General features: G+C 40.7%; 1 protein-coding gene across 1 annotated transcript; it reads right to left on the bottom strand.

The window, feature by feature from the left end:
* Positions 1 to 35,757: 35,757 nt before the first annotated feature.
* nek10 (NIMA-related kinase 10) lies at positions 35,758 to 139,772 on the bottom strand. The gene is made up of 37 exons (XM_078420782.1): positions 139,644 to 139,772; positions 133,953 to 134,061; positions 131,751 to 131,811; positions 130,290 to 130,432; positions 125,471 to 125,569; positions 122,490 to 122,574; positions 120,515 to 120,556; positions 120,336 to 120,414; positions 117,714 to 117,781; positions 115,819 to 115,898; positions 115,652 to 115,738; positions 114,726 to 114,950; positions 112,931 to 113,070; positions 111,532 to 111,593; positions 101,021 to 101,098; positions 99,290 to 99,354; positions 96,960 to 97,062; positions 96,742 to 96,870; positions 96,515 to 96,652; positions 94,057 to 94,102; positions 93,079 to 93,200; positions 86,832 to 86,934; positions 80,412 to 80,487; positions 78,024 to 78,153; positions 76,886 to 76,956; positions 71,160 to 71,373; positions 69,775 to 69,955; positions 69,336 to 69,410; positions 60,119 to 60,250; positions 56,979 to 57,033; positions 54,209 to 54,252; positions 51,556 to 51,656; positions 47,185 to 47,295; positions 46,221 to 46,329; positions 45,689 to 45,741; positions 45,484 to 45,545; positions 35,758 to 38,058 (listed from the first exon to the last, which is right to left on the bottom strand). Exons 2-37 carry the CDS (start codon positions 134,024 to 134,026, stop codon positions 38,007 to 38,009), a joined length of 3,495 nt encoding a protein of 1,164 aa, XP_078276908.1. The 5' UTR covers positions 134,027 to 134,061; positions 139,644 to 139,772; the 3' UTR covers positions 35,758 to 38,006.
* Between the last annotated feature and the right edge of the window lie 4,407 nt (positions 139,773 to 144,179).

The following is a 144,179-nucleotide window of genomic DNA, read 5'->3' as shown; positions in this document are numbered from 1 at the left end:
TGTAACATTCCAGAAATGTCTATCAATTGGGAATTAGGAGGGAGGAACTTCCAGTCACTCCGGAAGGGGTACTGATTAGTTCCTGGCTCCTATTGGATTTCTGAATAAAACTTGGATTGCTGGAACTATGAGGCAGTAGCATCGCTAATGGCACCACTGAGTACACAAACATCTGGGAAATAAAACAAAGTGTGGAAAAATGTGAAAAGATCGTAGAAGTGTGAAATACAGTATGTTCAGGGTGCCATAAGGCATGATTTACAAAAGACTAGTATGCAGATCAACTAATTGCAAAAGCTGACAGTGTGGTCATTTATGAGGGAAATGTAATGCAAAAGTAATGAGATTATGCTTTCATTTTATAGGGCAAATATGAGAGTGCTTTCGAAGGACAGTGCAGAATAATTAAGGAAGGATGTTGATGTGTTTGAAAGCGGTTTGGAGGAGGTTCACTAGACTAATGCCTAGAATGGGTGGGTTGGCTTGAAAGGAGATGTTGGACAGACTAGCTTTGTATTTGTATTTGTATTTTCTTTAATGTTACCTAATTGAAACATCAAATCCAGGAACACGTAAAGAGTTGTATTTTCTCGTGGGGAAAATCTAAAACATGTGTCGCTATTTAAAAATAAGCCAGAGGTAGATAAATTATTGGTGCCAGAGGTTGGGTGCATGGAGGGGGGGGTAATGTTTTATTATGGGCAACCAGGAATTCATATTTAATGTTGGAATCAGATCAACTATCAACTTATTCTATTCTAGAATGGGCTTGAGAGGCTGATGTACTAATTCTCCTAGTTCTATATTTGCTTATTGAAAATTCATACAAATCTAATTCAAAATAAAAACAGGGTCAAATGAAATAGTGTAATGGATAATATAGCATTGTTTTCCTTTTGCTGTTTTTTGCATGATTATTCATATATATCGGCCATTGTCTATAAATAAACATGCCATCGAGCAGTGGTTGGAAATATATTACTGGACTTCTTCCACAGCATTCATAACTCTGATGAAGGGCAGTGACCCAAAACAGTGTCCATTTCCCAACACTGGTGTTGTCTTGCCTGCTGAGTTACTCAATTACTCAATACCCAGTCTAGAATAGCCTGCTCTCTTGTTGGTTCCTCTACATGTTGGTTTAGAAAACTATCCCGTATACATTCCAAGAAATCCTCTTCCTCAGCACCTCTGCCAATTTGATTCATCCAATCTATATGTAGATTGAAGTCACCGATTATAACTGTTTTACCTTTGTTGCACGCATTTCTAATTTCCTGCTTGATGCCATCCCCAACCTCACTACTGCTGTTAGGTGGCCTGTACACAACTCCCACTAGCGTTTTCTGCCCCTTAGTGTTTCGCAGCTCTACCCATATCGATTCCGCATCCTCCAAGCTAATGTCCTTCCTTTCCACTGCTTTAATCCCCTCTCTAACCAGTAACGCTACCCCATCTCCTTTTCCTTTCTGTCTATCCCGCCTGAATATAGAATATCCCTGGATGTTGAGCTCCCAGCCTTGGTCACCCTGGAGCCATGTCTCCGTAGTTCATCCATGCAATCTTTAAATGCCTTCCATTGCATGTCCACCGTCAACCCTTTAAGTATAAATTGCCAGTCTATCTTGGACAATTCACGTCTCATACCCTCAAAGTTACCTTTCTTTAAGTTCAGAACACTTGTTTCTGAATTGACTTTGTCACTCTCCATCCTAATAAAGAACTCCACCATATTATGGTCACTTTTGCCCAAGGGTCCTCGCACAACAAGACTGCTAACTAAACCTTCCTCATTACTCAATACCCAGTCTAGAATGGCCTGCTCTCTCGTTGGTTCGCAAACCATCTCGCAAACATTCCAAGAAATCCTCTTCCTCAGCACCCCTGCCAATTTGGTTCACCCAATCTATATGTAGTGCACGCATTTCTAATTTCCTGTTTGATGCCATCCCCAACCTCACTACTGCTGTTAGGTGGCCTGTTCACAACTCCCACTAGCGTTTTCTGCCCCTTAGTGTTTCGCAGCTCGACCCATATCGATTCCACATCCTCCAAGCTAATGTCCTTCCTTTCCACTGCTTTAATCTCCCTCTAACCAGCAACGCTACCCCACCTCCTTTTCCTTTCTGTCTATCCCGCCTGAATATAGAATATCCCTGGATGTTGAGCTCCCAGCCTTGGTCACCCTGGAGCCATGTCTCCGTAATCCCAACTATATCATAATCATTAATAACTATCTCCACATTTAATTCATCCGCCTTATTACGTATACTCCTTGCATTGAGACACAAAGCCTTCAGGCTTGTTTTTACAACAATAGACAATAGACAATAGACAATAGGTGCAGGAGTAGGCCATTCAGCCCTTCGAGCCAGCACCGCCATTCAATGCGATCATGGCTGATCACTCTCAATCAGTACCCCGTTCCTGCCTTCTCCCCATATCCCCTCACTCCGCTATCCTTAAGAGCTCTATCCAGCTCTCTCTTGAAAGCATCCAACGAACTGGCCTCCACTGCCTTCTGAGGCAGAGAATTCCACAACTTCACCACCCTCTGACTGAAAAAGTTCTTCCTCATCTCCGTTCTAAATGGCCTACCCCTTATTCTTAAACTGTGGCCCCTTGTTCTGGACTCCCCCAACATTGGGAACATGTTATCTGCCTCTAATGTGTCCAATCCCCTAATTATCTTATATGTTTCAATAAGATCCCCCCTCATCCTTCTAAATTCCAGTGTATACAAGCCCAATCGCTCCAGCCTTTCAACATACGACAGTCCCGCCATTCCGGGAATTAACCTAGTGAACCTACGCTGCACGCCCTCCATAGCAAGAATATCCTTCCTCAAATTTGGAGACCAAAACTGCACACAGTACTCCCCAGGTGCGGTCTCACCAGGGCCCGGTACAACTGTAGAAGGACCTCTTTGCTCCTATACTCAACTCCTCTTGTTACGAAGGCCAACATTCCATTGGCTTTCTTCACTGCCTGCTGTACCTGCATGCTTCCTTTCATTGACTGATGCACTAGGACACCCAGATCTCGTTGAACTTCCCCTCCTCCTAACTTGACACCATTCAGATAATAATCTGCCTTTCTATTCTTACTTCCAAAGTGAATAACCTCACACTTATCTACATTAAACTGCATCTGCCATGTATCCGCCCACTCACACAACCTGTCCAAGTCACCCTGCAGCCTTATTGCATCTTCCTCACAATTCACACTACCCCCCAGCTTAGTATCATCTGCAAATTTGCTAATGGTACTTTTAATCCCTTCGTCTAAGTCATTAATGTATATCGTAAATAGCTGGGGTCCCAGCACCGAACCTTGCGGTACCCCACTGGTCACTGCCTGCCATTCCGAAAGGGCCCCATTTATCCCCACTCTTTGCTTTCTGTCTGTCAACCAATTTTCTATCCATGTCAGTACCCTACCCCCAATACCATGTGCCCTAATTTTGCCCACTAATCTCCTATGTGGGACCTTGTCGAAGGCTTTCTGAAAGTCGAGGTACACCACATCACTCTTACCCCTTATACAATTATGTTGAAAAGTGGCCCTTTTTGATTTTTGCCCTGGATTTGTCTGCCTGCCACTTTTACTTTTCACCTTGCTATCTATTGCTTCTACCCTCATTTTACACCCCTCTGTCTCTCTGCTCATGCTCCCATCCCCCTGCCACATTAGTTTAAATCCTCCCCGACAGCACTAGCAAACACTCCCCCAAGGACATTGGTTCCATTCCAGCTCAGGAGCAGACCGTCCTGTTTGTACTGGTCCCACCTCCCCCAGAACTGGTTCCAATGTCCTAGAAATTTGAATCCCTCCCCCTTGCACCATTTTTCAAGCCACGTATTCATCTGAAATATCCTCCTATTTCTATTCTGACTAGCACGTGGCACTGGTAGTAATCCAGAGATTATTACCTTTGAGGTCCTACTTTTAAGTTTATCTCCTAGCTCCCTAAATTCACCTTGTAGGACCTCATCCCATTTTTTACCTATATCGTTGGTGCCAATGTGCACCACGACAACTGGCTGTTCACCCTCCCCCTCCAGAATGTTCTGCAGCCGCTCAGAGACATCCCTGACCCTTGCACCAGGGAGGCAACATACCATCCTGGAGTCTCGTTTGCGGCCGCAGAAACGCCTATCTATTCCCCTTACAATCGAATCCCCTATTACTATAGCCCTTCCACTTTTTTTCTTCCCCTCCTTTGCCGCAGAGCCACCCACGGTGCCATGAACTTGGCTCCTGCTGCCTTCCCCTGATGAGCCATCTCCCCAACAGTATCCAAATTGGTATATCTGTTTAGGAAGGAGATGACCGCAGGGGACTCCTGCACTACATGCCTACTGCTACGCTAGCTAGTGGCCACCCATTCCCTTTCTGTCCGCTTAACCTTTACCTGCGGTGTGGCCAACTCACTGTACGTGCTATTCACGACCTTCTCAGCATCGTGGATGCTCCAGTATGAATCCAACCGCAGCTCCAACCGTTCAATGCGGTCTGCCAGGAGCTGCAGCTGGACACACTTCCTGCACACGTAGTCATCAGGGACACTGACAATATCCCTGATCTTCCACATGTTACAGGATGAGCACTCCACGGGGCCGATCTCAACTGACATGTCTTACCCCCAAATTAAATCAACTCACTCCCACTTTAAAAATCTTAATCCTTTAAACTGTACCTTTACTAAAAAGCACTGTACCCTTAACTCACTGTACCCTTAACTCACTGAACCCTTAACTCACTGAACCCTTAACTCACTGAACCCTTAACTCACTGAACCCTTAACTAAAAGTACGAACAGAAAGCAGAAATACAAACCTGGGGTTACTCCCAATCAGCTGCTTCCTCTAGTCCGCTTCCACCAATCAGCGGCTTCCTCCAGACCACTTCTTTTGAAGTGTGATGGGACGTTTGTAAACCTACCGCCCGGACGCTGCACCAGCCGTTCCAACCACTCCTGCGCATCTAGCAGATTGTTTTTTATTGTTGCATTTAAGCTGGATCGTTTGTGTTAGCCACCTTCAGTAGTTTCCTATCCCTTTTATATTTCAATCTTCTCTAGTGGGGATGGACGGTGGTATTAGAGCCATGAGTAATTGATAATGAGGCATTTCCCTAATGGTTGTCATGCACTCAGCAAGAATGATTAAATGGGTTGAGTACAATTACTGAAGGTGTCCATGGAAGGGAAAGGATGCTCTGAAAATTGACTACCCCTGAGAAATAATGTTGATCCAACGTCTTGGGTATACCTTTGCCATCTGGTGCTGCCTTTGAATCTTTTTCGTCCTCTGTGGTACTTTCATACTATAGCATGATAATCCCAGAGTAAACTAACCAAATTAAAAAAATAACGCATAATTTCACAAATCTTCAATTATATCCCATTCGAAATAAATCTAAAAAAATCCAAATGGTATTCAAAGTACTGATAGATTTGGTAGGTGCAGATCTTTAACAGTGGTTTTTTTCTGTGCCTGTTTTTTTTAATTTTAATGATTTTGTCTATAACCATTTAAATGTTTAATATATGAAACACTGAAAGTTTATTGTATTTAGAATGGGATATGGCAGTCCAAGGCGACCCCCTGGGATGATATCTAGAAACAGTCGACTTCAGCAAGAAACCTCAATACAGACATTCAAATGTTGCATGTATGTAGATAATGGATGTTCAGACTAAAGCCCTTTAGTCTAGTGACTAGTGGAGCTCCGCAGGGGTCAGTACTGGGGCCGCTACTCTTCACGTTGTATATTAATGATTTAGACATGGGGATTGAAGGCTTTGTGGCCAAGTTTGCAGATGATACGAAAATAGGTGGAAAGGCAGGTAGTGTAGAAAAAGCAGGGACTCTGCAGAAGGACTTGGATAGGTTGGGAGAGTGGGCAGTGAAGTAGCAGGTGGAATACAAGTGTAGCAAAGTGTGGAGTCATGCATTTTGGTAGTAGGAATAAAGGCATAGACTATTTTTGTAAATGGGGAGAAATTCCTGAAATCTGAGGTGCAAAGTGACTTGGGAATGCTGGTGCAAAAGTTAATCTGCAAGTCGAATCGGTAGTAAAGAAAGCAAACTCAATGCTAGCATTTATTTCAAGAGGGCTTGTATACAGAAACAGGGATGTAATGCTGAGGTTCTTTAAGCGCTGGTAAGGCCGCATTTGGAATATTGTGAGCAATTTTGGGCACCATATCTGAGGAAGGAAGTGTTGGCTCTGGAGAGGGTCCAGAGGAAGTTTACAAAAATGATCACAGGAATGGTTAGCTAACCTGTGATGAGCATTTGTAAGCACTGGACCTGGAGTTTAGAAGAATGAGGGGGGGACCTCATTGAAACGTACAGAATAGTGAAAGGCTTGGATAGAGTGGGCGGAGAGGATGTTTCCACTAGTGGGAGAGTCTAGGACTAGAGGTCATAGCCTTAGAATTAAAGGACGTTCATTTAGGAAGGAGATGAGGAGAAATTACTTTAATCAGAGGGTGGTGAATCTGTGGAGGCCAGTCAATGGATATTTTAATGGCAGATAGATCGATTCTTAATTAGTATGGGTGTCAGGGGTTTATGGGGAGAAGGCAGGAGAATTGGGTTAGGAGAGATAGATCAGCCATGATTAAATGGTGTAGACGATGGGCCGAGGGAAAGCAGTGAAAAATGCTGAAATCTAAAATGCACGAATGTCCACAAATGCTCTTCTGTTCTGAAAAATGATATGCCCCAGATGATGATCTCTATTCTCTTTTTTACTCCTTTTTACTACTTGTTTATTTTCAATATTGTTAACAATACTGTTAATTAGTGCATTCCGTGGGAGGATTCACCCCCCCTACATTTTAAGTGTTGGAAATTTCCCTAAAGATGCTTGTGTTTTGCACCATAACTCAGTCAAAGGTTGAGGGAAAACACTGGTGTACACCTATACTGGTTTCCTGCTAAATGTATATTGGCCATATTGGAGAAAATGCAGGGAAATTATCAGCTATGGTCATTTCACAGCCTTACCATGCATACAGGCAAAATGACAAAGTGTGCAGACTATTTTAAATGCAAGCATTGTACTCAGTTCAAATAAGATTTCTTTTGAAAGATCATAATCTATAATTGTTCATGATCTAGCACTGCCTGTTTCAGGTTTTACAAATTGTATTACATTGTAAATTCAAATGTAATCTTTGAATTTTATTACACAGATGAATGCCATTGAGCCTAGTAAAAGGTCTCTTCTTAACCTGCTTCCTCAGTCTGTGATCATTCATAATTGAATGTATACATTTGAATATCACTTTGTGCTAGTTTTGTGCCTCTGTAATGCAAATGTCCCACTTCATAAAAATCTAATTGCTACAGCCAGGAAGCTGTTTCAGAATGGGATGCAGTCGCATTAGAGTGGCTGGCCGATAGAATGATAATGACCGAGGAAGAGAATGGCTGGTAGAGTAGAATATGGGAAAATAAGAAATAATGGAGAAACAGTTGGTTCAAAAATTTGAAGAACCTAACAGTTGATATTCAGGGATTGTTGTGACTCATTGTGAGAGAGATGGAGAATGAGCACTTGGATGAGCGATCAGACAGTATTTTTTTTTGGTGCTCTAAACTTCAAAATGGCTCAAATCCAACACTGTATGTTTTTGCACTGCTCATGGCATCACATTGGAAAGTGCAATTGTACTTGCAACTTACATGCATACTCTAAATGGATTGATACTTCAATCACTTAGTTATGAAATCAACCTCAAATAGACAAAATGTATATTAATTAGACAAAAAGTTTATATTGATTGACTGGAGACTAAATGCTATCAAATAATATAACAAAAGAGCTTCAGGAATTTGATAAACTCAGCAAGCCAGGCAGCATCTGTGGAAGGAAATGGACAGATAACATTTCGGCTCAACATCCTTCTTCAGACTCCTGGCCTGAAATTAGGTCTGTTCTTTGTCCTCCACAGATGTTGCCGGGCTTGCTGATTTCCTCCAGCACTTTGTTTTGCTGAAGATTCCAGCATTTGCAGTCTCTGGTGTCTTCGCAACAATTTGAGAGTTGATTCAATTATCGAAAGGTACCATGTTCCAAGTGCCTTATTCCAAATTACTGAATGTGTTAAATATTGCAGTAACAAAAGGCATTTCAACAAAATTAATTAGTCAAAAGTGGTGAGGAACTCTTTGCACTTTAGTGTAGGAAAGAACTGCAGATGCTGGTTTAAATCGAAGGTAGACACAAAGTGCTGGAGTAACTCAGCATGTCAGGCAGTATCTCTGGAGAGAAGGAATGGGTGATGTTTCGGGTTGAGACCCTTCTTCAAAGTCCCGTTTAGTTTAGAGATACAGCATGGATATAGGCCCTTCGGCCCACTGACCCTGCACTGACCCTGCACTGACCCTGCACTGACCCTGCACTGACCCTGCACTGACCCTGCACTGACCCTGCACTGACCCTGCACTGACCCTGCACTGACCCATCTCAACCCACTCTGTGATCGTCTTCCTACCTCTCACTGAAGAAGATATGCAGCTATTGCAACTATCTGGATATTACTTGTATTATTGGAGACGTTGCAATATATTTTGCTGTTTCTGTGCTTGCTACTTTGAATCTCCTGAATGGAAGCTCTTAGCCTTTATGGCGAGTCTGGAGGCTTGTACTTTGTTAAAGAAGTTTATTGCGGTAGCAATATTCAATCACAAAGGATAACAACCGAGATTACAGACAACCATTAACTCAAACTGTTCACATCGAAGTTCTCTTCCCACTGACTGGTTTTGGGCGCCAAAACCACCACGTGACTGCTGGCCAATCCGAGGGTTCGACTCTCAGGACCAATCCCTATGGTCGCTACATGACCCCCCCAGAACCCAAAGTACGGAACCTAGCAGGGAGCCGGATTTCGCGACCAGAACGAGTAAGGAGAGGGGCTGCCGGAACCACAGGAGCCGGAGGTCCCGGATCAGGTGGAATTGCAGGAGGACGGCCCAATCGAGGTGGTTGACCGACCAGGACAGGGCGGTCCTGATCCAAGTGTGCAGGTTTGAGCCTGGACACAGAGACGAGCTCACTCCTGCCCCCAACATCCAAGGTGAAGGTGACCGTCCCTTTACGCAACACACGGAACGGTCCTTCATAGACCCTCTGCGATGGGCATCCCTACGCAGAAACACAAATTCACAGTCCTTTAATGCAGGCGGTTCATGCACCATGGAACACCCGTGACGTGAAGTAGGAACCGGAGCCAGGGAACCCACTCGCGCCCGGAGGGATGCTAAAACCGACGGAACCGAGGGCTGCTGACCAGAGGACTCCGGAAGGAAATCCCCAGGCACTCTGAGTGGCGAGCCATATACCAGTTCTGCAGACGAAGTTCCGAGATCCTGCTTAGGAGCAGTACGGATGCCCAAAAGGACCCAGGGGAGCTGGTCTACCCAGTCAGGGCCGTCCAGCCGCGCACAGAGGGCCGCCTTAAGTTGCCGGTGAAACCTTTCCACGAGCCCATTAGCCTGTGGGTGGTACGCTGTGGTCTGCTGCAACCGGGAACCGTACAGCTCCGCTAGCGTAGCCCAAAGGGTAGAGGTGAACTGGGACCCCCGGTCGGTGGTAATGACGGACGGAACACCGAAACGGGCCACCCAATGGAGGGCCAGGGCCCGGGCACAAGAGGCGGCGGAGATGTCGGATAACGGGAAAGCCTCTGGCCATCGGGTAAATCGGTCAACCACCGTGAGTAGGTGAGTGTAGCCCCTGGAGGAAGGCAAGGACCCAACTAAATCAACGTGAATATGGAAAAAACGGACCGCAGGGACCGCAAACTCCTGCACCGGAGGTTGGACATGCCGGTGAACTTTAGCGGTCTGGCAGGGAACACAGGATCGGGCCCAAACGGCTACTTGCTTCCGCAGGCCATGACACACAAACCTAGCGGCTACTAAGGCAGAGGTGGAGCGAATGGACGGGTGCGCCAGCCCATGAATGGCATCAAACACCCGGCGCTGAAGGGCGGCCGGCACCACCGGCCTGGGGCGGGAAAGGGAAACATCACACCAGACTTTTGTACCCGCAGGCCCGCAAGCCACTTGGGCCAACTTCAACCCCGAAGTGGTGGACTGGTATGCTGAGGCAGTGTCTGCCAGGCGCTGTGCCTCCGCAAGCTCCTGGAAATCTACCTCGCATTCCACCGCTGAAATTGGGGAAATGGCTGGCCTGGACAGGGCATCAGCAACGGTATTAAGCTTACCCGTGACATGGCGGACATCGGTGGTAAACTCTGAGATGGCAGTCAGGTGCCGCTGCTGGCGGGCCGACCATGGGTCGGACACTTTCGAAAAAGCAAAAGTCAATGGTTTGTGGTCAGTAAAGGCCACAAATGGGCGGCCTTCTAGAAAATATCTAAAGTGGCAGACAGCTAAATAGAGAGCCAGAAGCTCTCGGTCAAAGGCGCTATACTTCAGCTCAGCCGGATTAAGCTGTCGGCTGGAAAACGCCAAGGGCAGCCAACTGCCATCTACATGCTGTTCCAAAACCCCTCCCACCGCCACGTCCGACGCATCGACCATCAGGGCCGTGGGGGCGGAGGTGCTCGGGTGGACGAGCATAGTGGCGTCTGCCAGAGCCACTTTAGCTGCCTCAAAGGACGTCTCAGCGGCCGCGGACCACTCCAACTCGACAGGTTTGCCTGCGAGACACTGGAAGAGCGGGCGCATGACCCGTGCCACTGCCGGCACGAACCTGTGATAGAAATTCACCATGCCCACGAACTCCTGCAACCCCTTTACTGTGGTGGGTCGCGGGAAGGCACGAACAGCCTCCACTTTGTCAGGCAAAGGAGTGGCGCCGGCTGAGGTGATCCGGTGTCCTAAGAAATCAATAGAGGGGAGGCCAAATTGACACTTGGAGGGGTGGATGATGAGCCCGTGGTCTTGAAGCTGCCGGAACACGGTCTGTAAATGGACCAGGTGTTCCTGCTCCGAGCGACTGGCGACCAGGATATCATCCAAATAAATGAAAACAAAAGACAAATCCCGACCAACATGGTCCATAAGCCACTGGAAAGCCTGTGCCGCGTTTTTCAAACCGAAAGGCATACGCAACCATTCGAACAACCCGAACGGAGTGATCGTGGCAGTCTTCGGCACGTCTTCCGGATGCACAGGAATCTGGTGGTAGCCCCGCACCAAATCAATTTTGGAGAATACCGTGGCACTTTCCAGCCTAGATGAGAAGTCCTGGATGTGCGGTATGGGGTAGCGGTCCGCCGTGGTGACGGCGTTAAGACGCCGGTAATCTCCACATGGTCTCCACCCCCCAGATGCTTTGGAGGCCATATGCAACGGAGAGGCCCACGGGCTGTCGGAACGACGGACAATGCCCATATGTTCCATCTTCTGAAATTCTTCACGCGCTACCATCAGTTTGTCTGGCGGTAACCTCCGGGCCCGAGCAAAAACGGGGGGCACCTCGGTGGAAATGTAATGGACAACGCCGTGCTTTGCAGAAGGGGCGTTGAAACGCTGGACGAGCAGCTCCGGAAACTCAGCCAGGACCGCAGCATACGGGTCGGAGGCCACGACGACGGCCTGGACAGTCGGGCTGGGCGGAGTGGCCGGCGGTGTAGCAGCGGGCTCATCGCTGCTAGCGGAGGGTCGAAGGCCTTTACCTCGGACATCGGCTACTAGTGAAAAGGCCCAGAGGAAATCTGCGCCCAGGATCGCCTGACCGACTTCCGCGACGATAAACGACCATCCGTACGTGCGGGTGCCTAAAGCCAGAGACATTGCCCGCGTACCATACGTGCGGATGGGGCTACCATTAACCACGATGAGGGTAGGCCCTCTCTTACCCGATCGGGCTTCGAGGTCGGTCGGCAGTACGATGCAGACTATGGCTCCCGTGTCGACCAAGAACTCTGTGTCTGTGACACGATCTCTGACGTAGAGGCGTTGGTTCTGGCCAATCGCAACCGCCTCTATGTACGATCGGCCGAGGCATTTCCCGAGAAAGTGCAAGGTGACCGGCAGTTGCGGGCTTCTGCACCCCATCTCAGATGATAGTAACACCAGCTGCACTTGTGCGGATCTTTTTGGCGGGGTTTCGGAGAAATGGCGTGAGTCGTGGCGCCATCTTGGTGCTGCTGTGGGCTGCCCGATGGTGCCGAGACCCTGTTGATCGAACTGTGTTTTTTCGATTTCGACGCCATGAGCGCATCAGCTTTCTCCGTGTATGCCACGGGGTCCTTAAAAGAACAATCCGTGAGCATGAGCCTAACATCTTCTGGAAGTTGCTCTCGGAATGCCTGCTCGAACATGAGGCAATCCTTGTGCTCACCTGCCAGCGCCAACATTTCGGCCATGAGGGCGGACGGCAGCCGATCCCCGAGATCCGGTAGGTGCATAAGCCTCTCAGCTCGATCATGCCTACTGAATCCGAAGGTTCGGAGCAGAAGTACCTTCAGCGCCTCGTACTTGCCCTCTGCCGGAGGGGAGATGATGAACTGCATCACCCGTGCAGACCTCTCAGGCGTTAGGGCGCTGACCAGGTAATAATACTTCGTCTCATCCACCGAGATGTTTCTCAGGTGGAACTGCGCTTCCGCATGAGCAAACCAAAGATGTGGTTGATGTGCCCAAAACGGAGGAAGATGAACGCTGACCGCGTTTAGCTGCGGTACGCCGGGCGTTGGAACCGAAGCAGAGGCGTCTTGTCCCTGCATGGTAGATGATCGGCTAGATCACGTCGGGGTCACCAATATGGCGAGTCTGGAGGCTTGTACTTTGTTAAAGAAGTTTATTGCGGTAGCAATATTCAATCACAAAGGACAACAACCAAGATTACAGACAACCATTAACTCAAACTGTTCACATCGAAGTTCTCTTCCCACTCACTGGTTTTGGGCGCCAAAACCACCACGTGACCTTGCTGGCCAATCCGAGGGTTCGACTCTCAGGACCAATCCCTATGGTCGCTACACCTTCCTATTTATTTTGCCTCTGTGCAAACATTTAAACTATTTAACAATACAGCATCCTCCTGTTTAATATACATGTGCTTTCTGTACCTGATGAAATAGCAAAGCAATTTAATGCCAAAGTAAAGCTATGTTTGAAATCGCCAGAACCTTTTTAGTGGGATAGAGCTGAAATGGGATTTTCTGTGGGCCATATTTTCCCTTTGGAGAGGTGCTCTAATTAGTTATACGCTGAGGCCTTTTGGAGGCTAATTACTTTTGGTTAAGGAAATTTTGTTTCCATTTTGGAGCAACACGACAGTATTCATCTCCTTTCAGTGGGGGTGTGAAAGTCCTAAGAATGCAGCAAGAAACACTTGAATTATTTTCCTACTTCAATGTTAATTTTTAATGTCCCTTTTATTCTTGGGTTTAATTTAATATTCTATGCCTTGTATATAGTTCCTCCGACTACTTTGCCGAGTCCGTTGTTCCGGACTGATCAGAGACTTATTTCCACGGCAGACCTCTCACAACTAGAGGCCTCCTGTCATTCAGCTGTCGCACCATCTTGATAATATTTGGCACAGCCAATGTTGTGTCTGATGGAGATTCCTTGTGCCCAGTGGTGTAGTGATTGGGTAGTTGTAAAGTCAGGGGTCAGAGCAGTGAGCGAATCCACCTGTCCGATTGCTTTCCAACCTGAAAAAAACCCATATGTCGTAGCGGTAATTGCTGGTCAGCAGATATGGAGTTCTGGCCTATTATACAGTGACTGTTAATTCTGTAATAGCTCTCGGCTCTACACAAAATCAGGGTGGCATTACACTCATATATTTTGATTGCCAGGGCAATGCACAGCCATGTGACTATTACACACAACGGCTTTATTCTGCAGACATTCCCATTGTAGACCCCATCTACAGGCATCCCCATTGTAACATGCAACAAAAGCTTTTCACTGTATCTTGGTACACATGACAATAAACTAAACTGAACTGAGTCTTCAGCAGCAGAACTCGCATGCAATCTCATAATCTAGAATACCGAGGTGCTTGGATCAGCCCTTCCTCCTGGATTGGCTGCACCATCTCATCTTAAATGATCCTCCACATTAATATTCCACTTTGTATTGAACATGTAAATAACATGACTGACGTGATTCTTCCTCCTCATATTGTGACTACTTTTCTGCCCCACTTGGCTTATTGTACCTACTAGACTACTTGGAAGGATATAGGTAATGTTTATAGTGAGGGTTTAATGTGTATGTATATGAGTGAATCTTATATATTAAAAGAGAGAGCGCGATGAGCTGAAGGTCGTTTGTTTAAAGCTTCCCCCATGATCTCCGTGTCTCTCCTGGCCTGATACATTCTTGCCTGTTTCTTCCAGTTTGTGTTCTTGCCATTGAATAAAATGCTACCTTATCCTACAAGAGGGAAAGAAATGTTCCGGCTGAGTTTGGTGCAATGTGTTTAGATGACAGGGTTGCCACTGTTGAAGAGTTGCCAGTTTGTGGAAGTTGTGAGATATTGCTAATGTTGGATTGGTGCCAGGTTTGTGAGGGTATGCTTGGGCAATTGAACATTATGAGTTGGGAGACACAGTGGAGTTGGTGTCCAGCGAGTTGCAATGTATTGTATTAAGCTGTGACTGCAACTGAAAGTGCAACAGGGTGAATGGGAGATAATGACTTCATTGACCTTACCATTTGTATGAGGTTATTAAATTTTTCCTGTGCTGAATCCAGGTCCTTGAAGCTTGAATTCTGGATATTACTTAATCCAAGGCTCCTTCTCTCCAGTGCTTAACTATATGCCTTAAATGTTTCACACCTTCTGGATGGACAATGTGTTCTCCTCTTCTCCCGGAATAGGAAGGCTAGAATGTTGTAATTTCTGTTCGTACAATGACAATAAAGGCATATTATTATTATGTCACACAGTAATCTGGTGAAAAGGCGGGCTTGTTCTCTGAATGATCAATCATCCGTTGGAGTATTCTCCAAGCTTTGGAATGACTTACTTTGGAATGACTTACAACTACTAAGTACCTCATTTTTAAGAGGCTCAGCCAGTCTTTGTTTATCATTGTCCAACTCTACACAGTGTTTGCCACTCTCAAGATTGAGGGCATGAGTCATGACCCAGGTCACCAATAATACATTTCTCCCATCTGATTTTCATAATTGTGGATATGAAGTCAAAGCTCAAACTTTCCATACATCTGCCTCTGGCTCATACCAAGGCAATTCAATTACATATTGCAAATCCCACCCCTGTTTGCGAGTGCTCCATGAATTGGGGTTGCGTAATTATGTGTTGCGTAATTATGGTCTTCCCAAGTGTAGATACACATCCTTGAAAATGAGGCACTGAAAGGGTTCACTTGATTTATTGTTGGTGTGATAGGATGGTTTTGAGGAGAGATTGTGGAATGAGCCTACATTTGAATTTCAAAGATTGAAAAGTTATCATGGGTCAGCTGTTTAGGATTGAGATAGAGAATTTGAATCACTCTTGTGAATCTCTGCAATCCCCTTCCCCCAGATGACAATATATAATTTAGTGTTGTCGATATTTGAGAAGGAGATCAATAGATTTTTTTTAACAGGAAGGGAACCTTATGATTCTGGGATAGAGTAGTAAATGTTATGGGAGATAATTGCTGCAATCTTATGATGTTAGGGCAAGGTCAAAGGGTTGGTTACCTTATTTATGCCCATTATGTTCTTAAATATGAGCATCTTTTTATGCTTTAACATTTTGGAATGTATTCAATTTGTCCTATTGTCCTCTTTCCACATGGCCTTGAAATTTTCAGAGATATAACCAAATCTGTTCCATCATCTATTCAGATCATTAACACTCAGTGTGGAGAAACATTTCTCTTCATGTGTTTTTTTATATTCTTCCGCCTCAGGCACATTTCACTCATCGTGCATTTGTCTCCGCTTCCATGACTTGTGCGATGTGTTGTAGTGTTCTAGGTCATATTTCTCAGAGTAATAACAACTCTGAATAGATGTTATTCATGTTCTGTACCAGTGAAAGGATTATAGTCACTGCTCCATTGACCTGAAAGTGGTCATCTTAGGAACGCAAGCAAGAGATCCAGGGAATAACCAGAGCAGCAGCAGTAATTAGGACAAATTAGGAAACTCCAAACCCTGAGTAATTAAGTACTGTCCTGGTGAATTCTTCAGTTTTGTATTAAGTAAACAGTAATTAAATTGGATAGATTAAAGAGATTAAAAAAAAAAATTCAAATATCCATTCTTCTGGAGATATTAACTCACCCATGGTAATTAATTCAAGCAAAAAGAGTGAGGTTTGCCTTTGGTGAGAACACCCAGTGAGAACTGTTGAGCCCTGTTTTTACGGCCCGTTTTCTTGTTCTGTTGATGCAGATGTGGAGTGCTGATTTGCATTCCTTTTTCGTGGTAACACTCAAAATAAATTTAATCCCCAAGGAAAGAAGGCCAGACAAATGATCAAAATTTGGCTTTCTTTTGAAAACCTGGTGGAGTCAGGATCTATGTCATTATGTAGCAGATTTTCAATATTAAGCATTATATTACATCTTAACATCTACATGATAAAATATATATTGGGGAATGCGACATTAAATCTTTTTGTATCAAGATCTGTTTAGTTGAAATGTGACTTGTTTGTTGCATTGGATTTGGCATGCTGAAGGGAATTAATATTTATAGTGGAGCTTTGATTCTGACCTTGGACAGTCGGCCACTTTCAGTCATATTTTGATTATGCAAAAATAGCACAATGTGATAATTTCAAAGAAATGGGCAGAACTACAATGAAGTAAAGGATTTTAGAAAGGTTCTTGGAAAATACACTTGTTGAGTGTGAAACATTTTGATATGTGTGGCTTAGTCTGAAAAGTTTCAAGTTCAATTGAAGGATATCACTAAATGCGTCCAAACATTCATGGTTCAACTCAACCTGAAATCATTTCGAAAAGCAAATTTCAACACTGCTCCATTCTTCCAGCTTTTTGCACCCATAAAATCATAAAAGCACGTTGGAGAAAGTCTCTACATTGAACTTGCTTAAACAGGGGCATCTGAGGAATTTTAGACACTGCATAATCAATAAATTGCTTTCAGCAGAGGGAGAAGATTAGCAATTCATGCTCTGAAATATTCTGAGTAAAAAAAATAAAACAACAATGTTCTAAGACACCAGTGATTTTGCAACTGGTGATTTCAACTATTTAGAAATTATATCATATCATTATATAATTTTATACTTCAGGCTAGGAGTCTTCCTATTATCTACTGTGGAAATAGACTCTGTGGCCCTGCAAAACAGTTGCTCTAATTACTGAGATGGTGGCTAATCCTATACCTTTCCCGTAATATTCCTTTATTTTATGTGGTGTCCAAAGCTCTCTTAATCGGGATATATTCAGCAGAGCATTCACAGCCTCTGTGAACTCTGTAAAGATTGAAGAAGGTGATGTTGTTGTTGGAGATTCCAGCATTTTGTCCAAAAATGTCAAAAAAGGAACAAGCATAATTTCTGTCAGTACCATATGTAACTTGGGAAGCTTTCCCATGAGCCTGCTGCCTTCAAGCAGTTTCTTCATTTAAGTACACCATTCATTCCCTTAGAACATCCCAAAGTGATTTACGATCATCAGCATGCTTGAAGTGTTGTCATATTCCCAGCAGGAATTGACCAGTTTAGCACAAAGCAAATATTCTCCTGCAGTAATGTAATAATAAATAATCTGTTTTATTGGTATTATTTGAGGAATAAATATTGGCTGGTACATTGGGGACTATCCTTCTGTTTGTCAAGGGGTTTCAGTTATATTCCACTGGAAACATTCCATTTTGTGCTCAATTGTTTGGACAGGGACTTGAGGTCAGTAGCACCAACACTGACCAATGAACTTGCTCTCGGAAACTGCACAGTAATAAAAAAAGATAGGTTAACAGTTTAAATGCTCCAGTCTGGGGTATTAATCTGAAACCAGTGGTATTCTGCACTTAACTGTTTGAACAGTGATGCAACAACAAAATATTTTATGCCCTTGTCTTTGAAATCAATTTTCATTATGGTATTTCTGGTGAAAATTCTATGTTCTAATCCTCAGTCTCCTTTTCATTCTTTTGATAATCTAAGTCATCTAAAATTGCTGGCTCAACAACCAAAGGAAATAGCTTTTGTCCTTATCACAACCTAAACATTTTTATTTAATCTGTCTCTTTTCCTTCTTTGATCTATTTGAAGTCTTTCTTTATTCTGTGTTATCTTCATAGTGCCTGACTATCTTTCCTAAAGTTCAACACTACAATCTTAATACTTTCTCATTTGATATTTCTTGTATTTTCTTAGATTGTAATTTTAGTAATAGTCTGCAATTTCACTTTGCTTTTGTACTGAGAGATATAGAGTCTATGGCATGGAAACAGGCTCTTTGGCCTACCTTGTTCATGCTGACTAACAAATACCCATCAAGAGTAATCCCATTTTCCAAAACTTGACCGGTAGCTTACTATGGTTCATAATTCAAGTGATCATCCAGATGTTTTTGTTAAATGTGTTGTTTCTGCCTCCACCACCTTGTCAGGTAGTATCCTGCACATTCCAGCCTCATCTGAATGGGAAAAGCAACTTCTCCCCTTTGCTAAACACTTTAACTCCTCCTCCCATTCCCACACTGACCTTTCTGTCCTGGGCCTCCTTCGTTGTCAGAGTGAAGCCCAGCGCAAATTGGAGGAACAGCATCTCACATTTTGCTTGGGCAGCTTACACCCCATTGCCATTCACCAATATGAATATTGACTTCTCTAACTTCAAGTAACCCTTGCTTTCCCTCACTCTCCATCACTCCCCCTTTCCAGTTCTCCAACCAGTCTGACTGTCTCGGATTACATTTTATCTCTGTTTGCTATGTTGTTACCTTCTCCCAGCTAACAATGGTCTATTCTACATTTTCCTTGATCTGTATCCCAATTGTCTCGTTTTTGCACTACACTTCCTTATCTCTATATTTCCTTCTCCCCTGACTTCAGTCTGAAGAAGGGTCTCGACCTGACAGGTCACCCGTTCCTTCTATCTGGAGATGCTGCCTGTCCTGCTGAGTTAGTCCAGCATTTTGTGTCTATCAACCTGAATGAGAAAGATCTTCTTCAAATCCTTCCAAACCTCTTGCCTCTTATCCTAAACCCATGCCCTCGAGTCTTAGATGCCAATGGGCAGTGTTTCTAACTATCTATCCTTGTCCCTTATAATTTTGTATACCTCTATCAGGTTTCTCCTTCAGATTCCGCAAGTCCCTGGGAGACAAAGTCAGTCTACCCACTCGCTCATCATATATACACTCGCTCATCAAAATCAATTCCAATCAGGTGGCATCTAATAAATAAGGTCCTAAGGAATAGGAGTAGAATTAGGCCATTTGGCCCATCATGTCTACTCCATCATTCAATCATGGCTGATCTATCTCTCCCTCCTAACCCCATTCTCCTGCCTTCTCCCCATAACCTCTGACACCTGTACTAATCAAGAATATCTATGCCTTAAAAATATCCACCGATTTGACCCCCACAGCCTTTTGTGGCAAAGAATTCCACAGATTCACCACCCTCTAACTAAAGTAATTTCTCTTCATCTCCTTCCTAAAAGAACCTTTAATTTAAGGCTATGAACTCTAGTCCTAGACTCTCCCACTAGTGGAAACATCCTCTCCACCCACTATCCAGGCCTTTCACTGTTCTATATGTTTCAATGAGGTCCCCCCTCATTCTTCTAAACTCCAGCAAGTACAGGCCCAGTGCTGACAAATGCTCATCATAGGTTAACCTACTCATTCCTGGGATCATTATTGTAAACCTCCTCTGCACCTTCTCCAGAACCAGCACATCCTTCCTCTGATATGGTGCCCAAATTTGCTCACAATATTCCAAATGTGGTCTTACCAGCGCCTTATAGAGCCTCAACATTACATACCTGTTTCTGTATACAAGCCCTCTTGAAATAAATGCCAGCATTGAGTTTGTTTTCTTTACTGCCAATTCGACTTGCAGATTAACTTTTTAGGAATCCTGCACCAGCACTCCCAAGTCCCTATGCACCTCCGATTTTTGGATTCCCACCCCATTTAGAAAATAGTATACGCCTTTATTCCTACTACCAAAATGCACGATTCTACATATTGCTACACTATATTCCATCTGCCACTTCTCTGCCCATTCTCCCATGTCCAAGTCCTTCAGCAGAGTCCCAGCTTTCTCTACACTACCTGCCCTTCCACCTATTTTCGTATCATCCGCAAACTTTGCCACAAAGCCTCCAATCCCCTCGTCTAAATCATTAATGTACGTGAAGAATAGCGGCCCCAGCACCGACCCGTACGGAACTCGACTAGTCACAGGCAGCTAACCAGAATAAGCCCTCTTTATTGCCACTCTTTGTCTTTTGCCATTCAGCCAACCTACTATCCATGTTAGTATCTGCCCTTTGATACCGTTGGGTTCTCATCTTTCTAAGCAGCCTAACAAATGGCACCTTCTCAAAGGGTTTCTGAAAATCTAAGTAAATAACATCTATTAACTCTCCTTAGTTTGTCCTGTTATTTACTTCTTTTACTTCTTCAAAGAATTCCAGCAAATTTATCAAGCAGGACCTCCCCTTCACAAAGGTCACTCTGACCGGCCTATTTTATCGTGAACTTCTAAATATTCCATAACCTGATCCTTTATAATGGACTCTAAAATCTTACCAACCACCAAAGTCAGATTAACCGGCCTATAGTTCCCACTATTCTGCCTTGCTCCCTTTTTGTACAGCAGGGTAATATTGGCATATATAAAATCTCCTCTGCATCCTCTCCAGTGCAATTATGGTTTTCCTTCACTGTAGCCACTAGAATGGCCCACTCTTCTTCTTCTTAAGCCCTTGGCTCCTCTAGGGAGCATAGGCCATTGACAAATGTCCTCCACCTCACTGGGTTGTTGGCGGTTCTTCCGAGATCTCCCCAGTTGAGCCCACTCCCAGACATTTCTGCCTGGACACCTCTTCTGCAGCTGTTCCTGGGGCGACCTCTTTTCCTTTTTCCTTGGGGGTTCCATTTCAGGGCTTGCCGGCTGATGTTTGTGGCAGGTTTTCTGAGGGTGTGTCCAATCCAATTCCATTTTCTCTTTCAAATTTGTAAGTCAATGGGATCCTGGCTTGTTCTTTTCCACAGGTCCACATTGCTTACTTTGTCTCTCCTCCAGATGTTTAGTATTCTCCTGAGGCAGGTGTTAATGAATGTTTGCAGCCTGTTTGTTGTGTGTTTTGTTGTTTTCCATGTCTCTGATCCATACAGCATCACCTGCTTCACATTTGAATTAAATAGGCATATTTTGGTGTTGATTGGGATGTATTTTGAACTCCAGATCTTCCTGAGCATGTTAAACACCACCCTAGCCTTATTGATTCTGCTTTTTATGTCTACATCTGCCCCTCCGGTGGTGTCCACAACACTGCCTAGGTATGTGAATGTTTCTACCTCCTCCAGGCAGTGCTGTGCATGAGGATAGGGTTGCTGGTTTTGGAGTGGATCTTCATCACCTGTGTCTTTGCTGTATTGGGTGCAAGACTATGTTTTGTTGCAGCTTGTAAGAATGGCCCACTACTGAGACTTAATTAATGTTTTATAAAGCTGTACCAAAACTTCTCTGCTATTATATTCTATGCCCTGGCTAATGAAAGCAAGTATGTCTTCAATATCTTATCTCACTGTGTTGCCATCTATAAGAATCCTTGGAATTGTATACCAAATCTGCTGTGTTCCTCGCTGTTCCTTGGTATGTTCCCAAAGTGCATTACTTTGCAATGATCAGTTTAAATTCCATTTATCATTGCTCTTCCCATCTTACCAACTGTTACTTGGAAAATTTCAATAGACAATAGGTCCAGGAGTAGCCCTTACGGCCCTTCACGTCAGCACCACAATTCACTGTGATCATAGCTGATCATCCACAATCAGTATCCCATTCCTGCCTTCTCCCCATATCCCTTGACTCCGCTATCATTAAGAGCTCTATCTAACTCTCTCTTGATAGCATCCAGAGAATTGGCCTCCACTGCCTTCTGAGGCAGAGAATTCCACAGAATCACAACTTTCTGGGTGAAAAAGGTCTTCCTCATCTTCGTTCTAAATGGCCTACCCCTTATTTTAAACTGTGGCCCCTGGTTCTGGACTCCCCCAACATTGGGAACAAGTTTCCTGCCTCTAGTGTGTCCAATCCCTTAATAATCTTATATGTTTCAATAAGATCCCCTCTCATCCTTCTAATTTCAATCAAATCGCTTCGACAGGATCTCTCCTAAACATGCTAACCTTTTGATTAGTTGTTGTCTTTCCTAATGGAGATTAATACTGTTCCTCAGAATTCCCCGACACTGCCATTAGACATTGGCCTTCTCCTTAGTGAATAAAGACGAGCAATATTAATTTCAATCCTCGTCCTCATTACTTTGGGTTCATGTGGAGATCACCCCTTCGGCTTCCATCAGCCCCCATTCTTTTCCCTGGTTCCCAGATGCACATAATGTTTCGGGATTTTCCTTAATCATGTCTACCAGTGGAAATTTGTGCCCCTTGCTTTAAACAGTTAACAATATCAATTTTCAGTTTCTATAAATGACGTAGTTAATTAGTTAATGACTCAGGCCCTTTTTTACATCCCTGGATGAACTTCTAAAGCTCGAACTAATTTGTGGACAGAAAGTTGCAGAGAAAATAATGCTCAACGTATTTTGTTTTAGTCTTTAGTTTTAGAGATACAGCGCGGAAATAGGCCCTTCGGCCCAACGAGTCCGCGCCAACCAGCGATCCCTGCATATTAACACTATCCTACACGTACTAGGGACAATTTACACTTATACCAAGTATACAAACCCAAGCCGATTAACCTACAAACCTGTATGTTTTTGGAGCGTGGGAGGAAACCGAAGATCTCAAAAAATCCACGGGAGAACGTACAAACTCCGTACAGAGAGCACCCATAGTCGGGATTGAACCAGCATCGCTGGCGCTGCAAGCGCTGTAAGGCAACAACCCGTGTTACCTAATGAGATATGGTCTGCCATGAATTATTCTGTATTTTTCTGTATCCCATTCCTACTTGGTTTAGAAGTAAACGGGACTATAAGAATGCATCTCCACACACACCCCAGTATACTGATTAAAACTAAACAATACAGTGTTTCAAATATTTCACTTTTGTATATTTTATGATTGACCAATGTTTCTTGTAACTAATGACCCATAGATCTATTTATAGCAAGAGATTTTGCATGTACACAAAGCAATTTTATATTCATCAATACATTCATTTGCTTTGAATTTTAAGCATTGAAGCCAATTAAGTTGCTGCTCGTTTTGCAGTAGTTTTCCTAATATTAATTGGTTGCCCCTTTCAAAATAAAATGTAGGTTGTGAAAAAAAGTATCCCATTATGTTCTTCCTGAGCCTGAGGTAAACCAAAATATATTGCGTGTAAGTGAGGAAAGGGCCCATCATTCAGTACATTTGCTTATCCTGACATATTCTGGATTGCAAACTTCCACCTGTGTTAAATTTAGATCAGTAATGAGAAACTAATAGATTATTGGCTGCAGAACATGAAATGGAACAAAAAGGTCTTGACATTATTCTTGTGATGAAATTTCACCATCTGACTGGAGAACATAATAAGAATAATTATTTTTGAAGGCATGGTATCACGCTTAAACTGGGATGAAATGAACCCAAGAACTTTCTTGAGGTAGATCCACAAACCTGAACTGTCAAGGTCATTCAGTAGAATGATGTTGCTGTTTGTGACTGTTCACAATTCTTTAACACTGTATTTAATGTTTCCCATTAAACTCCTGCTGGCAGGTTTAATCCCAGTGAAATCATTACCAGTATACAATAAACTATGATTCCTAATGACTGAATTAAATCATGCAATCGGGCATGTCATTGTTAAATAAGATTAATATGAAAACTAATTTAAAATGGATCCTCAGGGCATTTGAGAGTCATTTGAGAGAAACTGATGTTCCAATAGAAATGTCAACCTTTTCTGTAAACAGATGTTTATTTGAAAACCTTTTGGGACTGCAGAATTATATAGTGTCTTCTGGGGAAAAATCAAGGTTCTTTTTTTCCTTTAAAAGCCTATTCTCAGAATTGATTGTTACAATTAGTTTATATATGTGTACATTAGAATTAACCTACAAAAGCATAAAGCACTTGTGAGAATTATTTCTGTGATTTTTTAATGAGGTATTAAATCAATCAAAATAAACATATTAATATCTATGTTAAAATATTACAGAGAGGAAATTACCAGAGTATATTGAAATAATGTAAGTGCAAAATATGGCAATCATGTAACAGGTGTAATTTTCCAAGCTTGTTCTCGAAGTAGAGGTCCATCTGGTGGAAGTGTATGTTGGGAACTGGAATTCATGTCTTTGACTTTCCGTGGAACTTTTGATGAGAAACCTTTTGCTCTAATTCACAAAATAAATCATGATGAAGGTAGTAATTAATTCACAATGTCCAGCTCAATTTGCAACTTTTCAATAAAGGAAGCAGTCCAGGTCTGCATGCAGCAAGACCATGGCAACATTCAGGTAAGGAGTGATAACGTTTTTGGCACAGAAGTGCCAGACAATAACGATCACCCTCAACTGAGAATCTAACCAACTACCCTTGAGTATGGAGGACTAGGTAGGAGGCTGAAAAGCCAGACTTCTAGGATGGTTATATCTGACTTCCAGAACCTCGTGCTAGTGAGGGTAGGAACAGGGAGATAGGGGAACTGAATGTGTGGCTGAGAAGTAGGTGCAGGGATTCAGATTTCTTGATCACTGGAATCTCTTCTGGGGCAGGGGTAACCTGTACAAAAGGGACGGGTTGCACCTTAATTGGAAGGGGACCGACATTCTGGCAGGCAAGTTTGCTAGTGCTACACGGGTGGGTTTAAACTAAAAAGGGTGGGTGGGGGGGGGGGGGGGGTGGAGTCAACAACGTGGACGTGTATCCATGCAGCTATCGGGAAAGTGTAGGAAAGGTCATATTTAAAATAACAGGGCGGGGAATGGGACCCATTGCAAGAAGACAGAGGGCCATAAAAAGAAAACAGAAGCAAAAGGTAGAAGGGATATACGAAAAACTAACCTGAAAGCTTTGTGCCTTAATGCGAGGAGCAATCTAAATAAGGTGGATTAATTGAACGCACAGTTAGTAGTTAAGGGTTATGATATAGTTGGAATTATGGAGACATGGCTCCTGGGTGACCAAGGCTGGGAGCTAAACATGCAGCGGTATTCGATATTCAGGATGGATAGATGGAAAGGAAGAGGTGGGGTGGCATTGCTGGTTAAAGAGAAGATTAATGCAACAGCAAGGAGAGACATTAGCTTGGATGCTGTAGAATCGGTATGGGTAGAACTGCGAAATAGCCAAGGGCAGAAAACGCTATATATTGGGAAACAAGGAACAGTTAAACAAGTACTTTGGTTCTGTCTTCACTAAGGAAGACACAAACAATTTCCCGGAAATACTAGGGGATCGAAGATCTAGTGGGAGGGAGGAGTTGAAGGGAATACACATTAGTCAGAAAATTGTGTTAGGTAAACTGTTGGGATTGAAGGCAGATAAATCCATAGGGCCTGATGGTCTGCATCCCAGAGTACTCAAGGATGTGACCCGAGAAATCATGGATGCATTGGTGATCATTTTTCAATGTTCTCTCGACTCTGGATCAGTTCCTGTGGACTGGAGGGTAGCCAATGTAACTCCACTTTTTAAGAAATGAGGGAGAGAGAAAACAGGGAATTATAGACCAGTTAGCCTTACATCGGTAGTGGGGAAGATGCTGGAGTTGATTATTAAAGATGTTTTAGCAGCACATTTGGAAAGCAGTGACGGGATCGGTCAAAGTCAGCATGGATTTATGAAGGGGAAATCATGCTTGACTAATGTTTTGGAATTTTTTGAGGATATAACAAGTAGAAGGGATAAGGGAGAACCAGTGGATGTGATGTATCTGGACTTTTAAAAAGCCTTTGACAAGGTCCCACACAAGAGATTAGTATGCAAAATTAGAGCACATGGTATTGGGGGTAGGGTATTGACATGGATAGAGAACTGGTTGGTAGTCAGGAAGCAAAGAGTAGGAATTAACGTCCTTTTTAGAGTGGCAGGCAGTGACTATGGGGTGCCGCAAGGCTCGGTGCTGGGACCCCAGTTGTTTACAATATATCTTAACGATTTAGGCAAGAGAATTAAATGTAACAGCTCTATGTTTGTGGAAGACACAAAGCTGGGTGGCAGTGTGAGCTGCGAGGAGGATGCTATGAGGCTGCAGAATGACTTGGATAGGTTGAGTGAGTGGGCAGAAGCATGGCAGATGCAGTATAATGTGGATAATTGTGAGGTTATCCACTTTGGTGGCAAGAACAGGAAGGCAGATTATTATCTGAATGGTGTCAAATTAGGAGAAGGGGAGGTGCAATGAGACCTGGGTGTGCTTGTACTTCAGTCACTGAAAGTAACCATGCAGGTACAGCAGGCAGTGAAGAAAGCCAATGGCATGTTGGCCTTCATTGCGAGAAGATTTGAGTTTAGGAGCAAGGAGGTCCTACTGCAGTTGTACAGGGCGCTGGTGAGACTGCACCTGGAGTATTGTGTACAATTTTGGTCTCCTAATTTGAGGAAGGACATTATTGCTATTGAGGGAGTGAAGTGTAGGTTCACCAGGTTAATTCCCGGGATGGCGGGACTGACGTATGATGAAAGAATGGGTCGACTGGGCTTGTATTCACTGGAAATTAGAAGGATGCGAGGGGATCTTATAGAAACATATAAAATTCTTAGAGGATTGGACAGGGTAGATTCAGGAAAAATGTTCCTGACGTTGGGGGAGTCCAGAACCAGGGGTGACAGTTTAAGAATAAGGGGTAAGCAATTTAGGACTGAGATGAGGAAAAACTTTTTCACCCAGAGAGTTGTGAATCTGTGGAATTCTCTTCCACAGAAGGCAGTTTAGGCCAATTAACTGGATGTTTTTAAGAGAGTGTTAGATTTAGATTTTAGGAGAGAGTTAGATCTTAGATTTAGATTTAGAAATAATGAGACTGTGAGGGTTTACCATCTACATTGAAAAACACCACACTGCTGCAAGATCTATGCCATCATTCTACCAACAAGTATATTGAACTCCATTTGCATTATTGCCAAAAATTGGTGGTTTTCCTCCAATCCAGGCAACGTCCAAAAGATTTTTTTTGCCACCATTTCTTCAGTACAATCATAACCTTTCTGTAGTGTTGCATAGAACTCCACAGTTTTTCAAATGCAGCTGAACCATGTTGCATTATCTTTGGGGGCCATACAAAATATTTGATGGGGTGATAAGAGCCCTGACCAGAATGTTTGCCTTGTAGCTCCATACTTCACAAGGTCAGAAATGTGTTTATGCACAATTGCGTATCACCATATCTTTCACAAACCTAATGGCTCAACTGTGATGCTTTCTTCCCCAAATCTGATGGAATTTCTCAAATCTTTGAAACAGCAGATCATCAGCTCATCTGGCCTCCATCCTCTGTGGCTCTCAATGCACGGTCACTACATGCTCAGATGGGTGAAAATCTGCTGGTAAGACTGTGTGTGTAGACACCAAAGTGGTTCTTTCACCTAAACAATTCTTTTTTTAGAAACACCACCCATTAATAATTGACCATAGCAATGCAATGGTTGACTATAAATCCAAATATAAAGATATTTTTGCGCTCAACATATATTTAAACAATGGATCACTAAAACCTATTTGTCATTTTGTAATACATTTATTTATTCTCTAACCTTAGTCTTTTTACTTTATTTCCACGCCAATAATATCATCTCAGCAACCTGCTCAGGTTTTCTTAATCATTTGCATGCATCCATTAATCAAAATGCTCCCATCACACACTAGTAAGTGCGCCAGTGGTTGGCTTTCAATCAGAAGCAAACAGTTTGAGCATTTGATGGCATATGAATTAATGCTACAGAAGGACCCAAAGTGCTGGAGTAACCCAGCAGGTCATGCAGCATTTCTGGAGAACATGGATTGGTGGTGTTTCTGGTCGACCCGTCTTCAGACATACTGCACTCAATCCAGGTCAAAGACAAGCTAGTCCAGTCATTTCCGCTTCTGGAAATTCCACAGAATGTCAGACATTGACTTTGCATTTCAGAAAACTCGAAGAGTGAAAGAGTGCAAAGGAAATGAACAAATTGAGTGAAATGATGTGGAGCTGGAAATGCTGGCATTTAAAAGCACTTATTAAATTGTCAGCTTGCTATCAGAAACTTACAGAAATGTAGCACTCTTTTTAAGGGTTTCCAAATCAAGGTATTGAGAAAGGCATGCTGAATAATGTTCTAATTCCCAATGTAGATGCAGAGAAAGTGATGGTGGTGCTTATGCTTTTGTTTTGTTTTATTTTAATCAAGTGAAGACACGTGCCACAAATTACATCAGTGGACACCATAATCATTTTAGGCTAGTGTGAATTAATGGTGACATGTGCACGGTGGACCCTATGGCAAGTCCTAATTTTAGATTGGGCACAAGAGGATGCCGTAACTATATTCCTTGTCAACCACAGAAAGCAAGTCTCTTCAAACCCCAACTTATACATTTTTCAGCATCTGGGATCACTCCACAATGAGGCATACTTGTATTATCCCTCTGCATTAATTTTTCCAATCAGTGAGGAGAAATTCCATCACTTTGGCTTGTCCAGATCAGCTTCACAGTGCAGGTAAAGAGGTGGAAAAGATGACAGGTTTTAGCATAAGGCCAGGGTAAATACAGTGGAATTAATCAGATAAACTTAAACTGGTGGCTGAAGGGACTCTCATTTTGAATGAAACCCTGAAAGATAAATATTTTTTTACATCATGGTGCCAATTTTCAGTAGTTCAAATTTAAAGGCCTGGTACCCAGTTTAGCAAAGCACCTTGCTGGAATATATGCCTGAGTTCAAATAGTAAACTAGCACTAAAGGCATTTCCAGTACGACTGCTTTTATCCACATTGGCATCATTAAAAAGACAATGTTTTCATTTTGTTTCTTTAAGGAATTTATAAGTGACTATATAAACTTTTGTTTCAAGGTCAAATAGGAATCCTACAAGACCATTCCCCTAGATAATAAAATATTATAAATAACATGCTTTCGTCATTCCCTCTTTTTGAAGGCAGTGTTTTACAGTGTTTATGATTGATGTAGTGTTATAGAAGGCTTTTAAACTAGTAATTCAGCTGCCACCAGAGAATGCAATTTTCGCAAATGTTTCTGTCAAGCCGTCTCCTATAATCTGATCGTTGCCCTTCTATAATGACTGAAGCTCATCTCAGTTTGGTTCCAGAAAAATAAGTAGTTTTGAAACTAGAATATAGAGAATGCATGAGATTTACACGAGAAAAAATCTTCTAAGTTTTAAATTCGCAGCATTTATTTTTGACAATGATTATTGGAAATAATGTGTATTAGAAACTAAAAATAAATTGCAAATGTAAATTTATGAGCAGTTTTAATATAACTTTCAACATGCAGGAACATAAAGTGCCCAGTAACAAACTAGTGTTCTATCGAATGCTGCATATAATTTTTAAAATTGCGCTCATTCAGTCCATTAGAAGAACAATGTTGAATTTTAAACTACCTTTCTTGCCTTAAACTAATCTCCACAATTGTTCTGGAGAGCTTTGATTGTTCCTCATTACTGAATGAGGTGTATCACTGCAGTCTCTCCCAGTCTCTCCCATTGGGTTTCCTCCATTTGAGCGCAGAATGGCATGTTTTACATTTTATGATGGATTTGCGGAGAATTGAGTGGTGAAGTGGATGATGGGATTTCAAATATTGGACATGTGTTGCTTGCCTGTGTTATGAACTTCATTGTTCTGGATTGATGCACAAGGCTGAGCTTAGTTGCTCATCCTTCACCTTGTCATCCATACAGGACAACAACATCCTGCAGTAGGGTACATCAGAACCTATTCAAAAGTCCTCTACAGCCTCTTCAGAGGGACTTTGCTCTTGCACTCCATGTATATTTCTTGAGGTCCTTTCGTAAGTTTGCACACATCATGAAAGCAATTAAGATATAATAATATGGTTTTTTAAAATGTTGAATTTCCAAATTGTGATCTTACTACCAGTATGATAAGTAGTGAGGTTAGTTAATGAGAATATTAGGGTGGCACGATGGTGCACCGGTAGAGTTGCTGCCTTGCAGAGCAGGAGACCCGGGTTTGATCCTGACTACGGGACCTGTCTGTACTGTGTTGTATGTTCTCCCCGTGACCGCATGGGTTTTCTCTGAGATCTTCGGTTTCCTCCCACACTCAAGACGTACAGGTATGTAGGTACATTGACTTGGTAAATGTAAAAATTGTTCCTAGTGCGTGAAGGATAATGTTAAAATGTGGGGGTCGCTGGTTGGCGTGGGCTTGGTGGTCTAAAGGGCCTGTTTTCACGCTGTATCTCTGAACTAAACTAAAAACACATTTGCTTATGTATGAACTGAATAAGAGAAATTGATAGTAAACTACAGAATGGAAAGCAGCAAAATTGATGTTGTTGGGATTAAAGCAAAAGTGGCTGCTCGAGCACAAAATCACCAAAGTAATTAGACTCCTTTCTTTAACTATGTTCCTGACCCCAATTAAATACCCCCCCCCTTACTAGTTTAAAGTTCATGACTCAAAATAGTGTGAAAACACACATACAATTTGTAACAATGATTTTGAAATTTGTCTATATAACAGTATTTAATCTGTTTGAACTACTAAATCCATTCTTCACTTGAAAATAATAACTTTTTGGATTTATTGTTAATCAGAACAGAAGCTGAAAGGGAAAGAGGGAATGGACAGGTTCTGTTTCAAGTCAGAACCCTGTTACAAGGGAACAGGTTCAAGGATCTGACTAGTAGCACAGATAAAAGGCACACATGCCCGTTAAGTTACAAATCAGTTTTATTGGCACGAGAGAGAACAAAAACAATATTTATCTCGGTATGCGCGGGGCCCGTCTTACAGCAGCACACCTCCCTCTTGGCCTCCGTCCGCAGCCCTGATCGCAACCCAGCCCTTTGGTGAACCCCTCTCGTCAAGAACTATCTTGTGGCTTCGTGGCGCCTGCCTTTATACCGGCAGTAATCAGTCGTTGAAATAACCGCCAGTAAGCTCTGATCAATAGCACTGCTCCCAAATTCAAATTACAACCAATGGCAGGGGACTGCATCTGAGCAAGGCCCCCCCCCCCTTTGGAAACAAAGCGCTACCAGCCGCAGACTTGGCGCGCAAGGTAATACACACAGCGCTACAGACTTGCCGCGCAAAGGTAATACAGAGCGCTGCAGACTGGGGGCTTTAAACAAAGCGTTGTCAGCTGCAGTGCCATGGTTCTAAACATAGCGCCACCAGCCACAGAGCGATGGGCTTTAAACTTAATACTATGGGTCACATACTGTTCAGGCAAATTTCTCGTATAACAGACCCTTCTTCAGACTGAAGTAAATAAAAACTGTTCAAAGCGGTGTTTTCTACCACTACCATCTCAAGGATAATGAGGAATAGGCAATAAATTGCTTAACCAGTGTAGTTTCATGCTTTTTTATCACTGAAGAAGGGTCCTGACTCAAAACCTCCTCTGCCAATTCCCTCCACAATGCTGCCTGACCTGCTAAGTTCCTCCAGCAGTTTGTAACTTAAGTGCTCAAGATTAACTGTTGTTGCTTGTGTCTTCAGTCTGACAATGATTCTGTGCAAAATATTTCAATGTGCCATTGTGATGCTCTGCAAATAATTTATGTTTCACTCAGTATGATTGCAGTATAGTTATACCAAATATTTTCAGTAATCTTGAGAGGTGGAAGTCTGACGGGACATCGTAGTTTGGCGGAAAAGTGGCCACAAATTGGATTTGAAATTGTACTGCTTTTTCAAATTGCTGGTTCTCACTTTGTGGTCAGATTTATCTGCATGACTGCAAACATAACATTTCTCTAGTGCAATCAGTGCAATGGAACGGAGCTTTTTTTAAACTGGACCCATTTTATTAATATGTGGATTAAAATCGATTCATTATTAAACCATTTTCAATAACAGATTCAATTTTCTCTGAGTAAATTGATTTTAAGTCAGTGAAAACAACTTAAAAGATTCTTAATTATTATTACTAAAGTGGATAGATTAGTTAATTGTATAGTCTATTACATTTTTGGACAATGAGTAACCATTGTCTAATATGAATGCTGAAAGCTAAATTGTGAATTAATTATCTGATATCAGGGAACTAAACAGTTTGTGGAGGGACAGGATCACAGGACAGTAACTGCATGAAATTAATCATACTTATATTGAAAGTCAAGTTCTTCGGGGGGGGGGGGGGGGTAAAGAGCAGAGCGGGTGTCTGAATTCAAAACTCTGAACGTCAGGAGTAGAGACCAGGATGAATGAATGGAGCAAATCTGTTCTGTTTCAGAAGAGGATCTACTAGGGTGGCATGGTGGCGCAGCGGAAGAGTTACTGCCTTTCAGCGCCAGTGACCCGTGTTCGATCCCGACTAGGGATGTTATCTGTACGGAGTTTGTACGTTTTCCCCGTGACCGCGTGGGTTTTCTATGAGATCTTCGGTTTCCTCCCACACTCCAAAAACTTACAGGTTGTAGGTTAATTGGCTTGGGTTTGTATACTTGGTGTAAGTGTCCCTAGTGCATTCAAGAGAGAGCTAGATAGAGCTCTTAAGGATAGCAGAGTCAGGGGGTATGGGGAGAAGGCAGGAACGGGGTACTGATTGAGAATGATCAGCCATGATCATATTGAATGGCGGTGCTGGCTCGAAGGGCCGAATGGCCTCCTCCTGCACCTATTGTCTATTGTGTGTGTAGACTTGTGTCAATATGAGGGGATCGCTGGTCAGTGCGGACTCGGTGGGTCGAAGGGCCAGTTTCCATGCTGTGTCTCTAAACTAAACTAAAACTACTGTTCGCATGCATGGTATGATTTGACTGGATAGCAGGCAGAACAAGCACTTCACTGTATCTCTGTACACATGGCAATCAATAAACAAAACTGTACTCAAGGTTAATCGGAAGTGTAGGCTGGGCATGTAGCTGGAGCTGGGGTCTGGAGTGTAGACCAGATGTTTGGACAAGTACAAACTTATATACTTTTAATTTCATGGAGTAGTCACCACCAGCAGCCTTAGTGGTATCCATTTTTTTTTTTGTCCAGAAGAAGTCCATGCCTCTACCCTCGCCAATAACTTAGGTGTGTGAAAATTGTTTACAATATTTTGTTTAAAAGATACAACAACCTTGGAGCACATTCGCTGAAGGGAGTAAATATTCAGGGTACGGACTGGGTACTAATTAATTGGTATGTTTTGTTCTGGATGGTGTCAAGTTTCTTGACCTTAAGTCTTCAAGGCTGAAAAATAACTGCCATTATGGTTCATAATCAGAGGATATAGATTTACAATAACTGTACAGCAGAGAGATCTAGGAGTACAAGCACATTGTTTCCTGAGAGTGATGTACATAGGATGACAAAGAAGGCTTATGGCACATTGGCTTTTATCAGTCAGGGAATTGAGTATAGACGTTGGAATGTTATGTTACTACTGTGCAAGATGTTGGAGAGGCCACATTTGGAGTAATGTATTCAATTCTGGAAAGATGCAGAGAAGATTTATGATGTTGCCAGAAATCAAAGGCCTGAGCGATAGGGAGAGGTTGTGCAGGCTAGAACTTTATTCCTTGGAGTGCAGGAGACTGAGGGGGTCAATCTTTTAGAGGTGTATAAAATCATGCAAGAAGTACATAGGGTGGTGGAATCAAAAAACAGAGGGCAATGGTTTAAGATGAGAGGGGAAAGATTACCAGCAACCTGAGGGGCAACTTTTTCACACACAGGGTAGGGGTATATGGAATGGGCCGCCGGAGAAAGCAGTTGAGGCAGGTACTATAATAACACTTGAAAGACATTTGGACAGGTACTTAAATAGGAAAGGTTTAGAGGGATACTAGACCAAGTGGACCCGATGGGCCCAAACCTCTCCTGCATTGGTACCGCACCCTCTCCTCCCCCCCCTCCCCTCCTCCTCCCGCCCCGTCCTCCCTCCCCCTCCTCCTCCCCCTCCCCTCTCCTCCCTCCATCCCCTTCAACCCCCCCTTTTCCTCACTGCTCCCCCTCCCTCCCTCCTTCCCCTCTCCCTCCCTAGGAGACAGATTTAAACTTAAAAACGTGAATAACTTAGAATATAACACCGATTTCAATTAAACTTCTTCCATTAGCACCAAAGGGACGACGGTGAGTACGCTGGGCCTAAAATTGTCGCGCTATCGTGTATCATTTTGAATGTAGTTCAGGAACAAACAAACAAACAAGAGATTTAGTATACAGATGGGTCAAATGGGACCAGCTTTGATAGGGCATCTTGGTTGGTACGGACGAGTTGGGCCAAAGGCCTGTTTCCATGCTGTTTAACTCTAACTCTAATTGGCTGTAATTAGTTCTTATTAATATCCCTTTATTACTATTTGGAGTATGGTTCAAAAGAGAGGTGGACATTTCATTTGTTAACTTTTAAGAAGGAGCAGAAAGCAACAGGATTATGGGGTGTAGATCAACCATTTTTATCTCTGTCTATATAACCTTCACCACATATCCTATGCATGATACACATCCCACTTCTGACACCATGTTTTGTAATCAATCCATTACAAAGTATTCGGTGAACCATAAAGTATTTATTAAGCCCATGCAGAGTGAGCGATACATACTGTTGCGTTCCTCGCTTCAGCTTACAGACTAACAACTAAGGGAACAAGCAACAAGCTGACTATATCAGTGACTCCAGTCCTACCTAAATCCTGGACAGGATTACATAGTGGAATGTGTATCATGTATAGGATATGTGGTGAAGGTTATATAGACAGAGATAAATAAGAGATTAAAGTCATTGTAAAGGACTTCAAAAGAGATTGTTTAGTCCTGGTGGGACACAAAGGCTTCTATCCTCTTCGTTCTCTGAATATGTCCCTAACATGAATTGAATTAGCTTTTGGCATAGTTATGTCTGGAAACATCATAATATAATGCTGTTTTCAGCAATCAGCAATTGAAAACCAACATTTATAACAACTAATGGTGAATTTAGCACAATAATGACAGTTATACGTTGTTTTGTTTCATTTGGAAAATTGAATCAGATATTTCCTTTCATCCCATGACCCTGACAGGACATTCATAGCAGGTGTTGTTATTTGCAGCAGTGGACACCCGTTGTAGCACATGATTTCAATACTGCTGTGCTGACAAGATTCTTACTGCTATCCTCTGCATTAAACCACTCCAGATCCTTCTTGTTTCCCATGATACCCATAACATTGCCATGTATTTCCTGACACCACTTCCACTTCCAACAAAAGTGTGAAAGCATCCTCAATCCCTTTGTAACATCCCAACATTGCAGGGAAAGCACTGTTTATCACAGTTCTTAATCCAAATTGTTGAAAGAGAAACTCTTTAAAAACTCTTTGATGTTGCTAGATTAATATGTATCAACACATTTAATATGACAGTAAAAATAACAACTGATTTGTATTAGCTTGGATTCATTTCTTAAATAAAAAGTAAAAACTATGGTAAATAAGAATTGTTCACGGTAAATTTTATTTAAACTATTTTATGCAACATGGAGAATTAGGCATTACAAAAATAAAACATGAACATTTCTAAATATCTCTTAACATTTTGCTGTCCAGTTTGCAAACATGAATAGAAACTTATTTTTAAATACACTTATTCACTCAATTTGTGCAGTACAGGCAATAAATCTTGAATTGTGTTAATGTAAATTTATTTCTTTAAAAGATCTATTTAAATGCAATACCACACCATTATTCTTCCACAAACAATCAAAATTTTAATAAATGTATAACATTTTGTGTTCTTTCTTTTTGTTTCTTTTAAATTATGTGCCTGAGTCTCAATTTTATCCGTGTCCTATCAAAACCTTGGAGACGTAAGAATTTTATGAATTTGTGAAAACTGTAAATGATAATGGAGTTGCAGAGGTCACAGGTTTAGTAAGCTATGAGAATCCCTGGTGCACTAATAATACTGGTACATTTGCAATGTTGTACAGCTTAAAGTATGTCTTATAAAAGCAGCCATTGCTAATTAATATTCAGGAATATAAGTGCATCTTATGTGAATTCAATAATTCAGGTTCATAAAGAAGCAGCAAAATATTTTAGAGCTGAAGACTTCCATGTTCTGAAGTATATTAGTTGCAGAAAATGACGAGAAAATCACTACCTGCAGTTGCAGGGAAAGGCATAGCCAGTGCTGAATCAGCATTTGCCAAGTAAATCACATCAACTAGAATAGTAGAACATGACTGTAAAGATATGACAGCAACCTCATTCCTTCACAAATCTACCTCAGTTTGATTAGACTGACACTTGAGCTGAATGGTACTGAAGAAATGGTTTGCATGTAAGACAGTAAATGTGGTAAGAAAATTACTTATTATTTCAGGTCATTGTCCTTTTTATCGAAAGTAGCTCTGATAAAAGGTCACTGACCTTAAACACTGACTCTGTTTCTCTCTCCACTGATATTGCCTGAACTACTCAATATTTCTTGCAATTTCTGCAGCAAAAAAGACCGCAGTATCCATAGAATTTTACATTTGAAGAAAAGGTTGATGCTTCTATATTTTGAAATCATTTATTATTTATGCTGTACAGCAAACGCACAGGCAGCTGCAGCATAAGATTTTAATAACACATAAATCAGACTAGATTCGCCCCTAATAAAATGAGAGATAAATGTTCCAAATTGGAAAATAAATATTTTTCTTTTTTTGCATTATTAAAATAATGTTGACATTTAATATTTGTCAATTATATTCAGTAACTAATCATGTTTGGAAAAAATCTAATAATTCGTAGCTATTGTCTTTTCATTGAAAATACTTCAATATGGCTCAGATTCCCTGGTAAAACCAATGCAGTTGTATTCTTTGCTGTTCGTAATGGGTAACTGCAATTGTTTATAAACTCAATATATAAATTATTCTTACAACAAGAGTAATTATCTAAATTTTGCTGCAACTAGAAAGCAGCCATTTGTGTGTTTTATGCAGATGAAATGTAACTTTGCATTATGTCATCTTCCAAAAAGTCCCATTCCTTTGGCAATTTTATGCATAAACATCAATTTACAGATGCTGTCCATGACTAAATATATTGATAATCATTCTCGGAAGATTGAACCTAATAGTTTATTGGATAGTCACATTTACAGACTGTTTGCATACCTGTAAATCACATTTTCTATATGAAGTCTATGCTATCAATTCAAACCAAAAGCACACAGATGTGACATTTGTGCTAATCTGAGCCATACATTTATATTTATAATTATATTTGCTTATCAATTGTGTTCATTTGGCATAGTAAATGGTTAAGTAAATTGGTTCATAAATCAATCTCATTTGCATTTTCAGGAATAAATGAAGAATTGACTTTAAACCAATCTATACTCCCCATAAAACACAGAGGATAGCATAGAAAAAGTAGAAAAATAGAAAAAATACAGTATAGACTGAATTGTATGTCAAGTTCAGTTTTCACTCTGTTATATACATGTATATATAAAGTTAAATGCACTTGAAGCAATGTGTACAGAATAAATCCTTCCTGAAATCTGTTATGAACAGATCGGGGACTGAATGCACAGAGGTGGTCCATAATATGCTTAATGATTATTAATTTTATCATTCCCAATTAATGATTTATCCCAATAATCAAAGCATTTAAAGGATGGGTATGGTGTGTGTGTTTACTATGTCCCTCCAAAACTTGTCAAATTTAAACACGTACATGTACTTCTGTGTGACGGCAGTTCTATACTACTTCTCTCGACAATTTCTTATGAAAATCAAAAGGAAGACTATCTCCGTGCAGTAAAATGATTCTTGATTATCCATGGGTAAGTGTGATTTCTGAAAAAGAAATGTTAATAAAAATATTACTGTGTTGTGGGCCTAACAGTGACAAAAAAATAGAATGTTGTAAAGTGGAAATTAAACTGGCTTTATCTCTGGACAGGATAGTTTAAAAAAAATCAGTTTCAGAGGTTTCCTTGAATATTCATAATTTAACAAAAATAGGAAATGTGAAATACAGTAGTGGTTTGTCACAATCTGGAAGCATCACTCCTCGGAGCAGGAATGGGGAAAAGAGTTATACCTATCACAAAACTGGAGGAGGCCATTTAGACAATAGGTGCAGGAGTCAGCACCGCCATTCAATGTGATCATGGCTGATCATTCACAATCAGTACCCCTACCTACTCCCCATACGCCCTGACTCCGCTATCTTTAAGAGCTCTATCTAGCTCTCTCTTGAAAGCATCTGGAGATTTGGCCTCCACTGCCTTCTGAGGCAGAGAATTCCACAGATTTACAACTCTCTGACTGAAAAGGTTTTTCCTCATCTCCGTTCTAAATGGCCTACCCCTTATTCTTAAACTGTGGTCCCTGGTTCTGGACTCCCCCAACATTGGGAACATATTTCCTGCCTCTAACGTGTCCAATCCCTTAATAATCTTATATGTTTCAATAAGATCCCCTCTCATCCGTCTAAATTCCAGCGCATACAAGCCTAGTCACTCCAGTCTTTCAACATACGACAGTCCCGCCATTCCGGGAATTAACCTAGTGAACCTGGTCCAGGTTCCAGCCAGAAATCCAAATCTTCTCCTTCCTTCCCTCCACCCTGCAACTTACTCTCTCAATTAGCTGTACTTTCATTCTTTTGGCCATTAATTCACACTACTTTACGATATATATTAATAATTTGGATGATGGAATTAGAAGTAACACTAGCAAGTTTGCAGATGACACAAAGCTGGGTGGCAGTGTGAACTGCGAAGAGGATGTTAGGAGGTTGCAGGGTAACTTGGACAGGTTGTATAATGTAGATAAATGTGAGGTTATCCACTTTAGCAGCAAAAATAAGGAGGCAGATTATTATCTCAATGGTGTCAGATTAGGTAAAGGGGAAGTGCAACGAGACCTTGGTTTCCTTGTACACCAGCCACTGAAAGTAAGCGTGCAGGTACAGCAGGCACTGAAGAAAGCTAATGGCCTGTTGGACATCATAATGAGAGGATTTGAGTAAAGGAATAAGGAGGTCCTTCTGCAGTTGTATAGGGCCCTGGTGAGACCATATCTGGAATATCGTGTGCAGTTTTGGTCTCCTAATTTGAGGAAGGACGTCCTTGCTATTGAGGTAGTACAGCGTAGGTTCAAGAGGTTAATCCCTGGGATGGAGGGACTGTCATATGAGGAAAGATTGGAAAGTCTAGGCTTGTATTCACTGACGTTTAGAAGGATCTTATAGAGACTTATAAAATTATAAAAGGACTAGACAAGCTAGATGCAGGAAAAATGTTCCCAATGTTGGAGTCCAGAACCAGGGGACACAGTCTAAGAATAAAGGGGAAGGCCATTTAAAACTGAGGTGAGAAGAAACTTTTCACCCAGAGTTGTGAACTTGTGGAATTCTCTGCCACAGAAGGTAGTGGATGAATTTAAAAGAGAGTTAGATAGAGCTCTAGGGGCTAGTGTGTATAACTAGTGCATGAACGGGTGATTGATGGTCAGTAATGGACTCGGTGGGCTGTGAAGGGCCTGTTTCCAAGCTGCATCTCCAAACTAAACTATTTTGGTGTAAAAAATACAGTGAAGCACAGTAAATAAAACTTGGGATTTTGATGCCGGATGTAGGTTTTTCAGTGTATTGGATGTAAATCCTACTAAAAGCTCAATACACATTTTTAAAAGATATCACATAGTAAAATAATGCATTCTCCAGTGAACTCGGTAAAATTAAGGAGACACAGTGTGTGGCAAGAACAGGAAGGCAGACTATTATCTGAATGGTGTCAGATTAAGAAAAGGGGAGGTGCAACGAGACCAGGGTGTGCTTGTACATCAGTCACTGAAAGTAAGCATGCAGGTACAGCGAAGAAAGCTAATGTCATGATGGCCTTCATTGCGAGAGGATTTGAGTTAAGGAGCAAGGAGGTCCTACTGCAGTTGTACAGGACCCTGGCGAGACTGCACTTTGAGTATTGTGTGCAATTTTGGTCTCCTAATTTGAGGAAGAACATTATTGCTATTGAGGGAGTGCAGCATAGGTTCACCAGGTTAATCCCCAGGATGGCGGGATTGACACATGATGAAAGAATGGGTCAACTGGGCTTGTATTCATTGGAATTTAGAAGGATGAGAGGGGATCTTATAGAAACATATAAAATTCTTAAAGGATTGGACAGGCTAGATGCAGGAAAAATGTTCTCGATGTTGGGGGAGTCCAGAACCAGGGGTCATAGTTTAAGAATAAGGGGTAGGCCATTTAGGACTGAGATGAGGAAAACGTTTTTCATCCAAAGAGTTGTGAATCTGTGGAAGTCTCTGCCACAGAAGGCAGTGGAGGCCAATTCACTGGATGGGCTAAAGGAATCAAGGGGATATGGTGAAAAAGCAGGAACGGGGTACTGATTTCAGATGATCAGCCATGATCATATTGAATGGTGGTGCTGGCTCAAATGGCCGATTGGCCTACTCCTGCACCTATTTTTCTATGTTTCTAGTCAAGCATGATTTCCCCTTCATAAATCCATGCTGACTTTGACCGATCCTGTCACTGTTTTCCAAATGCGCTGCTATTACATCTTTAATAATCGACGCAAGCATCTTCCCCACTACCGATGTAAGGCTAACCGGTCTATAATTCCCCTATAATTTTCTCTCTCCATCCTTTCTTAAAAAATTGAGTTACATTAGCTACCCACTATAACAGGAAACAGTGCAGTTGCAAGCAGTTGTTTGGGGATTGGACGAAAGTTACAGTTGTTAGTAACCAAGGGTTAGTACAATAATCATTGCTTTTCTTAATATTTATTATTTACCGACAATTTGGATTTGGGTGAACAGAACAGATTCCAAATGTGGAGATTATATAATATATGGAAGCACAATAAGATATTATTTGGCTATAAAAGGATTTAGACTTCAGAATGGGTGAACATGAAGTTTAATGCAGAAAATGTGACATGTTGGTAGGAAGACCAACATACAACTAGGTTACACATTTCTGAAAAACAAGATCGCGGGGATACAGTGCCCAACATAATGTTTGGGACAAAGACCCATCATTTATTTATTTGCCTCTGTACTCCACAATTTGAGATTTGTAATAGAAAAAATCACATGTGGTTAAAGTGCACGTTGTCAGATTTTAATAAAGGCCATTTTTATACATTTTGGTTTCACCATGTACAAATTACAGCAGTGTTTGTACATAGTCCCCCATTTCAGGACACCATAATGTTTGGGACACAACAATGTTATGTAAATGAAAGTAGTCATGTTCAGTATTTTGTTGCATATCCTTTCCATGCAATGACTGCTTGAAGTCTGCAATTCATGGACATCACCAGTTGCTGGGTGTCTTCTCTGGTGATGCTCTGCCAGGTATATATATTGCAGCCGTCTTTAGCTTATGCTTGTTTATGGGGCTAGTCCCCGTCAGTTTTCTCTTCAGCATATAAAAGGCATGCTCAATTGGGTTCAGATCGGGTGATTGACTTGGCCACTCAAGAATTGACCATTTTTTAGCTTTGAAAAACTCCTTTGTTGCTTTAGCAGTATGTTTGGGATCATTGTCTTGCTGTAGAATGAACTGCCGGCCAATGAGTTTTGAGGCATTTGTTTGAACTTGAGCAGATAGGATGTGTCTATACACTTCAGAATTCATTATGCTACTACCATCAGCAGTTGTATCATCAATGAAGATAAGTGAGCCAGTACCTTCAGCAGCCATACATGCCCAGGCCATAACACCCCCACCACCTTGTTTCACAGATAAGGTAGTATGCTTTGGATCTTGAGCAGTTCCTTCTCTCTTCCATACTTTGCTCTTGCCACCACTCTGATATAAGTTAATCTTTGTCTCATCTGTCCACAAGACCTTTTTCCAGAACTGTGGTTGCTCTTTTAAGTACTTCTTGGCAAACTGTATCCTGGCCATCATATTTTAGCGGCTAACCAGTGGTTTGCATCTTGCAGTATAGCCTCTGTATTTCTGTTCATGAAGTCTTCTGCGGACAGTGGTCATTGACAAATCCACACCTGATTCCTGAAGACTGTTTCTGATCTGTCAGACAGGTGTTTTGAGGATTTTTCTTTATTATAGAGAGAATTCTTCTGTCATCAGCTGTGGAGGTCTTCCTTGGCCTGCCAGTCCCTTTGAGATTAGTAAGCTCACCAGTGCTTTCTTTCTTCTTAATGATGTTCCAAACAGTTGATTTTGGCAAGACTAAGGTTTGGCTGATGTCTAACAGTTTTATTCTTGTTTCTCAGTCTCATAATAGCTTCCTTGACTTTCATTGGCACAACTTCGGTCCTCATGTTGATAAACAGCAATAAAAGTTTCCAAAGGTGATGGAAAGACTGGAGGAACGACTCAGTGCTGAGAGCTCTCTTTTACCTGCATTAAGGAGGCATTTAAACACACCTGGGCAATTACAAACACCTGTGAAGCCATGTGTCCCAAACATTATGGTGCCCTGAAATGGGGGGACTTTGTATAAACACAGCTGTAATTTTTACATGGTGAAACCAAAATGTATAAAAATACCCTTTAATAAAATCTGACAATGTGCACTTTAACTACATGTGATTTTTTTTCTATTACAAATCTCAAATTGTGGAGTACAGAGGCAAATCAATAAATGATGGGTCTTTGTCCCAAACATTATGGAGGGCACTGTATATCCACATATCATTGAACATAGCAAGGCCAGATTGAGAGAAGACTTAAAAATTCATATGGGATCCAGGCTTTATAAATTGAGACATGAAGTACATGATCAAAGAAGTCATGATGACTCTGTATAAAACACTGGAATCAAAGTCAAGAATCTGAAAAAGTGGGATTTATATCTTGGAACAGGAGATTAAAAGGGAATCTGATGGAAGTATTAAAAATCTTGAGATAAACTGTACCCAGTTTATGGATTAAAGGATCACAGGACAAAGTTGGAGATAATTTGTATGAGAACCAAAAGTGACACAAAAAAGACCTTTTATTTTACATACAACTGTTATTTTGGATCTTGAATGTTCTTCTAGGAGTAATAATGAAAGAAGTTTCAACTGTGGTGTTCACCAAATAATTTGAAAGGGGGAAAAATGCAGGGCTATGGGAGAATGGAACCAACTAAAATGCTCTTCCAATTAGCAGATATGGAATCGATGGATCGAATGGCCTCTATCCATATTGTAAACCGAGTTACTGAATGATGGTATAGGCTAGAAGGATACATAACTCGCTCCTCCTTATTACTTATGATTTTTGCTTCTCCCAAGGATTGTTAAACTTATTGGTAAACTGAGACGGTATCAGTATACAATCTCATCCTCAGATCAAACACCAAAATCCTTACATGCTATATTTGTCTTTGGAGATGGTTCTGAATTCATAATGCTGTGGTTTCAAGGCAAATGGGCTAATGCTGATTGATAGCTAGTAATTTAAATCTAATGCCATAATATTATCGCAAACTTCACCATAGAAAACTGAAAGATCTTAATATGAAGTTAGACTTTGAGAACTTTCAGTTATATAGATAGACACAAAATGCTGGAGTAACTCCAGGCAGCATCTCTGGAGAAAATGCTTAGGTGATATTTCGAGTCAGGACCCTTCTTCAGACTCTGCTCCAGCATTTTGTGACTATCTTTTGTATAAATCAGCATCTGCAGTTCCTTTAAAAAAAATATTCAGTTCTGTATTTTACTATTAAGTACTGTATTATCTTAATCTGTGGTCAGGGTAGAGGTGTCATTCATATTGAGGAGTAAAGATAAATGTGTGGCAATGGTGGAAGCTATTTGATGGATACTGTTGATAATGTCCTGCTTGGTAGACTGATCTGGAAGGTTAGATCACATGGGGATCCTGGATGAGCTAGATTGAATACAAAATTGGCTTGTTGATAGGAGATGGAGGTAGTCAAGAGTTTCTTTCCAAATTAGAAGTCTGTGCTGCCGGGATCAATGCTGGATACATGTTGTTTATTATCTATATCAACAATTTGGTTGAGAATGTAGTTGCCATGGTTAATAAGTTTGCAGATGAGATCAAAGTTGGTAGTGCAGTGGGCAGAGAAGTAGGTTGTCTAAGATTATAACAAGATCTAGATTAAATGGGACAGAGGACTAAGGAATGGTGGATGGAATTTAATTCTGACAAGTGCAAAATGTTATATTTTGTGAAGTTAAATCTGAACAGGGTTTGCTCAGTGAATTGAGAGTATTATAAGAACAGAGAGACCTGGAGATAGGTACACAGTTCCCTGAAAGTGGTAACACAGTTAGAGGTACACAGGGTGGTAAAAGTTTTTGGCACACTTGCCTACAGGAAGACATGTCATTTAGCTGAAAATAATGCAGTAAAGATTCACATCAGTGCAACCATTACTGGAGGGTTTGAGTTACAAGAAGAGGCTGGAAGGCTTGGTCTTTTTTCCCCAGCAATATCGTAGGCTGAGTGACCTTAGGGAACCATACGAGATCATGAGGGACATAGATAAGGTAAATTGTGACCATTTGCCAGGATAAGGGAGTCTAAAAGTAGAGGGCACAGCTTTAAGGTGAGGGGAAACGTTTTAGATTAACACCTGACCCCATCCGTGACAAGTGAGTGAGAAGATGGTGAAGTATGGGCCAGGACCATGGGGGAGCAAGTGTAGGTGAACTTGAGGGAGTTTGGACAATGGATTACAGGGGTGTATATGTCAGTGTGGTAATGTGGCATTGGGCTTGGATGATCACATGAAAATTGGAAATCATATTGGGAGTTGAAGGTGTCACTGCATTTGTGAAGGAAACAGGGATGAAGGGGGGTGCTGATTGCAGAGTTGGAGTAAAAGATGCGAGGGTGGCGACGACTGGGAGTGGCTGTGGAAATGGGCTCTTTGCATCAGAATGGATTACAGCAGATAATGGATGCTTATTGGTAAGGGTTATCTTTCATAACATGGGATGGGGATTTGTTTTTCCTAACCTGCAGGCACAATGGAGCGTCATTTGTCTCTTCCCTGTGGTAGTCTTTGCCTCCCAGTACATAGCAAGCCTAGCTTGGAACTATTTTACCCTAAAATACAAATAAAATTTGAGGCAGAGTGCTTCCATAAAATATCTAATGAACTATTTTATCAAATTGGATTGGACATTCACCTCAATGAGAACTGGAACTTTGAAGTGGATCAAGTCATTGTGGAGTATTTTTATTCTCCAGCTGACCCAAAACATTTCTGTGATTAACAATTTTCCTGCGTGTGTGCGCAAACTTACCTATTGACTGTGTTTAGGATGTCATAATAACCACTTTCAATAAGAACTTCTTCAATCATCATCTATACATGAAACAAACAAATGTTAACAAATATTTAAAATATCCTGCCTTTCAAATAATACAGGCAAATATTAATGAAAATATTTTTTACTTAAGTTTCTTAAATGTAAGTCATTAATATACAAACATGTAGATAACACTAGCCTGCATTTGCTCGTATGTTATTCCTTCCTCATATTCGTAGCTGTACACGTTCACTACAGGAACAACAATAATAATCAAAATGATAGAATAGCAAATAAATATAAGCAGTAATAAAACAATCAGCTGGCATGTGCTGAATGGCATATTAACAAATAGGGACCTGGTAGTTTTTGCTTTTGCTATCTGGGCAGCATCAACCAGAACAAATTACCTACCCTTTTTTAATACAGCTGATTTTCATTTTGGGCACATTTCATAAAGTATGAGCAACACTTTTTGCAGATTTAAGTATGGTAGTATAATAGTTGCTGCTGGTTGAGTACCAAAGGAGAGTGGAGCTCCATTGACAAAAAAGGCTTAACACTTCCAGGACTAAGTAGCCCACTTGATTGATTTCCTATCCATCACACCAACTGGCTCAGTGGCTGAAATATGTGTCTTCTACTAAACATACTATAGTTACTCGTTAAGTAAACATTTTTTGTGGGTAAGATGTTGTAGATAAGGTAGATGTTGATTAAATGATTATTACCTGCTCTGTCTCCAGGGGATGCTGCATTCTCCCTGGATGTCTGACGCATTAAATTACAGTCTGCTGTGACGAAGTTCAGTTCAATCAGTTCTGGAGACCCTTGAAGAAGCTGTCATTAAATTTAATAAATGTGTTTGTGATGTGATTTTGGCAGTAACATTTCTCTTAAGAATCTCAAGTGGTATGAAGAAATGTGAAAGTGAAAATATACAAGATAAAAATTTACTGTTTTGTTATTTTTCTACAATATTCCAATGTCATTTGGCAATGCATATTAAGAAAATTCACTGAATTGTCATAAACATAGTGTCATACAGCATGGAAACAGTCCCTTTGGCCCAACCTTCCCACACTGACCAACATGTCCCATCTACACTAGTCCCACCTGCCTGCATTTGGCCCATATCCCTCTAAACCTGTCCTTTCCAGGTTTCATGCATGATTGTTTCTTATATCCAGGTTTAATTGTTTTTTAAACATTGCAATAGTCCCTGCCTCAACTACCTCCTCTAGCAGCTGTTCCATACACCCACCATCCTTTGTGTGGAAAAAGTTACCCCTCAGATTGAAAATTTTCCCCCTTCACCATAAACCTATGACCTCTGGTTCTTGATTCCCCTATTGTGGGCAAGAGACTCTGTGCGTCTACCTGAATTATTCCTCTCATGATTTTATACACCTCTATAAGAGCACCCGTCGTCATCCTGAACTGAAAGGAATAGTGTCCCAGCCTGTTCAACCTCTCCCTATAGCTCTGTGAACAGATTACACATTGCACACAATTCAATACTTTGCACATTAGTAATATGGCCAGAGGCTTCTTGACTTCTATATTTTGTGAAATTGCACTTCATACTTTCCCTTGGCTTAGAAGATTTATGGCTCAGAAGTATGTTTGAAATTTCTGAATTTTTTATTTCCAAGATTTGCATCACATTATTTTATCAGTGTTATAACAACAAACCTTTTTAAGTTCTGCTTTCAAGTTGCAAGGATTGCTCTGTGGACTGAATAATGATTTTTTAAATCTCTCAATTACACTTTTTCGAAAGTTGTGATGTAAAGTAGGTGGAAGCTGTGTAGAGAGAGGAATATCGTAATTAGAATTTGAGAGCTTCACGTTAATTCAGTTAAATAATATAAAAATCTGTAGAATGCCTTGACATAAAAGTCTGATGATATTGATTTAATTATTTTACATTATAAGACAAAATACGTATTGTGGCCTTGCTATTTGTTTCAATAGCATTGAACACAGTTGATCATGGAATGCATCACATATTTCAAAATGGCTTATTAGTGCAGGACCATCCCATCTTGCATCATAGTTTATGTGAAACAAAATTATTGCACAGCAAGTTAATGCCCAAAGTTATTATCTATAATTAGGAAACATCTGAATTAAGATAGTACATCCATGGACTGTTCTAATGTATTAAGATTTAAAACAAAATTCAAACATGAATTTTCATTGACTGTACAATGTGGTGCAATTAGAGTAATGCTTTTTCCTAATTCGGCATTTGGTTGGAATCCAAATCTAAATGGAAGGATTTGCCTGTCTGGAAGTGAACTGTGATTCAGCAGGTACAAATAATGAATTATTGGTTCAGCCTTGCAACCATAGACTTTATGTCTGTGCCATAACAATTCAATGAATCTAATCTATTATAAATGGTTATGCATCTATATTTACAGATCTGCTCCATTTTGTTACTCATGTGCTGAAGAATAATTTGACTCGTTATTCCTATTTCTGTAGTTAATTCACCTCATACTTTACAACATTCAAATTCAAATTACATTCACTCTGCAAGCCTGATGGTGCCAACCTCCATATTAATTAGCTGTTTTGTTTTGGCATTTCAATATCAAGCCAAGAACTGTTTCAGAATGTATTCATATTGAACGGATGTACTGACCTGTGTGATATGACAACCTTTAATCCCTGGATATCTTTTCAAGGTCATAGAGTCATACAACACAGAAATAGGCCCTTCGGCCCAACTTGCCCATGCTGACCAAGATGCCCATCTACATTAGCCCCACCTGCCTGCGTTTAGCCCATATTCCTTTAAACCTTCCCTAGCCATGTACATGTTCATATGTCTTTCACATGTTGTTATAGTACCTGCCACCACTATCCTCTGGCAACACATTCCTTATATCCACCACCTATTGTGAAAAGAATTGACCCTCAAGTGCCCTATTAAATCATTCCCCTTGCACTTAAATCTATGTACCCTGGTTCTTGATTCCCCAACTCTGGGTAGAAGACGCTGTGCATTTACCCTATCTATTTTCCTCATGATCTTATGCACCTCTATAAAATCACCTCTCAGCCTCCTGCACTCCAAGTCCTAGCCTGCCCAACCTTTCTCTGTAGCTCAGGTTCTCAAGTCCTGGCAACATTCTCATAAAACAAAAGCTACTCACAGTCACCATGATCACCTATATTATCAGCCAATATGTTCATGGCTCATAATTTACAAATGAATGAGCTAAAACATTAGGATATTTTAATCATGAAATAAGATTAGATTTTAAACAGGTAACCTTTCAGGTCAATGGCCTTGCACCAAAACTAGAAAAGTGAAAATGCACTTGAGTTTTAAATGAAATAAAAGGGTGGACAGGAGAGGAAAGTAAGGTCAGTGATAAAATGGAGACCAAAGTTGTGAGAATAGATTGCAGGAATATAAATGAGGGGATTGCACCGAGGAATTTCCTATTCATTGAGATATCATGGGCTTTATTTATGATTGTAACAATGTGCTGGGCCCAGGATAGATCTTCAGAGATATGCACAGCCAGGAATTTTGACTCTCTTTACCACTGTTCTGTCGATGAACACAGGTTTGTGAATCCTCAACCTTCCTCTTCCGAAGTCAACGATCAGTTCCTTGGTTTTACTGATGATGAGAGCAAGGTTGTTGTCTGGCATCATCTGGTCAGTTGATCGATCTTCCTCCTATACTCTGACTCATTGGCATCTGTAATTTGTCCAACAGTGGTGTCATCGGCAAATTTGAAGCTAGAGGTGGAACTGTACCCAGCTACATAGTCATGAGTATAGAGTGAGTAGAGCAGGGGGGCGAGCATGTGGCCTTGAGGTGCTCCTATGCTGATGGCTATCGAGGAAGAAATGTTGCTGCCAATTTCTACAGATCGTGGTCTGTTGAGGATCCAGTTGCAGATGGATGTGCAGAGACCGTTCTGTGAGCTTGAGAATGTCTTCCTTTTCCCTTAACCACTGATTCCCCGCCAGTCCCGCACCTGTTTTCACCCTCACTCCTCTCAGCCAAAACATAGATAAGGTTCCTCTTGTTCCTCCCCTTCCTGCAACACTATCCCCTTCCCCAAAATAAAACTTTACTTTCAATGGATCATTGAATTCTGCTCAATGAGAGATTTCACCAACATCATTTTCCCTTCCCCTCCATTTTTGGCATTCCGAAGGGACAATTCCCTTCATGACTTGCAGACCTGTTTTTCCATTTCCACCAATCATGCAATTCCTTATTCTTTGCTCGATATCTGGGGACCTAAAGTGTCCCTCCAGGTGAAGCAAAAATTCATATGCAATTACTTTCTATCAAGTTATTTAATTTGTTGTTCATGGTTTGCTCTATCAAACCAAACACAGGTTGGGCGACTGATTTGCAGAACACCTTCATCCAGTCTGCAAGGATTACCCCGAGCTTCCTGTTTCCTTTCATTTTAATTCCCTATCCCATTCCTGTTCCATTCCTGATGAAGGGATTAAAAGTAACATTAGCAAATTTGCAGATGACATAAAGCTGGGTGGCAGTGTGAAGTGTGAGGAGGATGCTATGAGGATACAGAGTGACTTGGACAGGTTGTGTGAGTTGTTGTGATATTGCAGGGACTACTTTGTTGTATCACAAAGACTACTTTGTTTGCCTGTGTAGTAACGTGTATGTAAGGGAATGAGGTGATTAGGTGGTCACTCTGGTTCCAGGTGGCCGTGGAATAAACAGTCTGGATTTAAGCTCCAGCATTATAACCTTTTAAACACGTGTACTTGTGGTCCGTCCAGAGTCATAACAAAGGTATAACAGATACCGGACCACGAAGTACAACATGAGTGAGCAGATGCATGGCAGATGCAGTTTAATGTAGATAAATGCGAGGTTATCCAGTTTGGTGGTAAGAACAGGAAGGCAGATTATTATCTGAATGGTGTCACGTTAGGAAAAGGGGAGGTACAACGAGATCTCGGTATCCTAGTTCATCAGTCACTGAAAGTAAGCATGCAGCTACAGCAGGCAATGAAGAAAGCTAATGGAATGTTGGCATTCATAACAAAAGTATAGGAGCAAAGAGGTCCTTCTGCAGTTGTACAGGGCCCTAGTGAGACCACACCTGGAGTATTGTGTGCAGTTTTGGTCTCCAAATTTGAGGAAGGACATTCTTACTATTGAGGGAGTGCAGCGTAGGTTCACGAGGTTAATGCCCGGAATGGCGGGACTGTCATATGTTGAAAGACTAGAGTGACTGGGCTTGTGAACTCTGGAATTTAGAAGGATGAGAGGGAATCTTATTGAAACATATACGATTATTAAGGGGTTGGAGATGCTAGAGGCAGGAAACATGTTCCCGATGTTGGGGGAGTCCCGAACCAGGGGCTACAGTTTAAGAATAAGGGGTGGGCCATTTAGAACGGAGATGAGGAAAAACCATTTCACTCAGAGAGTTGTAAATCTGTGGAACTCTCTGCCTCAGAAGGCAGTGGAGGCCAATTCCCTTGATGCTTTCAAGAGAGAGTTAGATAGAGTTCTTATGATAGTGGAGTCAAGGGATATGGGGAGAAGGCAGGAATGGGGTACTGATTGTGGATGATCAGCCATGATCACGGTGAATGGCGGTGCTGGCTCGAAGGGCCAAAAGGCCTACTACTGCACCTATTGTCCATAGCTCTCTTATACCTGCATTAAGGAGGCAATTATTACGCACCTGAGCAATTACAAACACCTTTGAAGCCATGTGAGCCAAACATAATGGTGCCCTGAAATGGTGGAACTATGTATAATTTTCTGCCCTGACAAACAAATTAACATATTGGACTCTTAACAATTATTATAAACTTTTATGAAATAAAAATTTAAATGATCTTTGTATCTCTAGTGAGAAGATAAAGGGGAAAAAGATCATCTTCAGAAAGATACCGCCAATGATCACTAATCACAATACGTGGAAGCAAAGCATTTTAGAAAATAAATCCATGGGTTGAATAACATTTGTTCAAAATTAAAACCATAAGGATTTAAATGTTATGGTTGTAATAAAATAACACAATGAATCAACCACATACCTGTGTAATATATATGATTTTGTGCAGCTGGATGAGAATCTGTTGAATTGGGTCACTAATTTGGCGTACTTTCCGTTGAGAGACTGCTATTCCTGCAGATGCTTTCAATGAGAATGCCATAAATCAGATTAGAGGAATTCCAAGTAGACAGGTTACGATTTTATGATCGAAAATTATCAGAGTAGTATACATAAGTAAATGTATGAAAATAGTACAAAACAGATTTTGTCAGAGATTGCCATATGAATTTATATTAAAAGTAATATTGTTACTTCACATTTTGAAGAAGACTGGTTTCAAACAGTGATGGGACAGCATTCCATTAAAACAAAAAACTCTTCCCAGTGAGTTATGAATGATCCTCCAAATTTATTGATCGTAGATTGCTTGTTACGGAAATTTTGAAAATACATAATCCATTCCATTGGAAGGTTACGTGCATGTTTAATTGTGACTGCAGCCTTCTGCCAATTAAAAAATATTAGAAGTGCATCACAAATAATATTTTAATACGTTCCATTGTTTAAATGATTTACAGTGGAGCATTATTAGAAATTATCTTCAGGAAACTAACTACAGGGTAAACTATTTTAATTCCGTACATATCCAAATACATTCTGTGTTGCTGCGCATTGTTTGAACATTAGCATTGTTTCTATGGGGACTCCCATGAACTGTTTATCCTTTACTATTTCAATCAAGTTCACTGCTATATTTTTCTTATTTTCCTACAATACCTGTATTAAACTAATATAGCCATTCCACATCCCATTCACATAGTAACAATTCATTTTCTAAATTCTGAGTTACTTCCTATTCCACAGTACCATATTATTATGATATTGCTATTGTCTATTGCTTGCAAAATGTTACCACTCTGCATTGAGTTTTCAAACTAGAAAAACATTAGTCGTCCCAATAATGAGTTCTAGCATTACTAACCAGTACCCATCCTTTTCTATCCTGAAGCCAATCTTTCATCCACTCCTAAGTTTTGCCCAGAATCCACACACTTAAATTGCAGTGTATGGGATGGAGCTCTATTTGAATAATAGACAATAGGTGCAGGAGTAGGCCATTCGGCCCTTCGAGCCAGTACCGCCATTCAATGTGATCATGGCTGATCATCCACAATCAGTATCCCGTTCCTGCCCTCTCCCCATACCCCCTGACTCCGCTATCATTAAGAGCTCTATCTAACATAGAACAGTACAGCACAGAAATAGCCCCTTCGGCCCACAATGTCCATGCTGCACAAATGTTCAATTAAACAAATCTCCTCTGATGACATGTGACCATATCCCTCCATTCCCTGCATATCCATATGCCTATATAAATGGCACCACCAACACCACCCTAGGCAGCACGTTCCAAGCAACCACCACTCTCGGTGTAAATAAACTTGTCCCAGACATTTCCTTTAAAGTTCCATGCTACACAATAAATGTATATACTTATATCAGGTCTCCTCTTGGCCTCTGACGCTCTAGAGAAAGCAATCCACGTTTGTCCAAACTTTCCTCATAGCTAATATCCTTTAATCTAGGGAGCATTCCGGTAAACCTGTTTTGCGCCTTTTCCAATGCCTCCACATCCTTCCTGTAATGGGGCGACCAGAATTGCACACAAGACTACAAATGTGGCCTAACCTAAGTTCTATAAAATGCAACATGGCTTCCTAACTCTTATATTCATTGCCCTGAACATATGCCTTCCTTACCATTCTATCTACTTGTCACTTTCTGGAACCTGTAAGCTTGGACCATAAAATCCCTCTAGACGTTCCTCTGAAATGCTATTGAGAGCCATCCCATTTAACTGTACACTTTCCACTTACATTTGACCTCCCAAACTGCGATACCTCACACTTGCTCGGATTAAACTCCATCTGCCATTGCTACTCTACAGCCCACTATATACTATGACAGTCTTCCTCACTCTCCGCAGTTCCACCAATTTTGGTGTTGATTGCAAACGTACGAACCAACCTATCTACATTTAAATCCAAGGCACTTACAAATATATCCCAGCGCAGATCTCTGTGGAATTCCATTGGTCACAAATCTCCAGCCAGAATAAAATGCTTTCACTATAACCCTCTATCTTCTACCAGTGAGCCAGTTCCGAATCCAAATGACCAAGTCAATATGGATCCCATGCATCTTTAATCTCCTGGATCAACCTACCTAACATGAGGGACTTTTCAAATGTCTTACTAAAATCAACATTCACTGCTGTACCCTAATTGATCACCTTTGTCACCTCCTCGGCAAACTCAAACAAGTTCATAAATCATTCCAATCTGAATACATTATTTGTATGGCTCTAATAAATATTAAATGCCTTCTAATGTTATCTTGTATTTATATATTTTTCCCTCATTAGTTCTCCTTGACTAATTTCACATAACTACCATGGTCCTTAAGTCTTCGCAGCACTACATCTGGCAGACTATGACACTGCCACCCTGAGCTTATGGAATTTCCTGTTCTTTTCGAGCAAGCTCTGATGCCCATTGAAGGTAATGGTAGAAGTAAGCCTAGTTGAAAGAGATCTAAACAAGCAAGACAAAGAAGTTTCAACAAGTATTGAATAATTATAATATTAATTAGTCACTTTATAGTAATTATATCTTCAAATAAAACTCAATTACCTGGTCTAGGTTTGGTATTTGATTGCCTTGCCTTTCTTCCATGTCTGTAAAATAAAACCGTGGTCAACACATTTTCTACTTTCGTAGCTTAAATATATAAGCAGCTTATTTGAATGAGTGAAATCTTTTGTCCTTCTGATCAATAACTAGAGATAGTTAGCACAATCTCAGTACTCGCCTGACAATGAAAATATCAATGGATCTACTTACCTGAAAATATAATATTTTTTTTATTTTTTATTTTTTATTTTATTTTTTATTTCTTAAATATAATTTGCAGGGAAGAAATGATTTTTTTTCTATTTGTTTGATTGAGTTCAACATGAGGCATTTCTCATATTTTATCTACATCAATAACTTATTCAAATGTAGCAAAGGGACTATCTTTTTCAAAATTCTCTCCAGCTTTGTATTGAATTCCTAGTACAGCTAAAAGTGTCTCACATCTCCAAACAATAGCGTTAATGCTTGATTCACAAACTTGAGGTAGGAATTAAGATGATAATTACTTACATATTGGAGGTGCATGGTGTTGAATGAGACTTGTTATGTCAGTTTAAATTATTATTTAATATCTCATAGCGTTATTTGAAAAAGGACAGAGATATGTAACAGTTGCTGCTGGATATTTTGTTACTTTTAAGTTTCAAATTGATAGATTTATGTTAATCAGAGATATTCAACTGGACAGGGAAACAACGTCCAGATAATGACTCTTCATTGGAACCTAGAGACTGTTTTATTTTGTCCAATTATAAAAGCTGCAGGATCATACGTATCATTTTTGATCAAGTATTAGTGGCCTAGTAATCACATCCAAACTCATCTCCAAACTCTTGGACCTAAGAGTCAACAGCCCCCTTCTCAACTGGATCCTCAGATTTCTGACTCACGGACCACGATCATTAAGGATGGGTAACAATACAAAGGACAAGACAAAGGAGCTACAGGTAGATATTGATTTCGGGAAGCATGATGCAGTACATGCCGCAATCAACATCAATGATGCTGAAGTGGAAATGGTTGAGAGTTTCAGGTCCCCAGGTAGCACAGCGGTAGAGTTGCTGCTTTACAGCGAATGCAGCGCCGGAGACTCAGGTTCGATCCTGACTACGGGTGCTGCACTGTAAGGAGTTTGTACGTTCTCCCCGTGACCTGCGTGGGTTTTCTCCGAGATTTTCGGTTTCCTCCCACACTCCAAAGACGTACAGGTATGTAGGTTAATTGGCTGGGTAAAATGTAAAAATTGTCCCTAGTGGGTGTAGGATAGTGTTAATGTACGGGGATCGCTGGGCGGCACGGACTTGGAGGGCCAAAAAGGCCTGTTTCCGGCTGTATATATATGATATGATATGATAATATGTCCTGGTCCACCCACATTGAAGCTACCACTAAAAAAACACACCAATGCATCTACTTCTGCAGAAGACTAAGGAAGTTTGGCATGTCTCAAATGATTCTTACCAACTTGTACAGATGCACTGTACAAAGCATACTATTGGGTTGTACACAGCTTGATTTAGAAGCAACTCTGTGCAACACGGCAAGAAATTGCAGAGTTGCAGATGTCGCCCTGTCCATCGCACAGACCAGACTCCTCACCAAGGACACCATCTACACTTCCTGCTGTCTCAGGAGAGCAGCCAACATAGTCAAATTAATAGAGTCATACCGCATAGAAAGATGCCCAACATGCCCATGCTCACCAAGATGCCCTATCTATGCTAGCCCTATCTACCTGCATTGGCCCATGTCCCTTTAAACCTTTCCTATCCATGTACTTTTGCAAAGGACCATTTAACCCTGGTTATTCCCTCTTTTCCAACCTCCATCAGGCAGAAGATAATAAAGTTTGAAAGCATACATCACCAGATTCAGGAGCAGCAACTTCCCCTCTGTTATCAGACTTCTGAACAGTTCTCCCATAAGCTAAAGTGTAGTTCCAATCGTCCAACCTACCTTATTGTAGACATTGGACTTTTTCTCTGTAACTGTAATCTACAATGCTGAAAACTATGTTCTGTACTCGGGTATTTTTCTTTTTGCTCTATCTGTTGTACTTGTTTGTGATTATTTAGATAGTTATTAAGTTAAATAGATAGCATGCAAACAATAGCTTTTCACTGTATCTCCAGAATTGGTTCTTTGTGAATCATAGAACTGTAGAAAGTTGTGAAACTGATGACATTATGTAACTTAAACAGAATGCTTGGGACTGGGCGTAAATACCAATAATTTGGGGTCAATTGTTAAATTTAATTTTATTCTTCTCAAGATGATGGGAAGATTTACTTCCTGCACCAACCAGAAAATATATTGTATTGTGGCGGCTCCCAAGGGTCGGGCCATACCACTACCGACCCCTCGGCACGGAAATGGACCAGTCCAGGGGGGCGGTCCGGTACTACATATATAAGGACAAGGTTTTGGGCGCAAAGCCATTCCGGCAGACTCGACCTGTCTGATAACCGTGTAATAAACCATAACGCCCCCAAAATACCCGGCTCCTTGCCTTTATTTCGGGCCACTACCAACGCGCCACAGTATTGTGTATTCAATTATCTTATAAAATGTGAAATATTATCCTTGCTTTTCCGGAAGCTTTCACTGTGTCCAACATACTTTATAGACAATATCAGGGATGCAATTGATTGTGGCATATGCATATCATGCCTTGGAGACCAAGTGTGATATTTTGTAATATTATCTTTTCACATTCTATGAAGGCTTTTAAACGTACAAAGAGAGTTATAATCTGTAGAATACTTACTCTGCCTCATGTTGGCTCTCTATGCCAATATAACTGATACTTCTTGGCAAAGTAGCTGCAGGAATGAAACAAAAAAAAAAATCTGTTTTTCATCCAAATGGTATATATTTTCTACACATTATCTCAGAAGGTGTTTAACAGAAGCAATGACAATGATCAAAACATCATGATTTTACGAAAACCTGTGTTTTTTATAATAAAAATAAACAATCCTTAACACTAATTATCTAAATGACAGTATTTTTTTAAAAAAATTTAATTGCAACTTGTGAAAGTGTGGCGATCTTAAGTCAACACTGCTGACAGATATTACAGATATATCAGTCTGAAGAAGGGTCTCGACCCGAAATGTCACCCATTCCTTCTCTCCTGAGATGCTGCCTGACCTGCTGAGTTACTCCAGCATTTTGAGAAATAAATACCTGCTGACAGATAAACATGTCCAGTTTAACCTACATAAGAATTATGAGCCAAATTGTGCAAGCCACTACCCAATCAGCAGAGCAGAGGTGTCAGTTAATTCCAATCTGCAGATTAACGTTCTTTTCTTTCATGGCTGTACGCTGGCATTCAGTGTAAATGCAATTGAGAAAGGTACAAAACAGAGGAGCCAGATATACTGATCTGGATTGAAATGTGAAGGTAAGTGAAGCTGAGAAGTTTGTATTATTTTTTAATTTTAAAACATTATGCAATTTAATAATTTTAATTAATTTGAAGTTTTAAATGAATATTTTTTTAGGTTTTAATTTAATAATATACATATATTTTAGCTATTTAAGTGTTTCTGACATTTAGAAACTCCGACCTTAACTCTAATGTCTGTGATCATCAGAAGCGCTTAAAAAATAGTGGAAAAGTTGTAGGAAGGTACAGGAGCCAGAGAACTGTTAGCTCCAGGTTCAAGAACAGCTTCTTCCTATCTACCATCAAGTTTTTGAACCACACTGCACAACCCTACCTCAATTCAACCAACAGTATTTAATAATGAAAGATCAAAGTGTAAGCAGTGCAGCTACAAATAGGATTTAAATCTAAGAATATCACTGGGCTGCCATAGTTGGCTATTGCTACGATGAAAATATCAACCGTAAAATGATTGGGCAGTGTATCAACACATGAAACTATTATTTTATGGTTACAGAACTTAAATTATATTTTTCACTGTGAAGGAAAACGAAACTCAGCCCCTAGACTTGTAAAAATGGACACGTTTCAATTCACCTTTGGAACTCAAGGATATTGAAACACTTTCCACGAACGCATTGAAAAAATTTAGATTATCATAATAATAATAATAATACATTTCATTTGTATAGCTCTTTTCTGGAAACTCAAAGACGCTTTACAGAGTAAGTAAAACATAAAAATAAATAAATAAACTAACAAAAAAAGGAAGGATAAGGAGAAGCGACGGTCAGTGGTTGAAGGCAGTGTTGAACAGGTGAGTCTTAAGTGATGTTTTGAATGTGGTGAGTGAGGAGGAGTCTCTGATGGTTTGAGGTAGTGAGTTCCAGAGGGTGGGAGCAGCGATGGAGAAAGCCCTGTCCCCCCAGGATCTGAGTTTGGTCCGGATGGGGGGGGACAGGAGGTTGGCAGCAGCAGAGCGGAAGGTGCGGGTGGGAGTGTGTCTGCGGAGGAGGTCAGTCAGGTAGGATGGGGCCAGGTTATGGAGGGCTTTGTAGGTCATGAGGAGGATTTTGTACTGGATTCTCTGGGCGATGGGGAGCCAGTGGAGCTTGTAAAGGACGGGGGTAATATGGTCATGGATCGGGGAGTGGGTGAGTAGACGGGCAGCGGAGTTCTGGATGTATTGGAGTTTATTGATGATTTTTGAGGGTGAACCATGTTACAGTAGTCCAGTCGGGAGGTGATGAAGGGGTGGATGAGGGTTTCTGCAGCTGTGGAGGAGACGGATGGACGGAGACGGGCGATGTTTTTGAGGTGGAAGAAGGCTGTCTTGGTGATGTGTTTAGTGTGTTTGTCGAAGGAGAGGGTTTGATCAAAGATGATACCAAGATTCCGGATGTGAGGGGAGGTGGATACTGAGAAACCGTTAATGTTGAGGGTGAAGTTGTGGGTGGATTTGGTGGGCGTTTTTGGTCCAATGATGATGATTTCGGATTTGTCACAGTTTAGTTTGAGGAAATTGATTTTATTTCAGTGATGCAATTTGTCAGGATAGAGTGTGTAACGGTGGAGATTGACTTGGTGGAGATGAGGAGCTGGATATCATCGGCGAAGCAGTGGAATTGGAGACCATGACGGCGGATTAAGTGACCTAGGGGGAACAGGTACAGGATGAAGAGGAGGGGGCCGAGAACTGAACCTTGGGGGACACCTTGGGGGAGGGGTGGGGGATTTGCAGTTATTAATGGAGATGAACTGGTGCCTGTCGGAGAGGTATGATTTGATCCAAGAGAGGGCAGTGCCGGTGATGATATAGGTGGTTTCAAGTCGGGTGAGGAGGATGGAGTGATTGATGGTGTCAAAGGCGGCGCTGAGGTTGAGGAGGGTGAGAATGTTGAGGTTGCCAGCGTCAGAGGAGAGGAAAAGGTCGTTGGTGATTTTGAGGAGTGCAGTTTCAGTACTGTGGTTGGAGCGGAATCCGGATTGGAATGTTTCGTACAGGTTATTGGCAGAGAGGTGATGTTTGAGTTCAGAGGCTACAGCGCGTTCCAAAACTTTGGACAGAAAGGGTAGGTTGGAGATTGGTCTGAAGTTGTTTGGGGTGTCAGGGTTGAGTCCAGGTTTCTTCAGAATAGGGGTGACAGCAGCGATTTTGAGGGATGGTGGGACGATGCCAGTGGACAGGGAGGAGTTTATTGTTGCAGTGATAAGTGGAGAGAGAGCAGGAAGGCAGGCCTTGACAAAGCTGGAGGGGATGGGGTCCAGAGTGCAGGTGGCAGTTTTCATTCCTGTGAGGAGTTCAGAGAGGTTGGTCGGGGAGACTGGGGAGAACTGAGACAGGGGTTGGCAGGATAAGGGGGGGGGGCAGGTGGTTTGAGGGGGAGTAGGCGCAGTGGTGGTTAAGCTGCTGTAGATGTTGTCTATTTTGATTATCAGTAATACAAGTTATTTTAGTCAGTCAACTATCAGTCAGGATTAATAATGAAAGATTTATTACAATATAAATGCACCTGTTATGTCAAGACAGCCAGAGGTTTCAAAGGAATAGGCCCGAAGACTGTTGTTGAGGTGCAGTGCTTCTGCTTTGGATGGCGATTGCAGCAATTGGCCCTGACCAAACACATTAGAGGGAGATGTATGCCCTTCAAAAGAAAAATTAAACTAGTGCAGAGGTTTTTGTATTTGGTTAACAATTCTCTGTGCAATCACTTAACTGATTTGAACAGCAATTTCAATGACTTTGGAAAATAATTTAATAAAGTTACACATTCATAATCAAGAGTAATAACATTATTAAAAAAGACTATCATATAAATCCAGCACATCACCAAAGTGATACCCTTTATCTACTAACATTGGTTATTCTGAAACAAGTGGCAACCGGTTTATTTTAAATTTAAAGTAAAAATCTAGACATGATTATTTGCTGCAATACAGCACCTGGCAACCTAAATGCAGTCATGACAGCTAGATAACATAGCCAGTTAATTTAGTAATGTGGATATTGCAAGTTAAAAATTAACCATCCGTGGTAATATTGACCATGTAACTGTCAGATCGTCAACAAGTTCATCTAGTGTATAAATACCTTGAGGGAAGGAAATCTGACGCCTTTACCCTAGTCCGACTCTGGGAAAAGAGGAGTGCGGTTGATTGACTTTTAACTCCCTTCTGAGATGACGTAGTAAGCCAATCAATTGTAATGGAAAGACACACACTGAACCACGTGATGATTAAAATTGGACAGACCACCAGGCAGTGGATTCACAAATCGCAAAATCGAGTCAAGCCAATGAAAATTTGACCCATGAATATCTGTATATTTGTGTCTCGATTTGGAGTTCTGCCCCACCCACTAAACCAGTAAAAGCCTGACCAATGGACTCGCATAATCGTATCTTATGCTCAATGTCCTAAAATCCAGAATTAAAGTCTGAAGAAGGGTCACAACCTGAAATATCGCCTGTCCATTCCCTCCTAAGATGTTGCCTGACATGCTGAGTTCCTCCAGCACTTTGTGTTTTGCTCAAGATTCAAGCATCTGCGGTTTCTTGTATTTCCACAATTAAAATCATTAGCTATCTCTGATTCCATCAGAGGTGTTGGCAGTGTAATGTAAAGAAGAGATTAAATGATCCTCATTGTCCTTAACAATAACTTTTAAAAAAGAGGAGCTAACCTGGAGAAAAACAATGTAGAAACAAAGAACTGCAGATGATGATTAATATACAAAAGGACATAAATTGCTGGAATAACTCGGCAGGTCAGGCAGCATCTCTGGAGAACATGGATACGTGAAGTTTCAGGTTGAGTCCGAAGAAGGGTCTTGACCCAAAACGTCACCTATCCATGTATTCCGGGGATGCTGCCTGACCTACTGAGTTCCTCCAGCACTTAGTGTCCTTTTCTGGAGAACAATACATGTGCAGTAAATAGCAATAGATAGAGCTCATGATTACATAACCAATGGATCAGATGAAAGCTCAGAAAGTCATTTACAACTGGTTTGGACAACACCTAATGAGAAAAAATGACTTTGAAAATATCTCCATTCTAAATGATGGCAGACCACATGTAGCAGGGACAAGGCTGAACAATTTGCAAACAAAAAATTAAGCCTGAATGCCAAATGGATCATCCGTCTTAAGATTCCTAATGTGCCAACCTTCAGTAAATTTGATTGACTATGTGATATGAAGAAATGGCAGATAACAGGTGTATAAAATCATGAGAGCAATAGATCAGGTTGACGCACAGAGTATCTTGCCCAGAGTAGGTGGGCCAGAGGACAAAGGTTTAAGGTGAAGGGGAAAAGATTTAATAGGAACCTGAGGGGTAACTTTTTCACATAAAGGTGGTGGGTGTATGGAACAAACTGCCAGAGGAGGTAGTTGAGACAGGGATTACCCCAACGTTTAAGAAACAGTTAGACAGGTATATGGATAGGTCAGGTTTGAAGGGATATGGAACAAACGCAGGCAGGTGGGACTCGTGTAGCTGGGATATGTTGGTCGGTGTGGGCTGAAGAGCCTGTTTCCACACTGTATTACTCTGACTCTATAACATGTCCATAGCAAAGACAACACAGAACATCTGAACTAAATCTGATGACATACTCCAGCTCAAGTCACACTTTGCTTTTACTGCGTCATTTCAGCACTGGCACATTACAGCACATGATTTCCTCTATCTGACAGTTGTCCCGAAACTGTTGAGGTACACTTGATCCATAAAGAAACAAGAGAAATCCAATCCAGCTAGTTATCCAATCCAACTAGTCTACGATATACCCTTAAAACACCAGCAAATTAACATCGTTAACCTGTTCATCTACAATCAAATTGGGCTCCATCATTGGTCCAGACATAGACAGATGAGCTGAATTCAGGAGGAGACATATGACTTTGACCAGTATAGCTTCAAGGAACCCTAGTAAAACTGAAATCAACAAGCATGAGAGCAAAACTGTCCATTGGTTAGAGTTGTATATTGCACAAAAGAAAGATGTTGGATTTATGGAGAGATCTACATATCACTTACATGATACCACTGCAGAAATTCTCAGGGCAGGATTGATATTTGCTTCATCAATGACCTTGCTTACACTATCAGGTCAAAAATGGAGTAAGTAATCAAGAGCGAACATCCAGTGTTCATTGTTATTCATAACTCGTCAGTAATCTTTGCTTGCATGCGGCAAGACAGAGATAATATTCAAGTATTGGTTGATAACGCCATGTTGCATTCATACACAAGTTCAGGCAATGATCGTCTTCATCAAAATATAATCAATCCACCTACCCTTGTTGTACAAAGTTGTATCACTATCAATGTTATGAGAGTCACCACAGACCAGAAACCCTAAGACAATAACCAGATAAATAATGTAACTGCACAAGATCAAGGAGGATATCCTCTGAAATACATAAAGATATACACTGACCATATCTATGATACCCAGATCAGAGGAAAACAAGGGCAGTGCCAAATACAAGCTGTCCTCCAGTTCACATAATATCATGGCTCTTCAGCCCAATTTGCCCACACCGACCAACATATCCCAGCTACACTAGTCCCACCTGCTTGTTTGTTTGGTCCATATCCCTCCAACGTGTTATAGATAGATACATAGACAATAAGTGCAGGAGTAGACCATGCGACCCTTCGAGCCAGCACCACCATTCAATGTGATCATGGCTGATCATCCACAATCAGTACCCCTTTCCTGCCTTCTCCCCACATCCCTTGATTCCGCTAGCCCTGAGCTCTATCTAACTCTCTTTTAAATACATCCAGTAAATCGGCCTCTACTGCCTCTGTGGTAGAGAATTCCACTAATTCACAACTATCTGTGTGAAAAGGTTTTTCCTCATCTCAGTTCTAAATGGCCTACCCCTAATTCTAAAACTGTGGCCCCTTTTCTGGACTCCCCCAACATCAGGAACATGTTTCCTGCATCTAGCGTGTCCAATCCCTTAATAATTTTATATCTTTGAATAAGATCCCTTCTCATCCTTCTAAATTCCAGTGAATTCAAGCCCAGTCGCTCCATTCTTTCATGATATGCTGGCCCCGGTATCCCGGGAATTATCCTCGTGAACCTACGCTGCACTCCCTCAATAGCAAGAATGTCCTTCCTCAAATTACAAGACCAAAACTGCAGACAATAATCTAGGGGTAGTCTCACCCGAGTCCTGTACAACTGCAGAAAGACCTCTTTGCTCCAACACTCAACTCCTCTTGTTATGAAGGCCAACATGCCATTAGCTTTCTTCACTGCCTGCTGAACCTCCAAGCATACTTTCGGTGACTGATGTACAAGACACCCAGGTCTCGTTGAACTTCCCCTTTTCCTAACCTGACACCATTCAGATAATAATCTGCCTTCTCGTTCTTGCCACCAAAGTGGATAACCTCACATTTATCCACATTATACTGCATCCGCCATGCATCTGCCCACTCACCCAACTGTCCAAATCACCCTGCATCCTCACAGTTCACACTGCCACCCAGCTTTGTGTCATCTGCAAATTTGCTAATGTTACTTTTAATTCCATTATCTAAATCATTAATGTAAATTGTAAATAGCTGCGGTCCCAGCACCGAGCCTTGTGGCACCCCAATAGTCACTGCCTGCCATTCTGAAAGGGACCCATTAAATCCCGACTCTTTGTTTCCTGTCTGCCAACCAAATTTCTATCCATGTCAATACCCTACCCTCATACTATGTGCTCTAATTTTGCCCACTAATCTGCTGTGTGGGACCTTTTCAAAGGCTTTCTGAAAGTCCAGGTACATTGCATCCACTGGCTCTCCCTTGTCCATTTTACTTGTCACATTCTCAAAAATTCCAGAAGATTAGTCAAGCAAGATTTCCCCTTCGCAAATCCATGCTGACTAGAACCGATCCTGTTACTCCTATCCAAATGCACCGCTATTACATCTTTAATAGTCGATTCCAGCATCTTCCCCACCACTGATGTCAGGCTAACTGGTCTATAATTCCCTGCTTTCTCCCTCCCTCCTTTCTTGAAAGGTGGGATAACATTGGCTACCCTCCAATCCACAGGAACTGCTCCAGAATCTATAGAACATTGGAATATGATCACCAATGCGTCCACTATTTCTAGAGCCACCTCCTTGAGTACCAAGGGATGCAGACCATCAGGCCCTTGGGATTTATCAGCCTTCAGTCCCATCAGTCTACCCAATACCATTTCCTGACTAATGTAAATTTCCTTCAGTTCCTCCATCACCCTAGGTCCTCTGTCCCCTAGTACATCTGGGAGATTGTTTGTGTCTTCTTTAGTGAAGACAGAACCAAAGTACCTGTTCAACTCGTCTGCCAATTCCTTGTTCCCGTAATAAATTCACCTGTTTCTGTCTTCAAGGGACCCACATTTGTCTTAACTATTTTTTTCCTCTTCACATATCTAAAGCTTTTACTATCCTCCTTTATATTCTTGACTAGCTTACCTTCATACTTCATATTTTCTCCGCATATTGCCTTTTTAGTTACCTTCTGTTGATCTTTAAAAGTTTCCCAATCCTCTGGCTTCCCGCTCATCTTTGCTATGTTATACGTCTTCTCTTTTAGTTTTATAATGTCCTTGACTTCCCTTGTCAGCCACAGTCACCTCTTACTCCCCTTAGAATCTTTCTTCCTCTTTGGAATGAAATGATCCTGCATCTTCTGGATTATTCCCAGAAATACCTGCCATTACTGTTCCACTGTCATCCCTGCTAGGGTCCCTGCCAGTCAACTTTGGCCAGTTCCTCCCTCATGCCTCCAGAGTCCCCTTTGTTCAACTGAAATACTGACACTTCCGATTTTTCCTTCTCCCTCTCAAATTGCAGATTAAAACTTATCATATTATGGTCACTACCTCCTAATGGTTCCTTTACCTCGTTCCCTTATCAAATCCGGTTCATTACACAACACTAAATCCAGAATTGCCTTCTTCCTGGTCGGCTCCAGTACAAGCTGCCCGAAGAATCCATCTCAGAGGAGCTTCACAAACTCCCTTTCTTGGGGTCCAGTACCAACCTGATTTTCCCAGTCTGTACTCTCTTCCCTTTTAACTCCATCCTTATACTCCCAATTTGTCAACCCCTCGCCCCCGCTATTTAGTTTAAACCACCCGTGTCGCACTAGCAAACATGCCTACCAGAATATTGATCCCCCTCCAGTTAAGGTGTAACCCATCCCTTTTGCACAGGTCATCCCTACCCCAGAAGAGATCCCAGTGGTCTATAAATCTAAATCCCTGCTCCCTGCACCAGCCCCTCAGCCACACATTCAGATCCCCCATCTCCCTGTTCCTGCCATCACCAGCACGAGTCACTGGAAGCAATCCAGAGATAACCACCCTAGAAGTCCTGCTTTTTAGCCTTCTGGACTGTCTCTGGCTTTAATTCACTACCTAACATTGATGAGACAAAATGCAATGGTTCAAGGTGGTAACTCAACACCATTTTCTCAATCACAAACAGGAATCAGTAGCTGGCTTCCCAGGGTTGTCCACATCCGATGAATGAAAAAAAGAATTCAACCAGGGACTTTGTCAACACTGAATCTAACCTATCCTTAAACATGTTTTAGCAGGACTCACTGTATATCATAGACAATGATAATGTCAAGACATATATAGCCTTTGAATAACAGGATTAGTGTGAAGAGATAAATCAACTGCAGTGTCCAAAATTGGGACAATATGTTATTTTTGACTATTTATGGTGCAGTGTCTCTGAAGCTAAAATTTTATTCCTGACTATCAAACTGACTAAATTCAATTAATAGTAGAATCTTGAGCAAAACACAAAGTGATGAAGGAACTCAGTGGGTCAGGCAGCATCTGGGGAGTGAATGGACTGACTACTTTTCCGGTTGGGACCTTTCCTCAGACTGATTATAGTAGGGGAGGGAAAGTTGGAAAAGACAGGTGAGGCAGTGCAAACCCTCACAAGTGGTTGGTGGATACAGGTGAAGGGGGTTTGATAGGCAGATGGATGGAATAAGTGGCAAAGGCAAGAGATGAAAAGGAGATGAAAAGCTATCAGATAAGGAAATAAATGAAATGTAAAGCCGGAGGGAAGGATGTAGGTGGAAGAGGAGGAGGGAAAGAGTGGAGATAACGGGAAATGGGGGATGAAGGAGGAGAAAGGAGCAGGACGACTTGGAGGGGAGGGTAGTGGTGGAAGGCGATGGGCGAAATGAGAGTGCATTAGGGTAGAGCTAGTAGGCACAGGATAGGAGGCAGTAAGGGGGTATTACTTGAAGTTGGAGATTCAATATTTATACCGTTGGTTTGTAAGTTACCCAAGTGGAATATTAGGTGCTGTTCCTCCAGTTTGCATGTCGCCTCACTCTAGCAATGGAGGAGACTTTAGGCAGAATGATCGATATGGGAAGGGGAGTTAAAATGGTTAACAACCGGGAGATCCAGAGACCCTAGCGGACAAGACTGCAAGTGTTCAGCGAAACAGTTGCTCGGTCTACGCTTGGTCTTGTCAATGTGCAGGCACCACATCAAATTCACCGAATGCAGTAGACGAGATTTGAAGAGTGCATGGGAACCTCTGGCTCATTTGGAAGGACTGCAGAAGTTCCTGGACGGAAGTGAAAGAGGAGGTGTAGGGATAGGTGTTGCAAGTCCTCTGAATTTAAACCAATTTCTCCAATACTGTTTTTGAACCATGCATTTAACTCATGGATCTTAATGATTCAATACAAATTTGTATGCAGTTCAGGTTCAGGTAAGAATTCATTGATACCCACCTGTGTGGTTCTACTTGTCAATTTGAATCCTACCTGTCCATTCCCCATAAAAATATCCTCACTAGCAATTTCTATGTCATTGGTTTCCAAAGAGACCACAACAACTGGATCTTTCCCCTACCAGTGCAAATTCCTCTGAAGCCCAAGGTAATCTCCTTACCTTGGCATCAGGTAGGCAACACGGACTCTGCGATATACAGTTACAGATGCAGAGGACAGTATATATCCTCTAAACTAAACCAACCCCGATCACCACTAAATTTCTTCTAATATCCTCAGCTTTGCTGAGTAACGTGCAATACTCATTTTGCTCATATTTTCTGCAATTTCTGTCCTTGGCCATGCAGGTCACAATCATTAACAGCATTGATGTAAGAGGTGATCTTAGTGTCCATAACTCCATGAAAGTGTAAACTTAAGTAGATAGCACTCTATCTAAAGAATACATGCTTGCTTTCATAGGTCGAGGCATTTGGTACAAGAATTATGAAGTTATGATGCAGCTTGAGAGCAAATTGGTGAGACCACATTTGGAGTATTGCGTGCAGTTCTGGTCGCCCCATTACAGGAAGAATGTGGAGGCTTTGGAGAGGGTGCAAAAGAAATTTACCAGAATGCAGCCTGGATTAGGGGGTATTAGCGACAGGGAGAAGATGGACAGACTTGGATTATTTTCTTTGGAATGCTGGATGTTGCAGGGAGACCTGATAGAAGTGTATAAAATTATGAAAGGCATAGATAGGGTAAACAGAACTCTTTTCCCAGGATGAAAAAATCAAATACTAGAGGGCATAGCTTTAAGGTGAGAGGGGCAAAGTTTAAAGGAGTTGTGTAGAGCAATTCTTTTTTACATAGGTGATGATGGGTTACCAGGGGTGGTGGTTGAACCGATATTATAGTGGCATACGAGAGACCTTTGGATAGGCATATAGATATGCAGGAAATGGAGGGATATGGATTATGTGCAGGTGAATAGGAACTGGTCCAGGCTTCATGTTCAGCACAAACATTGTGGGCCGAACGACGTGTTCTCGTGCTGTACTGTTCTATGTTCTAAGAACTGGTTATCAGTTGGACAAGTGCCGGGACCCAAGGCTCGGTAACACTATCTGCAGCCGCCCCTCATTCAGTTCCGTTCTTCTCCTTTTCCTATCAGAATTCTGCAGCCTTTCATTCTCCACTTGTCACTTCTCAGCTTCTGTCACCATCTCCACCCTTCCATCCCCTACCTGATGGTTATCCACCAATCAATACCTCACCTGTATCCACCTATCGCTTGCCAACTCTTGCCCCATTCCTCCTCCCACCTCTTTATACAGGCTCCTAACTCTCTTTTCTTTCAAGTCTGGATGGTGTCTTGACCCGAAACATCAAGGACCCTTTTGTTCCACAGATGCTGCCTGACCCACTAAGTTCCTCCAGCTGCTCTCCTTTTCCTTGCTTTCCATACCTATTCTCAGTTAATCTTCTGCATAAAGAAATTCTTTTGATATCTCTCAAATTACCCTGAATAAATTCACTCAACATCCTCTTATTTTATGCATAGGGAAAAAAAACTGCAGATGCTGGTTTAAATCGAAGGTAGACACAAAATATTCTCATTTCAGGAAGAACATTTTAATAAATGAACAGGTATGTTAGTTTAAATTGGTGATTCCATGGAATGCAGTCACAAGTAAATTTGGTAATCTGATCTGGAACTGGTGTTCTGTAAATTAATATGTCATTAGCTTGGAAATAGGCTGTCCAAAATAATTCAACAGCAAATTGCCCCTTCTTTCAATATTATAGGAAGTTTTACAAAATCTGAATGGAGAGTTTTGTTTGCCAGGAGCACACATGAAGATTTTCTGGATCCATTCACTTCCATTTTGTAGATGAACAGAAGTACTTTTAGATAACAAGCTGGTATAAAGTGCCAGACTTTTATTGGAATCCATTTCACTTACTCAAAGTAGAATCTTTTATGGGGCTCGGACTTGAGTTGTTTGAGTGATCTGAAATGTTCAACTCATCTTCCAATTCTAGATAAACATTCACAAGACAACAGAGGGAAAAATTAACATATTTTAAACTGAAGACATGCTAAGAGGTCAGTTTAAGATTTTACGGTTTAACAGGTTTTATATCAAGAACCATTTTTCATGCCTGAACAAGATACCCATCTTATATTATTCAGCATGACAATTATAATTATATTAACAGACATTGTTAATGATATTACCAAAATAGATTATTACTATATAGCCAACTTAAATTAATTCGTAATGCTAATAGTTGTATGGAAACTTTTTGATATTTTGACATACTACATTTTCAATATGTAATAGCATTTATTTTAGCACGTCGCATTGATGTAATCCTGTTGTTAAAAAATCTTATCTGTACCTTTGTCTATGTTTTCTGCTGGATTAATATTCTCAAGAAATACTGCATCGTTCAGTCTCTCATCATCTTTAAGATGCAAACTATGCAAGTCATCCACTGGGTTGTCAGTTGTTTCTGATGATTTGCTCTTCAGACTTGCTGTTCCACTGCTGCTTCCAAGGCATGACTTATCACAATACTCCTTTAATGCACAAAGGTAAACTTGAAAAATAAATATAACTTACCATTGCAAAAGTATCTAGCCAGATCAACATAATCAAATAATTATTATGGCACAGAGGAGAGTATTCAGCCTATCAAGTCCTTGCCACCTATTTCCCATTCTCTCCCTAAAGGCATTACAGGTTATTTTTCCTCAAGTGTTTATCCAATTCTGCTTTGAAAGCCTGGATTAATTTTGATTCTATCATTCTACTGTAGCAACGTTCATGCTTATAGTAACCAAATATTACCATGCAAAAGGGAACCAACTCAACTTACTGTTGAATTCCTTGAAGGGAGGAAATTCTCACCTGACGGACTTCTGACCTGGATATCTACGTTGCATTGTGCATCAATATGCATTATTTACACAGATGTAAAGCTTAATTCAACAATCCCACAGCATCTCTCAAAGTACCTGCCAACGCAATCCTTGGTACCTTCAATTACTTTTTTCCAGTTACTGGCTAATGACAGTACACAAGTCTTGTGGCACGAAGATGTGTCTATCTTAAGCTAGATATGGTTCCTTATCCCTGCTCATCTGCCTGGACTTGATCTGCCATGCCATCAGTTGTTACTTTGCAACATTTCTTGATTGGCAAACCACTGTGCACCTGAACAACAACATTTGGGTCCTGAAGATATTCTAGCCTGCAGTAATGGTGCATTGTCAATGAATAGATTGATCAACTTCAAGAGTAGGCTTAAGGAGCTGCACTTGTCAATGAGAATGCTACTGCATGGTTTAGAATACATTCAAAAACAAATGAAATATATTTCCTAAGGTTCTGCATTGGCTTTCCACAGGATACAATTCAGGAAGAAGCATTCCTGTGATGACTTTGCTTTTCAAAATTCAGCATAGCAACAATATACAGAGCAATTGCTCCCAGGAAAAATTGTGACAGCAAAATAATGCAGATGCTGGAAATATTCAGTCACGTGGTATTTTTGTAGATTAAAAACTAATTGACATGAAACATTAACTCTGCTTCTCCTTCCAAATAAAATGCTGGCCTGCTAAGTATTTCCAACGGAAAGTAACAGTGTTCTTCATATTCATATCCTTTCCAGAATGCAATATGCAACAAAAAGAGGTGCCTGCTTGAGCATTTTTTTAAATTCTGAATGTAACCTAGCAGATGAAAGCATTCAATGACATTTAATAAAACAAAACGTACCTGTGATATCATGGAGAGCTGATGGTGATATGTCATGACATTTCTGTTAGCTTCCATGAAATACCTTTGTGTACGCCGTCTCTCCCGATCAAGCTTCTTCTCCATAGCTATCTGCATCGTGCATAAACTATCCATGTATTTCATCATGATATTTGAAATCAACGCACTCACTTCTACCACATCTGGTCGTGCTTCTGAATCAGGAGTCAAACATCTGTAGATATTTAAAAATAAAGATATTTTGATACTGTAAGTAAAATCTGGTTGTATTTTATTAACTCTGTATCCGTCTATTCCAAATCCATCCTCTCTAGCACCACGTTTGTGTGATTCCTGTGTGTAGATTCAACTGTGTCTCATGGTGCAATGTAACGGTCACATTTTACTAATGCTGTCATGGACAATGCATCGGCAACAATTAAGGTGGTGCAAATAAGATCAAGTAGCTTAAACCCATATATTCACTAATCACTCCTCATAGACCCAGTCTATCAGCTTCACTAACTCTGCATTAACTCTTCAGGGTCTGTCCCAGAACAGATAGTAGTGATACTGAGCGATTCCCATGAAGGGCATTTTGAGACCTTGTTATTCTCATTATTTCTTCCAATATTATTCAACCTTGAGGAATACAGACTCATCAGCTGAAGAAGGTGTTAATCAGGTTTTCTCATTTATGTCCACCCGAAGCCATGAGAGGTCAATAGGGTCTAGAATCAATGTGGATTCCCAGAATCAAACCTTCCCCTGCCCGTACCCCACTGGTTTTGATTGAATTGATTGAATGATGCAGCACGCAGGCCCACTGAGTCCACTCCAACCATTGATTACGTATTCCCACTAATTCTGTTATCCTACTTTCACATCCATTCCCAACACACTAGAGACTATTTACAGAGGAAAATTAACATACAAATCTACACATCTTTGGGATGAGGGAGGAAACTGGAGCATCTGGACAAACCCCACGTGGTCACAGGGATAACATCATGGTTGTCATCTCCGCTGTGTCTGTCCTGACTGTGCGGCACAAGTGAGAAGGTTGTGCTGAAAGCTCCACCAAGCATACCTAAAAATGAACTGCTTACCTGACTAAGTTGCAACATAGTTACATGCACATCAAAAATCAAAAGCAGCATACGTTCAAACAAAGAATGCCCTGTAACATTCATATCACATAAGTGCCAGCCAATAACCAGCTCTAATAAGAGAGTATCCAATCTGCTCTTGACATTCAATGGCATTATCATCACTGAGTCTCCCACCTTTAGCACTAATTTTTCTTTGGAGCAAGAGAAAATCCAGCTATCACCCCCGACATTCAATGGTATTATCGTCACTAGGTTCCCCCACTATCAATATTGTGGAGGTTACCATGGACCAAAAACTGAACTAGAATCGTCATATACACAATATGCCTATTTCAGCAGGTCAGAGGATAGGAATCCTGCACTCATCTCCTAACTCTCCATAGCCTGTCCACCCTCTACAGGTTGAAGTCAGGAGTGTGATGGACTACTGGGATTTCTTCTGGGGTAGGGGTGACCTGTACAAGAGGGACGGGTTGCACCTTAACAGCAGGGGGACCAACATCATGGCAGGCAGGTTTGCTAGTGCTACACGTGTGGCTTTAAACTAAGTAGTGGGTGGGAGGGGTTGACAAATTGGGAATATGAAGATGGAGTTAAAGGGGATGCGAATACAGGAGAAAATGCAAAGGACTCTCAAATAAATGGGAAGGGAAGTTCTAGAAGAGATAAGAGAGTAAGGTCAGGGTCAATTGTGACCGGTGTGAGAGGGGAGATGAATACCGAAATTAAAGTGTTGTATTTAAATGCGCGAAGTATAAAAAATAAAGTGGATGAGCTTGAGGCTCAGTTAGACATTGGCAAGTATGATGTTGTGGGAATCACTGAGACATGGCTACAAGAGGACCAGAGCTGGGAACTGAATATTCAGGGGTACACAACATATAGAAAAGACAGACAGGTGGGCAGAGGGGGTGGGGTCACTCTGTTGGTGAGGAATGATATTCACTCCCTTGCAAGGGGTGACATAGAATCAGGAGATGTAGAATCCGTATGGATAGAAATGAGGAATTGTAAGGGTAAAAAGACCCTAATGGGAGTTATTTACAGGCCTCCAAACAGTAGCCTCGACATAGGGTGCAAGTTGAATCAGGAGCTAAAATTGGCATGTCGCAAATGTAATGCTGCGGTGGTTATGGGAGATTTCAACATGCAGGTAGACTGGGAAAATCAGATTGGTAATGGACCCCAGGAAAGAGAGTTTGTGGAGTGCCTCCGAGATGGATTCTTAGAACAGCTTGTACTGGAGCCTACTAGGGAGAAGGCAATTCTGGATTTAGTGTTGTGTAATGAACCTGATCTGATAAGGGAACTCGAGGTAAAAGAGCCATTAGGAGGCAGTGATCACAATATGATAAGTTTTACTCTACAAATTGAGAGGGAGAAGGGAAAATCGGAAGTGTCAGTATTACAGTAAAGCAAAGGGGATTACAGAAGCATGAGGCAGGAGCAGGCCAGAATTGACTGGAAGGAGGTCCTAGCAGGGAAGACGGTGGAACAGCAATGGCAGGTATTCCTGGGAATAATGCAGAGGTTGCGGGATCAATTTATCCCAAAGAGGAGGAAAGATTCTAAGGGGAGTAAGAGGCACCCGTGGCTGACAAGGGAAGTCAAGGACAGCATAAAAATAAAAGAGAAGAAGTGCAACAAAGCAAAGAAGAGTGGGAAGCCAGAGGATTGGGACCCTTTTAAAGACCAACAGAAGATGACTAAGAAGGCAATACGGGGAGAAAAGATGAGGTACGAGGGTAAACTAGCCAATAACATAAAGGAGGATAGTAAAAGCTTTTTTAGGTATGTAAAGAGGAAAAAAATAGTCAAGGCAAATGTGGGTCTCTGGAAGACAGAAGCAGGGGAATTTATTATGGGGAACAAGGAAATGGCAGACGAGTTGAATCGGTACTTTGGATCTGTCTTCACTAAGGAAGATACAAGCAATCTCCCAGATGTTCTAGTGGCAAGAGATACTAGGGTGACGGAGGAATTGAAGGAAATCCACATTAGGCTGGAAATGGTGTTGGGTAGACTGATGGGACTGAAGGCTGATAAATACCCAGGGCCTGATGGTCTGCATCCCAGGGTACTTAAGGAGGTGGCGCTAGAAATTGTGGACGTAATGGTGATCATTTTCCAATGTTCTATAGATTCAGGATCAGTTCCTGTGGATTGGAGGGTAGCTAATGTTGTCCCACTTTTTAAGAAAGGAGGGAGAGAGAAAATGGGAAATTATAGACCAGTTAGTCTTACATCAGTGGTGGGGAAGATGCTGGAGTAAATTATAAAAGACGAAATTGCGGAGCATTTGGATAGTAGTAACAGGATCGTTCCGAGTCAGCATGGATTTATGAAGGGGAAATCATGCTTGACTAATCTTCTGGAATTCTTTGAGGATGTAACTAGGAAAATTGACAGGGGAGAGTCGGTGGATGTGGTGTACCTCGACTTTCAGAAAGCCTTCGACAAGGTTCCACATAGGAGATTAGTGGGCAAAATTAGAGCACATGGTATTGGAGGTAGGGTGCTGACATGGATAGAAAATTGGTTGACAGACAGAAAGCAAAGAGTGGGGATAAATGGGTCCCTTTCAGAATGGCAGGCAGTAAATAGTGGGGTACCGCAAGGCTCGGTGCTGGGACCGCAGCTATTTACAATATACATTAATGACTTGGATGAAGGGATTAAAAGTACCATTAGCAAATTTGCAGATGTTACAAAGCTGGATGGTAGTGTGAACTGTGAGGAAGATGCTATGAGGTTGCAGGGTGATTTGGACAGGTTGTGTGAGTGGGCGGATGCATGGCAGATGTAGTTTAATGTGGATAAGTGTGAGGTTATCCACTTTGGTGGTAAGAATAGGAAGGCAGAGTATTATCTGAATGGTATCAAGTTAGGAAAAGGGGACGTACAACGAGATCTGGGTGTCCTAGTGCATCAGTCACTGAAAGGAAGCATGCAGGTACAGCAGGCAGTGAAGAAGCCCATGGAATGTTGGCCTTCATAACAAGAGGAGTTGAGTATAGGAGCAAAGAGGTCCTTCTGCAGTTGTACAGGGCCCTAGTGAGACCGCACCTGGAGTACTGTGTGCCGTTTTGGTCTCCAAATTTGAGGGAGGATATTCTTGCTATTGAGGGCGTGCAGCATAGGTTTACTAGGTTAATTCCCGGAATGGCGGGACTGTCATATGTTGAAAGACTGGAGCGACTAGGCTTGTATACACTGGAATTTAGAAGGATGAGAGGAGATCTTATTGAAACGTATAAGATTATTAAGGAGTTGGACAGGTTAGAGGCAGGAAACATGTCCCCAATGTTGGGGGAGTCCAGAACAAGGGGCCACAGTTTAAGAATAAGGGGTAGGCCATTTAGAACGGAGATGAGGAAAAACTTTTTCAGTCAGAGAGTTGTGAATCTGTGGAATTCTCTGCCTCAGAAGGCCGTGGAGGCCAATTCTCTGAATGCATTCAAGAGAGAGCTAGATAGAGCTCTTAAGGATAGCGGAGTCAGGGGGTATGGGGAGAAGGCAGGAACGGGCTACTGATTGAGAATGATCAGCCATGATCACATTGAATGGCGGTGCTGGCTCGAAGAGCCGAATGGCCTACTCCTGCACCTATTGTCTACTCCCCACTTGTCCAGATGAGTACAGCTTCAACAACACTCCAGCAGATTGTCACTATATAGAACAGCCTGGTTGATAGGCATCCCATCCACAACTATTCACTCATTCCACAACCAAAGCAGAGTGGCAGACGTTTCTCCAATCTATAAGATGCACTGCAGCAACTCACTCTAAGATGGCACCTTCCAAACCCACAACCTCTACCAGCTAGATGAAACAAGGACAGCAAAAGCATGGGAAGTTTGCCACATGGAAGTTGCCCTCTAAGGCACATAGCAGCCTGATTTGGAAATATATTACTGTTCCTTTACTGTGGTTGGCTCATATTCCTGGAACTCACTCCCGAACAGTATCATGGCTGTACCTATATTTCACGGGCAACAGCAGTTAAAGAGAAAGCTCACCACCATTTTCTCAAGGCAATTATCGAAGAGCAATTAAATGCTAGTTCAGAATGGCCCACATCCCTTGAATGAATAGTAGTAAAAAAATATGGAGATTAAATGTTGTAAATGAATATATGAAAAATAACTGAGCAACCTGTGAAGCAAAGTACCCTTAATCTCATAGAGCTTTCCTTACTCTAACAACTTCAATATTACAGCCTTATTAATAAAATGTAAAACAAAATCTGTGGTGCATTGTATACTTTGTGTACACTTGCTGCCATTGGCACACATAACTCGTTATTAAGGGGCTATATGATACAGCATTCTACGATTGATTTCTAGGAAGAATTTCCATGAGACTTTTCTGTAATAGATATTAATTTGCTGTGTGAGTGATAGCTTCTTCCAGTAAAACTATTAATTACACAACTAACACTTACCTTTGTCTCTCCATTAGGGCTCATTATGTATTGTCAGCTAGACTGTTTTTAACAGCTTCGAGCAATATCATTCATCTTGTTGTGGTTCTATTGGTACATGATGCTTTGCAGATATACAATTTGATTGAGAATTAATCAGTTTGATTCAGTTGAGCTTTTTCAATAATTACTTGACATATAGCATACATTACCTTTTGATAGTCTCTTGTACTTTGTGAGAGTAGAGTCCTTTTGGTATTGGTTCATATGCTGCTTCTACAATCTGTTTGAAATAATTTTTAAATTATTCATATTCAAAAACTAGGATATCTTTGTAATCACCTTGCCATTGGTCAAAATTCGCTTTGTTATTAAGAAATGGGGCAAATCCCACTCAAAAGATCAAGTAGGATTTCATTATTGAATGTAAATTGAGTTCACCAGATTTAATAGAATTAATAGAGAGCATCATCATGACAGAGAGTTAATAAATTTGGACCTTATGAGCCCTCAATCCATCAGCTGCAGATGACTGATATTTTGTTTAATGTTTATTCTTGCCTTCTGTAGAATTTATTACTCAGTCCATAAGAAGCTGATGGTAAGCCACTATTTTAAATCACCAACAAGTTGACATTACGGATTAGATTGCCACTAAGGAGGAAAATTTGCTGTCAGCCATGCTGATGAAATATTGATCATCATCCAAAACAGATCAAAATTCTACTATTTGAGAAAGGGCATTACAATTGCTATTGTCGAGTCTTCTAACTCCCCTGTATCTAGAAACAATTGGAAATTGACAACCGTTGGGCTTGAAAGTTTAAAAAACTACACCTGCTCGAAATCTGAAACAAAAATAAAATGCTGGAATGCACAGATCAGGCAGCATCTGTGGAAAGAGAAACAGTTAATTGTTCAGGTCAAGAACCCTTCTTCTTTAGGCATCCTTCGCCAACCTAAAACGCTTGCCATTTAGACCAGATGACCTATTTACTTTAACTCCTCCCAGCCTTTGCAGTACCTCTTCAATAATTTTCAAACCATCCATTATTTCAACTGCACTCATAATTTGTGGATTAACTCATCAAATAAGTCAATCGTTCATAAGATTGTGAGCTGCCAAGACAAAGCCATGCCGAATGTCCATATTTAGTGCATGTCACTGATTGAATAAATATGCTCCAATAAGTCCGTGATATATTTACCCGCACGTATAGATTCTGTTATAGATTTCATAAATAACTGAGCTGTTAATAGTTATATCAGCGATAAATATTAGTTATATTTGCTGCTTTGGTTTTGTTTAAATTTACATAAACTCATTTATGAATTCCTTGATTTTCTTACCTTTGTCGCCAATGAGAGCATGTTACTGCTATAGAAGGGAGGATTCAACGTTGCCATTTGATACAGTATGCATCCCGCAGCCCAAATGTCTGCCTTCTCTCCATATGGTTCACTCTTCACTACTTCAGGACTAAATGGAATAACAGATGAGTAACAAGTGCTGATTGAAGTAATAGTATTATAACTAATGACATAAGATAGCCTGCTTGATTCTTATTGAAAAGAATTACAGAGATAATCAAAATTTCATGAGCGTGTACCACAATCAAAATTAGTCCAAAATGTCCAGAACCATAATGCCACTATTTCTTTCATTTCTATCTATAACTTTGCCAAATTAGTGGAATGGTTTGCCAAATTAGTGGAATGGTTTGCCAAATATTAAGTCAACCGTCTTCCATCAGAAGCATAACAGTAAGGTTATTCACTCACCAGAGAAACTGGGAGCTAGAATCTCCTGGTATTTTGTAGGGGTAGTCAGATTCCACTATTTAACAATCCAATGTGCAACAGGCGCTTTGACCAACTATCAAGTAAATCCATGTCGACTATCAAAGCACCTATATTTACATTAATTTAGTTTAGTTTAGTTTAGAGATACAGTGCAGAAACAGGCCCTTCGGCCCACCGAGTCCGCGCCGACCAGCGATCCCCACACATTAACGCTATGCTACACACACTAGGGACAATTTACACATACACCAAGTCAATTAACCTACATACCTGTACGTCTTTGGAGTTTGGGAGGAAACATAAGATCCCGGAGAAAACCCATGCGGTCGTGGAGAGAATGTACAAACTCCGTACAGACAGCACCCGTAATCGGGATTGAACCCGGGTCTCCGCCGCTGTAAGCGCTGTAAGGCAGCAACTTTACCGCAGCGCCACGGTAGCCGCCCTGACCTAAATCATTTTTTTTCATTGGGTTTGTATTGAAGTTCACAAAAGGGCAACAAATTTGATTGCAATGTGTGCTGGTAACTTAATAGCAATACTTAATTTGGCCAATATATGTTGCTTATATAATTTGTTCTACTACTAAGAACATATGATTTAAATGTCACATATAGGAGGAATATCTTAGGTTACAGAACACATTAATCTGCTGGATTAAGCAATGGCAGATGGAATCTAATCCTACTTACAAGGTGATGTACTTTGGGGGTCTTCATAAGGCTAGGACATGTTCTATGAATGTTAGGGCCCTAGGGAAAATTGAGGAAGAGGGACTGTGTATGTCTATATATCCCTACAGGTAGATAAGATGGTGAAGGCAACAGATGGAATGCTGGCCTTCTTCGGCCGAGGCGTGAAATTTAATGGAATGAGGATTATGTTACAACTTCGTAAAACGTTTTGGTTTGGCCATAACTGGAATTTCATGGGCATTTCTATGTGCTACATTATAGGAAATATGTAATTGTAATGGAGAAGGTGGAGAGGTGACTTACAAAGATGTTGCCTGGCATGGGTACTCGATGGTCGGCATAAACATAATGGGCTGAAAAGCCTGTTTCTGTGCTGTTTAACTCTATAATCATCATTCTCAAATGATCTACAGTAATCTGCAATGCAACAATTTGGAAATCCCAATGACTGCATCAGAAGGAAATATTTGCTAAATTCTCTTGTGATTCACTGGGACTCTGGATTCCACTCACTGAGTCCCTGGATCCTATGCTCCCTTTCCACTCATCAAGGCTCCAAGATCCTGCACTCCCTTCCCATTGCCGGGTCCCTAGTTGCAGTGCTCACTTTAAATTTATGTGGTGTAGTTGAAAATTAATTACAATAATATGTAACATCAAAAAGAAGCTAATTAAAAGCTGTAGAAACAAGTTTTTACTGACAAGATATTATATGACAAGTTTTGACTCAGAATATCAGTAGATTTTCACATTGTGGCAGGACTTCAAAGGTTGTTTGAAGCCAAAAACAAATTCAAATTTACATTTACATTGTACCTAAATTCATTGCAAGATTTGCGAGGACCGAGCTTTCATCAGCATTCGCTTCTCTACCTCATTCCCAACCTACGTTGAATTTCCACCCCTAAAGACCAGATAAATATTGTGGCCCAATTAAGATTGCTATGAAGTAGGTTAAACCTTTTAAACAACATTAAAGTATCACCCAATTCAAAGACTATGCATTCCATTAACACTCAATTCGAGTATAGAATCTAGGCATTTCACTGAAGTCTGAAAATAATCACATGGAGCCACAAGACAAGATGCTCCACAGAAGGACGGAACAACACTCCTCCAACAAAATAGATTTGATTAGATATTCACAGGTTGTTTGCAGGACTTCAGTGTTTATTTGTCCCTCTTTTCTTGTACATACAATAATAGTGACTGAACTTCAAAATGCATGTGTTTTGCTTACCAAGAATATAAGATAGTCCCAACAACCGAAGTCATCTTACTGTTTTCTTGCTTCTGTTTTGCAAGGCCAAAATCAGCTACAATTGAAAATGTGCAGTAAGAAAATAAATGAACAATATACAAAAAAAGAATTTCACTGTACATATGATAATAAAGAACCATTGAACCATTACAAATGTTGTGTACATGTTGGAAATCAGTACAGAAATTGTGCCAAACTATTATATCATTAACATTTGCTTTGGAAAAGTTTGTGTGAATATGTAGGTTTACAGTAAGTAAGATGAATCATTTTGAAATTGTTCAAATACAAGCGATTAAAAAAGAACAATCCAAAATAAATGAGATCCCTCTGTGAAACAGAGAGTTCAAGAAATACATCAAGGTGTATAGAGATTCAGCACAAATGGCACTTTATACAGCATCAGAGAGTTATCAACTAAACCAGTAAGAATACCCAGTTTTTCCGACAGAGGCTTCCATGGCCTTGAGTTACTGGAAACAACAGACACGTTGCATTGTAACTCAATAATAGATTATCTGGAGCTCACAAGAGATGTTAGAATTAGCAGGAAATCGGTGGGCGACAGAATCTGAGAAGTATGTTTTTTTTATATACAGTGCAGTATGGGGAGGTGGTAAAATCAGTTACAATCTTTAAATTTAAGTGGCATTTAGATAAACTCAAATAGAAAAGGCATAAAAGGATTCCATCCTAATCAGGTCAAATGGGATTAATGTAGATAGGCAAAAAAGTCAGTTTGGAAGTGGTGCGCCAATCGGCCTGTTTCTGTGCTGTAATAGACTGGAATAGATTGGCAACACTGATGGCTATCTGCGTGCTCTGCACATGATATTAAGACATTTGCCTCCATGAAAGGAGTTTGCACAAACACCAGGAGCATCTGCCTTCAACCTCTCTCTCATTTTTTTAAGCACAATGGGCAGCACAATGCTGCCTTACAGCACCATAGACCCGGGTTCGATCATGACTACGGGTACTGTGTTTGTACAGGTGCTCCGGTTTCCTCTCACACTCCAAAGACACGCAGGTTTGTAAGTTAATTGGCTTTGATAAATTTGTAAACTGTCCCTAGTGTGTAGGATAGTGCTACTGTATGGGGGTGATCGCTGGTCGATCAGACGCGGTAGGTGGAAGGGCCTGTTAATGTGCTGCAGGTCTAAAACAAAGTAAACTAAAGTAAACATGTCCAAGGAGCATCTTCTCAATCTTCAAACCTTTAAAAAAATTGAAAAATAGTCTAGACATAAAAAATGTACTCAAATTAAATTCTGGTTTGAAATCAAAGGTAGTCACTCTCTTACAATCTGCCTATTGTCAATCTCATGTCAAGGTTAGTGCTCTCAAGTCACCTGTAGAATTCACCTCTTTTGTATACTTTTTGCACACAGTAGGATACACATTGAGTATTGATAAATTAATTATTGGTGAGTCACTGGTGTCACACACAGCCCTGATCAAGATACCTTCCAGTCTTTCTCTCATGATGCTGAGATTAGGCCAAGGGTTCATAGTTCTCTTCACAAAAAAAAACTAATATTGATCAGCACAAGTTAAAATGCAGACCTCGTAGAACTGACTGTTCAACTGATATGAACTCACATGACAGAAGACTACCAGAAGTAAGGTTTTCAGTGACATTAAACAAATGCCATGTCTTAGTAGTGTTGGCAGGCAAGAAATCATCTATAACTATGACCTAACTAGCCTAAACAGGACAGGAACAGAGAACAAATTTACATACTTCAAAGGAAGAAATTGAGATTAATCTTCACAATCGAAAAGAAAGAACTTCCATTTAAGGTACTTCATCATGACTCTGAAGTGTACTGAAATAGTTTGCAAAAATGAATTATGTTTCTGATAGTTACTGTTATATTTTGAGCAAACCTTTCAGACATTTTGTGCAGACCAAGATCCCACATCTACCAATGTAATAAACATCTCAATTTGATGTTATTATTAAATTGATTGAGAAAGAAATATTGGGTATGAGCTTAATGTTTCTTTTTAAGAATTAGTAATGTAGCGCTTGCTCCCTATTGCTACCCTTGTGTACCATTTGTTCAATTATTTCATCTCTTCCTCTAGAAGTCTTGAAAGGACAGCTAACTGTAACATCACTGCCTCGGTAACATCATCAGTAGCAATGCACGACATTACCAATTCTGAATACAACTTGCATCCTTTTATTTTTACAGCTCAACAACTGTAATTTCAGTTAAAGTGCTATATTACATGCAGTTGAGAGGATAATAATAATCTCTCTAGATATAATTAATTGCAGGATGTGTGCTGTAAAAAGCCTTTTCTTTCCCTTTTCTTAGTACATCAATGCAGAGGATGCAGGCTAAATTTAGTTGATTTATTTCATGATGTCACAGTGAATTATATCGCATTTAAACATGAAAGGGATCGGAGTTATGTACGTCATTGCATATATTAAGTTATATTTTGCAATTTCTCCATCAGGCATTTTACATTTTATATTATTAAATTCATTGAAAGCCAAGAGTCTGTGAGAAAACTGCAAGCAGAATGGATTGATTTACACAATTATTCAAAGATAATAAATTGACAATATACTGTAAGATGAATATAAGTAAGGACTGCCAGTATTAATTTTTAGATTTGGATTAGGAAGTAATGGGATTAGTTGCTTCACGATTGAACATGCATTAATTTGGCTGGTACTTCAGCATCAGCTTCCCTTTAATAAAGATTGAGCTGCTAGATCACATGCAGCCCCTTAATAACAAAGAATGGCATACTTTTTTACTGAGATGTTTGCCCTTTCCGAAACGTCTTTAAAACCTCCCTCATAACTTATCTTTCTTTCCATTTCCCATTTTGTATCTAGCTCTTTTGTTCTAAAAAAATACTTAATAATTTGCTACATTAAGAGAAATTCTTTGTTTCTTTTATAAATTTAACTTCATCCAGTTTTCTAAGCAAAAATGAAATTGTTGAAGCATTTTCTCAGTAACTATCAAAATAAAGAAATCCCATTCAAAAAGTCAGTTTAACAACTTACACCCAAATGTCTAACTTAATAAAATGTTCAAAAAGGAAAGGTGACAAATGAGGATAAAGGCGGATAAATATCTTTGAAATATACCTCATGCTTCTCTGTGAGGCAAGAAAATTGTGGGGAACCTGACAATAAATAATAGCTAAATGCAAGTGACATGCCAGGCAGCTGAAGAATAGTAAATGTGGTACCTTTATTCAAGAAGGGCAGTGGGGATAAGCCAGTTAATTACATGCCAGTGAGTCTAATGCGAGTAGTAGGGAAGTTATTGGAAAAAAATACAGATGTTCAGTATTAATCTGCATTTGGAAAGGATGGGATAACCAAAAATGTTGACTCAGGTTTTAATAGGCAGAGATCTAACCAATTTGATCTGAGGTTTTGAAGAAGTAACAATATGCAGGGTGAGAGCAGTTTGGTTGATGTAACCTAGATAGACTTTGGTAAGATCTTTGACAAGTTCCCACATGGAAGGCTGGTTCAAAAAGTTAGGGTCTATGAGATCCAAGGCAAGTTGGTGAATTGGATCTAATTTGACTTGGTAACAGGAGGGAGAGGATGATGATGGAGAGATGTTTTTGTGATTAAAGCTTGTGATCAACAGCGTACCAAAGGAAAGGGTGCTGGGACACATACTGTTTGTCATATATATTAACAATTTAGATACAAATATAGGAAGAATTATTGGTAAATTTGCAGATTACAAGAAGATTGGCAGTGACGTTGATAATGAGGAAAACTAGTTTTATGTAAATTGGGCAGAGCAATGTCAGATGAAATTTAATCCTGATTAGTAAAGACAATGCATTTCAGGAGGTCCAACAAAGGTAGGAGATCCACCATGAACTGTAGAATTGAGGAAAAGAGTGATCTTGGTGTACGTTCATAGATTCCCAAATGTGGCACCACCAATAGGTAAGAGAGTGAATAAGGCATATGAGGTACTGGCCTCCATTACTTGAGGGCTTTGAATAAAAGATTATAGAGGTTATAGTACAATTTCACAAAACTTTGACAGATTGTTGTTCAGATCACTATATCATAGAAAGCCCATGACTGCATTTGAGAGGGTGCAGAGGGAAGTGACCAGGTCATTGCCTGGTAATGCACACATTATCCGACACACACCCTAGTACCTTCTGTCCTGTAGAGTGGGCTGACCAGAGAGGTCTGTCACTCTCCTTTGAAAAAGTTAGAGAGTGTGTTTCAGTGCGAAGTCTGTCAAAGAGTGAAAAACCACCCATTATTTAAACAACCAATGGCACACATTAAGTGAGGGAGCAGCCCTGCGCAGGTTTGGCAGATCAACGACGTTGGCCCACTTCCTCTGCAACAAAAATATCAATAACTTTTAACAATGGTCAACACCTTCTCTGACCTTTTAATGGTAATTCCTTCAGTTAAGGCAGACCAGGGTAATACCTTCCGTGGCCTTCAGCAGCTTATATCTTACTACATGGATCACACTTTTCAGGACTGAAGGTCCTGATGATGAATTCTAACAACAATAACTTCATGCCTACTCCGATTCATACTCTAGCTTCCAAACTGTCGAAGGGTGGAAATAACCCTCCGCAAAAGGTAAAAATTATTCCAGATGGGCAAGGTAATACATTTTGGAACATAACACAGGGACAGTGAATGCTGGTTTGTTTAGATTCGTGAACACCTACAGAGCTCAAATAAGATATTTTACTTGAAATAAGAGCAGGTATTACTTTGTCTTTCAGCTTCCATGGATATCAGACCATAGTACTTGCTTTTGACCAGCACGTGTGGTGACTAGTGTGTAGGAAGGAACTGCAGACGCTGGCTTAAACTGAAGATAGACACAAAATGCTGGAGCAACTCAGCGGGACAGGCAGCATCTCTGGAGAGAAGGAATGGGTGATGTTTCGGGTCGAGGGTCTCAAGCCAAAACATCACCTATTCCTTCTCTCCAGAGATGCTGCCTGTCCCGCTGAGTTACTCCAGCATTTTGTATCTATCTATGTGTTGGTGATTGTTTGGTTCCGGCAACCATACCAGATGATTGAACCAAAATGGGATTATGATGAATTTGCAGAGAGAAGATCAGCACCTGGAGGATATCAATCTTCTGGAATGGTCATATTCTTCTGTGACTGATGATTTATACTGAACTTTAGAGTATTATTGCTTGTACCTGTATACTCAGAATATATGGTTCGAAGGGTGCTAATGTAGGCTAACAACTCCAAGGGGTGGAATGCAATGTAAAGGTTAAATATTCTATGTAGGCTAAAATGTTGTCAGCTAAATTAGCAGCACCACATTTCAAGCCCTGCTTAGAAAAACAAGTAAACGTTTTCAATTGTTTGACTGAAGGGCTTATTTCTGTACTGCAAGGCACTACATTTTATCCAGAACTACAATGCCATCTAGTGGCAGGACCAAGAAATCCAAAAAGCAAAATATAATGGATGCTGGAAACATGAAGAAATGCTGTGAATAATCAGGAGGGAAATTAGTACCCATGGAAAAAAGAGAGAGGTTAATATTTCATACATATGATACTGCACCAGAATCAGAACTTAAAGATATTCATGTTAGAAGGAATGGAGCAGTATAAACAAGATCAAGAATAAATTATTGTATTAAACACGAAAGGAATAAAACATGAGACTATAAGCAGAAAATAACATGAGATACAGTATTATCAAATATTAAAGATTTATATAAGACCTAGAACATGGGTGAATATTTCAGGAAGGGAAGCCAAGAAAAGGCAAGCCAAGATGTAGAGCTATGTGTGATTTATGTACAATTTATGTTTTATGCGTTGTGTCTCTGTGCTAGTGATGCTGCTGCAAGTAAAATATTCGTTCCACCTGTACCTCACCGCATTTGTGCACATGACAATAAACTTGACTTGACAAACTATTCAAATTCTACTGGTTAGGGAAGGAAATGTCAACAAGGTTTGATCACCACACTAACCATGAACAGCACATCCCAAGCTATAGCTTATATACTCCCAGTGGTCATGGTATACCCATCTTACACAAATATCATGGGGGAAAATAACAAGACAGCTACAAAGTACCAAGTGGACTAATGAATTGCAGTTCTACAATTTTGCTTTTTAGGAATAATATAAAAGGCCAAAGAGGGAGTAGGAGAAATAATTAAAGTGACAAGCAACCAGGTTTTCAGGGTTACAAAAAATCGTTGTAAAATCCTTAGAATCTGCCATCATTGCATTGGTTATTATTTATTTTAGTAGGCCTTAAAAGTTAGTGGGTACATTAATTTATAACAGATTACTTTGAAGTGCACTGACTACACAAAACAAACAAGGAACAATTGCAAGCCTGGTTTGCACAAATGCATTTACATTACATACTTACTTATTGTTACCTTGTCTTGCTCACCCAGCATGATATTGTTGGGCGTAAGATCTCTGTGAACAATTCTTTTTTCTTTGTGCAAATAACGCAGTGCAAGGCATATCTAAATATAAAAGCGATAGAATAAAACTTTGTCAGAAAATTATATTTTAAAAATGTAATACAAACCTAAGTGAATATAACAAATTAAATGATGTGTTCCTAACTGGTTCACATTTGAGAATACTTTATCCTTAAACAGGCCTTAATTTAGAAATACAGAAAATGACTGATTGGGCAGTGAGTAAAGAAAAGGACATGATAATGCTATACTTATTTCACCATGACGTTTTATCAATAAAATAATAAATAGACATACCATAAGCTGGGAAACATTGTTGCACAATTAATTCAAAACTGGATAATGCAAGTTGTATGTAATGAAAGAATTGGAATGCATACTATTTAATGGTTATATTAGAGTTATCAAGCCATATGCTTGATCTGTAATTATCAGATTTATCGGGTTGGTACATGTTGGGATCTCTCAGAAGTTTCAAATGGAACTATTGGTACTTCTCTGTTTTCAAGTTTGAAATTCCTATGCAAATATTTAAGTCCCAATTTGGTCATTCTTTTATGGTGGTTTCCCAACTGCATTCTAATATTGGACTACTGATGTGGTTTACAGTACAGTTCAGTAATGAATTGCTGGGGGATATGCACTAGGTTAGATCTTAATGCACAAGCATTGAGACTGTTCATTTCAATAGAGTGGATGGCTGCTAGGGACATTGGCCAGTACTCTGAGTTAGTTACTTAGATGCTTTTAAATGTTTTAAAACTTTTGAATAACTATTTTATTTTAATTAATTTATTGACTTTTATATTTAACAACACATCATGAGTTTCATTGATTATCTGAAACACACCTGCAAGGAAAGACAAAAATAAAAGGACATTGAGATAATTATTTAAACTCATAGAACTAATGCAATAAACATTTAATACTCAAACTTGCTCTTTTCTTTAACCATGGGAATAGATTTGTTTCTGTACATTTTTTTGAGCATTTACATTCTACTCTGGAAATTCTTTGAATTAAATAAGCATGTGTGGAGATTGAGATGGTTTAGATTGCAAACAAGTGGCGGCAGCGGCTGACTAGCAGTCTGTCCGTCTTTTTTTTCCCTTTTTTTGTTGTGTGTCGGTGTTGGGATGGTTTTTATATATTTTTTTGGGTTGTGTATGTGTGGGAGGGGGTGGTGGTGTGGGTGGGTGGGTGGGTGTGGGGGGGGGGAACTTTTCTCTTCCTCACGGCGCGGGGTGCGGCTCGGCTGCGGGGCCTAACATCGCCCGCTGCGGCTCGGCCGCTGGACTTTACATCCCGGTGCGGCTTGGCCGCTGGACTTAACAGTGCCCGGTGCGGCTTGGCCGCTGGACTTTACATCCCGGTGCGGCTTGGCCGCTGGACTTTACAGTGCCCGGTGCAGCTCGGCTGCGGGACTTAACATCGCCCGGTGCGGCTCGGCTGCGGGGCTTAACATCGCCCGGTGCAGCTCGGCTGCGGGGCTTAACATCGCCCGGTGCAGCTCGGCTGCGGGGCTTAACATCGCCCGGTGCAGCTCGGCTGCGGGGCTTTTCATCGCTGGTGCGGCTCGGCTGCGGACTTGACATCGCCCGGTGCGGCTCGACCACGGGACTTAGCTGCGCAAGGCTTGGTCGCGGGCCTTTCATCGCCCGGTTCGGCCGCGGGACGTTTCAGCGCCCGGTGCGGGGACTGTGCGGGTCGGTCGGGGACGAGCTGTCTGTCCGTGGGCGTGGGGAAGAGAGTGGAAGTTTTGTTGCCTCCATCACAGTGAGGGGGTGTTTGGAGTCACTGTGATGGACGTTTGTGTTGGGGTTATGTGTCTGTTCTTTTTTTTTTTTTTTTCTATGACTGCTATGTAGTTTTGTTCGGTACTTCGGTACCGAACGACAAATAAAGCTCTGTTATACTGTTATACTGTTATATGATTACTGTCACCAGCAACGTGCGGTCAAAGGCCTGAATCTAAGCAGCAGAGAATGCAGCAGCAAGAACAGCAGGTATGAAGCACAGTACATGTCAAGTCAAGTTTATTGTCATATGCATAAGTACAGCGAGGTACAGGTACAATGAAAAATCTTGATTGCAGCAACAAAACAGGCTTAAAACTCAAACACACAAAAACAAATTAATTCTCAATATGCATAAATTATACACATTTCTAAACAAAAGACTGCAAAAACAAGATATTAAGCCAAAAACAGAATTTTAATAAATGTCCATGGTAGTGCACGAGGTAGACCGTAGCATGCTGTAGTCAAGGCAAGTTTAGGGGTTGTGTACTTTGGTTCAAGAATCTGATAGTTGTTGGGAAGTAGCTGTCTCTGAACCTAGGAATGTACAACTTCAGGCTGTTGTACCTACTGCCCTTTGGTAGCAGTATAGGTGGGGATGATAGATGCTGCTTTCTTGAGGCAGCACATGATGTTGATGCTTTTGATGGAGGGAAGGCTTTGCACATGATGCCCTTAGTCCATTACTCCCTGTAGCCAATTGCGTTCCTATGGATTGGAATGGCTGCACCAGGCCGTGATGCAAGCAATCAGGATACTTTTTACAGTACATTTGTAAACGTTTGGCAGAGTATTCGGGGACATATCGAATCTCTTTAAACTGCTCATGAAGTAGAGGCACTGGCGAGCCTTCTTTGCAAGTACATCTATGTTTTGGGCTCAGGACCGGTCATCGGAGATGTTAACACCCAGAAATTTGAAATTGCTAACTCTCGCCACTGACCCATTGATGAAAACTGGTGCTGTGTCACCCGACTTCCCCTTTCTGAAGTCAATAATCAGTCCCTTTGCTTTAAGTGAGAGTGCTTCGAGAGACTGGTCCTGCAGCACATCAAAGCCAGCCTCCCACCCACCTTCGACCCACACCAGTTTGCCTACAGAGCAAATAGGTCTACAGGGGATGCCATCGACACTGCTCTTCACACTGCACTGACCCACCTTGAACACCAGGGGAGCTATGTGAGGATGCTCTTCCTCGACTTCAGCTCTGCCTTTAACACGGTCATCCCGAGCAGACTGGTCACCAAACTTTCCGACCTTGGATTTTCCCAAACCATCTGCAAATGGATCAAGGACTTTCTGACCAACCGCCCCCAGACAGTCAAAATAGGCCCTCACCTCTCCTCCACCATTACACTGAGCACCGGCTCACCACAGGGCTGTGTGTTGAGCCCCATCCTTTACTCCCTCTACACTCACGACTGCGCCCCCACCCATCCCACCAACACCATCATCAAGTTCGCGGATGACACGACTGTGGTTGGACTCATCTCAGAAGGAGATGAGACAGCCTATAGGGATGAAATCCAAAGGCTGGCAGCATGGTGTTCAGTGAACAATCTGGTCCTGAACTCCTCCAAAACAAAGGAACTTATAATTGACTTTAGGAAAACCAGTGGAGATTACGACCCACTCTACATCAATGGGGTCTGTGTGGAAAGGGTACCAGCTTTCAGGTTCCTGGGTACGCACATCGCAGAGGATCTCACCTGGTCTACCAACACCATCACCACAGTAAAGAAGGCACAGCAGAGACTCCACTTCCTGAGGATCCTCAGGAAAACCAACCTGCAGGAGAAGCTCATGTTGTCCTTCTATCGCTGCTCCATCGAGAGTGTGCTGGCATACTGTATAACCACATGGTATGCCAGCTGCTCAGAAAAGGACAGGAAGGCCCTTCAGAGGGTCATCACGACGGCCCAGAAAATCATCGGCTGCTCACTGCCCTCCCTGGAGCACCTGTTCAGCCTACGCTGCCTCAGTAGAGCAGGCAAAATAATAAAAGATCCATCCCACCCCGGCCACCGTCTGTTTGTTCATCTGCCCTCTGGTCGACGTTTCAGGTCGATAAAATCCCGAACAAACAGACTTAAGAACAGTTTTTACCCCAGGGCCATACAAGAACTGAACACTACCTTTGCACTAGGCAACACTAAAAAATCTTTGTACTTAACATAATTGTATTTAATTGTATTTATGTATTTATTTGTTTTTGCATTTATTGCATATATGTTTGTACGCACCGTCAGGATTGGCTATTTTTTAATTTCGTTGTACTCGTTGCAATGACAATAAATGAATATTATTATTATTATTATTATTATTATTATTGTTGAGGCACCACTTAACCAGGTGTTCTATCCCTCTCATGTATGCTGACTCATCAGAGAGGCATCAGTGATTTAGCTAACCACCCTGATGTCATTGGTGAATTTATAGATGACATTGAAGCTATGGTTTCTTCCTAGCTGTTATCAAACTATTGAAGCTGTGGTTTCTTCCTAGCTGTTATCACACTCTCAAACCAAAGTGTAGTCTTAATTTCCCAAGCTACCGCGTTGTGGATCTTGCACTTAAACAAAAATATCTGCACTGTCTCTGTAGTCGTAAAACTATTCTGCACTCTGTTTATTTTCTGTTGTTCTTGTGTATGGTTTGATTGTATTCATATGATTTCCCTAGGTAGTTTGCAAAATAACATTTCTCACTGTATCTTGGTACACACGAAAGTAAAAGTCAATACCAATATTTCTCTGTTTCTCTTTCCACTGATGCTGTTTGATCTGCTGAAGCATTTTCTCTATTTAGTTTATGTTTCCAACAACCGCAGCTTTTGATTTTCATTTTGGATAGATTTCTATGATCAAAAGGCACCTGAGATTATGGTATATTGAATGCAGAGCATGCTCAAAGGGTCAAATGGCCTATTCCTATTCCTATTCTCTCTGTTCATGGGTTTCTTTCAACCATGCTGTTTGAGTGTCAGCAAAAGATTTATTTCTTCTTTTACTGGGGAAGAATATCTCTTATCAAATTACAGAAGCACATGAAGTGAAACATCCTTGTGGATCTTTTGTTGCTTCCAAACCCAGACTTTGCAGATTTAAATTGACCCTTTAATTACTACGATAAGAGATTTTTCATGCAGATCCTCAAGCTTGTTACTGTACAATTTTCATCAAACCAGGAGACAAATATACAACATTTACATTAAATCTAATATCATACAGTAAAACTGCCGACTTTTTCCACTACCTACACCTCCACCAAACCATCACCATGCCTCCTATCCAAAAAATCTCATAATTTCTGAGTTAACATCAAGGTTGATAAACTTTGGACAAAAATGACAGATCTGATTCTGTTTCTGTTCCCTCAGATGCTACACGATTTGCTGAGCATTTTTAGCCTTTTTTATTCACTGACACATAATGCAGATTTTGGGATGAATAAACAGTGCCTACAATGCCTTAAATCTGAGGTTAAATTATCAGCTCCGTTTTGATGTGATATGAATGACATACAAAAACAGCAATGTTTTAAGTCAGGAAATAATTTTACAGTTTATAAAACTTTGGTTAGGCCACATTTGGATTATTATTCACCCCATTACAGGGTGTGGAGGCTTTGGAAAGGGTGCAGAAAAGGTTTACCAGAATGCTACCTGGATGAGAGAGTGTTAGCTATAATAAGAGGTTAGACATCAACTGTTTTCTCTGGAACGTCAGAGGTTGTGGGGATACCTGATAGAAGTATGTGAAATTATGATAGGCATAGATAGGAAAGACAGTCAAAGACTTTTACTCAGGGTAAAAATGTCTAAAATCAGAGAGCATGATTAAGGTGAGAGAAACAGAGTTTAAAAGGAATGTCTGTGGCAAGTTCATTACACAGAGAGTGCTGGTTGGCCAGAATGCACGGCCAGAGTTGGTGATGGAAGCAAATACAATAGAGGCATTTAAGAGATTTTTAGAAAGGCACATGGACACGGAGGAAATAGGGGAATATTTATCACATGCAGGCAGAGGAGATTAGTTGAATCTGGTATCAAGTTCAGCACAGACATTGTGGGATGAAGGGCCTGTTCCTTTGGTGCTGTATTTTTCTATTCTATGTTCAAAATGTCATAACATCATTATCTCTAGTAGCCAATACTGAAAAATATTAGCATAAATCTAAACTGCAAGAGAATTCATCATGTCAGATTAACAAAACAAATTTCCCTCAGTAAGTTTACAATGTATCTTCTATTTCAATGTCAAGATTCCTTCTCTCCAGATCCCATTCCTTCTCTCCAGAGATGCTGCCTGACCCGCTGAGTTTCTCCAGCATTTTGTGTCTGCCCTCAAGATCTTTACAATGTATAAAGACCATAAAATGTTCTTACTTGTATAAATATATTCCATATTCGTTCTTCTGTAAACTTCTGTTGCTTTTCCTTGAGGGAATTAAAGTGCTCACCTAGGGGTGCTCCTTCAATCAGTTCCATTACTATATACAATCTGTCATCTACAAAGAAGAGTAATGTATATTAAACACAAGGGCACAACTATCCTTATTTAGTCTACATCCATAGATTGGAAATATATCTTAACCTTTGTCTTAAATATTTCTGCATAGTGTTAATGTACGGGGATCGCTGGGCGGCACGGACTTGGTGGGCCGAAAAGGCCTGTTTCCGGCTGTATATATATGATAGTTCTGCATAGTGAAAAAAATTAGCAAAACAGAAAAGTAATGAAAAAAAACTCCACCTAAGATAATGTTATTATGCCTATGATAAATTATCTAATATATATTTGCCAGATAGAAATATATAAGGCAGTCAATAAATCGTCATAATACACCTCTGCATTTGTAAGGAACTGATCTGGCAACATAAATATCATAGTAAGCAATAAAATCTAGTCTACTATGACTTGTCATCTACTACAGTATTCATGCACATTCTCTCCCATCTGAGGCAACATTAAGCATGTAATATTTCACGATAATATTTGGTGCTCATTGTTATAAAAGCTATTTTAATGCTGGTGTGAAAACCTGCACCATGGTGCTTACATCATCTGAACGATCGAACAAAAACATGTTGTAACATTGTCATAGAGCTGCTTTATCACAGCACACAATAGGCATGCCACTGAGTTATTTTTTAGTTTTACAGAACAATCATTTTGGGTGAAAAATCATAGCTTTAGAAATGTGAACTATATGAAAGACAATTTACTTATCATTGTAGATGTTGATGCAAACTTGAATTTATGGGATTCATGTACATTACCAACCACTATGATAAATATACAATTTCTTTAACAACGTAAATTCTAATGCCACTTTTTATTTTTATGCACAAAATTATACTTACTTTCCACAAAAGTCTTGTAATATCTAACTACATTTGGATGATGCAGCTGCAAGTAGAGAAATGGTGCAGGACAGAAAATTACTCTAAAAATCATTTATGATCATTGCTGTGCATTATTGTTCAGTCAGTTACTGTAAAACAAGGCAAAGATTTTATTCTCTTCAATAAGTTTAGTTGAGTTTATTTTATTATCACCTGTACAGTGAAAAGCTTTTTTTGTGTTGAGTGCAAAGACAATAAATGTTTATTACTGTGAAGTAATTCTTTTTGCAATGATTTGATTGTGTTATTGGGCATTTTTAGTCACATTTTTTGTCACAAAAAAGAACATGGAAAACAAAAGGAACCGCAGATTCTGGTTTACAAAAAAAGACAAAGCATTGGAGCAACAACGGGCAGAGCAGCAAACCTAGAAAACATGGATATGTATTGTTTCAGATCAAACACAAAATTCCCGCAGATCAGGCATTATCTGTGTGAAGAAACATACTTAACATTTCAGTTTGAAGATCCTTCATCAGAACTGAGGAGAAAAAGCAAATTAGACTAGAAAGAATATGTGGTTGGGAGGAGGAGGGGGTGGTGGAATAAAGAGAATATTTTAATAGGCTGAAATAATGTAGCCATGAAAGAGACCGTTAAACTCCTTTGTCAACATTGAACCTGCTGGTTGCAATGTTCATGGACAAAGAAATCAGGTATTGTTCTTACTTTGGGCCTCATTGTTCACAGTAGAAGGCCACAGAGAAGAGGACCTGGGAACTAAAATTGCAGTCAATAGGAAAGTTGAGCTTACTATTGCAAACTGAGCAAAGGTACTCTGCAAACAATCACCCTGGCTGTAGTTGATTTTCTCCATTGTAAAGGAGGGCACACTGTAAACACTGAATGCTTTGGAAGAAGTGTAAGTGAATCAATGGCTTAGCTGGAAAAGCTGGATCTCTGGATGGTGGGAAGTGAAGAGCTGAAAGGACAGGTGTTGCAGCTCCAGAAGTTGTATGGGATAGCCTTGCATACAATGAAAGGTGAAATCTTTTTTAAATGCTGGAAAGTCAAGGGTTCTATCCATTATTGAAGACTAATGAGCTATTATTATTATTGCCTTTAAAAAAAAGGAACCAATGGTCTGCTGATTAAACACATGCAGAGCTAGTTGACTAGTATTGAGGAAATAGCTTAGAAAAAAAATCAGAGAAGCAAAGATCTTCACTGCCATGCAGTACTTGCCCTAAGGCTACATCCCAATTCTTGCTGCCAACAGAAGGCAGAAGCTTCTCCTGGTGATATGTTTTCTTGGGTCTCGGGTAATATATTCTGGCATCACATCAGTCTTCTGTGCTTTGCCTCATTTTCTTCTCATAGCTTATTCAGATCTTTACTGCCACCACTGCTCCTAATTCTTATCCCCTTGATTTTGAAGCCATAAATGTAAATGTATATTTATCAACCTCAGCAACATCTCTGAAACAGCTTCTGCTCTCAGTAAAATATTTTTAAATTGACAATAATTTGTCAAAACCGCCACAAATCAGTACCTAAATTAGAGCTGCAAATACTATACTTTAAAAATAAAGACCGTATTGGAATAGTTTTATTTAGGCATAACATATTGTGACTATGCCATATTGTGCAGAGGCACTTCTGTGATACCCCACACAATGATATGGGGGGGGGGGGGGGGTTAACATTGGCCATTATTTCAACTCCAGTGGTTATGTACATACTGAGAATGTTATTCTCTGGCATTCTATGGCAACAGATTGATATTCTGACTGTCTGAAGGCCTCCAAACATCTAACAAACATAATTCAGAGATGAGATGGAAAACTTTCCACTTACCTGGATGGCTCAGTGTGACATATTTAAATGGCTCAACAACATCCAGGACAAGACAGGTATCTTGATCCATATTTCCAACATTTTCTCATTCTACCTGTACATCCTGCTGTCGTAAGGCATCTTTAACACTCCTTCTCAAACTCCTGTCCTCCACCAACTAGACTGACAGGGGCTGCAAGAATATGCCTATCTCTGCATTTCCCATCATATCACACATCTGTAGTGACTTGGACATATATTGGCATTTCTTATTGTTTGTGTGTCTAAAATCTAGGAACTCCTTACCTAATCGTGTTATGGAACCATACACACCAAAAAATCGGCAGCAATTTAATAAGTACAGTTAATACTATTGGCCTTGTCAAAATTGTCCGCATCTCATAATAATATTTATATTTTAATGACATGACACAAAATTGCCTTTTACTTTAATAATAACTCTTGCAATGTCCCTTATATCACTTGAAACTTCAGCATAAATGAATTAGGATCTGTTATAACTAATAAAAAATGCAGTTCATTGAAAATGATTCGAGCTAATAATTTTTCAGTATACATTATACATGAAACAATAACCGGGTTTTTAATTTTTTTTGAAGAGTAGACAAAGAAAACATACCTGTTCTCTAATTATCGTTAACTCAGACACAATTATTTCCACACTGCTGTCACGGTCTTTTTTGTCCTTTCCAAAAGCTGGATTGTGCAAATTAACTTCTTTCATAGCGAGCAGGTTCTGCCCACTGTATTTCCGAACCTGTAAATTCAACAAGAGCTCTAAAATATACAGTTCATGTTTCTCTTACAGAAATCTAATAAAATATTACAATAAAACGTGTAACTTACCTTAAAAACATTCCCAAATGCTCCACTTCCAAGGTAATCTAAAATTGCATAATTACCAATAAATTTTGTTGGAGCTTTATTTTGGTTAACTCCTTCAATATTCTCAGTGATTTGTTTTAGTTCATTGGCCTACGTACAAAATAACATTTTTGTGGAACTTTGATAAAATCCAACGCAATTCAGAAAATAGGCAAATGTAATTTGAGCCCTTTACTTACAGTCAAAGAGTTCAGCTTATTTACTAGGTTCTCATATGCACATATATCACGTGCATAATGTCCAACATCAATGAACATCTCAAACATATCTGAAGGAAATAATCTGCAATAAAAAGAATATCACATTAACAATGGCCAACCTTGAGAGTTTTGGCAATCAATACGAATCAAACCCTTTAAAGCAGAAAACCTGTCCTATCAAGATAGTTTGGGCTAATCACCATAGTCATGGAGGGTACAATCCTTGCTAAATTGTTTGGTCAAAAATGTAAGTCATTTAAGATTCCTTTTTAACAGAAAACATAATTTTTAAAACTAGAGATCAAGATAAGGAAGCTTAACAGAAGAGGTATGTGGGCACTGTATAAGTTGATCCATATTAAATGTAATCATATATTTGTTTAAATTTCCAAGTAGACAAATATTGAAACAACTAAAGAAACATCAAAATAGCACAAATAGCTTAAATATTGTAAATTATTTTGTATCCCTGGAGGGTTCCAAATGACGTGCCAGACATTGGAAATATCTTGAATACAGCTGAAATGCATAAAAACATAGAACAGTACAGCACAGGAGCAGGCCCTTTGGCCCACCATCTCTGCGCTGATCATGATGCCATGTTAAACCAATCCCATCTGCCTGCATCAGGTCTGTATCTCTCTATTCACTACCATTATTAAAGACCCCACCCATCTCTATCATGGACTATTCACCCTGCTGCGCTCTGGTAAAAGGTACTGCAGCATACAGAGCAGAACAGCCAGGTTCTGCAATAGCTTCTTCCCCCGAGCCATCAGACTCTTGAATTCCCAATAATCCGCTGCCATTATTTTTAAGTGCAAGTTACTTATTTATTTTTTTAATCTATTTTTATTATTCGGTGTTACATTGTGAGCCAGATGCAACGGAATTTCGTTCAAATATGCATTCGTCTGGTGTATTGTTTTGAATGACAATAAAGTTATATTCATTCATTCATTTGTCTGTTTAAATGGCTCTGAAAATGTCCTATCATATCTGCCTCTACCAACTCCTCTGGAAGTACATTTAGGCACCTCTCATTCTCAGAGTAAAATCTTTACATCTCCTATAAACTTTCTACTTCTCACCTGAAACCTATGTATTTGGCATTTCCATCTCCATACAGCTAAAACTCTCTAATCAGGTAACAGGCTGGCAAATCTCTTCAGCAACCTCTCTAAAGCCTCCATATCCTTCCTGTTGTATTGCAATCAAAACTACACACAATATTCCTAACGAGGCCTAACCAAAGTTTTAACCATCTGCAGCGATTTACCAATTTTTACATTCAATGCCTCCACTGCTGAAGGTAAGCATGCTGCACATCTTCATTACCACCTATCCACTTCTGTTGCTACTTTGAGGGAACCATAGACTTGTATCAAGATCCCTCCATACATCAATGCATCTGAGGGTCTTGCCATTTACTGTATACGTTCTGTTCTAATTAACCCCACACCTGCCCTGATTAAATTCTGCCCAAATTTCCAATACATGATTTTCAAAATTAGCTAAGTTAATGTCGGCTGCTATGTGTACAACAAAAGAGAAGGATTGTACACACAGAAAAAAAACTATTTCCTCTTTTGTTAATTGAGAATTCTTCCCAAGGGAAATCAGGAATTGGTAGTTAATGTTTATCTTGCTAGTGATGACCACTTTGCAAGAGTAAGCTTCAAAAATAAACATATTTATGAGTAGGTGGAAGGGTGGAAGAGATGGTGCAGAGGTTGAGGGAAAGAATTGAGAATAATTCAGTCCTGCCACTCAATAAAAGCACTGGTTGGACATTGTGTATTTTGAACTTTTTTTTTAATCAATGATCAATTTGTGTTAAAATAACCCAAAGATATAACATCAATTGTGTACATGTAAATATCTTGAATTACTTCAGTAGATTAGTTAATGATGCCTCACATCTTCAAAATTATAATTTTAAAACCATTTTTTAGTGGAACGATTTAATTTTTTCATTTGGGGACAATCACCCACAGGACTGTTGGTGGAGATCTCACGGATTACCCAAAATGGGATTGACAGAAAGAATCATAACAATTTACTAATCTTGTTTTATTAATTTGATTGACAGATTTAAACATTTTTATAATAAGTTATCATAATTACCAAGTTTATAATCTGAATTCTACTATTATAGTGAAGTATCAAGCAGATAAAGAAAACTCTGTTGAAGAATTGAAAATTAGACATTAAATCTAAATGGCATTTTATCTACATTGATATTACTTAAAATTTTGTACTATAAGAAAAGGTAAAGTACACAAATGTATTATATTCTAAATCAATACCTTTTAAATAGTTGTCTATTCCTTTCCATGCTGAAGAGAAAACGCAAAGCTCTAAATGCATAACACTGTAATGAAGATGTTATAAAAAACGTTAAGCATATATGCACTACTGAAAATCAGACATAATTCATGAAGTGCATGGCATAGGCCCACTTGAATGTAATACAAATTGCTGTAACAAGTCAACAAATGCTAATAACATTTTGAATGCGGAGAATTTGTTTTTAAATTCCAAGTAATGTAATTACACATTACTAATTAAGCCAATTCCTGACGTATTGTACAAATGTGTTAAACCATTGAAAGTAATTAGGAATGTTTTGCAGCAACTTATTTTTCTTTTAATCTGGTAACTTAATTTTATACAAGTAAAGCACACAGATCACAAAGTGCGATTATCCCACTGATACCATGAGGCTCAAAAACCTTGGGCAATTGTGAGAAATTCATTGCTCTTTTAATACCCAGTAAATGGAATGAACACACTGATTACATAATTTAACAAAGCAGTATTCTATCAATACAAGGCCATAAGACATAGGAGCAGAATCAGGTCATTCAGCCCATTGAATCTACTCCACCATTCAATCATGGCTGATCAATTTTTCCCTCTCAATCTCATTCTCCTACCATTGACACGATTACTAATCAAGAATCTATCAATCTCTGCTTTAAAAATACCCAATGACTTGGCCTCCACAGCCATCTGTAACAAAGAATTTCACAACTTCACCACCCTCTGGCTGAAGAAATTCTTCTTCATCCCCATTTTTCAGGTACATCCCTTTATTTTGAGGCTGTGCTCTCTGGTTCTAGACTCTCCTATTACTGGAAACATCATTTCCATGTCCACTCTATCTACATCTTTCATTATCCAGTAGGCTTCAAGAAGATCCCCCCTCATCCTTCTAAACTCCAGCAAGAACAAGCCCAGAGCCTTCAAACGATCCTCATTTGTTAACCCGATTATCCCTGGGATTATTCTCATAAATCACCTCTGGACCCTCTTCAGAGCATTCTCTTCCTCGGAGATTGGCCCAAAATTGCTCTCAATATTGCAATGTGACCTCACCAGCGCCTGATAAAGCCTCAGTATTATATCCGTGCTATCATATTCTGGTCCCCTCAAAATGAATACTAGCATTGGATTTGCCTTCCTTACTGCTGACTCAACCGGAAAATTAACCTTTTGGGAATCCTGCACCAGCACTCCCAAATCCTTTTGCACCTCCGATTACTGAATCCTTTCGCCATTTAGAAAGTAGTCTTTCTACCAAAGTGCAAGATTGTACACTTTGCTACGCTGTATTCCATTTGCCACTTCTTTACTCCCTCTCCCCAAGTCCTTCTGTAGCCTCCCTGCTTCCTCAACACTAACTGCACCTCCACCTATCTTTGTATCGTCCACAAACTAGGCCACTATGGCATAAATTCCCTCATCCAGATAATTAACAAATAACATGATATAACGGTTCGAACACCCACCCCTGCGGAACACAACTAGTCACCGGCAGCAAACAAGAAAAGGCCCCCTTTATTCTCACGCTTTGCCATCTACCTGTCAGACAATCTTTCAATGCTAGTACCTTGCCTCTAAAATTATGGGGTCCCATCTTGTCTAGCACCCTCACATGTGGCACCCTATCTGAAATGTTTGTTTTAAACGACTTTTAAAGTCACCTACTGTGAATAGCTTTCCTAATAAACATAAGAAAAAAAAATCAAAATTACCTGAAAAATATCTGCTTTTGGAACATTTCTTTGTTTGTTTGGTAGAATTAATTTTCCAATCACATAAATGCCATTCCCCTGCACAAAAAAAAATATTTTTAAAAAGTGTGACATTCTCTTCAGACATTACATTATGGCGAGTCCGAAAACTTGTTGGTTGTATAAGAAGTTTATTGCAGCCGCAATATTCGAATACAAAGTTAAACAACAAGGTAAAGGACAACCATCAAAAACTTACTGTCTTCTTCGAAGACTTCGCCGAACTGAACATTTCGGGCGCCAAAAGCGCACATGACAACGCTGGCCAATCAGCGATGTCGCTCTCTGGACCAATCCCTACGGTCGCGCTCACACGTGACCTTGCTGGCCAATCTGAGGGTTCAACGACCCGGACCATTCTCTATGGTCGCTACATGACCCCCCCCAGAACCCGAGGTACGGAACATAGCAGGGAGCCGGATTTCGCGACCATAACGAGTACGGAGAGGGGCAACCTGAACCACAGGAGCCGGGGGTTCCGGACTTGGAGGAACTGCCGGAACGGGGGGTCCTGGAGGAACTGCCGGAACGGGGGGTCCTGGACTGAGCGGAACTGACGGAGGTCGGCCTCTTCTAGGGGTTTGGCCGACCAGGACTGGTTGATCCGGATCCAAGTGTGCAGGTTTGAGCCGGGACACCGAGACGAGCTCACTCCTGCCGCACATGTCTAAGGTGAAGGTAGCCGTTCCCTTACGCAAAACCCGGAACGGCCCTTGATAGACCCTCTGCAACGGGGCACGATGGGAATCTTTTCGCAGAAACACAAACTCACAGTCCTTCAGGGAAGGCGGTTCATGTACCATGGGACACCCATGACGTGAAGTCGGAACTGGAGCCAGGGAACCCACCCGTGCCCGGAGAGATGCTAAGACTGATGGGACTGGAGGCAGCTGGTCTGAGGGGTCCGGAAACAAATCTCCGGGTACTCGAAGTGTCGAGCCATATACTAGCTCCGCGGACGACGCACCGAGATCTTGCTTAGGAGCAGTCCGGATGCCCAGAAGAACCCAGGGGAGTTGGTATACCCAGTCCGGGCCTTCAAGCCTTGCACTGAGGGACGCCTTAAGTTGACGGTGGAACCTTTCTACAAGTCCATTTGCCTGGGGGTGATATGCAGTAGTGGGTTGTAACTTGGAACCGTACAGTTCTGCGAGCGCGGCCCAGAGGGACGAAGTGAACTGCGGCCCCCTGTCAGTGGTAATAACTGCCGGGACCCCGAAACGAGCTACCCAATGGAGGGCCAAAGTCCTGGCACAGGAGGCTTACGAAATATCAGACAATGGGAAAGCCTCTGGCCACCGGGTGAACCGATCCACCACCGTGAGGAGGTGGGTGTAGCCCCGGGAGGAAGGCAAGGGCCCGACCAAATCCACGTGGATGTGGAAAAAACGAACTGCTGGGACCTCGAACTCCTGTACGGGGGGCTGGACATGGCGCTGGACTTTAGCGGTCTGACAGGGAACGCAGGAACGCGCCCAACCCGCTACCTGTTTCCGTAGGCCATGCCAGACAAACCGAGCTGCTACTAAAGCAGAGGTGGAGCGGATGGACGGGTGCGCCAGCCCATGAATGGCATCAAAAACCCGGCGCTGAAGGGAGGGCGGTACTACCGGCCTGGGACGGGGAAGGGAAACATCACACCAGACTTTTGTGCCTTCCGACCCGCAGGCTACCTGAGCCAACTTCAATCCCGAAGTGGTGGACTGGTATGCCGAGGCGGTATCCGCTAGAAGCTGTGCCTCCGCAAGCTCCTGGGGATCCACCTCGCAGTCCACCGCCGAAATAGGGGAAACAGCAGGTCTAGACAGGGCGTCAGCAACGGCATTAAGCTTACCCGCGACATGACGGACATCGGTGGTAAATTCGGAGATAGCAGTCAGGTGCCGCTGCTGGCGGGCCGACCATGGGTCAGACAATTTGAAAAATGCAAATGTTAATGGTTTGTGGTCCGTAAAGGCCACAAATGGGCGGCCCTCAAGGAAATACCTGAAATGACGAACAGCTAAATAGAGGGCCAGAAGTTCTCGGTCAAATGCGCTATACTTCAGCTCAGCCGAATTTAGTTGCCGGCTGAAAAACGCCAAGGGCTGCCAACGGCCACCGACCTGCTGCTCCAAGACCCCGCCCACCGCCACGTCAGAGGCGTCAACCGTCAGGGCCGTGGGGGCGGAGGGGCTCGGGTGGACCAACATGGTGGCGTCTGCTAATGCTGCCTTAGCTGCTGTAAAAGCCGACTCTGCGGCCGGGGACCATATCAACTCTACCGGTTTTCCCGCAAGGCACTGGGAGAGCGGGCGCATGACCGGCGTAGCTGCCGGAACGAACCTATGGTAGAAGTTAACCATGCCTACGAACTCCTGTAGTCCTTTTACTGTGGTGGGCCTGGGAAATGCCCGGATAGCCTCCACCTTCTCGGGCAAAGGGGAGGCGCCGGCAGGGGTAATTCTGTGCCCTAAAAAATCAAGAGAAGGGAGGCCGAATTGACACTTGGAGGGTTGGATAATGAGCCCGTGGTCTTGGAGCCGCTGGAACACAGTCCGCAAGTGGACCTGGTGTTCCTGCACTGAGGGGCTGGCGACCAGGATGTCGTCTAAATAAATAAACAAAAAGGGTAAACCCCGACCTACACGGTCCATCAGTCGTTGGAAAGCCTGTGCCGCGTTCTTTAAACCGAAAGGCATATGCAACCATTCAAACAACCCGAACGGAGTAATCGTGGCAGTTTTCTGTATGTCCTCCGGACGCACCGGAATCTGGTGGTATCCTCGCACCAAATCGATTTTGGAGAACACCACCGCTCCTTCCAGCCCAGACGAAAAGTCCTGTAGGTGCGGTATGGGGTAGCGATCAGCCGTGGTGACAGCATTGAGACGCCGATAATCGCCACATGGTCTCCACCCCTCAGATGCCTTGGAGACCATATGCAACGGCGAGGCCCACGGGCTGTCGGACTGACGGACAATGCCCATTTCCTCCATCTTCCTAAATTCCGCCCTTGCCACCACCAGTTTGTCTGGCGGTAGTCTCCTGGCCCGAGCGAAAACGGGAGGGCCCTCGGTGCGGATGTGGTGGACCACGCCGTGCTTGGCCGAAGGCGTGTCAAAACGTTGGATGAGCAGCTCTGGAAACTCGGCCAGGATCTCAGCATACGAGTCAGGGGCCGCGACGACGGGCTGGGCGGGGAGGCGATTGTCGGAGCGACGGGCTCCTCGCTGGCGGAGGGTCGGAGGTCGTTACCGCGGACATCAGGGACCAGTGAAAAAGCCCAGAGAAAATCTGCGCCTAGGATCGCTTGTCTGACGTCTGCTATGATGAATGGCCATTCGTACGTGCGGAGGCCTAACACAAGGGACATCTTCCGTATACCGAAAGTGCGAATGGGGCTGCCATTAACCGCGATGAGGGTGGGACCTGTCTTACCCGTTCTGGTTTCGAGGTCGGTCGGCGGCACTATACTGACGATGGCTACCGTGTCTACCAAAAATTCTGCGTCCGTGAATCGATCGTGGACGTAGAGGCGTCGGTTCTGGCCAATTGCAACTGCCCCTATGTACGATCGGCCGAGGCATTTCCCGCGAAGGTACAAGGTGAGCGGCAGTTGCGGGATTCTCTACCCCATCGTAGGTGATAATAGCACCAGCCGCGCTTGTGCGGATCTTTTTGGCGGGCTTTCGGAGAACTGGCGGGAGACGCGGCGCCATCTTGATGTCGCTGTGGCGTGGTCACTGATGTCGAGACCTTGTTGATCGAACCGCCTGCCTTGTTTTTAGCCGCTATGAGCGCGTCCGCTTTCGCTGCATATGCTTCGGGGTCCTTAAAAGAACAATCCGTGAGCAGCAGTCGGACATCCTCAGGAAGCTTCTCTCGGAATGCCTGTTCGAACATGAGGCAATCCGTATGCTCACCGGCTAGCATCATCATCTCGGCCATGAGAACGGACGGCCGTCGATCTCCGAGGTCCGGTAGGTGCAGAAGTCTTTCAGCGCAATCATGCCTATTAAACCCGAAGGTTCGCAGTAACAATTTCTTCATTGCCTCGTACTTGCTTTCCGCAGGCGGATTAACGATGAACCGCATCACGCGCGTGGTCGTCTCCGGTGATAGAGCGCTGACGAGGTAGTAATACTTCGTCGAGTCGGCCGATATGTTCTTTATATGAAATTGGGCTTCGGTGTGGACAAACCAAGATTGCGGTGAATGTGTCCAAAACAACGGAAGGTGAACGCTTACCGCGCTTAACTCCGGTGTGCCAGGCGCGGCAATCAACAACGAGGCGTCGTGTTCCTGCATAGTCGGTGATCGTCTAGATCACGTCGGGGTCACCAATATGGCGAGTCCGAAAACTTGTTGGTTGTATAAGAAGTTTATTGCAGCCGCAATATTCGAATACAAAGTTAAACAACAAGGTAAAGGACAACCATCAAAAACTTACTGTCTTCTTCGAAGACTTCGCCGAACTGAACATTTCCGGCGCCAAAAGCGCACATGACAACGCTGGCCAATCAGCGATGTCGCTCTCTGGACCAATCCCTACGGTCGCGCTCACACGTGACCTTGCTGGCCAATCTGAGGGTTCGACGACCCGGACCATTCTCTATGGTCGCTACAACATAGTATATTCCTGAGCTATTAGGGCAAATGATATCTTAAGCATGTTCCACCACTCATTAAGATCATGAATGATCCAATCTTAGCCTGAAACAATTTTCCCACTGCTTCCACCTATCCTTCGACTCCCCTGTAATTCAAATGTCTATTAACATATCCCATGACACCCACCTCCACAACATTTTGGATATGTGTTCCTAAAAGTCACGACATTCTGAGGGAAATTGCTTTGTGTCCATCTTAAATGAGTGACCTCTTATCTGAAACTACCCTTAGTTCTAGATCTCTACTAAGGGAAACATTCTCCCAGCATCCATCCTGTCAACTACACTCACCCTCGCCCTCTTCTCTTCATACATCAGTCCTATCATCACTATGATTAACTTATCTGCACCATCTCAACACAAGTACATCCCTCCTTAAACACAGAGACCAAAATCAATCTCTTGGTAATATTTTGCCTGTTCCTGTAAAGTTGCATCAAAAGTTTCTGACTTTTATGCTCCATGCCTTTAGCAATAAAAAAACAACAATCTATTCGTCTTTTTAATTACTTGCTGTGGCAACATGGCAACTTTTTGTGCTTCATGCACCGGAACCTCATATCCCTTTGTACATTTTATAGAAACACTCTATTTAAGTACATAGAAAATAGAACAGTACAGCACAGGAACTGACTACTCGGTTTACAATGGCCATGGCAAACATGATGTCAGGTTTAACAAATCTTGCCTGTGCATGATACATATCCCTCCTATCCCTGCAACTCCATGTGCCAATCTAAAAGTCTCTTAACTGCCCCTATCGTATCTGCCTTCACCAGCCATCCTGGCAGAGCATTCCAGGCACCCACCTCTCAGCGTAAAAAACATGCCCCACACATCTCCTTTAAAAATTGCCTCTCTTACCTTAAATCTCCTCGTCTAGTCTTTGACATTTCCACCATGGGGATGTCTACACTATCTATACCTCGCATAATGTTATATACTTCTAACAGGTCCTCTCTTAGCCAACGATGTTCCAGATAAAACAATCCAAGTTTGTCCAACCTTTTAGCTAATACCCTCTAATCCAGGCAGCATTCTGGTAAATCTCTTGCACCCTCTCCAAAGCCTCCCTTCCTGTAATAGGGCACTCAGAAATTCACATATTACTCCAAATGTGGCTTAACCAAAGTTCGACAAAGCTGCAATATAATTTCATAGAAACAGAAAATAGGTGCAAGAGGAGGCCATTAGGCCCTTTGAGCCAGCACCGCCATTCATTGTGATCATGGCTAATCATCCACAATCAGTAACCTGTGCCTGCCTTCTCCCCATATCCCTCGATTTCACTAGCCCCTAGATCTCTATCTAACTCTCTTTTAAATTTATCCAGCGAATTAGCCTCCACTGCCTTCTGTGGCAAAGAATTCCACAAGTTCACAACTCTCTGGGTGAAAAGGTTTCTTCTCACCTCTGTTCTAAATGGCCTCCCCTTTATTCCTAGACTGTGGTCCCTGGTTCTGAACTCCCCCAACATTGGGAACATTTTTCCTGCATCTAGCTTGTCCAGTCCTTTTATAATTTTATACGTCTCTATAAGATCCCCTCTCATCCTTCTAAACTCCAGTGAATACAAGTCCAGTCTTTCCAATCTTTCCTCATATGACAGTCCCACTATCCCAGGGATTAACCTCATGAACCTATGCTGCACTGCCTCAATAGCAAGGACATCCTTCCTCAAATTAGGAGACCAAAACTGCACACAATACTCCTGATGTGGTCTCACCAGGGCGCTATACAACTGCAGAAGGACCTCTTTGCTCCTATACTCAAATCCTCTTGTTACGAAGGCCAACATGCCATTAGCTTTCTTCACTGCCTGCTGTACTTGCAGGCTTACTTTTAGTGACTGGTGTACAAGGACCCCCAGGTCTTGTTACACTTCCCCTTTGCCTAATCTGACACCATTGAGATAATAATCTGCCTCCTTGTTTTTGCCGCCAAAGTGGATAACCTCACATTTATCTACATTATACTGCATCTGCCATGCATCTGCCCACTCACTCAACCTGGTCCAAGTCACCCTGCAACCTCCTAACATCCTCTTCGCAGTTCACACTGCCATCCAGCTTTGTGTCATCTGCAAACTTGTGTCATCCAAATCATTAATATATATTGTAAATAGTTGCGACCCCAGCACGAGCCTTGAGGCACTCCACTTGCCACTGCCTGCCATTCTGAAAAGGACCCATTTATTCTTACTCTTTGCTTCCTGTCTGCCAACCAATTCTCTATCCATATCAATACCCTACTCCCAATACCGTGTGCTCTAATTTTGCTCGCCAACCTCCTGTATGGGACCTTATCAAAGGCTTTCTGAAAGTCTGGGTACACTACATCCACTGGCTCTCCTTCATCCATTTTACTTGTCACATCCTCAAAAAATTCCAGAAGATTAGTCAAGCAGGATTCCCCCTTCATAAATCCATGCTGACTTGAACCAATCATTTACACAACTGAACCAATCATTTTACTGCCATCCAAATGCGCCGTTATTACCTCTTTGATAATTGACTCCAGTATCTTTCCCACCACCAATGTCAGGCTAACTGGTCTATAATTCCCCGTTTTCTCTCTCGCTCCTTTCTTGAAAAGTGGGATAACATTAGTTATCCTCCAATCCACAGCAACTGATCCTGAATCTGTTGAACATTGGAAAATGATCGCCAATGCATCCACGATTTCTAGAGCCACCTCCTTGAGTACCCTGGGACGCAGACCATCAGGCCCTGGGGATTTATCAGCCTTCAGTCCCATCAGTCTACCCAATACTATTTCTCACCTAATGTAAATTTCTTTCAGTTCCTCTGTCTCCCTAGATCCTCTGTCCTCTATTTCCCGACTCTTATATTCAATGCCCCGATTGATAAAAGCAAGCATACCATTGACCTTCTTTACCACTATCTACTTGTAATAGGTTTTCTTCCTTCCAGCGGATGACCTCACATTTTCCCACTTTATACAAAAGCTACTAACTTTTTTGCCAATTCACTTAACCTACCTATATCTCTCTGCAAGCTCTTTGTATCCTCCTGGTAACTTGTATTATAAGAAAATGGGGTCACAATAAACATGTTCCCTTTATCCAAGTCCCTTTAGCTAAAATCATTGTTCAAATGTTCAGAATGAACTTTCCCAAGGGTAAATATTTCAAACTTGATTTGAATCTCATTAGAATGTAAAACATTGAATGTAATAGGAAAATTAAGAAACTACAGACTAGTTAGCTTAACATCTGACATAGGGGAAATCATAGAAGCAATTATTTAAAGATGTTACAATAAGGTATATGAAACTCATGATTGCAAGATAAAAGGCAAAGTCAATAAGGCTTTCTTTGAAAAGAAAATCACATTTGTCACAAATCAAGAGTATTTAATTGTCCTATGTACCGACATCTTAACAGGCTTGTAAACCCACACATGGATAAATAAAATAATTTTAAAAATTAATATATTGAACACTTGACCAATTTATTTGAGTTCTTGAAGAAAGTAGCACGGTGCCAAGTGATCAATATCCTCCTGTAGCTTGCAACTATCCTTTTCACTATCAACACACCACCAATTTGCATGTCATCTGCAAACCTATTAATCATACCTCCTACATTTGTATAAAATTGTTTATGTATATAACCATAAAGGTCCCGGCATGAATCTCTATCGTATACCACTGGTCACAGGCTCTGCGTCACCCTCTGCATCCTATTACCAAGCTAATTGTGGATCTGAATTGCCAACCTGCTATGAATCTCATGGGCTCTGTCCTTTTAGGAAAATGTCAATGGTTTCACAGAAGTTCAAATAGACTACATAAGTCAAACTGCCCTCATCAACATATTTGTTACCTCTTTGAAAAGATTAATTAAATTGGTTAGACAAATCCCTTCCTCATAAAATCATGTTATCATGTTTTTAAAATGTTTTAAAATGATTATGAGCGGCATGCAAAGGGATTAGTGTGTTGATTCACACAAAAATAAAATAAAAGTGTCACCAAGAATTTTGGAAAGTATACAATTTTTATTGCTAGGATTTAGAGTTCAAAATAAGTAAATTCACCTAAGATTGTACAGAAATGGGAAATGTGTGCAGCTTTGATTTCCATCTATATGAATGTGATATTCTCACCTTTTACTTTCGAACACTGAGGATTCTCAAGCATTTTGTACATTCAAAGATGAGATCATGGTTTTTTGGGGTATCAAAGGAATGGTGATATCTGGTGATCTGGGCAAAGCAGATTTCAGGCACAGGATTAGTCATAATCTGACTGTGCATAAGGGGACAAGTGGCTAATCGTTTTCTTCATGAGCTCTAATTATTTTCGACTGACAACCCTTCTCTTTATGTCATCTCTTCCTACTCCTCAAAGGACATAACATCTTCACAGGCAATATATTCATTTATTTTCTCCAATCATAATTAAACCCTCAAGTTAATCTTGTCAGCAAATTCCACAGCACATCACTCACCAGCAAATCTATGTTAAACTTTTATATACAGAGGTTTTCTTCTTACTTAATGTCAGATTCAATCTTGCGTGATTAGCATATTGTTAACAGGATCAACATAACCCAATTTGACAATGCTGATATGTCATTCTTATATTATGACATGCTTCATTACTACCAGCATGTAGTAAGCTTTCAACCGAGGAACAATAGTCTGATCTATAGGTGGTAACAATGAAGCAGAATATGTGGATAAAAACACCACCTTGATGTTCTGACCATATCCAGATAACCAGAGCCATGGTTTATGATAAAGCTCTGTTGTCCAGGAAATGTCTTCCACAACAGCCATCGGTGAATGGAGGTTAAAATGACAGAATATAATTTTGGAAAAACAACATCAATATCTAGTTTCTTTAATCGATTGCCACATCACCAGGTGTTTGACCTTTGAGTTTCCATTTACAGCCCTTACATTCTCTGATTAGTAGATTAAGAGAGACCTAAACCTACTGTCAAGATCAGCATTGTCTCTCAGGGAGTGGTTTTTCACTACATGAAATCTGGGTATTTTTCAGATATTGAGATGAATGTGTGCGAGAATGTCCTCAGCTACATTAAATTCTTGTAAAGTAACCATCTTCCTCATCGATTAATTTAATCTTCTTGGAATATTTTTTTGCCATCAAGATTTCCACATGGTTTCATTGAATATTTAAACCAGCAGGCTTGGTTTTGAACATAAAGCTATTTATAGAAGATTTACTCCCTGGCTCATGTTCTTTCAGGTCCTACAAACTCAGTGGCAGATGCCAATAATTCATTTTTCTTATTTCATATTTAACTGTTATGTTATTCCCTCAATTTTAACATCTTTGCCTTCACAAAATGTAATGTACTCGGGACAAAATTTTGGGAACTATCATTTATTTTGGTATATTGTTAAGGATTGTTTGCACCATTGATGTGATAATATTGGTGGCCAATGTCCACCAAATAGTCACCTTTTCCACTTCTATTAATTAGGTGCACCTTAATACTAGATTGGTCTAGTATCTAGATTTACAAGAGTTGGTGTAATCCTCAAAACCCCTGAGGGATTATGAAGCCATTTTGAAGGCTGTGCAGAATAAATTGTGATGAATCTTGATAACAAGTAGAACTCTGCAACCTCAATGAAGATAACATGACTTTGGAGGAATTATGAAATGTGTCATGGGCAGAGATTACATGTTCCCTGTTAGGGTGAAAAAACAATTGCAAATCAAGGTCGGGTACATTAATGGCAATATGAATTCTTAACTCAATCATAAATTGTGGATGTATTCTAACAAAAAATTAATGCAAGTAACCTTGAATGGACTAACCTGTACAACCTGTTGAGCATTTGTATCATTAAGTACCAGCTCAGTAAGAGCAGCACAACATGCTGAAATAACAAATGAATCAATAATCAATATATTGCGCTGTAAAGATAGCACAATTTTGTTTTGTATAGTTTATTATTGTTACATGTACCGCAGGGCCGTCTTTACAGCATTATGGGCCCCGGGCAAAGCAGTGTACTGGAGCCCTTACGACAACTACTCACAGGAATAAAAATGTAAATGGTCGATAAAATGGGGCCCCTATGCTCGTGGGGCCCCCGGGCAAGTGCCCATCAGGCCCATGCGTTAAGACGGCCCTGATGTACCGAGGTACAGTGAAAAAACATTTGTTGCATGCATTTAGTCAAAGAAAAGACTATATATGATTACAATCAAGTCATCCACAATGTACAGATAAAGGATAAAGGGTACCACAGTTAGTTCAAGATAGAGTCTGATAAAGTCCGATTAAAAATAGTTCAATGGTCTCCAATGAGGTAGATGGGAGGTCAGGACCACATACTAGCTGGTGAGAGGATGGTTCAGTTGCCTGATAACAGTTGGGAAGAAACTGTCCCTGAATCTGGAGGGATGCGTTTTCAGATGTCTGTACCGCTTGCCTGATGGGAAAGGGGAGGTCAGGGAGTGACCGGGGGGAGACTGGTTCTTCATTATGCTGTGGGCTTGCCGAGGCAGCGTGGCGTAGATTAAGTTAATGGAAGGGAGGTTGGTTTGTGTGATGGCCTGGGCTCCGTCCACAACTCTCGGCAATTTCTTGAGGTCTTGGTAGGAACAGTTCCCAAACTGTGATACATCCTGATAAAATGCTTTATCTTGTTGGATAACAAATTATTCAAATAAGATCAAAGCATAGGATAGATGTTAGAATACAATTCAGGCTGCTAATTATTATTTAAAACAAATTAATATTGTTTACAACTCTTTACCACATTAATGATCTCTTTCATTTTGTTAACTGAAGTGTGTCGGTCTATTGCAATGTATGGCCAACCCCTGAAGTTAAACCTACAAATATCATTAGTAATGTAACATGGACTTTATAAAACAACTGAAGAAATTATGCGATTTTATCAACATTAATGAATCATTTATGCAATTTGAAATTTGGAACAATTCTCATGGATGCTCTGTAAAAAGATATATTAATTGGACTGTGACCTGGTTGGTATACCAATATGTATCCCATGCTTCAATAAATTTCATTGTTTATATTATTGGAAATGATTAACAATGTAATTCTATAAATGTCATTACATTAATACTCTATTATTAACAAAGAACACATTGGTACAACCACTTTATTTATCAAGGAATATGTCAAAACATAATGTTCACTTCAATGTAAATGTAAATTTCACTTCAATGGAAAATAAAGTACCTTCTTGCAATGACAGTGTATTTTCCTGAATTTCATGAGTACTCAGCTTTTCAGACAAATAAAGCTGCCGAATTCTCCCTGAAGCATTAGCACTAGACAAACTTCCAATTGAAGAACGATCTGATACAAAGTTTCTGTCTCTGAGGCACACAAATAGAAACACATTTACAAATGCATTGTATAAAGCAGCTCAAATGCAATCTGACAGAAACAGTTCTATCTATCTCATTTATTAAATTAATGCTAGATATATGCACAGGTATTTGAACGAGCAATTATAGAGGAATATGGAATTATTCTGGTTTGTGGGATTAGAATAGATAGGCATGGTGGTCATCATAGATGTGATGGGTTAATGGGCCTGTTTCTATGTCGTACAACTCGTCGACTCTGTGATCTAAATCCCTCTACCAAATACTATTTTCTTTACTTTCATAGGACAGAACAAACAACTTGTAATAAAGATAAAAATGATATAAATTTCTTTAATAGATGGCCTGCAACTAATTTAATATTACATACCAACCAGCAGTACACAAAAAATACACTCTTATCATCTCACACATTAATCTGTTCCAAACGTATTTAATTTTCTGAAATGTTGATACATCTGGCATACTCAAAGTGTAACATAATTATCATTTTGTTTGTTTTATTTAAGTATTCAAACTTAAAAGAATAAATCATATTAAACTACACACCATAACAAAAGAACTTTTAAATGTCTTTAGATAATCTCGCAGAGAAATAAATTCTACACAAAAGACTGAATTATTACTTTCTGATATGTTGGAACTCAGGATCCAACCTAAGGCAGGAGATCAAAGATTAACTACAGAGCACTGGAGCACCTGTAAATTGTTACTACAATAATGTAAATGTACGGTATATAGATAGGCAAATTCAGTACAATATCTACGTATATATAACTTAATCTGATCATTATTAAAGGATTATTGATGGATACAGAATTTGCTACTTTGGATGTTGCAGTGAACACTGGAGAAATGAGCAATTTAACAGTACTGAACAAAGATTTTTAAAGAAAGGAAAGATCATAGTTAATGAAATAATCGTATTAATTAGATAGTTTCCAGTTTAGCAATAGCACAGTGTTTATATCTATGCATGTTTAGATAACTGTCACATTGTTTACCTTACAGAGTCATGGAATTGTACAACACAGAAAAAGGGCCCTTCGGCCCACCATGTCCATTCCAACCTTTTTGTCGATCTAGGTCAATCCCATTTAAATGGGATTACATAAAAAATCAAAATGGAACATGTTGTATCCTCATTTGAATGGTAGTTATCAAGTTAATGATATCCTCCAATCCCATTCTTATCATAATCATCTTAATAAACTGGTAGCACAATGGACTTTCATGTCATTCTTTAAAATGACAAAATGCTTTGCAATAACCATTTTACATAATGAAGGTAATTTATTCCAAAGTAAACTCTTTGAATTCCCTGGATGCACCAGAGCTAATTGCATAAGTATTTTCAGTTCAGGAAATGTACAATCAATTTCAAAAGTTAAAATTAAAATTAAAGTTTGAAATCTACTTATTTTTAAAATATCCTCACACGTCTTTATTAAAATCCAATATCATACTTTGTATTTTTGACTGCTAGATTTTTTTCCTGCATAAAGATCACAATACTATTCTCTTTCAATTACTACTAAAATATGGTGATTCATTCCTATATATTAACATATGCAAGTCTTCATGACAAGTAACCAATGCAAAAGGATAAAATTAAATGGTGCTTTTCAATATATGAAGCTCACCCTTGGAGAATGTGCAGGAGTTGCTGGATACCACCCCACAAACGAATCTCAGTGCTGGTATCTGGATCCTCACAGAGCTGAACCAAAATCCAAACAACACTCCACAGCAATTTGAGGTGGTCAGAATGCAACAGGCTGAGCATAATAGGAATTCCTTCATAAATCTTAATCTGTTCTCTCACTTGAGCGTCTGCACAGAGTAGACGAAGCAGCTCAGCAGTCATTCTGCAAATACCATTAGTGTTAAAGAAAGCAATCGATCAAAAACAAGACAGGAGGCAAAACTGTCCACTGTAGCTGATACCATCCCAAATTTTTATTTTAATAATCAGAGACAATCTCAATACCAAAAACAAAAATCACATTCTGTTTTCATCACAAATTTGGAAGTAATGGATTTTGTAAATAAAAAGCACACATAGTCTTTTCCCCATCGAATCAATAGAAGGACAAGTGAGAGCGTTTGCGACAGTTTCAAATTAAATTTGGTATTCTTTATCATGCATTACAATTTTTAATTGATGTTGGGTTATAAATATAACACATTCAGTCTGATATTGGAAAATTACATAACATGATAAATTATCAAATAATGTTATAAAATAATAACATATGTCTTAATACATTCTAAAGTAATTATTGTAAGCTTGCACTTTTCTCACTTAAAACATAGTAAATAAGTTAGTGGCATATTTCTAAATATGCCACTAACTGAACTGAAATAAATATAAAACACGCTGGAAGCATTCAACAGGTCGTCTGTGAAAAGAAAAACAGAGTTAAAGTCTCTGATAAAAGACACTTCGCAAGACCATGGTTAAAAATTCAAACAATGCTTTGTCCTGCATGCAGGTAATTTAGTACTTCATAGCAGAACTGCTTCTCATATCACCATTAAGTTTGAATTAGATAAAAACTCAACTTACCTTTTGGATATCAAGTCATATTCTTGTAAAATTGCCAACAGGTTTTCTACAATTGTAAGTTCCCCTATCTTCACTCTGCATTCAGGACTTAGAAAATGGCAAATTTTAGCATCTTGGTCAGTTACAAATCACGACATAATGCTATTCTTTATGTTGAAATGACCTACCTTTCAGCTAAACTGGTAAGAGCAAGAAGAGCACCCAACAATACATTATTGTCCTTGGCAGCCAGTAGCTTTACTAGAGTCTAAAGAAAACATCTCAAATTAAAATGTCAGTGTATGCACCTGATGTTATAAAAGCATTTTATTTAATTTCATGTATCACAACTTAATCTCTGGTGCATTTGCCTAAAAACTGACTGTTATTTGATGCTTTTTTTCCCCCGTTTCAGAAACGAGTTATAAAATATGTTTTTTTCCTTGGTATCAACATGTTAATTAGTCACAGTGGCAGGGGGGAAAAGTTCCATTAAATATTTAGCGAGTGATCAGGTCTTCCTCTCTTTTATCTTAATTGGAAAATCAGATTTTTATCTCAGAAGCTTTAGAGTCAAACAGCATGGAAATGGGTCCTTTGGGCCAACTTGCCCATGCCGACCAAGATTCCCCATGCCGACCAAGATTCCCCATCTACACCAGTAACACCTATCGGCATTTGACTCTTATCATTCTAAATCCTTCCTACCTATGGGCCTGTCCAAATGTCTTTTAAATGTTGTTATAGTACCTGCCTCAACTATCTCCTCTGGTAGCTTGTTCCATATACCCACCACCCTCTGAGTGAAAAAGTTGCTCCTCAAGTTCCTATTACATCTTTCCCTTCTCACCTTAAACCTATGACCCCTGAATCTTGATTCCCCTATTCTGGGTAAAAGATTTTGTGCATTTACCCTATCTATTCCCTGCATGATCTTGTACACCTCTAGAAGATTACCCCTCATCCTCCTACGCTTCAGGGAATAAAGTTCTAGTCTGCCCATCCTCTCCCAATAGCTCAGTCCCTCATGTCCTGGCAATATCCTTGTAAATCTTCTCTGCATATTACTTCAATACTTTTCAGTTTTTCCAGTAAACTGCAGATGCATCACAGCTTTACACAGCAACTGCTCTGCCCAAGATCACTAGAAATTGCAGAGTTGTGAATGCAGCCCAGTCTATTATGCAAAGAATCTTCCTCCTATCAACTCCATCTTTAAGTCACACTGCCTCATGAAAGCAGCCAATAAAACCAAGAGCCACTCACACCCTAGTCATTCTCGCTTCTCTCCTTTCCTGATGGGCAAAAGATACAAAAGCTTGAAAGCACGTCTCACCAGATTCAAGAACAGCTACTTCCTGGTGTTAGGGATAAATTCTCAATCTTCCAATCTACCTCCAATCTATCTTGTTCGTTTTTATTCTCTGCCCGTTCTCTGCAGCTGTAACACTATATTCTGCATTTTGTTTATTTTCTCTTTTGCACCATGTGACATACTCATATGATTTGATATGCTTGTATAGCATGCAAAACAAAGTTTTCACTGTATCTCAGAACGCATGATAATAATAAACCAATAATGCTAATAATAATTAGAATATCAAAAATCTGAAACACAGTAATGATTAAATTGATTCATTTTGTGGCATGAAATATTTCTACAGTAATCAGTACAGTACAGGGCAGCATGGTGGTGCAGCAGTAGAGGTGCCGCCTTACAGCGCCAGAGACCCGGGTTCAATCCTGACTATGGGTGCTGTCTGTATGGAGTTTGTACGTTCTCCCTGTGACTGAGTGGGTTTTCCCTCGGTGCTCCAGTTTACTCCCACACTCTAAAGATGTGCAGGTTTGTAGATTAATTGGCTCCGGTAAAGATTGTAAATTGTCTGTAGGATAGTGTTAGTGTTGGGGATCGCTGGTTGGCGTGGTGGGCCGATGGACCTGTTTCCGCGCTGTATCTCTAAACTAAACTAAACCCAATTAGATTAGGAAAAACTATACATTTTAGCATTGCATATCACAAATATTGTTTAGACCAGTAAATTACTGAATAAAGTTTGCAGGAACCATGCAAATCAGATACCTTGTATGCTCCACTTGAAATTATCCTTTCTCTTTGTTCCACAACAGTTGCCAATTTTTGAAAAATATCTGAAATTAGATATCAAATCAAAAATGTCAAAATCCATATATATTGAAATAATTATGTGATTCTGTACTACAATGATATTTTAATAATAAGCAAAATATGTTTTTGTAGGCTCAAAGAAGGAAAACATTTGTTAAAAACAATGAATTTCAAATGTGAAATTCTCTTATCATGAGACAGTAGGTGTCATGATAAAGTAAGTGTCTTAATGGTCGGATGCACAGATATAAAATACAAAACAAAGTAATAACTGGGAAAAGGTCATAGTAATAACTGGGAAATAATATCTACTGTGAAGAATACATTCACCAACATTTGCTGTGCTTTAGCAGGATGGCAATTGCATTCAATGTTTTTGAAATTGCTAGAATAAATACAATGATGGTTTTGCCTCAACCTCTCCATTCCAAACTGCATTTAATTTGGAAAATAATCTGGTGAAAACCATCATATACTCATTTCTACCACAAAGTGGACAACTAGTACTTGTGTTTTGCTTGCAAAACTAACCTCTCCTCGCAAGGTTTTTTCAATTGTACTTTTTGCATTTGGATTTATGAATTTCCATTAACCACTTTGTGATATGACATGGGATAGCTATGCAGTATAATCATCTCCCCTTAACTTTCAATGGAATTCCAATAACTAAATCCCCCAAATCAAAAACCTGGGATCATCAGTAACTATAAAATCAACTGGACTACCCATATCAATGCGGCTACATGAGCAAATCAAATTTGGATACTGTTGGGCATGATTCAACTAATTTGTTACAATCGCTACTGCCATTTAGAAGGTAAGCATCAAGAATATGATTTGACTTTTTAAGTCCAGTTCCAACAATACTTCAAGAACTATAATATTATTCAGTACAAAATAGCCCATTTGACTAGCATCTCATCTATTACAGACTGTGTATAGAGTGAACCTTTTAAATCATGCACAGCAGTCACAAGTTCACAAATCTCTCTCAGACCCAAGGTCTCTATCACTGTAAGGAAAAGAGCAAGAAGCACATAAAGACATCATTAATTTCAAGTAACCTACCATTCTGACTTAGAAATATATTCATGATCCTTCATTATTCTTTTGAAATACCCTATCATAGTTACTTGTATCACATTGAGTGCAGTAGTTCGCAACTGATCATAGTGCGTCAAAGCAATCAGTTTTGGGATCAAAGTTCTGCAATTGCTAATGATGCACAGTGCCAGAAAATAAAATAAATCCTGCATTTTTATAACCCTTTCAATTGTTGAATTCCTTGAAATGTTTATTGCATTATCATAATATATTTACAGCATAGAAAAAGGCTATTTAAACTTTACTCAACACTATTTTGCCACTTCCAACCTCAATAACATCTCTTACTGAAGCTCAGGTCTCCCTGCATGGAAATATGTTCCTGTTAATTGTCCTAACAAATACTTCTGGGTTTTTTCTAGACTTAGACTTTTCTTTTATAAAGAACAAGCATTATTGAGTGTTTTCCTGACAGACAACAACCTCCCAAATCTAGTTTATTAAGTCTTCCTTGCTGCCACAAAATAATTTATACAGCTATTTATAATTTATATTAGTGACAGATAAAAGAACTAACTATAAATTATTCATGTTTGATGGTACAAAGACAGTGGAAAAATACACAAAATGTGTTCAAAGGGGTGAGGTATTCCACTTGGTTAGAAAGAATAGAAAGCCATAGTATTATTGAAGTGGTGTGAGGCTAACAGACATTGGTGATCAGAGATCTGAGTTTCTTGGTACAAAAAGCATGGAAAGGCAACAGGCTCATAACCAACATATTATTTTGAATTGCAATCACTTGTCATATGTTGAAAGGCTGGAGCGACTAGGCTTGTATACACTGGAATTTAGAAGGATGAGAGCAGATCTTATCGAAACATATAAGATTATTAAGGGGTTGGACACGTTAGAGGCAGGAAACATGTTCCCAATGTTGGGGGAGTCCAGAACAAGGAGCCACAGTTTAAGAATAAGGGGTAGGCCATTTAGAACTGAGATGAGGAAAAACGTTTTCAGTCAGTTGTGAATCTGTGGAATTCTCTGCCTCAGAAGGCAGTGGAGGCCAATTCTCTGAATGCATTCAAGAGAGAGCTAGATTGAGCTCTTAAGGATAGCGGAGTCAGGGGGTATGGGGAGAAGGCAGGAACGGGGTACTGATTGAGAATGATCAGCCATGATCACATTGAATGCTGGTGCTGGCTCGAAGGGCTGAATGGCCTCCTCCTGCAATTGTCTATTGTCTATTGTTACAATAGGAAATGGAACTGTCAGTGGCTGCAGCAAATTCCCAAATACCAATGTGATGAATGCACATTTCATGTTCCTGTGCTGGTTATGTTTGGTAAATAATGATTAGACATGAGATTTGGAGAATTCCCCACTTTTCATTGAAGATGGTAATTTTTTGTTTCCTGAGAGTTCACCAATAAACCAAGTAATGCTCTGAATACAAAGGTTAAAGAAACACACATATTGACTAATTAAGGCATTGACTGTTCTATTATTTAGGTGTAGTTAAATAGAACTTACAAGTCACAGAGACTAATCTGTCAATGACAAACTGTTGACCTCCATATCCAAGATAGCCTTGTGCCACATTTTCCATGTACTGCACATAAACCAAAGGAGATTGAATGATTTAAAACATTTGAGAAACACGAATGCATATATAAATTTCAAGTATAGTGTCACTTATTTTGAAGACATACCTGTGCCAAGCTCTCGACCCCTCCAAGTTCAATGAAAATTTTCTGAAAGAAAAATATCAAAGTTTTCAAGTTCACACGATTATACCAAAGATACAGAAGACACAAAGATTAATTTGTGCCTTGCTTGGTGTAACAATGACATCCCTTAACCAAACAGTGCAATATGATTTCCATAACCCTGACCCCAAAACATCAGTGTCAATAAAGATTGTCAACAATACATTGCCGCAAGATCAATGCTGAAGCTCTTTAGGCCCTCACAAAGGAAGATCTTCTTAGATAGTGTCTCAAAAGACAATCTGTTCACTCCTTGCATATGTTAGGGTCCACAGGGTATCGACTGCTAATGGTCTGTCATAATTAGTGCCAGAGACTAAAAGGGACTATAGGTTTTTAAGCCAAGAAGCAGCAGGCCAGGTTTGATGAGATTTGCAAGGACCTCAAAGAGCCAATTAATTGCAAAGGTAAGGCATTCCCAGATTGTGAGCTCTACCTTTTAATGGGAAAATAAACTGCTTTACAGCCACCTGACGGAAGAAATCCAGCAGAAAACCGATGATCTATAGCCACATGAAACTCAGAAACTCTCAGACACATAACATGATTATGTTCTTGAACACTGCTCAAACGCCCAAGAACCCATCCCATTGAGTTGTAAGGCCGGGATGAACCCTTCAGGAACAGAGAGATAGCCATCACCTGCGGGAAATAAAACTTTGAAGACCTCCTCAACCATGACTCTGATGTTGATGTGAGTGCCCTTGATTCCATCCCACAATAACTGCCACCTCTGACTGACATTAAGTCCAAATTAAATCTAAAAATAACTAGGTCTCAGGAACAGATGGTACTCTCACTGACATCCTAAAATTCTGCAGTGAACAGCTTCAGTCACAAAACCACAACTACGTTGTCCACATATGGGAGAAGGAAGTATCAGTATCCTCTCCAAGGCCGACATCGACAATCTGGAAACTTACTTTCAGTTGGCCATGTTAGGCCAATCATGTAATTCAGATCCCCAACATCAAACTCCTGATTCAGACACTCTGTTCCATCACTCTCATGATAAGGAATTACGTGGACAGTGGAAAAGGTTTGAGGCTATACCCAAAACCTCCTTGAAGAAGTGCAATTTCTCTAATTATTCCTGGGAATCTCTAGCCCATAATTGCTTAAAGTGGAAAGGGAGCATGAAATGGTATTGGGTACCAAGGTCTGTGCAACAGAGCACAAAGAAATGCTGTGTGAGCAATGCAAGGAGAGAACCACCCCACAAATTATCCAGTTGTCTGCCCTGTCAGGCACCTATTCCTTCTGTAGAACAGACTACAGCTCTCACAGTGACCATGTTTGCCACTTCAAGACTCTCGAAACCAACCTAAATATCATCTTTGATCCCAACAGATTGCCTAATTAAGAGTTTATGAATGGGTCAGACTTTGAAAACGGATATGGAAATTCAATGGACTAGTTTGCAGAATGCGATGAATCAGCATAAGACAATACAAGTTGGTTAATTCATCTCTCGACTCATCTTCCTCAAGATATTTTACTGAGCTTGCCATCTGTTATATAGATTTATAAAGGAGTCTGTTCTGATTCTCTTCCGTTAAAAAAAATCGGCAGGTTCTCATTTAATCAATATAAATATTCACTAAGAATGAAATGAATCTTATTTATGGAAAGATAAATGTAATCAGAGCAAAGGTCTATTCACAGGACATTTTTCAATAAAAAGCAAGCAGACAAACCATGATACAGCATCGTACGGCTATCCTGTGAGTGAAATAATTGGCCATTTAGTGGCCAATAAACAGTACATTTTACAGACTGAGGTGGTAACAAATATGATTCCCATCAAATTATATATGATCTTACATAATGGGAACATCATGAAAAATATTCATTAGTTAAATAAATTATTTACACAATATTCAGATTTAGCAAAAGGTAACATTACTTATTTACACACCTGGTAAAATGGATCCCTCATTATTAAGCGTAGACAAATTAACACACGGAGAAAATTAGCAGGTGGAACTCGATCTACCCATTCTCTGTAATGAAAAGATACTATGGTTTGTTTAATTACAATTGTAGGTTTTACATTAACATACCCATGAAAGCAATGTCTATTTATATATTTCTCAGAAAACGTAACATACATCTGTCCGCGTGCATCCAAATTTTGCCAATGAATTGATAAGGGTATTTCTAAGATGGAATTTCAAAACAGATTCTCACAGTTTAGAGTTAAGAGTGTTTTATTGTCATATGTCCCAAAACAGAACAATGAAATTCTTACTTGCAGCAACACAACAGATATGCAAACATAGTACGCTGTAAAAACTATAATAAACACAAATATAAAGATATAGAAAACAGACAAATGAACAAACAATAATAATGTAAAGACTAAACTAATACCCCCAACACTATGTAATTCAGAGTCCATTTGGAGGTTGTAGTGTTTAATGGCCAGATGGTTGCAGGGAAGAAGCTGCTCCTGAACCTGGACACTACACTATACCTTCTTCTCAACGGCAGGAGTGAAATGAGAGTGTGGCCAGGGTGGTGTGTGTCTCTGATGATGCTGGCTACCTTTTTGAGATAGCAACTCTTGTAGGTCTATTCAAATGTGGGGAGGTCAATACCTGTGATGGACCTGTGGTTCACCACTTTTTGCAAACTTCTTCATTCCTGGGCGTTCAAGTTGCTGAACCAGGCCATGATGCAACCAGTCAATATGCTCTCTAGTGTCCACCTAGAGAAGTTCAAGACAGTATTCATTGACATATCTAATCTCCTCAATCTTCTCAAGAAGTAGAGGCATTGTTGGGCTTTCTTTATGATTGCTTCAATAAGCTGGTCCAGGACGGATCTTCAGAGATATGCATGCCTAGGAATTTGAAGCTTTTGACTCTCCCCACCACCTTCCCGTTGATGAAGACGGATTCATGGATCCTCATCCTTCCTCTTAAACAATTAGTTCCTTGTTCTTACTGACGTTGAGAGCAAGGTTGTTGTTCTGGCACCATTTGGTCAGTCGATTGATCTGCCACCTATACTCCAATTCATCGTCATCTGCAATTCGTCCAACAACAGTGGTATCATCGGCAAGCTTGAAGATGGAGTTGGAACTATGTCCGGCTACACAGCCATGTGTATACAGTGAGCAGAGCAGGGGGCTGAACACACAGCCTTGAGGTGCTCCTATGCTGATGGTTATCGAGGGAGGTGTTGCTGCCAATTCATACAGATTGTGGTCTGCTGATGGGGAAGTAAAGAATCTAGTTGCAGAGGGATGGGCAGAGACCTAGTTCTGTGAGCTTGGTAACTAGGAGGGGATGATGGTGAACACCGAGCTATAGTCTAGGAACTGTTGTTGCCTGGCGTATGTGTTTTGATTGTCCAAGTGGTCCAGTGCAGAGTAGAGAGCCAGTAAGATCTCATCCTCCCTTGACCTGTGGTGGCAGTAGGCAAATTGTAGCAGGTCCAGGTTCTTGCTGAGGTAAGAGTTGATATGTGCCATAACTAATCTGTCAAAGCACTTTATCACCATGGACGTTAGTGCCACCGGTCAGTAATCTTGAGGCACATCACCTTACTCTTCTTGGGTCTAAATAAAGGGTATAATTGGTGCCCTTTTAAAGTAGGTGGGCACCTCAGATCTCAGTGATGAGAGGTTGAAGATGTCTGCAAAAACTCCAGGCAATTGGTCTGCACAGATTTTAAGAACAAATTTTAAGGTTTTAAGAATTTTTGCTTTACAAATGTACTACAAATTTCTTACATCATCTTCATATTGAAGAGTTGAAGGTTTTGTTAAATACATTTTTGAAAAAATTGATAACATAAATAATGGGAAGAAAGGGCAGGTGCTTGGGTGCTTTGCTTACTTTTTAATAATTGTAATTTGAAAAGTTTCAAAATTCACTTTTCAAAATTCATTGTGGGAGACTTTGCTGTGAGCTACTAGATAGTTAATAGAAATGGACAGAACAATTCATATATGATAAAAACATTTGGAGGATGAAAATTATTTCTGTTTCATATGTCTGGAACAAAATAGGTGAATGAATTAATAGGCAATAGGAATAAATAGGCAAACATGAGAGAAGTTGAAACAAGTAGCACCTAAAAGCTAATTAGCAGAAGTCAGGGAGCAGATTCTTATTCATTAAAAGACTATTATGACTGAGTAGGTGCCTCTTTTAGAAAATGAAGATCCTTAAAAATGTTTCCTCTCATCTGATCATTCAAATCTTTTAATCATCCTAAACATGTTAAATAGATCAACCATTAATTTTTAGTCGACAGGACTAAAGCCAAATTATGAACCCTCTCCTCATAACTTAAATAGTGTAATTTTCCACTGAAATCATCAAATTGTGCGAGAAATAGAATCAGTTAAAATTCACGTTTGCTCTCTTAATTAGTCAGTAATTAAGTTGTTACAATGATTATTTTTTGAACCATAATGTGCCATATTTATATTTTGCCAGAATAGATTTTGCCAGATTTTCTTTGCAAAGCCATCATACAATTGCTTGGGACAATGTACCTCCTCTGGCACCTTACTCCAATTTGTATTGGACATTGCCTCAGTATCTGCTAAGAAAACTCTTCCTTTAACTGCTGATTACATCCCATTCTGTTTTAAAGAAAAAGCTTTACAATGCTGTATCAGATTATGTTGGATTTTGCTTGGCATATGCTTCTCACACACTCAGGGTGGCCTCTCCAGATAAGTGAAACAATGATCAGAGTAGTGGTATTTCACCGACAGCTCCAGAGGACCTCTACTTATTCTACACCCATCATGTCTCTTCACAGTGCCAGACTAAAGTCAAGCTCAACAGAGTTTTATTTTCCCGCTGATTTTCCCAAGCCCTTTACTTTGGCTGTAGTTTTGTTGGAGAGTAGGTAACATTTCACAGGATTCATTCCTACCTGCATGTGAGTCTCTGCTTCACCAGTGCAGTCAAAATTTCCAGAAACAGTTTGTGGTGGGGATGACAACTAAATTGTCTTTCATTCTTATAATTTACACTGTGAATGAATAGAAAAAGGAAAGTTTTGGATAAACAACATGTTATGATATACATTTCTCTAGCTCTTATAAATATGCTATTTTTGTACTTTAATTTGGTATTCCCACTTTTAAAGCATGTTATAAAGAGGGAGTAGCATTGAAACCATCCTTTTCTGTTTATTAGATAATGATGGTTTTGACAAATCCATCAACCGCTTCATTTGAGTAGCTGAAAAGTTAAATATGCTTAGTTTCATTGTAGTAATATTGCAGCTTTAAAACCTACTTTGTGTCTATGATACAAACGTGTTGAATATAAATCATAACCTAGAAGCACAATGGTTGACAAGATGCCCATTTTTAATTTCACCTTTTGTTGGTCACTTTAAGATGTTTTATTTTTTCAATTTATCAAATAGCATGATCCCAAATAGAACTAACCAAAAAATCATACACAACTCCAACCTTCCAATGTCTAAGAAAGAACTGCAGATGCTGGTTTAAATCAATAGTAGACACAAAATGTTGGAGTAACTCAGTGGGACAGGCAGCATCTCTGGAGAGAAGGAATGGGTGACGTTTCGGGTCGAGACCCTTCAGTCTGAGGAAGGGTCTTGACCCAAAACATCACTCATTCCTTCTCTACAGAGATGCTGCCTATCCCGCTGAATTACTCCAGCATTTTGTGTCTACCTTCCAATCTTATATTTTGAGTTGTGTTCAACATTTCTCATCTTCATTTTCTTCCATCATATTCTCATGTCACATTGGTACCTCATTTAGCCAACCACCTGCAAAGTAACCCACCAGAATTCAAGTGTGTCACAGAGAGTTCATGCTAACAACAACCAGATGATTTTTGCTTCACATCTTTCCAAGTTGATACCAATCCTAAACTATAGGAAAACATCGATAATGAAACTGCTTCCCTGACACTCTTTTATATAGTGCAACAATGCTCTAGAATCTTTCAGTATTTAAAAAAAAAGTTTATAAGCATTTAAAAGTGAGTTTGTGATACCCAGACAAGTCTTTGACCACCATTGCATCAGTCGATTAGAAACTCTCAGCAGCGATATTCTGCAAACAGGGCCACATAGCACTGCATACATCTCAAACAGCTGCAACTTGTGTGAATTTACTTCATGTTAAAGCACAGAGTAAAACATAATTCAAGATCAAAATCCCCTCAGTGATGAAAAGTAAATGGGAAACAATGTCAAACCTTAACAAATTTTCTGTTAAATTACATTTACCCATATTGCTGTTAAATATACAATAACAATAGTATTTAGGAATTGGAATACAGATCTTCGAGATAAGATATAAATAAAGGAGCAGAATAAGAGAGGCAGGGAGGGAGAAACCAAAGAGTAGCACAAAGTATCTGTTACAAAATGAGAGAAAGGAAAGGAAGGCATAGCAATAATAATGAATCAGTGGTGACATGAAGAGTAATAAATCTGTGGACCAGATTCTGCAGGAAAATACCACAGCAACTTGTGAAATTTACATCATGTCTCTGCATAAGTGCAAAATCCATGTACAGATGCACATCCCAAACTCAATGGATGTTCTTTATTGACATTTTTGTCACTGCACTGTCATGTTAGACTCCACATCATGACTTTATGGGAATTTCCCATCACCTATTCTGGGAATCATCTAACTGAATCGCTGGATAGACAGTGATCCCGTTATACAGTCAGTGTCCTAGAACTATAAAGCACAGAAACAGGTCCGCCGGCCCAAATGATTCATGCTGACCAAGTTGCCTTACTGAGCTAGTGGCACTTGCCTGCCCCTGATTCATATCATTCCAAACCTATGCTGTCCAAGCACCTGTTTAAGTATCTTTTAAATGTTGTAATTAGTTTGAAGGCAGAGGAACAGCAATGAGAAAAGGTAATATACACGTTTTAAAATTAATTGAGTCCAGTTAGATTTTTCTAATTATCTATTAGAATTGCCATGTGTTCTGGTTTATTTAATGTATGCAAATTAATATATTCTTTAATAAATTAATTGATTTGAAATGTCTCTGGCACTGTTTTTCAGCTGTTTCATTGATGGGGCTTGTTCTGGCCTCCCTTACATTATGTAAAGTGTTGCTGCTATAGAGGGCTTCTCCTTGAGGAAACATGTTGATAATCGGGGAAATTACAAAACTTCGTACTTACCAAATGAATCCTTGGCAAGCACAGTTCTAGCCCAGTAACTTGTGGAAGGGCTAAGTGGTCTGGAAGGACAATTAATAACAGGAAACAGGGAGAAATGAAACAAGATCAACAAGCAGAAAAGGAAGCAAAAAGTAGATGAATATGAAAGACAGATTATTAAATGGTGGACAAGTTAAATGTTGGGAATTATACATAGTACACGAATGTGCAACAAAATCAGGTCATAGTTCAATCATTTCAGAATATACCAGTATTGCCTCTTATCGGCTCAGCATGAAATATTGTACTGTATTTACAGATGATTTGGAGTTTGGCAATACTTAATAAAGTGAGGAGGAGGACAAACAATACCAGAAAATACTGAATGAAATGAGTAAACATGTTAAAACGATTACTGTGAGATGATATGTTTTGATAGATGAGAGAAAATGAAATCATACATTAATACACCAAATATTTTGTACAGATAAGGAAATGAGAACTTCATTCATGATTCCCAAAACGTATGAGTGGAGGTCAGAAATACCATTAAAAAAAATCAAAAGTAATTGATTAGATCAGTTAATGTCTATAGAAAGGAAAACAAAACAATTGAGAGAATAAAGCATGGATTCATCTTGAAACTAAGTATAATTACAGATCTACTTAAAAGTTTATACAAAAGAAAGATATTAATAGTATTTTGCTAAAGATTGGTTGTCTCACTAGCCTACTGATCCACCAGTCTGAAGAAGGATCCCGACCCAAAACGCCATCTATCCACGTTCTCCAGGGATGCTGCTTACCTGCTGAGTTACGCCAGCATTTTGTGTCATATCCACCAGTTCTGTTTGGTGCACTGTATTTCTAATAATCATGATTTTGGATTATTGGACCAAAAAATCTGGCTATTTCATTTTTTAAATGAATTAAGATATTTTTCACTACTCCTACTGATAATATGTGACTGTATCTTTTAGTAAAGAAAATACTTCCACCTATCCTGTTTCTTTTCAACTCTCCTAATTTGCAAATTCCATACATCACAGAAAATCTTTCCTAGACCCAATTTCTCTAACTCTTCTTAATCTAAGCATTTCTATTATATCCTTCCTTCACTGTTTTTTTCCAGAATTATGTTTTTTCTTAAATCCGATTCCTTCAAATTATTTCCCCTCTTCTCAAAAATCTCCTCCTAGACTTCTCTGCTGAAATGAAAATGTTCAATCTTGTTTTATTTTTGGATTGATTTAGGAGAATATTTTCTTTATAATTAAATGAATTTCAATAAAGAATGAGGTTCTCCTATTGTAGGAGAATCAGTGATACGAGGTCAGTGATGTGGATTATCCGTAGATAGGTGGAGGGTCAGGTAGTTTTGAGCAAGCGGGGAGTCTGCAGAAGGTCTTGGGACAGAAGGGAGAGTGGAAAAGTAGTGGTAAATGGAATACAGCATAGCTAAGTGTACGTTCATGCACTTTGGTAGAAGGAATAAAGGCATGAACTATTTTCTAAATGGCGAGACGATTCAGGATCGGTAGAAAGGGACTTGGGTATGCTGGTGCAGGATCCCCAAAAGGTTAATTTGCAGAGAACTAGAAGGATGGAATGCTAAGCTTGATAAGGCACTGGACAGGCCACATTTGGAGTATTGTGTGCAGTTTTGGGATCCATATACGAGAAAGGGTATGCTGGTGTTGGAGAGGATCCAGAGAGGTTTTACAAGAATGATTCCGGGGATAATTGGGTTAATGTATGAGGAGCGTTTGAGGTGCTGGGCCTGTACTCACTGGAGTTTAGAAGGATGAGGGGGAATCTCACTGAAACTTACCAAATTATGAAAGACCTACACAGAGTGAATGTGGGGTGGATCTTTTGAGTAGTGGGAGAGTCTAGGACCAGAGGACACAGCCTCGGAATAAAAGGACATACCTTTATAATGTAGATGAGGAGGAATTTCCTTATCCAGAGGGTGATGAGTTTGTGAGATTCATTACCACAAATGCTATGGAGGCCAAGTCATTAAGTATTTTTAAAGCAGAGATTGAGAGGTTCTTGATTACTAAGGGTCAAAGGTTATGAAGAGAAGGCAGAAGAATGGGGTTGAGAGGGAAAAATAGATCAGCCATGATCAAATGGTACAACAAATTTGATGGCCAAATGGTCCATTTCTGCTCCTATGTCTTATGGTCATTAATTTAATATGGTCACAATGTAATTGAGGGGCCAGGTTATTTGTTTCTAATAAAGAGTTCTGTTGAAACGTAAGATATTTGGTTCCAAAAAAATTGTATGAAGGAAACTACACCAATTTTCAAAGTAAAGATTTGTAACAAAGAAGGTAAGAGCAAGCAATTGGAAATGTTAAAATGGGATTTGTTTTAGATTGTTCTAGCCAACGGTTAGAACAAAAACAATGGACCATATTCACTCTACTGTGCTGCAAATACAATTACTTCTGTACATTCTATAGCCATTCAGGAAAGATAAAGTTAAAATTTTCCTGCCTGTTCAGCTATCATTTATTTGTGATGTAAACAAGTAAAATGTACAATTCTGACCAAACAACATTATTCACCTAAAAGCTTCAAGTTCCACAGCCTCAGTTGACTGCTGCTGCTGCTCCACACATCGGTTTCCAGCATTTTGCTTTCCCTGAATGGAATGTTGTTGTGATTTAGTTAGAATTCCACGGCCTTTATCAAAACTCAGAGCTGGCAACTACAACAAAATCACAAACAAAGCTCAGTTAATTGTGTAGATTTATTTTATAACATTGTTACTAGATACTTTGAACTTTTAATCAACCCACCAATTTTTAATCAATCTAGAGAAGGGTCCCAACCCTAAAGGTTCTCCAGAGATGCTGCCAGACCCGCTGAGTTACTTCCAGCACTTTGTATCTTATTCTATAAATCAACACCTGCTGTTCCTGGTTTCTACATCAATATTTTTAATTAGATTTAATAAAATACAGGATATATACTGAAAATTTACAAAACTGTTCATATTGTGTAAAAATGATTTCTACTTATGCGACATTTTTCACAGATGGAGAATAGCAAAGAAGTACATTTTGAAGTGTACTTACTGTTTAAAGGCAGGAGCCAATTTACACTCGATTAGCTTCCACTAAAATGATGAATAATGCCTAGGTAAGGTTTCATGTGATGTAATTGGAAAGATAAATATCGACTAGAGTACAGGACGTAACTGATCATTCTGCTTTAGTATAATATCATTGAATCTCTGAGAGATGAGGCTCATGGTTTAACATCTTATCTAAGTAAAGGCATATCTTGAGTAATCCAGCTGCCCAACCTTCCTCGGACACCACTCAATCAACCCCAACAGAACAGCACTTCCTCATTTTTCCTCTGGTGATTCAGTTTGAAATTGTGCACTCTGATCTCAGGAAAGAAACTTGTTCAGAGACTAGGGTGCCTCAAGCTAGGCCCTGTTGTCATGGTTATGCAATAGTTTTCTGCATTAGAATTTTCTATATCAAGTAATTTATACTTCTATGTATATACGACAGATATTATTACAACTGCAAATTCTGGAGCAAAGGTGGAATTTTCAGTGATTGCTTCTCTTACACAAAGAAACTAATAAAGGTAAAATAGAAGATTGAGTATAGGAGGGAGAATGATTGATTGAGCGAATGGTGCCAGAACAACAATCTTGCTCTCAACCTCAGTAAAAACAAGGAACTGATTGTTGACTTTAGAAGAGAAAGGTCAAGGATCCACAAAACCAGCCTTAAAAGTGTTGTTAACCTAAGTAAAATAAATAATCTGCATTAAAGTAGTGAACAAGTACACTAAGATTTTGTCTGCTAATGTTTGTGAACAATAATTTCTAGGTTTAAAATAATGGGAAGCTGAAATGTAGTACTTTATTCAAATATTCTTTATAGAATATAAACAGATACTAAAAATTACCCCATTCAACCGTAAAAGGATGTTTTTATTTGGAGTAACATAAATCCCATACAATTCTCTTCCTATAGTTGCCTTTATTTCACCAGTGAACGTACCTGTTGCTTGCTTGCTGGTACATTCAAGAGATTAAGTAGCCGTTTGAGATCTGTGTGTTCTCTAAAATAGAAATATTTTAAAATTAAATGAATGAATAAGATGACTGTGAGGTTAAAGAACAGCTTCTTCCCAGCAATCATCAAGCTCTTGAACACTGTACAACATTAATCACCACATCAGCAACTATGATCTACCATGGACTTCATTTTGGTTGCACTACGAACTTTGATTTTGCAATGTTATGACTACGAACTATAACTGATTATTAATTTATTAAGTTATTGAATACTGTACATTTATTTGTGTGTTATTGTGTTATTGCAGCAGTTAAGAATTTCATTGCCTGTACAAATGACAATTAACCACTCTTGACTCTTGAGTATGGATTAGATTTAAGTGAATTAGAAGAAATGAAATAAAAGGAAATGCATTGAAAAGACATGCAAAAAAAATTAAGTTTTATGATCAAGACAATACTAAATGTCTTCCGAAAGAATGAAATATCGCGTAATTTTTGTTAGTGAGAGCTTATTCACCAATAATTATCAGTTTCCACATTATTAAAATCGCATTTACTCCTCAAAGTACAAATCCTCATGTATTTGCTCACTTTTAGTGTATATCTTGTGGTCAAGTAGAACCAATTCATGTTGCTGTAAACATTTTAAAGCAGACTATTGGCAGTATTTTCAATAATAAAAGGCAGCCTATCATCCCACTCAAAAATAACAGGGAAATAGACAAAAATAGAGGAAAATTGACAATCTGTGTACTCAATGCCAGTCAAAAGACATAGAAATAGAGATAACAGGTGAAGGAAAAGAAATACCTAAGTGATGAGACCTGTATTGCCCTTGTATGTATGTGGGAGTCATTAATTCCATGTTCCTTTGGTACCCAATTGATTCAACACCAATAACAAAGACTCCACACATTGATTAAGTGGTAAAAGGCAGTGTTGTGGCAAACAATCGTTCCGCTGCAACGGGAAGAAAGTGGCTGAAATATGATGGAGTTGTTCTAAATATGGCGCAGTCTCAGTGGTAGGGAATAAAGGAATAGTGGGAAAGTGGGTCCTGGAAAAAGGATTGTATTCCTTACCAAACCCTGGAACAGCATAAGATCCTGGATCCAATACTTGAAAGAAGCCACACAAAGTCTGGTATTCAGAGAACACTGGGTACCATAAGTCTGGTCACCTGGTGTCTTAACAGATGCATGAGCCCTTGCACTTTGCTTTTGCAATTGAAGGTTCAAATAAAGTTTATAAGTAATGCATTCACCAGTTGTCAGTGGTCTGTCTCTAATATATGTGAAAATTTGGCACAGAAGCCAGTTGCAGCTTGCTATCTATCTACCACTCAGAAACTTATCAGAATCATATTTAACCATGTCAGTCGTCCATCCTAACTTATTCCATTGCTGCAGGCTTCATTTTTGTTTTCAATATAAATAGATTGCAACAAGACCAGTCATGCAGTCGTTATCAGAGCTAGATTTGTATTTTGATTTATTTATAAATAGTATATGCTGAGATAATTTTCAACATTGCAGAAAACAGATAAAGGTTTAACATGATTGGGAAAAAAATCAAAATAGATGTCTACGCTAGAATAATATTTGATAGAATATTGAATACTGTACGGGATTTTATGTACTATCATTAGTGAATTTAGGAACAAGGTGATAAAAAATCATAAAAAACAACTGTAGAGGATTTTTTTGAACATGATGTTAATATAGTGCAACACCAATGAATAAAGCATAGTTTGATATTTAATCATGACAATGCCCTCCACATTCACGAATATTGTTAATATCAAAAACTATATTATTGTTATAAAATGTAAATTAATTTGAAAGACAACATAAATAGCACTCAACAATGAACAATATCATGATTACTGAGCCATAACGTTCTACGTTTGGATGATAGTCTATCTCAACAGCCAATTATGTAGATTGGGCTGCTGATGTGCAAATGTTCTGAGGCAATTTTTAAAAAATCTTTTAAATTGAATGCTACTTTATAAATATGCCTTCACTAGGTGTGATGAGCAGTACCTTGATGAGCTTTGTTAATGTAAAAATAATAGCAGTAACCAGATTCGTTAAAAGGTAGTATTACACAGTTTCATCTATTCTGGATATATATTTTATCATGAAAAGGTATCGATTGTGTCAGTAACAAAATAGCATACTTGTCTGCATTTCTTTGGAGCTTGGTGTCTGATGTTTTTACAGCAACTTTAATCTTTTTGTCCTGCTCAAGCATTGTAACGCTTCACTTAGTCAGTATTAAAAACATTCCTGTAGAAACAAAAATAGATTAAGTTTTTAAATATAAATACATCTTTGTTTTAACTCTGGTTTAGAAACTTTCTAGAAACATCATTGCATTAGAGCTGAATTCTGAGCAATTTTATTGTTCAGGATATTATTATATTTGGTTCAAAATTAATTAATTTCCATAATTGACATTTGCTTGATCACAACAGCACAAAAATTATTGGTTTCATAAATTGCGCATCTGCTTTGTCCATATCTTTATAACCTTTAATTTTGGGGGAGCCAGGTACATTTTTTACATCACTTTTGTTTATTATTGTCACGTGAACCAAAGTTCAATGAAAAGCTTTTGTTTGTGTGCCATCCAGTCGAAGAAAAGACTATACATGATTCCAATCAAACCATCTACAGTGCACAAATAAAGGATAACGGGAACAACATTTAGTGCAAGATAAAGTAATATAAAGTAAAATTAAAGATAGTTGAAAGGTCTCCAATGAGGTGGATGGGTGGTCAGGATTGCACTAGCTGATGAAAGGAACGTTCAGTTGCCTGATAACAGCAAACTGTCACTGAATCTGGAGGTATGTTTTTTCAAACTTCCGTACCTCTTGCAGGATGGGAATGGAATACTTTATTGTCACATGTGAATAGGCACAGTGAAATTCTTTGCTTGCATACCCAATGTAAACAAATAGCAGCCACCTACGATGCTGGCAAAGCTACAAAGCACACCAGCTCCTCCTTTTGTTCTCCCCCCCCCCCCCCCAGCGGTTCCCCCATGCCGGGTCCCCATTGTCCTTTGTTCTCCCACCCTCCCCTATTGTACATTGTTCTCCCCCACCTCCCTCACAACAGGCCCCCCACACCGGGTCCTCCATTGTTCTTCCACCTCCCCCCTCACGACGGTCTCGGAAGAGAGATGACCAGGGTGAGATGGTCCTTGATTATACTGGCGGCCTTACGGTGGCAGCACAAAATGTAGATGGAGTCAGTGGAAGGGAGTTTGGTTTGCATGATGGTCTGGGGTACGTCCACAACTCTCTGCAATTTCTTGAGGTCTTGGATGGAGCTGTTCCCAAACCAGGCTGTGATGCTCCCGATAAAATGCTATCTGTAGAAGTTGGTGAGGGTTGGTGGGGACATGCCGAACTTCCTAAGCCTTCTACGGAAGTAGAGACGTTTGCGTGCTTTCTTGGCAATAGCTTTGATGTGGCTGGTCCAGGACAAATCGCTGGTAATATTTATTAGAGTCATAGAGTCATAGAGTGATACAGTGTGGAAACAGGCCCTTTGGCCCAACCTGCCCACACCGGTCAACATGTCCCAGCTACACTAGTCCCAACTGCCTGCGTTTGGTCCATAACCCTCCAAACCTGTCATATCCCTGTACCTGTCTAACAGTTTCTTAAATGTTGGGATAGTCCCAGCCTCAACTTTCTCCTCTGGCAGCTTGTTCCATACACTCACCACCCTTTGTGTGAAAAAGTTTCCCCTTAGATTCCAATGAAATCTTTTCCCCTTCACCTTAAACCTATATCCTCTGGTCAACGATTTACCGACTCTGGGCAAGAGACTCTGTGCATTATTCCTCGGAACTCGCAATCAGCCATAGCATTTACCCTGGGACTACTTGTATGAATATGCTATATATGTATGACTACTTGCAACATCATACAAAGAACATATAGGTAAACTTTTTGTTTGTTTTCCTTTATTGCAAAGTACATTTGTGGTGGGACCTCTGTTGTTCATGATATATATAAACAACTTGAATGTAAAAGTAGATGAGTTGATTAGTAAGTTTGCAGTTGACAACAAAATTGGTGAAATTGTGGAAAGTGAGGAAAGCTGACAAAGAACACAGGACACAGATGGATATAGAATAGACAGAGAAATGGTAGATGAGATTTAATCCTCGTGTAAGGTGTTGCACTTTGGGAGGTTGAATGCAAAGAGAAATTATACAGTTAAGGGCAAAACCCTTAACAGGATTGAAAAAAAACCCAGATGAATCTTGGGGTCCAAGAGCATAGTTCCATGAAAATAACAACACAAGTAGATAGAGTGGTAAACGAGGTATGCTTTACTTGCCTTCATTGAGTGGGGCAATCAATATGAGCGAGGAAGGCATGTTGCAGCTTTATAGGACTTTGGTTAGGCCACATCTGAAGTTTAGTTTAGATTAGAGATACAGCGTGGAAACAAGTCCTTCGGCCCACTGTGTCCGCACCGTCCAATGATCATCCATACACTAGTTCTATCTCTTGCTGTTGCTGGGGAAAGTACCTGGGGCAGGGGTGGTTTGGGTGGGAAGGGACGAGTTGACCAGGGAGTTTCAGAGGGAAAGGTCTCTGCGGAAAGCAGAAAGGGGTGGAGATAGGAAGATGTGGCCAGCAGTGGGATCACATTGGAGGTGGCGAAAATGTTGGAGGATTATATACATATATATTATTGTGCAAAGGATAACAAGGGAGGGAATAAATCAACAAGATCAATGTATACATCTATGGAGTCCTGTGTGATGGAGGAGGTCTTAAAAAATACTTATCATCTGTATTTATTATGGAGAAGGTCATGGATACACGTGAGTTCAGGGAAGCTAACATTGGTGTTGTAAACATACCCACATAATGAAATAGATCTTGGTAGCCTCGAGGTGCAAAAAACGAATAATTTCTGACAATGGAGGTGGCCCAGGACAGAGAGGTCAGTATGGGAATAGGAAGGGGAGTTAAAGTATTTGACAACAGGGCAATCACGTAGGTCGAGGTGGACTGAGTGAAGGTGTTCAGTGAAATGATTGGCAAGTCTGCGCTTGGTCTCACCGATATATAGCAGGCCCCATCTGGAACAGTGGATACAGTAGATGAGGTTGGAGGAGGTGCAAGTGAATCTCTGCCTCATTTGAGAGGAATGTCGGGGTACCTAGACAGAGTTGAGCACTTCTGATAATGGAGGACGCCTAGATCGGTAAGGAAATGGGAAGGTGGAGTTAAAGTATTTGGCAACCGGGATATCACATTGCCAGAAGCAGACTGAGCGAAGGTGTTCAGCGAAATGATCGCCGAGTCTGCACTTGGCCAAATGTAAATTGGAGGAATAGCACTTCATATTTTGCTTGGGTAGCTTACAACTTAGCGGTATGAATATTAATTTTTCTAACCAACTAACCCTTGCATCCCCTCGCTCTCTGTCCTTCCCCCACCCTGGTCGTCATACTAGTTTTATTATCGTTCTGTTGACTTCCTCTGTCTGTATAATTCGTTATCACCTATCCCGCAGCCTACAATGGACCATTTTGGGCTCCACATTTCCGTGATTATTGTTGCTTTTTGCATATCTTCCATTCATTTGTCCTAAGTACCGTCTATATTTCTCATTCCCTATTACCCTAACTCTCAGACTGAAGAAGGCTCTCGACCTGAAACATCACCTATTCCTTTTCTCCAGAGATGCTGCCTGACCCGCTGAGTTACTCCAGCTTTTTGTGTCTGACTTGAGGTGCATAAAGTTGGATAATTCCCTAGGGCCTGACCCAGTATATCCTCTGACATTGTGGGAAGGTAGGGAAGAAATTGCTGGGGCCCTCGAAGAGATTTTTGTATTATTATTAATTATGCTGAGATACTGGAAGACTGGCTAGTGTTGTGCCTTTAATTTAAGAAGAGCTGGAAGGACATGTCAGGGAACTACAGGTCAGTGTGCCAAATATCAGTAGTGGGAAAGTTAATGTGGGGATTGTGAGAGACAGGATCTACCTGTGTTTTTTTGAAAAGCAAAGACTGATTGGGGAGAGTCAGCGTGGTTTTGTGCATGGGAAATTGTGTCTTATGAATTTGATTTACTTTTTTGAAGAAGTGCTCAAGAGAATTTATGAAGGCAGAGCGGTAGATGTTGGATGCATGTTCTTTAGCAAGGCTTTTGACAATGTCCCACATGGCAGGCTGATTCAGAACAGGCGAGTTAGCCAACTGTACATAAAATTGGCTTGATGGAGGGAGTCAGAGGGTGATAGTGGAGGATTGTTCTTTTAGAATGGATGCCTGTAACCATTGCAGTGCCACAGAGAACAGTGCTGGGTCCCCTGATCTTTGTCATGTACATTAATGATTTGGATAAGAATGTAGGTATCATGATTGGTAAGTTTGCAGATGACAAGAACATTAGTTGTGTGATGGAGAGTGAGGTTACAATGGAATCTAAATTAACTGGGACAGTGGCAACGAAACGGCAGATGAAATTTAACTCAGATAAGTGTTGGGATGCATTTTGGAAAGTTAAACCAGGGCAGGACATACACAGTGAATGACAGGGCCCTGGGGTGTAATGCAGAAAAGAGATATCTAAGCATAGTTCCTGACATAGGTAGGCTGGATGGTGCAAATGGCGTATGGCATGTTTGCCTTCATCAGACAGGGCACTCAGTACCAAAGGTGGTACGTCATGTTATATGACACAATAGAACTTTATTTATCCTAGGAGGGAAATTGATCTGCCAATAGTCATAAAACTTAACAAGATACATGAAACATAAAATTAAAGTGATGAGTGGAAAGTCCAGAATTGGGGATGTGCAAAGATTGGGGGGGGGGGGGGGGGGTTGGAAAGGGGAGTCAGTCTACCCCATAATAAAAGGGGAGGGGTTGTGGCGTTTGATAGCCACAGGGGAAAAGTGGCATTCTGTGCTGCATCTTGGTGCAACCAGTATGTTGCTGAAGGTGCTCCTCAGGTTGACCAGTGTGTCGTGGAGGGGTGAACTGTATTGTCCAAGATGCTCCGCAGTTTCACAGTTTGGCTGCACAAGACACAGATAAAACGCACCTGGAATATTATGTACTGTTCTAATCAGCATACTGTACAAAGAATGTGATTAAGCTAGAGAGGGTGCCAAGAAGATTCACCAGTTCATTGCTTGGGCTAGATGGCTTGAGTTATAAGGAGCGACAAGATAGGCTTGAATAGTTTTCCCTGCAGAGAAAGAGGCTGAGTTGTGACTTTATAGATGCTGAAAAAATCATTAGCAGCAGACACAAATTAGAGGGTACAGGTTCAGGGTGAGAGGAGGAAGGTTTAAGGGGGACAGACACAAAACGCTGGAGTAACTCATCGGTGAGAAAAGGAATAGGTGACGTTTCGGGTCAAGATCTTTCTTCAGACCAAAGATAATATCTTTGTTTCAGACCGAGTCAGGGGAAAGGGAGATGAGAGATATAGACGGTATTTAGGAGAAATTAATGTAGGATATGTAAAAAGCATAATGGAGGAAATGTGGGGCGCTCAACAGGCCATTGCTGGCTGTGTGGGATAGGTGGTATCTGGTGGGCGGTGGGTAAATGACACTTCGTCAGAACTAGATAATGATCAATTTTAATATGGGACATGAATTAATTAATTAAATTAGTTTAATCCCTGCTCATCCTCAAATAGTGCCAAATAATCCTTTCCACGCGTGGTGGTGGGAGGGTTGCAGGTCAAGGCCCCACCGTGTTCAATCTCTCCCCCCTCCCCCACCCAATATGTGACCATTCGTGACGACCTTCTTTCGTGGAGAGCAGCCACTTGCTCTGCTCCCAGCTCCCTCCCTCACTTTACTTACTTACCGGCTTCTCATGTTCTCCCCTGGCGCAGCTCCCTCTGTGCAGCTCCGTTTAGTTTTCATCGGTCCTTGGACACCAGGAGCAGTGGCTCCTCCACCAATCCCAATAGCCGATACTGCGGCAGGGAGCTGCCTGTCGCAATCAGCGTCGTCGATGCTGCGACTTCGCCGGCTCCATGACGAGAGCTGACGCTGCGCTCGTTGCCATGGGAGCGGCTTTAAACCGTCCACAGTGTCCGGGCCTGGAGCCAGAGCGGCGGCTGGGCCGGGCTGGGGGTGGCAGCGGCTAGGGCAGGGGCTGGGAGTGGCAGCGGCTAGGGCAGGGGCTGGGAGTGGCGGCGGCGGCGGTGGCTGGGCTGGGGCTGGGGGTGGCGGCGGCGGCGGTGGCTGGGCCGGGCCGGGGGTGGCGGCGGCGGCTGGGCCGGGCCGGGGGTGGTGGCGGCGGCGGCGGCTGGGCCGGGCCGGGGGTGGTGGCGGCGGCGGCGGCTGGGCCGGGCCGGGGGTGGCGGCGGCGGCGGCTGGGCCGGGCCGGGGGTGGTGGCGGCGGCGGCGGCTGGGCCGGGCCGGGGGTGGCGGCGGTCGCTGGGCTGGACCGGGGGTGGCAGCGCCGGGCACCGCAGGCCGAGAGACCGGGGCGGGTGTGCCAACACTGAGCCCAAACCAGCACAGCTTCTTCCCCTTCTCCCAGTTACCAACTTAGGTCCGACCGCTCCTCACAGACCCCAGTCCCGACCAAATCCCCTCCCAACCACTCCGGTCGACTGGCTATTCCAGCGCCACGGCGAGGAAGGGAATTGCACTTAAGGTCGATGATCTTTCATCGTACCTGGGGAAACCTGTCAAATTTCTAACTTAATAGAGCAAAGTAAGAACGGAGAGGTTAATGTGATCAAAGAAAACCTGTAGTGGTCGCGCGGCGAGGGCTATTAAAAATTCACAGTGGCAACTGAACTGCTGAGAAGATAGTAAATAAGAGATAAGTGAAAGCAATGCTGAACCCCTGCAACAAAACAGAATGCTGGATATACTTAACAGGTCAGGTGGCATCTGGAAAGAGAAAAAATGTTAACAAAAGCAGGTTGATGATCCTTCATCAGAATTGGCCACAATAAAAACAGGAAAGGCTGGTTATCTGAAATTGTTGAATTTGCTGATGTCCAGAGATAATATGCCTACTCAGGTACTTACATTTTTTTTATTTTATTTTGGGCTTTATTAGAAGAGGATGAGAGGCCAAATATCAAAATTAGTTTGAGTCAGATAAAATCTTTAAGTGCCACATCTGCTTCTTTCTTGCAACCCATCTTCCCCCAACCACATGCATTTAACATTTATTTCACGAGGGCTGGAATACAAAAACAGGAATGTAGTGCTGAGGCTCTATAATTTGGAGTATTGCAAACAATTTTGGACACCATATGTGAGGATGTGCTGGCCCTGGAGGTTTACAAGAATGATCCCAGGAATGAGTGGGTTAACATATGATGAACATTTGACAGCAGGGGGCCTGAGTTTAGAAGAGTGAGGGGGACCTCTTTGAAATGTAACGAATAATGAACGACTTGGATAGAGTTGGTGGAGAGGATGTTTCCTCTAGTGGGAGAGTCTAGGACCAGAGATCATAGCCTCGGAATTAAAGGATGTTCCTTTAGGAAGAGATGACGAGGAATTTCTTTAGTCAGAGGGTGGTGAATATGTGGAGGCAAAGTCAGTGGATATTTTTAAGGCAGAGATAGATAGATTCTTGATTAGTACGGGTGTCAGAGGTTTACGGGGAGAAGGCAGGAGAATTGAGTTAGGATAGATCAGACATGATTAAATGGTGTAGACTTGATGGGCCAAATGGCCTAATTTTTGCTCCTATCACTTATGACCTTATGACATACAAAATCTCCCTACATTCCCATAAGTTGCCTTCAGATTTATCTGCCTTTTTGAGGTTATTGTCATGGAGAACCTTCTTCCAGCACGTGGCCCATACCCTTTTATGCTGAACCAATTCAGGTACTCATGAAGGAGACTTCTTACATGCTGTCAGCAACCCCACTTCCATTACTCAGGAAGTGTCCTGGTACTCGCCAATCTCTGGGTGACAAGGTGATGCTGTGGTCAACAAATCAATAAATAAGTAGTCTACATAACATTCACAGTGCATTGGTGGCGGAGGCAGCAAGTGCTAAAGGTGAATGGAATATCAACCGTGCAGGCTTGTCTATGCTAGATGAGTTAAAGTTTTAACGTTTTTGGAACTGTAATCTTCTGAGCAAATGGAGAACATTCCCTCTCAATCTTAACTTGTGTTTTATGCAAGATGTAAACACACTGAGAATTTAGCTGAACCACTTTCCACTGGTTATCAAGGCTATGACTTATATTTGTAGCCACATACATGTGGCCTGCCCATTTTTTGTAAACAATGGTAATTGATAGTGAGAAATTAATGCAATAATAATCCCTTTAAATGTCAGTGGGACATGATTAGATTCTAATTAGAGATAGACACTTATGGGACTTGAACCATGCAAGCATTATTTGTCACCTATCAGACATCAACACTGTCCTGGTTTTATTGCATGCAAGCACAACCTGTTTCTTTGACTGAGAAACTGGGAAGGGAAGTGAACACATTACAAATCAGGTACTATCATCACTTCTGATCAAAATTATAAATTTAGCCATAAATTTAGATAGTTCCTCTGTCCCTCTTCCCCTCCTCCTTCCCAGTTCTCCCTCTATCTTCCTGTCTCCACCTATATCATTCCTTTGTCCCGCCCCCCTGACATCAGTCTGAAGAGGGGTCTCGACCCGAAACGTCACCCATTCCTTCTCTCCTGAGATGCTGCCTGACCTGCTGAGTTACTCCAGCATTTCGTGAATAAATACCTAAAATCATAAAGGTCAATGGTGAATAAGCTGAAGATGGTTGGATCTGGTAAGCTACCCTGACAAATACCTGCAGTGAACAAAGAAATAAATAATCTTTTATCCAAAGTACAACTCCAACCAGTGGATTGTTTTCTATTATAACATTAGTTTTTACAGGGCACCCTTGTGCCGTGTAGTTTAATGCTGCTTTTATATCAATCATGACTCAGACCAGTACTATAATTCGGACATTCTCTCTAGTTAAGAATTGAGTGATACTGGCAGATTCCCATGAGAGGACAAAAAGTGGAAAGTTCAGGGAAGCGGGGAGTATGGGTTGTAGTATTATTGATAACAGCTGCTTAATGGAATTGTTAACAAGATATTACATCATTTTAACGAGGAACTCAATGTGTGTTAAATGGCCAATTCCCCAGCATCATGTGGGTTGGTCATATTCAGTTTATTATCACATATAGAGGTACAGTGAAAAGCTTTTTGTTGCATGCTGTCCAGTCAGTGAAAAGACTATACATGATTACAATCAAGCCTTCCACACTGTACAGATACAGGATAAAGGGTATAATATTTAATGTAAGATAAAATCTGATGAAGTTAATTGAAGATATTTCAAAGATCTCCAATGAGGTAAATGGGAGGTCGGGACCACTCTAGCTAATGAACAGACCATTCAGTTGCCTGATAACAGCGGGGGGAGAAAACTGTCCCTGAATCCAGTGGTATGTGTTTTCAAACCTTTGCACCTCTTGCCTGATGGGATAGAGAAGTGGGAGTGACCAGGGTGAGATTGGTCCTTGATGATGCTGGCAGCCTTGCCAAGGGAGCATGAAGTGTACATGGAATCAATGGAAGGGAGGTTGGCTTGCATGATGGTCTGGGCTACGTCCACAACTCTCTTCAATTCCTTGCGATCTTGGAAGGAGTTGTTCCCAAACAATGCTATGATGCTTTCTACGGTGCATCTGTAACAGCTGGTGAGGGTTGTTGGGAATATGCCGAACTTCCTAAGTCTTCTAAGGAAGTAGAGGTGTTGATCTGCTCTCTTGGCCATTGCTTCGATGTAGCTGGTCCAGAACAAATTGCTGGTGATATATATTATTAAGAACTTAAATCTTTCAACCATCTCAACTTCAACGTCATCAATGTATATGGATTTCTGTATTGTTTCACTTCCTGAAGTCAAACACAATTTGCTTTGTCTTTCTGACATTGAGGGAGAGGTTGTACAGTACTCCGTCTCGTCACAATTTGATATCCGGCCCACTACGGTGGTGTCTGCAAATTTGTAAATTAAAGGTAGAAACATACCAGGTCATCGGAGATGTCCTCATTCTTTAGGGAACGGGGGTTTCCCTCTTCCATTATAGATGAGGCTCTCACTAGGGTCTCTTCGATAACCCGCAGCTTCGCTCTTGCTCCCCCTCCCCCCTTTCGTAACAAGGACAGAGTCCCCCTTGTCCTCACCTGCCAACCCATCAGCCGTCGCACATAATCCTCTGACATTTTCGCCACCTCCAAAGGGATCCCACAACTAACCACATCTTCCCATCTCCACCACTTTTTGCTTTCTGCAGAGACCGTTCCCTCTGCAACTCCCTGGTCAACTCATCCCTTCCTACCTAAACCACCCACCCCCTCCCCAGGTACTTTCCCC

This window comes from Rhinoraja longicauda, chromosome 2 (assembly GCF_053455715.1).
Source record: "Rhinoraja longicauda isolate Sanriku21f chromosome 2, sRhiLon1.1, whole genome shotgun sequence".
In the NCBI taxonomy this organism is placed as follows: domain Eukaryota; kingdom Metazoa; phylum Chordata; class Chondrichthyes; order Rajiformes; family Arhynchobatidae; genus Rhinoraja; species Rhinoraja longicauda.
The sequence above is the reverse complement of the archived record's forward strand: the minus strand, read 5'-3'. Positions and strand labels throughout refer to the sequence as shown.

What these genes read in the sequence shown, in the direction of transcription:
- nek10 (XM_078420782.1), bottom strand. Translation starts at nt 134,026, where the DNA reads ATGCTTGAGCAGGACAAAAAGATTAAAGTTGCTGTAAAAACATCAGAC. An exon ending in ATGCTCAACAGGTTGTACAG is followed by an intron (nt 101,099 to 111,531) that starts GTTAGTCCATTC and finishes TTTTTTGTGCAG; the next exon opens with GGGAATGGCATTTATGTGAT. An exon ending in ATCCCCTGGAGACAGAGCAG is followed by an intron (nt 45,742 to 46,220) that starts GTAATAATCATT and finishes TTGTTCCTGTAG; the next exon opens with TGAACGTGTACAGCTACGAA.